This window comes from Pseudophryne corroboree, chromosome 9 (assembly GCF_028390025.1).
Source record: "Pseudophryne corroboree isolate aPseCor3 chromosome 9, aPseCor3.hap2, whole genome shotgun sequence".
NCBI classification, from domain to species: domain Eukaryota; kingdom Metazoa; phylum Chordata; class Amphibia; order Anura; family Myobatrachidae; genus Pseudophryne; species Pseudophryne corroboree.
Genome location: NC_086452.1, coordinates 182,376,518 through 182,520,696, shown reverse-complemented (window position 1 = coordinate 182,520,696; position 144,179 = coordinate 182,376,518). Strand labels below are relative to the sequence as shown.

General features: G+C 47.2%; 2 protein-coding genes across 4 annotated transcripts; one reads left to right on the top strand and one right to left on the bottom strand.

Moving 5' to 3' along the window:
• Positions 1-40,862: 40,862 nt before the first annotated feature.
• ITPA (inosine triphosphatase) lies at positions 40,863-78,632 on the bottom strand. Of its 2 annotated transcripts, XM_063939990.1 has the most exons (9): positions 78,279-78,433; positions 76,261-76,318; positions 76,120-76,184; positions 75,419-75,492; positions 53,214-53,245; positions 52,642-52,757; positions 49,870-49,946; positions 41,554-41,675; positions 40,863-40,971 (listed from the first exon to the last, which is right to left on the bottom strand). In XM_063939990.1, the coding sequence occupies exons 1-8, from the start codon at positions 78,339-78,341 to the stop codon at positions 41,570-41,572; spliced, it is 591 nt and encodes a 196-aa protein (XP_063796060.1). In that variant the 5' UTR covers positions 78,342-78,433; the 3' UTR covers positions 40,863-40,971; positions 41,554-41,569. The 2 variants fall into 2 exon arrangements, with proteins under 2 accessions (XP_063796060.1, XP_063796061.1); XM_063939991.1 differs by lacking the exons at positions 49,870-49,946; positions 78,279-78,433 and adding an exon at positions 78,440-78,632 and having other exon boundaries at positions 40,863-41,675.
• Positions 77,957-134,121, top strand: METTL13 (methyltransferase 13, eEF1A N-terminus and K55). 2 transcript variants are annotated; one of them, XM_063939989.1, is made up of 8 exons: positions 77,957-78,044; positions 101,996-102,749; positions 109,968-110,167; positions 111,503-111,698; positions 113,507-113,671; positions 120,722-120,934; positions 121,544-121,675; positions 133,526-134,121. In XM_063939989.1, the coding sequence occupies exons 1-8, from the start codon at positions 78,003-78,005 to the stop codon at positions 133,798-133,800; spliced, it is 1,977 nt and encodes a 658-aa protein (XP_063796059.1). In that variant the 5' UTR covers positions 77,957-78,002; the 3' UTR covers positions 133,801-134,121. The 2 variants fall into 2 exon arrangements, with proteins under 2 accessions (XP_063796059.1, XP_063796058.1); XM_063939988.1 differs by lacking the exon at positions 77,957-78,044 and adding an exon at positions 78,680-78,987.
• Positions 134,122-144,179: the final 10,058 nt, after the last annotated feature.

The following is a 144,179-nucleotide window of genomic DNA, read 5'->3' as shown; positions in this document are numbered from 1 at the left end:
CTGCTCCCTGGAAGAGGGAGGGTGCGGGGGATGCTGCCGCTGTTCCTCCATGATGCTCCACCTGCAGCAGGGGCAGGAGGTGGAGCTGGCCAAGCTCAGATAATCCGCTGCCCGCAGCTGCTGCTGCCCCTGCTTTGGCTCCGCCCCCGCACCACCCAGCGCCTGACGTCGGAAAGGAAATCCAGGTCAGCAGCCTCTGTGACGTGACCGGGATTTCCTCAGCGGCGCCGCGTCTTGGAGCTGCTGTAGCGCAATGACAAGCGGCTCATCCACCCGGGCCGCTTGTCATTGGTCACTGGTGGGGGACAGCGGGCCAAGCAGGATCAGTTCACGGGCCACATCCGGCCCGTGGGCCGCAAGTTGCCCACCCCTGATTTAGTACCATGGGGTATAGATGAGTCCACTAAGGGCCATGGGCACTTTAAGAATTTGATAGTGTGGGCTGGCTCCTCCCTCTATGCCCCTCTTACCAGACTCAGTCTAGGAAACTGTGCCCGAGGAGACGGACATACTTTGAGAGAAGGAAAAAAGGATAGTGGTGAGATTCCGAACCAGCACACACAAACAAGAGGAAAGCGATGCTATCCAAACTTGAAACAGGAACAACAACAGCTGAACAAACCTGAATACTTAACCAAGTAACAGTGCAGGAAGAATGAAGCACTGGGAGGGCGCCGAGTATCCTCTATGGACTACGAGAAAAGGATTTACCGGTGGGTAATTAAAATCCTATTTTCTCTTACGTCCTAGAGGATACTGGGGATCCATTTAGTGCCATGGAGAAGTACCAAAGCTCCCAAACCGGGTGGGAGAGTGCTGAGGTTCCTGCAGAACTGAATGACAAAACTTAAGGTCCTCAGAGGCCAAAGTATCGAACTTGTAGAACTTTGCAAACGTTTTCGAACCTTACCAAGTAGCTGCTCGGCCGAGCTGTAAAGCCAAGACACCCCGGGCAGCTGCCCAAGAAGAACCCACCGACCTAGTCGAGTGGGCTGTACAAATTTAGGAACTGCCAATCCTGCCATGGAATAAGCATGCTGGATAGTAAGCCTGATCAGCGCGCAATTGACTGCTTTGAAGCAGGACACCCAATTTTATTAGGATCATAAAGAACAAACAGCGAGTCCGATTTCCTGGGACGAGCTGTTCTCTTCACATACACCTTCAAAGCCCTCACAACATCCAAAGACTTTGAAGTAACAGAGGTGTCGGTAACAACCTGAACCACAATGGGTTGCTTGATGTGAAACACAGACACCACCTTAGGAAGAAATTGCTGATGAGTCCTCAGTTCAGTTCTGTCCTCATGGAAAATTAAATAGGGGCTCTTGTGAGACAACGCCCCCAGCTCCGACACACGTCTTGCTGAAGCCAAGGCCAACAGTGTGACGGTCTTCCCCGTAAGATATTTTCCGTCCACCTCCTGTAACGGTTCAAACCAGTCCGATTGGAGGAACTGCAGCACAAAATTGAGATCCCAAGGTGCCGTGGGAGGCTGGATGTGCAGAACACCTTTCAAGAACGTCTGGACCTCAGGTAGAGAAGCCAATTGTTTCTGAAAGAAAATGGACAAGGCCGAAATCTGGAATTTTATGGAGCCCAGACATAGGTCCACATCCACACCCGACTGCAGAAAAAGCAGGAAACGTCCCAGATGAAATTCCACCGCAGAATATTTTCTGCTCTCACACCAAGAGACTTATTTCTTCCAAATACGGTGGTAATGTTTAGACGTTACCCCCTTCCTGGCTTGGATCATTGTCAGGATTGCCTCTCCTGACTAGAATTAGCCGTTCAACTTCCATGCCGTCAAACGTAGCCATGTTAAGTCTTGATAGATGAACAGGCCCTGTTGCAGAAGATCCTTGCGAAGAGATAAAGGCCACGGATCTTCGAGGAGCATCTCCAGAAGGCCCGCGTACCAGGCCCTTCTTGGCCAGTCTGGAGTAATTAGAATTGCTTGAACCTTTTCCCTTTTTATTCTTTTCAGAATTCTTGGGATCAGCGGATATGGAGGAAACACGTACACCATCTGATAGACCCATGGAGTCGTCAGGGCGTCCACTGCCACTGCCTGTGGGTGTCTCGACCTGGAACAATACCGCTTGAGCTTCTTGTTGAGACGAGAGGCCATCATATCGATTTGTGGACATCCCCATTGACGTGTCAGGCACCTGAACACCTCCGGGTGAAGGCCCCATTCCTACTGTCTACTCCCGGAATGAAGACCGCCGACAACAACACAGCATGTTTTTCTGCCCAGAGGAGAACTCTTGACACCTCTGACATTGCTGCTCTACTTTTTATTCCGCCCTGTCGGTTTATGTATGTCACTGCTGTCACATTCTTCGACTGAACCTGAATGGCCCGATCTTGAAGAAGATATGAAGCCTGCAGAAGGGCTGTTGTATGTGGACCTGAGTTCCAGAATGTTGATTGGAAGGACGACTTCCTGACTTGACCATCTTCCTTGAAACTGCACCCCCTGGGTGACTGCTCCCCAACCTCTGAGGCTTGCGTCTGGTTAGCAGAATCCAATTCTGAATACTGAACCATCGGTCCTCGATTAGGTGAGAAGTCTGTAGCCACCACAGAAGGGAGATCCTGGCCTTTGGCGACAGACGGATCCTCTGGTGCATGTGAAGATGTGATCCGGACCATTTGTCCAACAGATCGAGCTGGGTCTTGCATGAAACATGACGTACTGAAGAGCCTCGTAAGAGGCCACCATTATCCCCAGAAGGCGAATGCATAGATGCACCGATATCCGGGTTGGCTTCAGGACATCCTGAACCATCGACTGTATTACCAATGCCTTTTCCAACGGAAGAAAAACTTTCTGCGACTCTGTGTCCACTATCATTCCCAGAAATGGGAGCCTCCGAGTTGGCTCTAGGTGAGATTTTCAGAAGATTTAGAATCCACCGGTGATCCAGGAGTAGTTTGGTTGTGAGGCCAATGCTGTCCAACAACCTTTCCCTGGATGGGGCTTTTATCAGAAGATCATCCAGGTACGGAATTATGTTCACTCCCTGCTTGCGAAGGAGAATCATCATCTCTGCCATCACCTTGGTGAACACCCTCGGTGCCGTGGAGAGACCAAATGTCAGGGCCTGGAACTGGTAGTGACAGTCCTGCAGTGCAAACCTTAGATAAGCCTTGTGAGGAGGCCAGATCGGAATGTGAAGGTACGCATCCTTGATATCCAGAGACACTAGGAATTCCCCCTCCTCCAGACCTGAGATCACCGCTCTCGGAGACTCCATCTTGAATTTGAACACCCATAAGTACGGGATCAATGATTTTACCGAACCTTCCGATTTCGGTACTACAAACAAGTTGGAATAATATCCCTTGTTTTGGAGATGAGGTGGAACTGGAACAATGAGGTGAGTCTGTACCAGTTTTTTAATGGCATACTGTAAGGTTATATTTTCCTCTTGTGAAACTGGTAAGCCTGATTGGAAGAATCTGTGAGGTTTATAACTTCAGCTTCCTAACACTAATTTATTAACACTATAGTTTTTTCACTGGTATGCTGCCCTGGGCTTTCTGGCTTATGCTGGTGTTTTGGGGTGCCACACCCTGCACCTAGATATAGCGCTAGTGATCCCAAATATACAGAGATGCCTTGATGCAGCTTTGGGGCTTATTCATACACTTGCGCAAATATATGTAACCGAGATCTCTGAATTCTAATATTGTGTGGGATTTACATCTGGTTCCTGTTATCATTCAGTGTGCTGGGGGAAACAAAATGCCTTTTTTTTTCTAGTTCATCTCCAAATAAGGCCTCTCCTGTGAAGGGTAGGCCTTCCACGCCTTTTCTCGAGTCCGTGTTCGCAATCCACTGGCGTACCCATAAGTCCCTGCATGCTGTCACTGCCATAGCAGTGGTGCGTGCATTAAGCAAACCTACTTCTTTTAAGGCTTCCACCATAAAGTTCGTAGAGTCCTGTATATGTTGCAGGAGTAAAACAATCTCCCCCCGTAGATAAGGAATCCAACCCCTCAATTAGGTTACCTGACCATTTAGCAATGGCTTTAGTAATCCATGCACATGCTATAGAGCAGGGCTGGCCAAACCGGTCCTCGAGATCTACCAACAGTTCATGTTTTCCAGGCCTCCTGGAGACCTGTAGAATTGTCAGTTAGGAATGAATGCAGCACATCCTAATTAGTAATGACTACACCTGTGCACCAGCTAGGTGATCTGGAAAATGTGTACTGTTGGTAGATCTTGAGGACTGGTTTGGCCAGCCCTGCTATAGAGGGTCTCTGGGCTACCCCAGCAGTCGTATACAAGGATTTAAGTGTGGTCTCAATTTTACGATCAGCCGTATCTTTCAGGGAGGCTGCACCAGGGACAGGCAACACTATTTTCCATGACAGCCTGGATACTGATGCATCCACTATCGGTGGATTTTCCCATTTTTTCCTATCCCCAGGAGAAAAAGGAAAGGATGAGAGTTACCTTTTAGGGATCTGAAATTTTCTATCAGGATTAACCCACGGTTCTTAATAAAGGGTATTCAGTTCCTTTGATACAGTAAACGTGACTGAGGACTTCTTTTTTACATTAAAATAAGATTCTTCACACTCCTCTATCACCTTATCAGGAATTTGCAGAAGGTCTCTGATAGCTTCTATAGGAGCCTCTATTCCCTGTGACAGAGCAGCATCCCCCCCTCTGAGTCCACCTCCCCCTCCTCCATGTCTAACCCTTGATCATCTGAGTCAGACTGCAGGATGTGGGACAGAGTACATTTTTGTGGACAAATGTTAGGGGTCTGAGACGCTAGTTTGATGACTGAGTCTCTGTTCATAAACTTATCCACAGATTGTCTTAAGTATTGCGTCTTTTTCATTGCGGGACAATTTAGTAGAAATATGGAAGATCATTCCTGTAATAGAATCCAGCCATGCTGGTTCAGCCCGCAAGCCTGGGAAAGTGCGCTACACTGAGTACACAGTAGTGAGCCCCCTGGGGAAGAAGAACACTCTGCCGTGCATGAAATACACTCTTTGCCTGACATATTGTAAATGTGACTGCACACACACACAGGAAAAGGTTAAGAGCACAATTAACCCACAAAGAGCCCTTCCAGGGAGAGACAGAGATATTATGGAGCCAGCACACCGCGGGGTTATCGCTAATGCCAAGCTTAGCCAGGTCGCAGACTAAGTACCCAGATTAGAGACTTAGTACACTAATAATCGCTCCCCTCCTGCTATGGACCCCTAATACCGCTGAGGTAATCTAGAGCCACTCCGGAGGAGCTGCGTGTCCCTGTCAGTCAGCGTCTGTGTCCACTACAGAGGAAAAATGGCACTGGTGAGCTGTTGGATCTGCTCATAGTGAAGTCACGCCCCCTCAAAAGCGCGCGGTCTTCCCGCTTTTTTTTATACCGGATGAAGTCATTTAGTGCTTAAAATGTAGTCCTAACCATTTTAACCACAAACAGACAAAATTGGCTTGGCGCTAACAGCTAAATAGAAAGTGTATGCATCGATTAACCATAAATTTAATTCAAAGAACACTCTGTTTCAATCGCAGCTGTTTAATTAAGGGAGAGTACTCCACCCTTTATAGTTACCTAAAAATATATACACACCAAAACAGCGCTAATTTAAAACATAAGTGTGCTTTTAATTTTTACACAAATAAAACATATTAAAAAACACATGAATATGGCTAAATCCTAGAAACCGGTTATCCGTGCAAGGTATGACGTAATTAATACAATTAATATAATGCAATTCAGAACAATTAATATAATGCAATTCAGAACATAGAGATTATTAAATATAGTCCAGAGACTCATTCAAATTAATCCTTTGTATAAAAACTCAATCAGTATGACAGTCTCTTGCAGAGCACAGTGAATTAATCGTGAACCGTTCAATTGATAGCAGCAAGTGAGGCAGTGATTGGCAGTTCACACTGCAACATAGTAGGCGACTGTTCGTAGAAGAGATTTAGAGCAATATTGATAGATTTGACATATATCAATGTAATATCGACTGCCAGGCTTGTATAGAAAGTCAATTAGCCATGAATACAACCTGCTTCAAGGATCCGGAATTGATCCGTTATGGACCGATGGTTGGTGACTCCCGACTCCTGGTGCTTTTAATGGCCGTTTTTAGTGGGTCTTATCCGGAGTTCCAAACACCACGGGTCCAGGTCTAAGCAGGTGGAAATTTTTTTTTAGCACGGCCGGTACCGGACAGTTGGTGAGTCACCAACCATCGGTCCATAACGGATCAATTCCGGATCCTTGAAGCAGGTTGTATTCATGGCTAATTGACTTTCTATACAAGCCTGGCAGTCAATATTACATTGATATATGTCAAATCTATCAATATTGCTCTAAATCTCTTCTACGAACAGTCGCCTACTATGTTGCAGTGTGAACTGCCAATCACTGCCTCACTTGCTGCTATCAATTGAACGGTTCACGATTAATTCACTGTGCTCTGCAAGAGACTGTCATACTGATTGAGTTTTTATACAAAGGATTAATTTGAATGAGTCTCTGGACTATATTTAATAATCTCTATGTTCTGAATTGCATTATATTAATTGTTCTGAATTGCATTATATTAATTGTATTAATTACGTCATACCTTGCACGGATAACCGGTTTCTAACCATTTTAAGTCTGTGTTTGCCAGTGTGGGTACTGTGTACAGTGTACCAAGACTCAGTTTGCCCCCTCAGAAGCTGTGCATCTCTGTACCCTCATGCTGCCATAATGGCCAGCGACCCGCTAACCAGGATGCTGGCTTAGAACTCACCATTCTTCTGGCTCTGTTAGGGGTGGCGGCATGCTGCAGGAATGTATGCTCGCCGTGGTGGGGCTTGTGAATAGTTCCCTCAGGAGCTAGTGTCCTGTCAGCGGGGAACGGGACCAATAACCCCCCCCCCCCCTTAGTCCCACGAAGCAGGCAGGCAGATGCCATTCAGTCCTGCCTGAAAATAACAAACAGAGAAAATAAATGCAGAAAACTCTTCTGGAGCTTCCATTAGCATGACCGTCTCCTCTGGGCACATTTTCTAAACTGAGTCTTGTAGGAGGGGCATAGAGGGAGGAGCCAGCCCACACTATCAAATTCTTAAAGTGCCCATGGCTCCTAGTGGACCCGTCTATACCCCATGGTACTAAATGGATCCCCAGTACCCTCTAGGACGTAAGAGAAAATTGGATATTCAAGGTGAAAAACTGTTTGTGAGGAAACAACATATATGATTGCAAATACATGCCATTGCTGTAAGGAAAATATATGTTAATGCGTTCGGTATATAATATTTTATCTAGATCTTTCCTATAATTCCATCTCTGACTCAGAACGCACTTACAATCACCAATATTTTGGTTTTAAGAATAAAACACTTTTTATTTTATTGGTTCTAGTCCCTTTTGTCATTTTTACATCCGGCCAGATGGTGAATTTTATATGTTACTGGGATGACACTGGCAAACATTAGAGGATATGTAGCACTGCCAGGGTCTTGGTGTGCTGCCTGGAAAATGACTCATGGACTTACAGCAAGAGCTTGTTGTTTGAGACATAGTTTGTTTTAGATCTTTCATAAGCCTTCATCACATACTTCACACCTTTTCAATATCTTAAGAATGGAAACCAATGTGCCTGAAACTACTAAAGTTTTATACCCGTGGCCTACAAGCAGTGGGGACAGCCATTGTGCGGGCCAAATCAGATTTAATTGGAACTAGTGACATCACTAAGGGCCATATTTACTAATTATCGGGTTTTAGACCCAATAATTTGAATTTCTTATAACCGCTATTTTAGGCAATAAGAAAGGAACACTCAAAGGAATGTACCAACAATCACATGCAGGAAGAGGGGCTCCGAAAAGATTGCAGGTGAGAAATTTTGAAAGCTGCGGGTATTCGGTATTCAATTGCGGGACAGAAAATGAGACAGTGATTTCTACAGAAGTCACAGCATCTTTCGTCACGCACCTCCAGACCAAGAGCAAAATGTTATGGAGTCAGAGTTTGGCGGCCATTCGGGATGCCGGCCAAACTCCGGGCAATTTTTTACAAGGAATGGTTTAGCCTTATCAAAAAATCTGAGTTTGATCGGCATCCCGCATGGATGCCAAACTTGGACTTTTTACATCCCGCCCCAAGCCTGATTTTTCCTCCAAAAATCATTGTTTTTAGGAAAAATCACTGTGACTTGCTCTGAGATCCTGGTAGCCCCACCACCCACCCCAGGAGTAATTAAGCAATTAAAAAAGTTTCCAATTAAATTACAGGTGAAACTCAAAAAATTAGAATATCATGCAAAAGTTTATTTATTACAGTAATTCAACTTAAAAGGTGAAACTAATATATTATATAAACTCATTACATGCAAAGTGAGCTATTTGAAGCCTTTATTTGTTATAATTTTGATGATTATATTAGTTTTATCTTTTAAGTTGAATTACTGAAATAAATGAACTTTAGCACGATATTCTAATTTTCTGAGTTTCACCTGTATTCAATAATTACTCACCTTCCAAGGTGGGGTCATCTTCTTCCAACGTTGGGAGCCGTTCCTCTGTAGCAGGGGTATGTAGTGTGTGTGGAGGGTGTTTGCAAGTGTGTATGAGTGTGTGTAAGTGTGCATGAATGTGTGTGACCCCCCCCCCACCACCACCACGTATCATCCACCCTGGAGCTGGCCGCTGGGTAGAACTACATCTCTCAGAAGCCCTTGCACCTCACAGCAGCCCCCTCCACAGTGGCAAGATGGAGGGGAGACCACCGGTGAGAACAGGACAGGTGAATATTTTTTTTTTGTTCACATACCACAGGGTTTTCATTTTTTTTATTGGATACCATGGGTATCAGGGTCACTCATACCCATGGTAATACAAAACTGGGCGCGAGGTACGCAAGGTTTTTTTTACACCTCGCGCCCAATTGAATTCCCCGTCTGCTGACTATGCCTGGGAGGGTCCATCTCCCAGCAATTTTTGCTAAATAGTAGCTCATACGCTACTATGGGGTAATGCCATCTGGCAATGGCATTATTCTATCGAGGCCAAACTCAAGCATGCAAACATTCCAGGGCTTGGTAAATCCCTCAGCACTGCACTGCACTGCATTTGCAGACAAGAATGAAGGGTCCGCAGCAGATATTGGAGATATTTGCTGCGATCCCTCCATAGTACATCTGGGGGAAAAAGTTATATTTATGCATGAAAGTAGCTGTTTTCGGGGAATGTCCCCCAAACATCTTATGAAAAAATAAGATTTTAAACCTACTGGTAAATTTTTTTCTCCTAGTCCGTAGAGGATGCTGGAGACTCCGTAAGGACCATGGGGTATAGACGGGCTCCGCAGGAGACATGGGCACTCTAAGACTTTAGATGGGTGTGAACTGGCTCCTCCCTCTATGCCCCTCTTCCAGACCTCAGTTATAGAAATGTGCCCAGAGGAGACGGACAGTACGAGGAAAGGATTTTTGGTAATCTAAGGGCGAGATACATACCAGCCCACACCATACACACCGTACATGGTATATACACAACCAGTTAACAGTATGAACAAAACAGCATCAGCCAGAGACTGATCTCAACTGTAACATAACCCTTATGTAAGCAACAACTATATACAAGCCTTGCAGAATTTGTCCGCACTGGGACGGGCGCCCAGCATCCTCTACGGACTAGGAGAAAAAGATTTACCGGTAGGTTTAAAATCTAATTTTTTCTTACGTCCTAGAGGATGCTGGGGACTCCGTAAGGACCATGGGGTTTATACCAAAGCTCCAGACCGGGCGGGAGAGTGCGGATGACTCTGCAGCACCGATTGAGCAAACATGAGGTCCTCATCAGCCAGGGTATCAAACTTGTAGAATTTTGCAAAAGTGTTTGAACCCGATCAAGTAGCTGCTCGGCAAAGCTGTAATGCCGAGACGCCTCGGGCAGCAGCCCAAGAATATCCCACCTTCCTAGTGGAATGGGCCTTTACCAAATTTGGTAACGGCAATCCAGCCGTAGAATGAGCCTGCTGAATCGTGTTACAGATCCAGCGAGCAATAGTCTGCTTAGAAGCAGACTATTGTTGGCTGCATACAGGACAAACAGTGCCTCAGTTTTCTAACCCGAGCCGTCCTGGCTACATAAATTTTTAAGGCCCTGACTACATCAAGGGACTTGGAATCCTCCAAGTCACCCGTAGCCACAGGCACCACAATAGGTTGGTTCATATGAAACGACGAAACCACTTTAAGCAGAAATTGAGGACGAGTCCTCAAATCTGCTCGATCCACATGGAAAATTAGATAGGGGCTCTTGTGAGACAAAGCCGCCAATTCGGACACCCGCCTCGCAGATGCCAAGGCCAACAACATGACCACTTTCCACGTGAGAAATTTTAATTCAACTGTTTGAAGAGGCTCAACCAGTGTGATTTAAGGAACTGTAACACCACGTTAAGGTCCCACGGTGCCACTTGGGGCACAAAAGGAGGTTGGATGTGCAGCACTCCCTTTCCAAAAGTCTGGACTTCTGGGAGAGAAGCCAATTCCTTCTGAAAGAATATAGATAAGGCCGAAATCTGCACCTTAATGGAGCCTAACTTTAGGCCCATATCCACTCCTGTCTGTAGAAAATGGAGAAACCGACCCAGCTGAAAATCTTCCGCAGGAGCATTCTTGGCTTCACACCAAGATACATATTTCCTCCAGATACGGTGATAGTGCTTCGCCGTTACCTCATTCCTAGCTTTGATTAGAGTAGGGATGACTTCCCCCGGAATACCTTTCCCAGCTAGGATTTGGTGTTCAACCGCCATGCCGTCAAGCGTAACTGCGGTAAGTCTTGGAACACACAGGGCCCCTGTTGCAACAGGTCCTCCCTGGGAGGAAGAGGCCACGGATCTTCTGTGATCATTTCCTGAAGATCTTTATACCAGGCCCATCGAGGCCAATCTGGTACAATGAGTATTGTCTGCACTCTTGTTCGTCTTATGATTCTCAATATTTTTGAGATAAGTGGAAACGGAGGGAACACATAGACCGACTGAAACACCCATGGTGTCACCGGGGCGTCCACCGCCACTGCCTGAGGGTCCCTCGACCTGGAACAATATGTCCGAAGCTTTCTGTTGAGACGTGACGCCATCATGTCTATTTGAGTAAGACCCCAACGACTTGTTACCTCTGCAAAGACCTCTTGATGAAGTCCCCACTCTCCTGGATGGAGATTGTGCCTGCTGAGGAGGTCTGCCTCACAGTTGTCTACTCCCGGAATGAAGACCGCTGACAGAGCGCTTACATGATTTTCCGCCCATCGAAGAATCCTGGTGGCTTCTGCCATTGCAGCTCTGCTCCTTGTCTCGCCCTGGCGGTTTACATGCGCCACGGCTGACTGGATCAGAACGGGTAAGTTGCGAAGAAGATTCTCCGCCTGTTGCAGGCCATTGTACATGGCCCTTAATTCCAGCACATTGATGTGTAGACAAGCCTCCTGGCTTGACCATATTCCCTGAAAATGTTTTCCTTGTGTGACTGCTCCCCATCCTCGGAGGCTCGCGTCCGTGGTCACAAGAACCCAATCTTGAATGCCGAAGCTGCGACCCTCTAGAAGGTGAGCACTCTGGAGCCACCACAGGAGAGAGACCCTGGCCCTGGGGGACAGGCTTATCCTCCGATGCATCTGTAGATGGGACCCTGACCACTTGTCCAGAAGGTCCCACTGAAAAGTTCTCGCACGGAACCTGCCGAACGGAATGGCCTCGTAGGCCGCCACCATCTTTCCCAATACTCGAGTGCATTGATGAACTGACACTCTTTTGGTTTACAGCAGGTCCTTGACCATGTTCTGGAGTTCCTGGGCTTTTTCCATTGGGAGAAAAACCCTCTTTTTTTCAGTGTCCAGAATCATGCCCAAAACTGACAGCCGAGTTGTTGGAACCAACTGCGACTTTGGTAGATTTAGAATCCAGCCGTGTTGTTGTAGTACTCTAAGGGAGAGAGACACGCTTTTTAGTAACTGATCTCTTGATCTTGCCTTTATCAGGAGATCGTCCAAGTATGGGATAATTGTGACCCCCTGCTTGCGCAGGAGCACCATCATTTCCGCCATTACCTTGGTGAAAATTCTCGGGGCCGTGGAAAGCCCAGACGGCAACGTCTGAAACTGGTAATGACAATCCTGTACAGCGAATCTCAGGTACGCCTAATGAGGAGGATATATGGGGACATGAAGGTATGCATCCTTTATGTCTAGTGACACCATAAAATCCCCCCCTTCCAGGCTAGAGATCACTGCCCGGAGAAAGATTCCATCTTGAATTTGAACCTCTTTAAATATAGGTTTAGGGATTTTAGATTCAGAATTGGTCTGACCGAGCCATCCGGCTTCGGTACCACAAATAGGGTTGAATAAAACCCTTTCCCCTGTTGCACTAGGGGAACCCTGATAATCACTTGCTGTTGACACAGCTTTTGTATGGCCGCTGAAACTATTTCCCTCTCTGGGGGAGAAGCTGGCAAGGCCGATTTGAAAAATCGGTGTGGAGGCACATCTTCGAACTCCAGCTTGTAGCCTTGGGATATAATTTCGACCACCCAAGGATCCAAATCCGACTGAACCCAGACTTGCCTGAAGAGTCGAAGACGTGCCCCCACCGGTGTGGACTCCCGCAGCGGAGCCCCAGCGTCATGCGGTGGATTTTGTAGAGGCCGGGGAGGATTTTTTGTTCCTGGGAACTAGCCGTAGCTGGTGTTCTTTTTCCTCTACCTCTGGAGAGGAAGGAAGAGCCACGGCCCTTTCTGAACTTGTGAGACCGAAAGGACTGCATCTGGTATTGAGGTGTTTTCTTCTGCTGTGGGGAAACGTAAGGCAAAAAAGAAGACTTACCCGCGGTATCTGTGGAAACCAGGTCCGCGAGGCCCTCCTCAAATAAAACTTCACGCTGCGAACACCTTTATATCATAGGTGTGCGCAGGGGGGGTGCCTGGTGCGCACAGGCACCCCCTAATGTCTGGCACCCCGATCTCACATGCCTGATGCAGCTATCGCCGAGCAGGCTGATTACTGTCCCCTCTGCGCTTCACCCTGTCAGGACTGCATTACTGACCGGACGCCTGGGTTAATCAAGGGTGCCACTGCCACCGGCTTTCAAACTCCCAGCTCCACCTCCATGTACAAATACAGCGTGATGTGACGTGATTACATCATGCTGCTCGCACGCCCACCTCTTTCCTTCTACTTACCTCCCAACTGTCCCGATTTTCGCGGACAGTCCCGCTGTCCCACCCGCGGGCCGCAGTGTCCCGAGGTGGGGGGGGGCAGTTGGGAGGCTCCTGCATGCGCTGCCCTGCTTAGCAGGACAGCGGTGAATAGACGCTGTGCGCATGCGCACATCGTCTATACACTAAAGTCAGAGGGAGAGGGGGCATGCCAGCGGCTCACAGTGCGCTGGGCATGTCCCCTCAGTGACGAAAACGGGGGCATGGCTCGCGATTGCAGGTCCTCCCACAAAGCCACGCCCCTTTTCTTAGGCCACACCCCTTTTCGGGAGCGCGCGCGTGTGTCCCTCTGTATGAAGATGCAAAGTTGGGAGGTATGCTTCTATGCTATGCCAACACCAGCCACTGATGAGGAGCAGCATGCAGCCAGCGTTCCTCTTAGGAAGACAAATTCAATACTGGCAGGCAGTCGGCAGCAACACTGACACGTCACTCGTTTTTCCAGCAGCAGCAGTACTAGTCTGCGACTGTCAGTGTCAGTGAGTGACTGACTTGTAAGTAAGCTGCTGCAGCTTGCAGGGGAAAGAGAGGTGGAGCCAGACCAGGCTGAGGAGGAACAGTATAATTGCAGTGAGTGCCATCAGGGGTGTTTGTTTGGTGCACACCACAACATCTGACAATGTATCTGCTTTATTAGGATTGCTACAAAGGTGGATATTTTATATGCGTTGACCGTCAATAGATGGTGCTAGACACGCCCAATAGGTGATGCTAGACACACCCCTCCAACGGTACACCCCCAAATAAAATGTGCTGCGCACGCCAGTGCTCCATATGTCTCTTTGAGTAGGCATCACCTGTCCATTGACGGGTCCACAGGGCCCTTCTAGCAGAAACTGCCATGGCATTGGCTCTTGAACCCAAAAGCCCAATATCTCTCGCAGCCTCTCTCATATATAACGCTGCGTCCTTGATGTGACCTAAGGTCAACAAAATACTATCTTTATCTAGGGTGTCAATGTCAGATGACAAGTTATCAGCCCAAGCTGCAATTGCGCTACCCACCCATGCCGACGCTACTGCAGGTCTGAGCAGGGCTCCCGTAGTCGCATAAATAGATTTTAAGGTAGTTTCCTGCCTGCGATCCGCAGGATCCTTTAGGGCCGCCATGTCCGGGGACGGGAGTGCCACCTTTTTGGACAAGCGCGTTAAGGCCTTGTCCACCGTGGGCGAGGATTCCCACCGTAACCTGTCCTTTGAGGGGAAAGGATACGCCATAATAATTCTCTTGGGAACCTGCAGTCTCTTGTCTGGAGTTTCCCAAGCCTTTTCAAATAAAGCGTTCAGCTCATGAGATGGGGGAAACGTTACCTCAGGCTTCTTTTCCTTAAACATGCAGACCCTCGTGTCAGGGACAGAGGGGTCCTCTGTGATATGCAAAACATCTTTTATTGCAATAATCATATATTGAATACTCTTGGCCACTCTTGGGTGCAACCTTGCATCATCATAGTCGACACTGGAGTCGGAATCCGTGTCGGTATCAGTGTCTGCTATCTGGGAAAAGGGACGTTTATGGGACCCTGAAGGGTCTTGTGACACATTAACAGCCATGGATTGACTCCCTGCTTTGTCCTTGGACTCTGCTTTGTCCAATCTCTTATGTAATAAAGCCACATTAGCATTTAAAACATTCCACATGTCCAACCAATCAGGTGTCGGCTGTGCCGATGGAGACACCACCACCATCTGCCCTGCTTCCTCCCTAGACAAGCCTTCCGCTTCAGACATGTCGACACACACGTACTGACACCCGACACACACTGGGATATATGAATATGGGGACAGACCCACAATAAGGCCCTTTGGAGAGACAGAGAGAGAGTATGCCAGCACACACCCAGCGCCAGTAGATACTGAAACAAAGTCCCAGCCTGTACAGCGCTTTATATATAGAATTAGCACCAAATAAATGTGCCACCCCTCGTTTTTGCCCCCTGTTACTTGTTCAGCAGGGGAGAGTCCGGGAGCAGCTTCTCTGCAGCTTGCTGTGGAGAAAATGGCGCTGGTTAGTGCTGGAAGATCAAGCTCCGCCCCCTCGATGGCGGGCTTCGGTCCCGCTATTTTTATTATACTGGCAGGAGATTTATTATACACTGCCTCCGCAGTATCTATATACGTGTGCCAGTCTTATGTGAGGTAAAAATTGCTGCCCAGGGCGCCCCCCCTGCGCCCTTGCTGTGCCTGTGTGTGTTGTGGGAGCAATGGCACGCAGCGCGACCGCTGCGCAGTACCTCATGAAGATCTGAAGTCTTCTGCCGCCTTTGAAGTCTTCTTGCTTCCTATACTTACCCGGCTTCAATCTTCCGGCTCTGGGACGAACAGCAAGGACGACACCTGTGTTCCGACCCTCTGGAGCTAATGGTGTCCAGTAGCCTTAGAAGCAGAGCCCATCAGTCCAGGAAAGTGGGTCTGCTTCTCTCCCCTCAGTCCCACGATGCAGGGAGCCTGTTGCCAAGAGTGCTCCCTGAAAATAAAAAACCTAACAAAAGTCTTTTCAGAGAAACTCAGTAGAGCTACCCTGCAGTGCATCCAGTCTCCTCTGGGCACAGGATCTAACTGAAGTCTGGAGGAGGGGCATAGAGGGAGGAGCCAGTTCACACCCATCTAAAGTCTTAGAGTGCCCATGTCTCCTGTGGAGCCCGTCTATACCCCATGGTCCTTACGGAGTCCCCAGCATCCTCTAAGACGTAAGAGAAATAAGCCCTAACCCACTATGTCTGTTTGTTGTACAGATTCATACTTCTCAATGTCAAGAGATTTTATGTTGGCACAATGTGTACATACTGGCACATTTGCATGAGAAAATGATGTCACGCTACACGGGGCACAGACCTGCAACTTCTCCCTAGGCCTAGAAGTTTCCTGCCAATGCGGAGCATGACCATGCTATTGTTCAGATGACCTACACGGTGTATGACCTGGCTCATGTCTAATGACCCGCTTTGTAACCTGAATGTCACCACTTGCAAATATATAAGAACAGGTCTACTGCACTTAGATAGGATACTGAGCTCCATACACCTGTTTTGATATTTACTGCATATACTGTACTACTGCTGCCTATACTGCCCCAATAAACAGATACATTTGTCTTCACTGTACGTGTTCCCTTTGCCTATGTACGATACAGAAAAGCAGAGAAATAAGAATAGCTTAATATAAATGAATGTATAATGATGCGGTGAAAGTGCATAGTTACTGGAGCCTGCAAATTATTTTACTTTGGATAAGCTATTAAAATGAGAATTAAAAATTTCTAAAACAGGCTGAGATGAAAATTCAAGAGTGTTAATAAAATAGATGATGATCATACAGTACATCTAGGGCAGATCATTTCTAGAACTGGTGGCTAGAGTAGATTAAACTGTTCTGGTGCCTTGCCACTTAGTATTTTAATGTTCTCATGGCATATGGGGAATATTAATTATGTGCCTTTGCCCTCGTTTATGTAAAAGAAAACGTGATTCATCAGACCAGGCCACTTCTTCAATTGCTCCATGGTCCAGTTCTGGTGCTCAAGTGCCCATTGTAGTAGTTTTCTGCGGTGGACAGGGGTCAGCACGGGCACGCTGAACAGTCTGCGGCTACAAAGCATGATACGCAGCAAGCTGCGATGCACTGTGTGTTCTTACACCTTTTTATCATAGTCAATATTAACTTTTTCAGAAATCTATGCTACAGTAGTCTTTTGTAGAATCGTAACAGATGGGCTAGCCTTCGCTCCTAACGCTCATCAATGATCCTTGAGCGCCCATGACCCTGTCGCTGTTTCACCATTTGTCCATCCTTGCAACACTTTTGGAGGTTACTAACCACTGCATACCAGGACCTGTTATTTATGAAGATGATCTGACCTAGTCGTCACAATTTGACCCATGTCAAAGTCATTCAGATCCTTACACTTGCCCATTTGTCCTGCTTCCAACACATCAACTTCAAGAAGTGACTGTTCTCTTGCTACCTATTACATCCCAGCCCTTGACAGATATCACTTTAACAAGATAATCACCGGTCAGTTATTTTAATGTTATGGCTGATGGGTGTATATTTGATAGCTACACATAAAGCGGGTTGAGTTCGGGTGACCGGCGCTTGGGATTCCAATGTTTCAAAATTAACTGGTGGAGTAATTTAAAATATTTATGCAAACGAATATATATAATTATTATTATATATTCAACCCAAAGCACTAAATTTTAAATGTTACAATATTAAAACTTATAGAAAACACACCGGCACCTATGCTTTTTTCCTTATATAGTGCAAGTTTACAAGGTAATAAATGTGAAAGAAATACCATCTATGCAGACACTGTTGTCATTGCTAAAGAACATTTCCAGTCTGCGTGACAACTACACACCCATATCATACCATACTGAATGAGGAACTGAAATTGTTTTCAAAATTACTGGCTGACAGACTTGCTTCCTTTATCGCAGCCCTGGTTCATTTGGACTAGGAATTACCACAGGCGGTGAAGCAGCAGGTAACACGGGGAGAGCAACAGATCTAATTAACACCAGCCCTGTAAATATACTGTATTTTTTTTTTTAAATAACGAGTTTTATGGTAAGAACTTACCTTTGTTAAAACTCCTTCTGCGAGGTACACTGGGCTCCACAAGGATAGACATGGGGGGGTGTAGAGTAGGATCTTGATCCGAGGCACCAACAGGCTCAAAAGATGCATAGCACCGCCTCCTCTATAACCCCGCCTTCCTGCATAGGAGCTCAGTTTTTAGTTAACCAGCCCAATGCAGTAGCAGGAAAAGAGATGACAACAGTTAGTAGCCACATACACCACACTCTCACGACAGGAGAAGTGTTAGCTTCTTTGGGTTGGTATGGCATTAACCGCTAAGTGCATCAGAGTGGGCGCCTTGTGGAGCCCAGTGTACCTCGCAGAAAGAGTTTTAACAAAGGTAAGTTCTTACCATAAAACTAGTTTTCTGCTGCGGGGTACACTGGGCTCCACAAGGATAGACATAGGGGATGTCCTAAAGCAGTTCCTTATGGGAGGGGACGCACTGTAGCGGGCACAAGAACCCAGCATCCAAAGGAAGCATCCTGGGAAGCGGCAGTATCGAAGGCATAGAACCTAAGGAACGTGTTCACGGAGGACCACGTAGCCGCCTTGCACAATTGTTCAAGGGTCGCACCACGGCGGGCCGCCCAAGAAGGTCCAACAGACCAAGTAGAATGGGCCGTAATGTGAGCAGGAGCTGACAGACCAGCCCTCACATAAGCATGTACAATCACCATTCTAATCCATCTGGCCAAAGTCTGCTTGTGAGCAGGCCAGCTCCGTTTGTGAAACCCAACAGAATAAAGAGAGAATCAGATTTCTGAACAGAAGCAGTTCTCTTCACATAGATACGGAGAGCCTGTACCACATCCAAAGACCGCTCTTTGGGAGACAGATCAGGAGAGAAAAAGGCCGGTACCACAATCTCCTGATTAAGGTGGAACGAAGAAACCACCTTAGGCAAATAACCGGGACGAGTCCTAAGAACCGCCCGGTCACGGTGAAATATCAGATATGGGGAACTACAAGATCCACCCAAATGGGCACCCAAATCCGACACTCTTCTAGCTGAAGCAATAGCCAGCAGAAACACCACCTTAAGGGAAAGCCACTTAAGGTCAGCTGAACCAAGAGGTTCAAACGGAGACTTTTGTAACGCCTCCAAAACCACCGACAAGTGCCAAGGAGCCACAGGCGGGACATAGGGAGGTTGGATACGCAACACACCCTGAGTAAAGGTATGCACATCAGGCAAGGTCGCAATCTTTCTCTGAAACCACACCGACAAGGCAGATATTTGAACCTTGAGGGAGGCCAGACGCAGGCCTAAGTCCAGGCCCTGCTGAAGAAAAGCCAACAACTTGGCTGTACTAAACTTGGAAGAGTCATAATTGTTAGATGCGCACCAAACAAAGTAAGAATGCCAGACCCTATGTTAAATCCGAGCAGAAGCCGGTTTCCGGGCCTGCAACATAGTTTGAATGACCGCCTCAGAAAACCCTTTAGACCTCAAGACGGAAGCTTCAAAAGCCACGCCATCAAAGACAGCCGGGCTAGGTCCTGGTAGACACAGGGGCCCTGAACGAGGAGGTCTGGGCGTTGTGGAAGTAGAATTGGACGCTCTGACGATAGGCCCTGCAGGTCTGAGAACCAGTGCCATCTGGGCCACGCTGGAGCTATGAGAAGCAGAATTCCTCTCTCTTGCTTGAACTTCCGAATTACCCTGGCTAGGAGTGACACCGGAGGGAACACGTACGGCAGCCGAAACCACCATGGCACCGCCAGCGCATCCACGAATGCTGCTTGAGGAACCCTTGTCCTTGCTCCGAAGACCGGAACCTTGTGATTGTGTCGAGACGCCATCAGATCTACGTCTGGAAGGCCCCACTTTTCCACTAGGAGTTGAAACACTTCTAGATGGAGGCCCCACTCTCCGGCGTGTACGTCCTGACGACTGAGAAAGTCCGCTTCCCAATTCAGGACTCCCGCAATGAATATTGGCGATATGGCCGGTAGATGGCGTTCCGCCCATTGCAGAATCCGTAAGACTTCCTTCATTGCCAAACGGCTTTGAGTGCCGCCTTGATGATTTATGTAAGCCACTGTGGTGGCGTTGTCCGACTGTACTTGAACAGGACGGTTCTGAATTAAATGCTGGGCCAGGTTCAACGAATTGAAGACCGCCCACAATTCCAGAATGTTGATCGAGAGGAGAGACTCCTCTTTGGTCCACCGACCCTGAAGGGAGTGTTGCTCCAGCACCGCGCCCCAACCTCTTAGAATGGCATCTGTCGTCAACAGGACCCAGTCGGATATCCAGAAGGGACGGCCCCTGCACAATCGTTTGTCCTGGAGCCACCAGAGCAGCGACAGACAGACCTCCGGAGTCAATGAGATCATGCGAGACCTGATCCGGTGAGGCAGGCCGTCCCACTTGGCTAGTCTTAGCCTCTGGAGCGGGCGAGAATGGAATTGAGCATACTCCACCATGTCGAATGCTGACACCATGAGGCCCAGCACCTGCATCGCCGAATGTATCAACACTTGCGGACGAGAAAGGAAGCAACGAATCCTGTCCTGAAGCTTCAGGACTTTCTCCTGGGACAAGAACAACCGCTGGTTGTGAGTGTCCAATAGCGCTCCCAGGTGCACCATGCTCTGAGCAGGGACCAGGGAGGATTTCTTCCAGTTGATGAGCCACCCGTGGGCTTGCAGAAACCGGACAGTCATATCCAGATGACGTAGGAAAAGTTCTGGGGAATTTGCCAGGATCAACAAGGCGTCCAGATACGGCAGGATCCTGATCCCTTGACGGCGGAGTACCACCGTCATCACCGCCATAACTTTGGTGAAGACTCGCGGAGCCGTAGTTAAACCAAAAGGTAACGCCCAAAACGGGTAATTGAGGTTGCCAATCGCAAACCTCAGGTACTGCTGATGTGACACTGCTATAGGAATATGCAGGTAAGCATCTTGTATGTCCAGGGAGACCATATAATCCCCAAGTTCCAAGGCCAGAACTATAGAGCGAAGGGTTTCCATACGGAACTTGGAAACTTTCACAAACCTGTTCAATGCCTTGAGATTGGGCCGAGAGTACCCATTCGGTTTCGGGACTAGAAACAGCGGAGAATAGTACCCCCAGCCCCTCTGAGCAAGAGGCACCTGTACTACCACTCCTGTATCCAGGAGGGTCTGTACCACCGAGTGTAGAGTTTTTGCCTTTGTCTGGTCCAAAGGGACGTCTGTCAGGCAAAATCGATGAGGGGGACGGTTTTTGAAGGCTATGGTGTAACCTCGAGTGACGACTTCCCGTACCCAGGCATCTGAAGTGGTCTTCAACCATTCCTGGGTATACCTTAGAAGCCGGTCCCCCACCCTGGGATCCCCCAGGGGAGGCCCGCCCCGTCATGCGGCAGGCTTATCTGTCTAGGAAGCTGACTGACGGGCAGCCCAGGCTCTTTTGGGCTTCGGCTTACCAGGTTTGGAAGTGCGGGCCTGCTTATGGTACGCCTGACCTTTTGCTTAACCTGAAGGACGAAAGGGGCGAAAGGAAGTACCCTTAGCCTTCGACCCAGAAGGAGCGGTACTTGGCAGACAGGCAGTTTTGGCAGTAGCCAAGTCAGCCACTATCTTATTTAAGTCCTCCCCAAACAGAACATCTCCCTTGAAAGGGAGTACCTCCAGGGTTTTTCTAGAGTTCAGAGCCACAGACCAGGATCTCAGCCACAATATCCGGCGAGCCAGGACTGACGTAGTAGAGGCCTTGGCTGCTAGAATACCGGCATCAGAAGCCGCCTCTTTAATATAGTGAGAAGCTGTGACAATATATGACAAGCACTGTCTAGCATGGTCAGACGAGATTTCAGCTTCAATAGCCTCCAAAAGATCAGGAACATCCACATGCGAACTACCCTCCCCATCAGCAGTATCTGTGTCAGAATCTGTGGGGTCAGTGTAAGCACCATCTTCATCAGACGATGTGTCAGTGACAGCAGTGGATTGTGAGGAGGTAATAGCTCGCTTAGAGGACCCCATGGTCTTAGGCGAGCAAGGGTCAGACTTTTTAGTAGTCAAGGACTGGTTCAATTTCTTCAATTGAGCAGACAAGTTATCTGCCCACGGCGGGTTAGCCGCGGGGACCACATACGGTTGAACCGGCATAGGAGGTCCCATAGGGGGTGTTAGTTTAGTAACTAGCGTATTTAGAAGCGTGGAGAAAGTAGCCCACGGTGGGTCATTATGGACCCCCGTTGCCACAGTCCCACTGGGGGGCAAGGAGCCCCCAGAACCAGAGCCCGCAGCTGCTATAGTCTCCTCATAGGGATCTGTGGCTTCAGCAACACCGGCAGTGTGTTCAGCCCCAGAACCGTTACCTTCAGAAGCAGACATGATATAACTTGCAATATCAGGTAACACAGTACAATTGTCAGCAGCACAGTACCTCTTGCCCAAACCCCTGCGCAGTGTAGTCAGCACAAGCAGAGATACAGGAGAGATATGGTGACTAAAATCACAGAGAAAAATTCCTATTAGAGTATATCTTGTGAATATCTTATATTATAATAAAACCTGACGCACCAAGCCCCCTCAGGTTATAGAATATAGGGATAGCAAGTTGAGTGAGAGACACGAATGGAAATCACTCAGCAAGCTAATGCACACACATATAGTCACAGTTATACAATGCAGAAGTTATTACCAACAATAATACTGCACTGGACCAGCTTACATATATATATATATATATATATATATATATATATATATATATATATATATATATATAGCTCTGTAATCACTAGATATAACACTGCACAGTAAGAACTGGATGTATATCACAGGGTACTTGTACCAGAGAACCCTGACTAAATGCACTCTTTCTTAACTATCACTGTCTAATTGACATGTAGAATACTTAACTGTCATGTAAAGTCACAGCGCTGACAACCAGGTGGCTTTACAAAGGATGATTTGCCCAAGCAGTCCCAGGAACAGTGTAGCTGAGAGAAATGGCGCCCAAACACTGACAGGGAGTGAGGGAGAGATAGATATGCAGCTCCAGGGCGGGAACATTTACTGGAAATGGCGCCCGGGGCTGGGGGAGGGGCTCCAGGTCTAAGCCTTATCCTCTCTGCTGGCAAAACCACCTGGTACAGCGGGCTACAAATAAAAAGGTTTTAAGAGAAAACCTGACCTGCACCCATGCCCTGGTGATCTAGTGGGATCGCCTGTACTGCCACAGTGTCCACCGGCCGCGCAGGATCGCGATACAGCACAGGTCCCGTGAGCGGGACCCACTCACCACCTCCCGAATCGCGGCCACGCGATCCCGGAGAGCCCCAGTCGTGTGTGCCTGACCAGAAGAAAACCGGAGCCTCCTGCTGTAGTTACCCGGCAACCAGGGCGCAGGAGTGTACAGCGCCGCTGGGGAGAGATGGAGCTGCAGCAGTGAATGTCTCCAGATATGTACACACTGCTGCAGCCCTTGAAGTCTTCACTTTTCTTCTAAGAAAGCTCTTCTTAGGGCTGCCCAGAGCAGCCCCTCTGTTATGTGCCTGCTATCTGCGGCACCAACTACAAAACTGAGCTCCTGTGCAGGGAGGCGGGGTTATAGAGGAGGCGGCGCTATGCATCTTGGGAACAGTCAAAGTTTTTAAACCTGTTGGTGCCTCGGATCAAGATCCTACTCTACACCCCCCCCTATGTTGTCAAAGTCAGAAAAATATCTCTATGCACACTGCCATATTTGCACCTCACACAGGTCTGCGCTGCGCATGCGTGCGCTCTCCCGTGCGTGCGCATTCTCGCTGTTGCGGGCACCCGCGGGCGCGCGGTATGTGCATTTACGGTAGAGTTCATGTGTTCGTAGCGTGCGACTCAATCGTTACATATTTTCACTATATAATGTATTTTGTAGATCATGGTCCCTTTGATAGAATCTGAAAGTTTGGTTAATGTAGAATGTTCATGAACAGAGAAATCCCCCTTTGTTTGATACGAAGGGTCAGACAGGAGTAATACAGTGGTGTTTAGTATCCATCGGAAGAGTTTTTAATTAGCAATATTCCGGTGTTGGTTTGAAGCGGATTAATCGCTCGTGCGAATAGTTATGGACATAAGAAGTTTATGAACATTTACTGTATTTGCACTTAATTATCCATGCGGCGGGAAACCCAGTTTCCCTCCCACCTGAGCTGTTGGAAATAGTCACAGCCCACCTGTATGAATCAACCTATGACCTTTTGTTATAATGCGAGGAGGAATTCCTGTGTCCAATGAACAATGAGATTGTAGGGACCATTGAATTGTATTGTGTGTGGGGCATAAATAGACAAGCCGATCACATCCAGCTCTCACTCTTCAACGGTTATCATTGCTGAAAATCGGGAGCTGGATGTCCAGAGGCACATGCGATCGTTTCCTTTGTGCGTAAGTTTTCTCCGCAATCATATTGTCTTTCTTGTGGTTATGGGCCATTTCTCTCTCTCTTCTCTTTCTCTCGTATTCTCTTAAACGTAATAGTATTGTATTGTATTTCATGTGTAGTTATCTGGTTAGGTAGTCTATGTTATATTGTAGTGTATGACTTGTATTGTATTAATTCTTTTGCAAGTATAACATTCATAATATATATATATATTAGGCGTTGGACCCTAAGCACGGTATCTGTGTATTTCTTATAGTGTTAAGTATTCTCAGAGCGTCGGTGACGCTCAAACAGCTTTTAAGTTAATAAGGTTACACTGTGTTGCATCTACACCCTATCTCTACACAAAGGTTTTACAGCATATTTCATTGTTTATGGTTTAGATATAAAGGTTTAACATTGTGAGCGTCTGCGCCGCTGGTGATCTCCTCGTGGTCCCGAGCGGCCGCTACGCTATAGCGAATCATTACGTTAGTCGGCAGCCAATAGCGTGCCTGCCTGTGATCTCTTGGCCGTGAGCGAACGTGACGCTTGAGCGTCTCGACCACGGCTAAGCGATCGTTACGCAACGAGCGTACCCTTACGGTACTCCGTACGTAAATAGCGTACAGTGTTCTTAGACCTCACAAAGGGTTTTATATAAGATAAATATTTAGCTTTATCAATTGGCGGCTCGTCCTGTCCTTCACATATCTCTGCTAGGTAATTTCAGCAGACATTATCCATCAGCAAAGGGCGGGAGATCATATTCTTCGCAGTGCTGACGGGATAAGCGTCTGCTTCGCTTAGTAAAGGGTGCTGAAGGAATCCGGAACCGGAGGTAAGAACAACACGCTAGTGTCTTTTAAAACTGTTTATTTCTGTCTTGCGTACACACGCACATATCTGCATTTCTTTTTCATTCGTGTATTTTCATATATCACTCTCCTGTTTGCCATTTTATAATTGATAAAACGTGCTAAGAGAGATTTGTCGCTATTTCATAGTTAAAGTGTAAAACCCACACGCAACTCTACCTAAGGTAAAAGGAGAGATTGGTGTGTTGCGCGGTAGACGATCGAGGATCATCTACATTGATAAAACGTGTTAGTTGTGTTACGGTGGACATTGGTTTTGTGTACACGTGTCTCTAACAAAGGACTGAGACTCGCGTACGCAAGGCCGACGCACGCAGCGTAAATTACGCAACGGAGCGTCTGGGTACGCCCACGTAACTCAGGTCACACGACAGGGTTGATTTTTAAGTAGCGCAACAGGCGATAAATTGCGCAACAGGCGATAAGTAGCGCATCAGGCGATAAATAGCGCAAATCTATTTTAAATCCGAAATTTAGATTAACAGATCCTTCTCCAAATTCACAACACATCTGGTCTAAAGAAAATTTCTGCGCAGAAATAGAAATAGAAGCAAAAGTGTACGTGTGGTGAGTGAGTGTTTTGTATATATAAGTTTATACAATTTTACAGGTTGAACCACAAGAAGTCGAGTTCTCGCAGAGGTACATACATGTAAGTGACGTGCATGGTGGCTAGGGAGGCATCTCTGGTTAAACATAAAATTTGAGCAGTAGAGAATAGTAGACCAGGAGGTCATACTACAGACCGGGAGGTCCAGGTACAGCAGACTAAGAAGTCTGCCATAAAAGAGAAAAAGGCACAACCCAGGGGGTTGGTGCAAAACCCATATAGGCCAATAAAGCTCTGGCTGAAGGAATTCGCAGCCGAAATTTTCGATTCTACTGGTCGCTCAGCACATAAGATTAGTTGCTTATGTGCTGAACGATTGTACCGCACGTAATTGTGTACATTAGTTAATCTGACCAGTACCATTTGTGTACAAACCCGGTCGTAAAACTATTTGTACACTCTGATGTGATTTGTGTAATTTTTTATTTTCTGAAGGGAAGTTCGCTGGTCACTCAGGAATTGTCCAACAACCAATAGTTACTGGAAAGAGTAAGTGTTCTGCGGATATCCCTCGCATGTTCCAGTAAATAGAGGTTCATAGGGGCCCTGGGTCGAGTACGCCAGCACTAAGGCAGTGTGTGGGTCGTATTGGTCGGCGTGGGCGAGTGAGTGGGGTACTCGGTAAACCGCCACCGTCAGCCTATCGTGAACATTTTGGTTTTTGTAAGGGTTCGCTGAAGACCCTGAAATAAGGTCAGAGGTGGTGAAAGCAACGCCTGCAAGTTATGGGGGCCAATTGTTCAGGAAGGGGGCGATCAACCTCGGTTCGGGTTGATTCAGTAAACCGACCAGTCGGGTCGGCAAGGTACGTAATGTGTGAAAAATATGGTTCACATACAGAGGTTTTATGTGATGAATGGGAGAGAATGACAGTGCATGACGGGGAGAAATTCCCAAGAGTAGGTAGCTTTAGCCCAGAAGTGTTGCAAAATTTAAGGAGGAGGATATGTCTCATTAAATCATCAAAGAGACGAATCCAACATTATGATTATTTGCAGTTATGGCAACAGGAAGGTGAAATACAGAGAGGATTGGCTCTGGCGGCGGGATCTAATCCTATCAAGAAATTGATAGCGACAGCCCCGCCGCCACCATACATATCAGGAGAGAAATTGGTTGCGGAGAATGACGCATTAGGGTGTAACAAACAAACACTTAGCAACTGTGTAAATGTTAATAAGTTAACCAATGCAAGTATTAACCCGTGCAAGTTGTACCCTGTTTTGAACTTTCCCCAGGAGTGTGATCAAGAAGACGAATCGGCAACAATATCGGCGCTCTCTCTAGCAGCCACCATAGCAGAGACAACAGTAGGCACGGCTCCACCCACGAGATTAGTAACAAAAGCCCCTAGCGGAGGGATAGGTGAGGTCGTATCTACAGGTAAGTACGGCACCATACACTATGCTGAAACCATTTCACCACAGGCTGTAGAACCTACACAGAGTGATGTTAGTAGACTTAATCCTGTTAGGGTAATAGCAGTGCCAAATGGGAAAACTGACACGACAGGAATCACTCCTGTTAGGAACATTGCCATGTACAGCCCATTTTCCCGAATGGAATTAAGAACCATAGTGTCTGAGTTCCCTGACCCTAGGAAAGACTTAGTTGCCAGCCAGAAATACATCAGAGACCTAGGAAACACTTTAGAGCCCAATAACAAAGACTGGCAGGTATTGCTGAGGGCATGTTTACCCTCAAATGTCGACGCAGCTCAATTTTTGTCTGACTGTGGATTAGATCAGGATGTACCTCTTACAGATGTGTACAACAAAGATAACGTAAAAAGAATAAGTTTACAGTTGAAGGAGTATTTCCCAGCGGTAGTTAAGTGGAACAAGATTTTCTCCATTAGACAGAAAGAGTCAGAAACTGCTGCAGAATATTTTCACAGGGCATTACTAGAAATGGCAAAGTACACAGGTATAGAGGACATTAAAACAAACATAAACCATCGAGAAGTAGCAGTATCTGTACTAATGGATGGTTTAAAAGAGACATTAAAGACAAGAGTGCAGACCACGCAACCATGTTGGCGAGGTCTGTCGGTGGCTACTTTGAGAGAGGCTGCTATTGATCACGACCGGAATATCACCCGACACAGGGAGTCACAAGGTGATAAGTTAACGGCCGTAAGTATACAGGCCCTGACCACAAGGCAGCCTTTGTATAAATCACCAAACCCTGTGGGTAAGTCAAATGTGGTAACTTGTTTTTCTTGTCATAGACAGGGACACATGGCACGAGACTGTAGAGTGAAAAATTCACAAAACTCATATCAACCCCCTAGACAACGACACGACACACGACATTGGGAGCAGGGTCCGCAGAGACGGAGTTATGAGCCACATACAGGGGAAACAAAAAGATACCCCCCGAACAGAGATTGGCAAGCCACTGGTAGTTCCCATTTAACCCCTTCACAAGCAGTTGCTGCCAGCGGGATTCAGGGAGGTCACCATACCCAATAGGGGTGTGGCCATACCTGTAATCTGCAGCCAGTAAAATTGATTGCAAGTCTTGGGAGTGAACCAGAAATTGCAATCAATGTAGCTGGTAAATCATTAAACTTTCTTGTAGACACAGGGGCGGCCAAATCAGTGATAAATTCGACAGTGGGCATGAGAACCACTGGTAAGACAATTCCAGCCATAGGAGTAACAGGAGTAGTCCAGCACTACCCTGTTAGCAAACCAGCCGAGATTACAGTAGGGCCGTTACATACCAAGCATTCCTTTTTGCTGGCTGCATCGGCACCGACTAATCTCCTGGGAAGAGACTTATTGTGCAAAATGGGGTGCGTCATTTATTGTACTCCTGAAGGTGTATTCTTGGACATACCTGAGAATCACGCTCAGGAAGTGCGAGATATGTTAGACTCCCCGTCAAAATTAATGTCACATACCATTATGACAAATAGGACTCCATCCCAAGTCGAGGAAATGACATCCCAGATACCAGAGTCACTTTGGACTAAAGACGGACAGGACACTGGATTAATGGCAAACGTAGCTCCGGTAATTGTACAAGTAAAAGATGGTAGGATAGCTCCAAAAATCCCACAGTACCCTCTGAAGCCAGAGGTGGAGTTAGGAGTGTATCCCGTAATAGAGCGCTTGCTACAACAGGGCATTCTGGTAAGAACGTCCAGCACTGCCAATAGTCCCATCTTCCCTGTGAAAAAGAGTGGGGGGAGGGGTTACCGGCTAGTGCAGGATCTAAGGGGGATTAACAAAATAGTTGAGAGTCAGTTCCCCGTAGTGCCAAATCCAGCTGTCATCCTTATGCAAATCCCTCCCACTGCGAAATTTTTCACTGTTATTGACCTCTGCTCCGCTTTCTTTTCGGTACCTCTGCACCCTGACAGCCAATATTTGTTTGCATTCACATACAGAGGAGTCCAATACACATGGACTCGATTACCACAAGGTTTCATAGACAGTCCAAGTATCTTTTCCCAGGCTTTGCATGATTGTTTACAGTCTTTCCAACCAGAGAGTGGATCAGTATTAATACAGTACGTGGATGATCTACTACTGTGTTCTGATTCATTGGAAGCATCCCTGAAGGATACGAAACAGCTCCTGTTTCATCTTTCAGACACAGGACACAAGGTTTCCAAAGACAAGTTGCAATTATGCCAAACTAAGGTAAAATATTTGGGACACTGTCTAACACAAGGACTGAGACACCTGACCGCTGATAGAATTCAAGCAATTAGAGACATGACTCTGCCACAAACCCAGCAACAAATCAGAACATTTTTAGGAATGTGTGGGTATTGCCGTAACTGGATCCCAGGATTTTCCATTCTAGCATTACCTTTGCAGGAGATGGTTTCCTCAAACAAACCTGATCGGATTTCGCATACAGACGAGTCCGAGATGGCATTTGAGAGACTTAAACAGTGCCTAACGCAGGCACCAGCATTAGGTATGCCAGACTATGGGAAACCCTTTGAGCTGTACGGAACAGAAAGTGCTGGTTGCGCGGCAGGCGTCTTAACCCAAAAGCACGGTGATGCCAGCAGGCCAGTAGCATACTACAGCACTCAGCTAGATACGGTAGCGCGATCCCTCCCCACATGCTTGCGAAGCGTTGCTGCGATAGCATTGCTAGTAACGAAAAGCGAAGATGTAGTGCTAGGTCACAACCTCACAATTCATACACCACATGCAGTGTCAACCTTGCTAAATTCTGCCCAAACCAGGCACGTCTCATCAGCGCGGTTTACAAGATGGGAATTGGCACTAATGGCCCCCGTAAACATCACCATAAGGAGATGCAGTGCATTAAATCCTGCAACATATCTCCCAGGTGTGCCTGGACAGGCACAAAGGGTGGAGGATGAGAGTGGTGGGGAAGGAGAATTTAACACAAAGGAAGACACACATGATTGTATGGAATATTTGACCCAAAATTTTACCGCAAGGCCTGACATCAGTGACAACCCACTGGAAGATGTAGATCGAACTTTCTACACGGACGGTAGTTGTCATAGACAGTCAGACTCGGGAGATTTGTGTACTGGATACGCAGTCGTAGATGACCAAGGCACCATAGAAGCGGAACCGCTAGGCCCACCTCACTCAGCCCAGGTTGCTGAACTGGTCGCCCTAACCAGAGCATGTGAATTGGCTAAGGGCAAATCAGCCAATATCTACACCGATTCTAGATACGCATTCGGGGTAGTCCATGATTTCGGAGCCCTATGGCGCCTCAGAAATTTCATGACAGCAGCTGGTACACCGGTAGCGCATGCAGCTCACATCAAAAGGCTTCTAACAGCGATACAGGAACCCGACAGAGTGGCTGTTATCAAGTGTAAAGCACACACATATAGCCAGGACCCAGTATCACTTGGTAACAGCCGAGCAGACGAAGCAGCTAAGTTAGCAGCTGGTACCCCCAGACAGACAGACACCACACAACTGATGGTATTTAATACCATCAACACACAGAAGTTGTGTGAGATGCAAAATTTGTGTTCCACACAGGAAAAGGCAGTCTGGAAGGCAAAGGGATATGGCCAGGAGTCCTCAGGACTCTGGACGGATGGACAAGGTAAACCGGTGGCCCCCAGAGCATATCTTCCATGTTTAGCTGAGGCAGCTCACGGGCTGACTCATCTGGGCAAGGAAGGAATGTGCAAATTGGTAAGAGCATATTGGTGCGCCCCAGGATTTTCATCTCATGCAGGTAAGAGAGCAATGTCATGCCTTACCTGTTTGAGAAAGAACATCGGAAAGGCAATACCAACAGAACCATCCCATATCCCACCTGCAGGCGGCCCTTTCCAGGTAATACAGATTGACTTCATTCAATTACCCCCATGTCGAAATTTGAAATATGTACTTGTTTGTATAGATGTTTTTTCAAATTGGGTCGAAGCATTTCCTGCGGCCACAAATACCACTATGTTTACTGCTAAGAAAATTGTGCAGGAATTTGTATGTAGATATGGTATCCCTAGAATAATTGAAAGTGATAGGGGTACCCATTTTACAGGTGATGTCTTTCAAGGAATGTGTAAGTTGATGGGAATTGATAGCAAGCTGCACACTCCATACCGTCCACAGGCGAGTGCGAAAGTGGAAAGAGTGAACAGCACCATTAAAAATAAACTGAGCAAAGTTATGGCAGAAACAGGATTGTCATGGCCAGAAGCTTTACCTATTGTACTGTACAGCATCAGAACCACTCCCAGATCCCCTCTTAATCTGTCTCCCTTTGAAATCTTGTTTGGTCGACAACCGCATGTTATGATTAACCCTCAGGATGATTTGAAGTGTAACAATGAAGTGACTGTAAAGTACTTGGTTAATATGAATAAACAGCTAAGGAATCAAAATGATAATTTGAAGTTAGTGATTCCTGATTTACCAGATAGTAATTGTCATGACATTGAACCTGGGGATTATGTAATGATACGGAACTTTCTACGCTCAGGTTGCCTTATTGACAGATGGGAAGGACCATACCAAGTCTTATTGACTAGCACTACAGCACTGAAGGTTGCCGAGAGAGAGACTTGGGTTCATTCGTCCCACTGTAAGAAGGTTGCTGATCCAGAGAGGTCCCGTGATAAGGAACAGACGGTAGAGGAAGTTGTATCACTGGAGTGTCTGTTCCAGGAGGACTGAGGCGGCACCTGAGCATTGAAAATCACAAGATCAAAAGCAGTTGTCGATTCCCTGTTCCCTTTTATTGTTTTTCTCCACTTCCCATCCCCTCTCCCTCAAATTATTTTTTTTCCCCCTTCTCATTCTTCTTCGTTTCCTCCTATAAGATGGACTTGCCCCAAGAGACTGTGATCCGGATTTTCCTGTTGACCATGATGTTGACCAGAGCAGTCTGTTCCGGCGAGAGTACCATGGAGGTCGAGAGAGGTTCTGGAATGGGTTCTGATGACAGAGATGGAGGCGTAGTTTTCCAAGAACAACATAATCAACAAGCAAAGGCGAGTATCAGAAAACGATCCGATAGCATTGACCATAGAAGGAATTGTGAAGGATTGTTAGCTGAAGAAAACTGTATCTGTAGGCTCTGTGACAACGTAGTTGAGGATGGGTGCATCAAGAAATGCCAATCCAGTTTTAATATCCACATGGACCGGCATCCATTGAGTGACTATCACTCCTTAGTGGGTAGTGTGTTAAATCAAACAGATTGTTGGGTATGCTCTCAAGTACCTCAAGGCCATAGCAAATCAGGACTAGTACCATTTCCTTTAACGATAGGGGAGGTACTTGAGCTAAGTGGTGGGAGGCCGGTGGACAGGAGGTTTAATATCTCCAGTCCTCCTAGTTTGAAGCTCCACCAATATCATGTGGATAGATCCCTCATATGTTTTAACATTTCCAATCCCCGAAAGCCGGGAAATTGGGAAGTGTCATGGAGCAACCAAACCATGACCTTTTCATATAGAGCAGATAGAATGCCGACAGATACAGAGCTTATACGCCACATAGCCAGTAGAGGAAAATCTTTCCGATATAGGTACACCCTAGGAAGTAGGATTACGAGAGTTGGAGAGGTATCACCAGGATACTGTGCACATATCGTACAAGCTGATACGTGTACTAGACAGATGGGAGAATTAGGGTTAGGAGATTTCACATGGAAGATGTGTAATATGGTTATGTCCTACTCCGTCCCATATGTTCTCCCCGATGATGCATATTTCATATGCGGGAGGAAGGCGTATAAGTGGCTTGAAAAAACAACCCTGATCCAGGCGCTAATTTGTTAATTGTATTATTTACTCTTAATTTGAGATTTATAAATTTAGAGCTGCAATCTTTGTCCAGCTGTACCTGTGTACGTACAGCTAAAACTTGATCAAAACACTGATCAAGAAGCTACACAAGAAAAAAGAAAAGTGACTGATTGCGCTATTTCTCCAGGTGCGTATATGAATAAAAACACGTGTTTTTCACTTCTCTGGTGTTTATTTTAGTACAAACGTTATATCTCATACAACAATATAATAAAAAATTAAGTATGCATACTCATTAGGGGCACATTCTAAAAAATTATTTTATAATAATAAAAATGATGATATTTCTCTGTTTTAGACATCCAGTGCTCAAATCTATCAGAGACAATTAATAGTTACACTCCTGGATTAAAATGCAACATAATTTATGTATCCACAACGTTTAAACGGTGATTTTCCAAGGTGAAAACTCAGTTCTCTGTTTAAAGACACAGTTTCCACAACATTGAATATTGCTTATCTTCGTTGTATTAGAACTCAGTCTTTAGCATAGGACCACAGTTCTCATTCATATAATTGCAAAGTCCATAGACTGACAGTTTCTAAATAGAGCCGCTTACCACCGTGTCCGTGGATGCAGACGTGATGGGGAGATCCTCGCCGTGCACAGCGATGCTGGTTTGCTTTCCTTCTCCCCGTCCGTCCTCCGTGGTGGTAGCAGTGCTGGATGGTTTCTAACCCTCAACGTGAGTGGGGCCGCTTGTATGTGGACAATTTTCAGAATAGACTCTCCACCTTGCTAGCCGCGTCTCCTTTGATTGTAGTTCAGCTGGAGCGGCAGGTGTGTAGGAGGTCTCGTTGGTTGTCCTTAGCTCCCAATCCGGCAGGGTTGATCCCAAACAATGTCGCTGATCACTTGGCAGGGTGAAAGGCAATTCTCTAACGCGTTTCGCACACAGGTGCTTCCCCAAACTCTGAAGGATTGTGTTATATTGGAAAAGTACTGCCTGAAGTAATGACTGTATCACATGCCAAAATGAAAGATATACACCGTGTTGCCCAAGCTCCTTATACTCACACCCATTACGAGCATGTAGTTAAACGGCACCTGATAGAAAGAACAGAGCATCCGGCCTCTGACATGATCCATGAATCCACCGGGATTCAGGTTCTAATTGCGTTAGATTTCACTCGCACCGCCAGAGGAGTGTTGAATTATAAATACATATCTGCGCTCGCAAATTTGTTAGACAATATCACAGAAATGTATGATGACACGTTTAGGTATACTGGAAGAGAACTTCAAGCTTATAAAACAGAACTGGTTCAGCATAGAATGATTCTCAATTATCTCACAGCAGTAACAGGTGGATATTGTGTCACACTGGCAACGCAGTACGGCGTGAAATGTTGCACATATATTACAAATAGTACCGAGGACCCGGTCGAGGTCATAGACCAAAAGATGGACGATATTCTCCAACTGAAGTGGGAATTTCGCAGGAGACACAATCTCACCCTTGCTGCTGTAGGTAATGAGCTGACTGGTTGGGTGTCATGGTTGAACCCGCGAAATTGGTTCTCCGGTTTAGGAGAATGGGCTCAAGGAATCATAATGGATGTAGGGAAGTTTCTCCTATGTATCTTAGGTGTTATCATAACGATTGGCTTGATATTTAGATGCGGTCAGGCTTTAACGAAGTGCAAACGAAGTACCAGGGTGATGAGTTTAAGGAGTGAGGAAACTGTAATTCCCATGGATTTGATTTACGACCCAACGGTAGAAACAATGATGTAATGAAAATGCGATTATACGGTCCGTTTCTTTCACCTGTTTTTCCGTTTTTCTCCAAGGTAAAAAGACCCACTTGGACGAGGAATTTGATGAGCCGATATACAGACAACAGATGGATTAAAGAAGAAGTTTTGACAACCTGATACACAGATTTTTTATGAACTTTGCCATAGATCCCCAGTTTCCCTAGAAATTTTAAAATTACGCTAGCCCAACACTTTTGTAAATCTATGGACATTGACAAAGCTTTGCTCGCACCTTATGGGCAAAAGCACAAAGAAGACTGCAACCAACAGACACCGAACAAGACTTCAACCGACAAATGTTCATTTACCTGACATAGAATACCACCGCATTTACCGTAATTATGTATTTTCTTCATCTCTACAACCTTCAGGTAAAGCACACACATAGTATAGGGAATACAGGCACAAATATCAGCAATCACATATTCCCCCATTCATGTATCATCAACTAAAATGTGCTCCCCATTTTGTTGCAACCAAAATCCGAAAAGAGCTCGGTAAAGTTTGACAGCCCATCCACAGACCCGTACCACGGATAAGAAGGAATTCAAATGTATACTTCGCAATACCTCGAAGCTTGATTTAAAACACGTACGGCACGATGATACATGACCCCCAAGCACGGATTCATACACACATGCTTCTGCTATCTCACTAGGTCATACCCTTTTCCTACCGTCTCCTCTCCTCCCCTACCCAACCATGTAAATGTATTAACCCCTGACATATATTTTTCTCTTTTTGAAAATGTTTTAGGAAGTGGCAGTTATTGTTGACTGCCAAAGGGTGGACTGTCAAAGTCAGAAAAATATCTCTATGCACACTGCCATATTTGCACCTCACACAGGTCTGCGCTCTCCCGTGCGTGCGCATACTCGATGTTGCGGGCACCCGCGGGCGCGCGGTATGTGCATTTACGGTAGAGTTCATGTGTTCGTAGCGTGCGACTCAATCGTTACATATTTTCACTATATAATGTATTTTGTAGATCATGGTCCCTTTGATAGAATCTGAAAGTTTGGTTAATGTAGAATGTTCATGAACAGAGAAATCCCCCTTTGTTTGATACGAAGGGTCAGACAGGAGTAATACAGTGGTGTTTAGTATCCATCGGAAGAGTTTTTAATTAGCAATATTCCGGTGTTGGTTTGAAGCGGATTAATCGCTCGTGCGAATAGTTATGGACATAAGAAGTTTATGAACATTTACTGTATTTGCACTTAATTATCCATGCGGCGGGAAACCCAGTTTCCCTCCCACCTGAGCTGTTGGAAATAGTCACAGCCCACCTGTATGAATCAACCTATGACCTTTTGTTATAATGCGAGGAGGAATTCCTGTGTCCAATGAACAATGAGATTGTAGGGACCATTGAATTGTATTGTGTGTGGGGCATAAATAGACAAGCCGATCACATCCAGCTCTCACTCTTCAACGGTTATCATTGCTGAAAATCGGGAGCTGGATGTCCAGAGGCGCATGCGATCGTTTCCTTTGTGCGTAAGTTTTCTCCGCAATCATATTGTCTTTCTTGTGGTTATGGGCCATTTCTCTCTCTCTTCTCTTTCTCTCGTATTCTCTTAAACGTAATAGTATTGTATTGTATTTCATGTGTAGTTATCTGGTTAGGTAGTCTATGTTATATTGTAGTGTATGACTTGTATTGTATTAATTCTTTTGCAAGTATAACATTCATAATATATATATATTAGGCGTTGGACCCTAAGCACGGTATCTGTGTATTTCTTATAGTGTTAAGTATTCTCAGAGCGTCGGTGACGCTCAAACAGCTTTTAAGTTAATAAGGTTACACTGTGTTGCATCTACACCCTATCTCTACACAAAGGTTTTACAGCATATTTCATTGTTTATGGTTTAGATATAAAGGTTTAACATTGTGAGCGTCTGCGCCGCTGGTGATCTCCTCGTGGTCCCGAGCGGCCGCTACGCTATAGCAAATCATTACGTTAGTCGGCAGCCAATAGCGTGCCTGCCTGTGATCTCTTGGCCGTGAGCGAACGTGACGCTTGAGCGTCTCGACCACGGCTAAGCGATCGTTACGCAACGAGCGTACCCTTACGGTACTCCGTACGTAAATAGCATACAGTGTTCTTAGACCTCACAAAGGGTTTTATATAAGATAAATATTTAGCTTTATCAATGTCTATCCTTGTGGAGCCCAGTGTACCCCGCAGCAGAAAAAGTGTTTCTTTATAAGATGCAACTTTTAAAGTGAACAGTAGGCACATGGCTGTAACTAGAACTGTGCGAGCAGTGCAGCTGTATAGAGCACAGGACTTCGGACTAGCAGGTTGCCTGGTACGGTATCCTGCAGTCAGTATCGTTGCTGCAGTGGCGCCTGGAGTGTCCATTGGATGCTCCAGGCAGGCACCCTGCTGTCTGTACAGCCACTTGGAACGTTCTCAGGATGCTTCGGGCAGTGCTGCACTTACCAGTGCTGGCAGCCCTGCCCTCTCAGTGTGATGTCAGGGGACAGGGCCAGCACAGAGCGCACTGCAGCCCTTTTATGACGCTGATTGGGCAAGTAGCATACAGCTCTAGTAAAGCTTCCGCCTTTACATTTAAAGCATACTTAGCAAGACAAACAGCCACACAATATATTAAGAAAAGATAGGAGTATAAAGGACACCTACTTCAGATCACATGTAATGGCAACTCTTCAAAGTATTGTTCTGCATTTTGCTTACAATGTCTAGTGGTAAAACTGTATGCAATGGTCTCTTCCGTATACCTGAATGTCAGCAAATGGCAACCACCCTTGATGAAGCAGTTTATACTGGTATTTCTTTTTTTTAATGCATCAATATTAGCTCCCCTTCTCTGAGTTTATGGGGGACACTGGAACACTGGGAATGGATATGGCAAGTGGAAAGAGAAGCCAAAAAAAAAACTGAACAGTTTGAAGCTTGGCTCCTCCCCCTCTATAACCCTGCAGCCTAGACTGTCAGTTATTTCTACTAAAGCCCAAAAGGACATACAGTAAGTGAAACCAAGGAGAAGAGAAACAGGAGCAAATATACAACACAGAAGGAGTACCCAATGGGACTTAGGAACAGAAACTAAATTAGAAGAAAATTAACATGTAAGAACAGAAAAAATACAAGCGCCAGGAGGGTGTCCAGTGTCCCCCATGTACTCAGAGGAAGGTGTTTAACCGCAAATACAAAAATCCTGCTTTTTCTTTCACTCATGAGGGACACTTGAACACTGTGGACACTCCAAAGCTGTCCTTCAAAGTTAGGAGAGCTCTGACCCAGTGCAAAGCACCTCATGGCCAAAGCTAGTTTCCCTGGATGCAAACTAACCAAATTTGCTAAATTCTGTAAGTTTAGTTTTCTGTGTCTACGCATTCTAGTAAAATTTAGTAAACGTATGCATGGATGACCGGGTGACTGCCCTGCACAACTAATCACTGGAAGCACCAGGCCTCACATACCAGAAAGTCCCCACTAAGTGAATGAAGTGTGCAGTAACTCGAGGCAGCACTGGCTCACCTAAAGCAATGCGAGCTTGAAGAATCACAGTGCCAATCCAGCCAACAAGGGTCTGCTCAGTAGTGGGCCAACCTCGCCTGTTAAACAATAAAGCTCTTGCATGTCTTCTGTACATCTGCGGTATGTTGAACATTTATCCGACTAAACCCAATATCGAAGGGAACAACTAATGTACCAGTCCTGCAATAGGCTGCTTAATGTGAAATTTTGAAACAACCTTTGGTAAAAAATCCATAGTAGTCTTCAAGACAACACTATCATGCCAAGAGATGGCTCTTAACACGGAAGCACTTTTCGCAAATGTAATATCCAAGAGAAATATGTTTTTCAAAATTAGGAAGTTCAATTCCAGATTCCATGGGCTCAAATTAAAGGATTCTAAGAAACACAGAATTAAGTTGAGACTCCAGGCGGCCATTGAAGGAACAAAGCGGGGTTGCATGTGCACAACCTTGCAAAAAGTTTGGCCCTTTGGAATTAAAGCTAAGCGTTTTTGGACAAAGATGTACCATGACATATTTGAACTTTAAGAAACTCAGATGCAAACCTAAGTCTAATCCCTGCTGTAAAAACAGAGGAAGATGTGGTAAATTGCAGAAATCCCTGAAGTGCTCAGTGCTGGCTAAATTTACTCAGCTGTTTTTCACTTTTTTGTTTTTGTAGGAATTAAAAGCTGCCACTAAATGGCATACCTTCTAAGTTTGGTAGAGGTCCAAAGAAGAGGATACCATGCACTTTTGATGTCAAAAGAGATTTTCTTACTCCGATTTTGTTGCCAATTGGTTTCCCTGGACGGACTAAGTCTTCTTCATCCTACAAAGCCCTAGTCCAGAGGTTCCCAAACTGTGTGCCGTGGCTCCCTGGGGTGCCTCTGGACACACTTGCAGGGGTGCAGTGGGTTGGTGGTCCAGGACCAATTCAAATTATTCATGGTCAATATAATAGGCAAAACTAGTGCTGGTGGCTGCCAGTCATAAAATATGTGGCCAAACAGAAGCAAATCTTGTCCCTCACCATACAACTGACCCCAAGGATGACATATAAACGCAATCTACTTAATGTAATATTTCTTTCTAAATTTCTCAATAAGAAATTTTTGGCCTAGGGGTGCCATGAAAAAAATTCTGACATTCTAGGGCGCCGTGATTCATAAAAGTTTGGAAACCACTGCCCTAGTCCCTCCGCACAAGTAGCTATACTGTATCTATTTAGCCTATGGGGTATATTCAATTAGCGTCGGATCCATTCCGACATGCATTTGTCGGAATGGATCCGACAACCCCTATTCAATCTCATCTCAATTCGACTTTTTCAAGTCGAATTGAGATGAGGGACCCAGAGGAGGAGAGGGGGGGGGGGGGGGGGGCACGGGGAGACCAGCCGCCAGCAGATGGAGGAGATCAGCGCTACAGTAGCGCTGCAGGAGGATCTCACACAGCCGCCCGACCTCACGGCAGTGTCCACCCGGCTCCAGCAAGCGTGACCTCACTTGCTGGAACCGGGTGGACGCTGCCGTGAGCGGTGCGCCTGTGTGACATCCTGCTGCAGCGCTGATCTCCCCTGTATGCCCGCAGCTGTCCCCCGTGTCCTTGCGGCTCTCCCACCTCTCCTCCTCTGGGTCCCACATCTCAGTCCGACATTTTTTTATGTCGGACTGAGATGGTCGATAAGGGGCCAAAACCGTTTTCGACACAAGCACGTGGATCGGCAGCTAGACCGCCGATCCACGTGCTTTTCGACAAGTCGAATTCCTCAACTTGTCGAAAATACTGAATAGGTTGGAACCCCTTCCAACCTAAAAAAAGTCGAAAACGGACGTCTTTTCGACAGATGGCAGCTTTCACGTCAATTGAATATACCCCTATGTCTTCCTAAACCGCCATGTCTCTTTTAGTCTCTTACGTTACCTGTGTTTCCTACGGTTAGCGTTTAATTTGCTGGCTGTTGGGATCATGACGTTCAGGATGCCGATGCCGGAATACCGACAGCTGACTATGCCTGCAGCCAGAAATCCTATCGCAATAGGACTATTCCCACACGTATTCCCATAGAGTGGGAATAGAACCTGTGGCGAGCACAGCGAGCCTGCAAGGAGACTCTTTGCGCTCGCCCCGATGCCGGCATACTGGCGGCCAGGATGCCGCTGTCTGTATATATTATGGTTTTATTTGGATCATACGTTGTACCATACAGAACTTTTACTTTTGTATTTTGTCATTCTGTTGCAGCTGTTCTTATAAGTTGTGACTCTTTACAAATTCATAAAGAATTTAAAAAAATAGTTTTGATACATAAGGACTTAAAATCGCCAAGATCACTTCAGTTCATGGAAGCCGTACCCCATCACATACACCCCTCAGTCTGTAACTTCTCATTTGCTTCCATTCCTCTCCCCAGCATTCACACTCCTCATATAGCCTCTACTCCCTTCAAGTCCAGCACAATAATTTCTCATTTCATGCTTTGTGCTGCTGAGAACATTTCAATACTCCGATTGACTAATATGTTACTGATATTGCGCTTAAGGTGAGGACCAAACAGAATAGTGTGCTCTGGTCCTATTGATTCGAACCCTAAAATGTATTTCACAACAAAGTTTAATGTTTAAACAAAATGTAATATATATTTATTGAACAGTTTGTGAAAAACATCATAAGGGGATAGAACTAAGCGTTTTCAATTACCAGGTCATCATGGACTTCAGTCTGGAGAGGGGAGGAAAAAAAACCCACATGTACATAAAAATGCTGTGCAATAAACTTAAATATATATGATAACACACAAACATGGATAGAATTATTTTACTGAACAGAAAATAACATAATTAACAATGTAGTATAAAAAACATTTATACCCATGTATACTTAATAAAAACAAGAAATATTACTACAATCACAAGTTCTAAAGCTCCAGGTGTCGAATCTCAGATCAAAAACAGAAAGATACTAACTAACCGTATATAAAGTTCCAGAAACTCTGGACAGAAGTCATAGATAGGATGCAGTGGCACAACCCAGGCTAATTTAACCAGGCCACACTCCATATTTATTGGCCATTACCTTAGACCTATACTGCGCTGTGTTCCACGACCAAATCCATCCCTGATCACAGTGCAGTAAGATGGTAATTTTGTATTTGCAACTCTGGTTTACGATAATGGTGTGTGGTGAAGTTACTGACACCAGCCTTATCCCTGTGTCTATCTTCAGCAACTTCTAATAGAAGACATAAAACAATAGAACATATACATATATACTCCTTAGTTACAAGACCGATATGATTCACACCTCAGGTTCTGGACACTCAGACTTTAGTAGTACCATTCTGGATGAAGTAATCGGACATTTCTTTTAGGGCTCTGTACCGATGAGAAATACTATTCTTCACTTCCTTTGGAAGCTCTGCATACCTGTACAGAAAGATCCATTTATCGTGGCATACCAAACCCTAGCACATTCCAAAAGGACATTAAATACCTTCATAAAGCCATGTACTGCACTACCTATTAATATTATACTAAATGATATCTTCATATTTATACCCAAAATCAGTAGTATATGTTATATGTTTACTCTATATTAAAGGCATGTCATTTTCTAAAGACGCATGATATGTTAAAATCCTAATGCCTGCTAGGACTGGTGAAAGCTCAAGGAGACAAACCAAAAGGTATCCGGATGATAGATCTACACTGTCTAGATAGACAGTAATAGGTCAACCCCATATGGTTGACATGCATTAGTTTGACAGGGTCAAAGGTCGCAAGTAAAAGGCAGACAGTACTTAAGGTCAATAATTACAAAAGGTCAACATGACTATGGTCAAAACCAGTTTTTGGGGGGTTTTCACACATATTTCAACTTTTGCTTTATTTCCCATCCACGTGGATTATGATTGGGAATACAGTAGTAACCTGTGCAGAGTGCAGCAATAGTGGGGGGAGCACTTTGCCCAAAGCGTGGCAAACAAAGCAAGCACGCAAGGAATTTTGAAACAAAAAATAAACCTGTCGACCATTTCAATGTCAAACTTTTCTACTGTCTAACTTCTCCATGTCCACCGTTTGACCCTGTCGACCTAATGCATGTCTGCCATATGGGGTTGAACTAATGACTGTCTATCTAATTCCTATAGATCTTCTATACCACAACCCAAACCAAATGGCTGAAAGTAGGTGCTTGCACTGGATTTACTTTGCTTTACAATACACTTTAAGCTAAATGTTATTAACATTTTATACATAATGTGTTCTCCCTCAACCAGGGTCGTAACTCACAGAGGCAATGGAGTCACCTGCACCCAGCTCCAAGCCCTGAAGGGACATCTGCATGTACAGCAGCACCTGTGTGGCTCACAGCAGGATCTATTCCAGGAGCCCTGCTTGCTAACACCTGCAAAATATATATATATATATATATATATATAAAATAAGATTTTACTTACCGGTAAATCTATTTCTCGTAGTCCGTAGTGGATGCTGGGGACTCCGTAAGGACCATGGGGATAGACGGGCTTTGCAGGAGACATGGGCACTTTAAGAAAGAATTTAGGTTCTGGTGTGCACTGGCTCCTCCCTCTATGCCCCTCCTCCAGACCTCAGTTAGAGAAACTGTGCCCAGAAGAGCTGACAGTACAAGGAAAGGATTTTGGTAATCCAGGGCAAGATTCATACCAGCCACACCAATCACACCGTATAACATGTGATAACAACCAGTTAACAGTATGACAAATAACAGAGCACCAGGTCAAACCCTGATGCAACCATAACTTAACCCTTATTGAAGCAATAACTATATACAAGTATTGCAGAAGAAGTCCGCACTTGGGACGGGCGCCCAGCATCCACTACGGACTACGAGAAATAGATTTACCGGTAAGTAAAATCTTATTTTCTCTAACGTCCTAGTGGATGCTGGGGACTCCGTAAGGACCATGGGGATTATACCAAAGCTCCCAAACGGGCGGGAGAGTGCGGATGACTCTGTAGCACCGATTGAGCAAACACAAGGTCCTCCTCAGCCAGGGTATCAAACTTGTAGAACTTTGCAAAAGTGTTTGAACCTGACCAAGTAGCCGCTCGGCAAAGCTGTAATGCCGAGACCCCTCGGGCAGCCGCCCAAGAAGAGCCCACCTACCTAGTGGAATGGGCCTTAACTGATTTTGGCAGCGACAATCCAGCCGCAGAATGAGCCTGCTGAATCGTGTTACAGATCCAGCGAGCAATAGTTTGCTTTGAAGCAGGAGCACCAAGCTTGCTGGAAGCATACAGGATAAACAAAGACTCTGTTTTCCTGACCTTAGCCGTTCTGGCTACATAAACCTTCAAAGCCCTGACCACATCAAGTAACTCGGAATCCTCCAAGTCAGTAGTAGCCACAGGCACCACAATAGGTTGGTTTATATGAAAGGATGAAACCACTTTCGGCAGAAATTGTGGATGGGTCCGCAATTCTGCTCTATCCGCATGGAAAACCAGATAGGGGCTTTTATGTGACAAAGCCGCCAACTCTGACACACGCCTAGCCGAAGCCAAGGCTAATAGCATGACCACCTTCCACGTGAGATATTTCAACTCCACCGTTTTAAGTGGTTCAAACCAGTGGGATTTCAGGAAACTCAACACCACGTTAAGATCCCAAGGTGCCACTGGAGGCACAAAAGGAGGCTGAATATGCAGCACTCCCGTCACAAACGTCTGAACTTCAGGTAGAGAAGCCAACTCCTTTTGAAAGAAAATGGATAGGGCCGAAATCTGGACCTTAATGGAACCCAATTTTAGGCCCAAATTCACTCCTGACTGTAGGAAGTGAAGGAAACGGCCCAGCTGGAATTCCTCCGTAGGAGCATTCCTGGCCTCACACCAGGCAACATATTTTCGCCATGTACGGTGATAATGTTGAGCTGTCACGTCCTTCCTAGCCTTTATCAGCGTAGGAATGACCTCATCCGGAATGCCTTTCTCTGCTAGGATCCGGCGTTCAACCGCCATGCCGTCAAACGCAGCGGCGGTAAGTCTTGGAACAGACAGGGCCCCTGTTGCAACAAGTCCTGTCTTAGAGGAAGAGGCCACGGGTCCTCTGTGAGCATTTCTTGCAGATCTGGATACCAAGTCCTTCATGGCCAATCTGGAACAATGAGTATTGTTCTCACTCCTCTTTTTCTTATTATCCTCAGCACCTTGGGTATGAGAGGAAGAGGAGGAAATACATAGACCGATTGGAACACCCACGGTGTCACCAGGGCGTCTACAGCTATCGCCTGAGGGTCTCTTGACCTGGCGCAATACCTCTGTAGCTTTTTGTTGAGGCGGGATGCCATCATGTCCACCTGTGGCAGTTCCCACCGACTTGTAATCTGTGCGAAGACTTCCTGATGAAGTCCCCACTCTCCCGGGTGGAGGTCGTGTCTGCTGAGGAAGTCTGCTTCCCAGTTGTCCACTCCCGGGATGAACACTGCTGACAGTGCGCTTACGTGATTCTCCGCCCAGCGAAGAATTCTGGTGGCTTCCGCCATCGCCACTCTGCTCCTTGTGCCGCCTTGGCGGTTTACATGAGACACTGCGGTGATGTTGTCTGACTGAATCAGAACCGGTTGGTCGCGAAGCAGGGTCACCGCTTGACGTAGGGCGTTGTATATGGCCCTTAGTTCCAGGATGTTGATGTGAAGGCAAGTCTCTTGACTTGACCACAGACCTTGGAAATTTCTTCCCTGTGTGACTGCACCCCAACCTCGGAGGCTTGCGTCCGTGGTCACCAGGACCCAGTCCTGAATGCCGAATCTGCGGCCCTCGAGAAGGTGAGCGCTCTGCAGCCACCACAGGAGTGACACCCTGGCCCTGGGGGATAGGTGATTAACCGATGCATCTGAAGATGTGATCCGGACCACTTGTCCAGTAAGTCCCATTGAAAAGTCCTCGCATGGAACCTGCTGAAGGGAATGGCCTCGTATGATGCCACCATCTTTCCCAGGACACGAGTGCAGTGATGCACTGACACCTATTTTGGTTTTAATAGGTTCCTGACCAGTGTCATGAGTTCCTGAGCTTTCTCCATCGGGAGATAAACCCTTTTCTGGTCTGTGTCTAGAATAATGCCCAGGAAAGGCAGACGAGTCGTAGGAACCAACTGCGACTTTGGAATATTTAGAATCCAGCCGTGTTGCCGTAACACTTCCAGAGAAAGTACTACGCTGATCAGCAACTGCTCTCTTGATCTCGCTTTTATGAGGAGATCGTCCAAGTATGGGATAATTGTGACTCCTTGCTTCCGCAGGAGTACCATCATTTCCGCCATTACCTTGGTAAATATTCTCGGTGCCGTGGAGAGACCAAACGGCAACGTCTGAAATTGGTAATGACAATCCTGTACCACAAATCTGAGGTACGCCTGATGAGGTGGATAAATGGGGACATGAAGGTATGCATCCTTTATGTCCAGAGACACCATAAAATCCCCCCCTTCCAGGCTTGCGATAACCGCTCTCAGTGATTCCATCTTGAACTTGAACCTTTTCAGGTATATGTTCAGGGATTTTAAATTCAATATGGGTCTGACCGAACCGTCCGGTTTCGGGACTACAAACATGGTCGAATAATAACCCCTTCCTTGTTGAAGGAGGGGAACCTTGACCACCACCTGTTGAAGATACAATTTGTGAATTGCAGTTAACACTATTTCCCTCTCGTGGGGGGAAGCTGGCAGGGCAGATTTGAGGTGTCGGTGAGGGGGCATCTCCTCGAATTCCAGCTTGTACCCTGAGACACAATATCTATTGCCCAGGGATCCAACTGGGAGTGAACCCACTCGTGGCTGAAATTTCGAAGACGTGCCCCCACCGGGCCTAGCTCCGCCTGTGGAGCCCCAGCGTCATGCGGTGGATTTTGTAGAGGCCGGGGAGGACTTCTGTTCCTGGGAACTAGCTGTGTTGTGCAGCTTCTTTCCTCAGCCCCTGCCTCTGGCAAGAAAGGACGCACCTCGGACTTTCTTGTTTTTCTGTGATCGAAAGGAATGCATTTGATAATACGGTGCTCTCTTAGGCTGTGAGGAAACATATGGCAAAAAATTTGACTTTCCAGCAGTAGCTGTGGAGACCAGGTCCGAGAGACCCTCCCCAAACAATTCCTCACCCTTTTAAGGTAAAACCTCCATATGCCTTTTTGAGTCGGCATCACCTGTCCATTGCCGAGTCCACAGGACCCTTCTGGCAGAAATTGACATAGCATTTATTCTAGAACCCAGTAGACTAATGTCTCTTTGAGCATCTCTCATATATAGGACAGAGTCTTTAATATGCCCCAAGGTCAACAATATAGTATCCTTGTCTAAGGTATCAATTTCCTCAGACACGGTATCCGTCCATGCTGCTACAGCACTACCCACCCAGGCCGACGCGATCGCTGGCCTCAGTAAGGTACCTGAATGTGTATAAATGGACTTCAGGGTAACCTCCTGTTTGCGATCCGCAGCATCTTTGAGGGTAGCCGTATCCTGTGACGGCAGGGCTACCTTCTTGGATAAGCGTGTTAAAGCTTTGTCCACCTTAGGGGAGGATTTCCAGCGTAACCTGTCCGTTGGCGGGAAAGGATACGCCATAAGAATCCTTTTGGAAATCTGCAGTTTTTTATTTGGAGATTCCCAAGCCTTTTCACATAACTCATTTAGCTCGTGTGAGGGGGGAAAGGTTACCTCCGGCTTCTTTTCCCCATACATATGTACCCTCTTGTCAGGGACTGGGATTTCCTCTGTGATGTGCAACACATCCTTAATTGCTATAATCATATAACGGATGGATTTAGCCAATTTTGGCTGTAACTTTGCATCATCGTAATCGACACTGGAGTCAGAATCCATGTCGGTATCTGTGTCAACAATTTGGGATAGTGGGCGCTTCTGAGACCCTGACGGCCTCTGCGACATAGGATCAGGCACGGGTTGGGACCCTGACTGTCCTGAGGCTTCAGCTTTTTCTAACCTTTTATGCAAGGAATTAACATTATCATTTAAAACCTTCCACATATCCATCCAATCAGGTGTCGGCGCCGTCGGCGGAGACACCATTCATTTGCTCCCGCTCTGCTTCCACATAGCCTTCCTCCTTAGACATGTCGACACAAGCGTACCGACACACCACACACACAGGGAATGCCCTTTTTGAAGACCGTTCCCCCACAAGGCCCTTAGGAGAGACAGAGAGAGAGTATGCCAGCACACACCCCAGCGCTATAAACCCAGGAATAACACAGTAACTTAATGTTAACCCAGTAGCTGCTGTTTATATATTGTTGTTTTTTTTTGCGCCTAATTATGTGCCCCCCCCTCTCTTTTTACCCTCTTCTACCGTGTATCTGCAGGGGAGAGCCTGGGGAGCTTCCTCTCAGCGGAGCTGTGGAGAAAAAATGGCGCTGGTGAGTGCTGAGGAAGAAGCTCCGCCCCCTCGGCGGCGGGCTTCTGTCCCGCTTAAATATGCAATTTTTGGCGGGGGCTCATACATATATACAGTGCCCAGCTGTATATATGTTTTACTTTTGCCAAAAGAGGTCCCAAATGCTGCCCAGGGCGCCCCCCCTGCGCCCTGCACCCTTACAGTGACCGGAGTATGTGAGGTGTGTGGGAGCAATGGCGCACAGCTGCAGTGCTGTGCGTTACCTCAGTGAAGAACAGAGTCTTCTGCCGCCTGTGAAGTCTTCCTTGCTTCTCATACTCACCCGGCTTCTGTCTTCCGGCTCTGCGAGGGGGACGGCGGCGCGGCTCTGGGATCGGACGGCGAGGGTGAGATCCTGCGTACGATCCCTCTGGAGCTAATGGTGTCCAGTAGCCTAAGAAGCAGGACCTAGCTTCAGAGAGTAGGACTGCTTCTCTTCCCTCAGTCCCACGATGCAGGGAGTCTGTTGCCAGCAGAGCTCCCTGAAAATAAAAAACCTAACAAAATACTTTCTCTCAGCAAACTCAGGAGAGCTCACTGAAAAGCACACAGCTCGTCTGGGCACAGTATTAAACGGAGGTCTGGAGGAGGGGCATAGAGGGAGGAGCCAGTGCACACCAGAACCTAAATTCTTTCTTAAAGTGCCCATCTCTCCTGCGGAGCCCGTCTATCCCCATGGTCCTTACGGAGTCCCCAGCATCCACTAGGACGTTAGAGAAATATTTATTTTATCGATCTCTGTTTTTCCTTTTTTTTTTAAGGGGGGCACCAAACTCCAACTTGCCTCCAGGCGACTGAGATAAACGTACACCCCTGCTACGGATGATAGACCTGATGAAAGCAGCTGATCCTACACTGCACAAATGGACAATGAAATCCCACAGAGAAAGTGTAAAAAGTATATACAAGAATTTAGAGAACTCTAGTTAGGCCATGAAGGCAGTATGCGGTCTTGTGCTCATGCAACTTTGAGGGCCTGATTGAGATAGACGCTGCTGTGTCCACTCTGGTACCGGCGCGATAATATGAAAATGCTAGTTTTAGCCCACCCCTTGTGCGCTCTCATGTGCTGGAATGTGCAAGCTGTGGACACACATTTTCTGGTTGCAGACAGTTCAATATTGTCGCATCATCGCGTCCTGCATCGACATTTGCACCTGGCAATGGATAGTGCAGTGTCTGTCTGAACATGGCCTCTGCGCAAGTCACTATGCGTCTGAGTGCGCAGCCCGCTTGCAGTGACACGCATGCAACACTCCCATAACACACCCACAAGATGGAATTTTTTGCATTCCCTTCAGGTTACCACCCACACAGCGACCATTTCTTTGCCTCTAGAGCGTCGATACCAGCTCTCCCATACACAATAAACCCTTTGTGCGACACCTAGTGTAACGAATGCGCCCTAGGGTATTCTGAATTTTTAGAACAGTAGCAAATAACTGCTCATCTGTATGAACATCGGCCTTGCATGGACCTCTGAATCAGGCCTGTAATCTGGATGCTACATGTTTTCTAAGATAAAGATTAGATGCCCAAATAGGTCAAAAGAAATGAGTTCCCTGGGGTGTTATTTCCTCAGCGCTATAAGATGAAATTGTAAAACTCTCTATTCACTGTAAAGACCAAAAAAAAAAAAAAAAAGCCATTTGATGTTAAAACTTCTTTGCACATATCAATACTTATGTGGTACTAGTTACCAGCCTGTTAAAATTACGGAAAAACATAGCAGTAATGTTCGTGCCTGTGCACGTCTGAACATAGCAATGCTTGAATTGCTCTATCTGGCGCCATCTAGTGGCTGCCGGTGTGCAAAACATCCCAGTTAGTGTTATGTTAGCCTTTTGTTATATCTGCATGTCAGTGAAGAAGCATTTACAGAGAAAAATACTGTTTTTGAAGAGACGTCTCCTGTATAGAGGCTACATAGTAACACAGCGCCATAATGTGGCCATAGTGAGTACTACACAATGTAACTGTACACTAAGGGATATATTTACTAATGTGCAGGTTTCAAAAGTGGAGATATTGCCTATAGAAACATCAATCAGATTCTATTTAGCATTGGTCTAGCACCTTCTAGAAGATAATAGCTAAAATCTGATTGGTTGCTATGGGCAACATCTCCACTTTTGAAAACCTGCACGCACTTTAGTAAATATACTCCTAGCAATCTTACTTACGTCTGTTCAAAACCATCTGGCTGGAAACAGGGGTCCCATCCAAAGTCCCTGGGCCCTCGTGGAGATACTATTTGTCCCTGTAAGTGACAACACACATCCCATGACCATAAATAAGAACTACAATTTACAACCAATGAAGACCATTATTTTTTGGATGTTTAATTGTAACATGATTGATATGATGGGGCAGTAAGGATGGTGTAATGTGGTTAGCATTACTGCCTCACAGCACTGAGGTCATGGGTTCGATTCCCACCATGGCCCTAACTGTGTGGAGTTTGTATATTCTCCCCGTACTTGCGTGGGTTTCCTCCGGGTACTCCGGTTTCCTCCCACAATCCAAAAATATACTGGTAGGTTAATTGGCTTCCAACAAAAATGAACCCTAGCGTGAATGTGTCTGTGTGTACATGTGATAGGGAATATAGATTGTAAGCTCCACTGGGGCAGGGACTGATGTTAATGGGCAAATATTCTCTGTACAGCGCTGCGGAATATGTGTGCGCTATATAAATAACTGGTAATAAATAAATAAATAATGATGTAATGCATTTTACTTCAATTACATTTTGTGGTTTACAAAAGAACATAGCAAGTAATTACAAGTCTATGTCTATTGTTTTAGCTCCACTTGTTTCTGGGATCACACAAAAAAGGGGTTCGGTATGAGTATAGTATATTGACATCGGCATCCCAAGCTGTGGAATGCCGACAGGGGGCGAATGCAACTAAGCCCCTTGTGGGATCGCTGTCGTGGACACCCATAGAGGGGGAATCACCTACTTCGCCGGTATACTGGCGGTGGTATGGTGCCCTCGTCGGGATCCCGGCGTCTGTATTGTGACCGCCAGGATCACGAAGATCGGTATGCTAACCGCATACCCAAGAAAGGGTGTTTCCCAGGAAATGCAATGTTATATATTATAGCCCAAATGTCCACTGAAAGGCATGTTTCAAAAATCCCCCCATAATGAACCCACGCTATAATAATATGCCTTGCTTACTATATAGTCACATGCTATATATAAGACTATGGATTAAAAGATAGGAGTCCGGAAAGGTCATCTTTTAGCTACAGAGAAGTAATGGCAGTGAGTTAAAGTAAGTTAACAAAAAGTTTTCATAGAGAAGTTATTTAATTAACATGATGGTCCTCAGGATACGTCAGAGAAAGTGGTTACTACACACCCAGTAAACTGAAGTGTAAAAAAAGATTCATTTTACATTAGAAAAAGTGCTTTTTTATAAAGTACGTGCTCTTCTTCTAACTCCAGCGCCTAGAACTGCATCCCATCTATGGGGTAAATTTACTAAGATGGGAGTTCTATTTAAGATGGGATGTTGCCCATAGCAACCAATCAGCTTCTACTTCTCATTTATCTAGTACCTTCTAGAAGATAATACCTGGAATATGATTTTTTGCTATGGGCAACATCCCATCTTAAATAGAACTCACATCTTCGTAAATTTCCCCCTTTGTGTCACTTGTATCACCAGTACTTAGCAGTACAGAGTAAAATGCTAAAACAGCATTTGGAACAGTACACCTGCAGAATTTACTGCACAATAGGCACTTGGGAGATAATAGCAGATTTAACAGATAAATGCTTCGGTATCCGGGCTCTAGGTTGACCGTGGAAAGGTCGACAGTCATAAGATCGATATGTAAAAGGTTGACAGTGCTTATGGTCAACAGGTGCAAAATGTCGACAGGTTGGAATGGTCGACACAGCTTTTGGTGTTTTTTTTTAGCATTGTAATCAAGTTTTTCATACTTTACCAGCCACGTGGACTATGATTGGGAATAGTAACTTTGCCCAAAGCATGGCGGCCGAACGCGGTACACTAACTGGGCTTCCACATGCTTTGACATGAAAAAAAATATAAAAATGTTGTGTCGACCTTTTGGCTTGTCAACCTTTTCATGTGTTGACCTTTCGACCCTGCTGACTTTTCCTACTGTTGACCTTTTCATGTGTCGACCTTTTGACCCTGTAGACCTAATGCATGTCGACCATTAGTGGTCGACCTAATGACTGTAGACCTTTCCCATGTAAGTCTGCTGATCCATACCCAATGCTCCCACAGTACATACATACATGCGCTATAATCGCCAGTTCATGGTCCACATAACATTCCCTATGAGGGCTTGTGTACGCATTATACTAGATATCAATTATCCCAAATTCAAGAGATGGGTATGCTGTATGCACTATCAGCAGGGCCGTAACTAGGGTGGTGCGGCTGATGCCCCACACATAGCCCAATTCTCTTTCTGGTGCAGGGCACCAAAAAGTCTCTTTACGGCACTGACCATGGGCATGAAATAAGTGCCCATGAAACAATAACTTTATAGACAATTCATAACAATGTATACTGCAGAATATTATATTGCCTGTCCAGACCATTAAATAATTTGCAATACACAAAATGCTTTAATAAATGTTTTTTTTGTTTTTTGTTTTGTTTGAGGGGGAGAGTAGGGTTAATTTTCTTTAACTACCATGTGAAAAACAAACATAATAGACGGGTGGTCTTCACTTAGCCGGCGACCAGCATACCGGCGCCAGAATCCCGACCGCCGGCATACCGACACTTCTTCTCCCTCTTGGGGGTCCACGACACCCCTGGAGGGATAATAGATAGCGGAACGCGCCACCGTGCCCGCAAGTGGCTCAATTGCGCTCGCCCCGCTGTCGGTATGCCGGCGCTGCTATGCTGGTCGCCGGGAGCCCGACCACCGGCATACCCTACTACACCCATAATACATACCTGGGTTTTGCCTCTAAACAGAAGTACAGGGTCATCTGGGTGTCCAGTGCTATAAGCAAACGTGCAGAGAGCATATGCAGATTTATCTTCAAATCCTGCCAACATCTGATACAAGCCTGTACGTGGGATAAAACAGACGGTGTAAACCACTGAGGTCTTCAGTTTCCTACATTTCCAAATACACTTTCAGATTGGCAAAACTTGTGTTTCTCCACTTTGTGATAGTGCAAACTGCCCTTTCTTACATAGTATTCCTGAAAAAGGAGACCCCACCACTCCCTGCAGCTTTTGTCCTGTGCTATGACCTACATGGAGCGTGACCTAGCTGCATTTTAATAGTGGTGTACTCAGGTAAATGTTACTTATTTGCTTAAAGTGGACATTTCTAAAAGTAATGTTTTAAATGTGGATAAACATAATAATATTTAATAATCAACTAAATTCAAATATTTTCTTCAATAAAGTCAGTATGGTAATATTGTATGTGGTAATGACAAGAAACAGCATCTCAGTACATTGAATGTTATTCGTGTTAAGCGTTTAAAAAAAAGAAAATAAAAAACTAAGCATACCTTCCGGTTTTATTTTATCAAGAAACCATTTTCTGCAACAAAGAAGAAAAGGAAAAAATTAGCAGATTACAACATATTGGTTTACTCCCATAGTCAAATCACATTGGTTTTTACACAGTCAATAATATGCAGAAGATTTTGGTGATGGAACAGATGTTGATTAATCTCTCACTGTAATATGCATCATCCACAGGGGAGTTCAGTCAGATATAGCAAATGATGGAAGTGGAACCTCATTCCTTATACAAAATTGTACAAATGTACATTAGAAAAAATAAGAATTTACTCACCGGTAATTCTATTTCTCGTAGTCCGTAGTGGATGCTGGGACTCCGTAAGGACCATGGGGAATAGCGGCTCCGCAGGAGACTGGGCACAACTAAAAGAAAGCTTTAGACTACTGGTGTGCACTGGCTTCTCCCACTATGACCCTCCTCCAGACTTCAGTTAGGATACTGTGCCCGGAAGAGCTGACACAATAAGGAAGGATTTTGAATCCCGGGTAAGACTCATACCAGCCACACCAATCACACCGTATAACTCGTGATACAATACCCAGTTAACAGTATGATAACAACTGAGCCTCTCAACAGATGGCTCAACAATAACCCTTTAGTTAGGCAATAACTATATACAAGTATTGCAGACAATCCGCACTTGGGATGGGCGCCCAGCATCCACTACGGACTACGAGAAATAGAATTACCGGTGAGTAAATTCTTATTTTTTCTAACGTCCTAAGTGGATGTTGGGACTCCGTAAGGACCATGGGGATTATACCAAAGCTCCCAAACGGGCGGGAGAGTGCGGATGACTCTGCAGCACCGAATGGGCAAACTCTAAGTCCTCCTCAGCCAGGGTGTCAAACTTGTAGAATTTAGCAAATGTGTTTGACCCCGACCAAGTAGCTGCTCGGCAAAGTTGTAGAGCCGAGACCCCTCGGGCAGCCGCCCAAGAAGAGCCCACTTTCCTCGTGGAATGGGCTTTCACTGATTTAGGATGCGGCAGTCCAGCCGCAGAATGTGCAAGCTGAATCATACTACAGATCCAGCGAGCAATAGTCTGCTTTGAAGCAGGAGCACCCAACTTGTTGGGCGCATACAGGATAAATAGCGAGTCAGTCTTTCTGACTCCCGCAGTCCTGGAAACATAAATTTTCAGGGCCCTGAGTACGTCCAACAACTTGGAAGCCTCCAAGTCTTTAGTAGCCGCAGGCACCACGATAGGTTGGTTCAGATGAAAGGCTGATACCACCTTAGGGAGAAATTGGGGACGAGTCCTCAATTCTGCCCTATCCATATGGAAAATCAGATAAGGGCTTTTACATGACAAAGCCGCCAATTCTGATACACGCCTGGCCGAAGCCAAGGCCAACAACATGACCACTTTCCACGTGAGATACTTCAATTCCACGGTTTTAAGTGACTCAAACCAATGTGACTTTAGGAAATCCAACACCACGTTGAGATCCCAAGGTGCCACAGGAGGCACAAAAGGGGGCTGAATATGCAGCACTCCCTTAACAAATGTCTGAACTTCAGGTAGTGAAGCCAGTTCTTTCTGGAAGAAAATCGATAGAGCCGAAATCTGGACCTTAATGGAACCCAATTTTAGGCCCATAGTCACCCCTGACTGTAGGAAGTGCAGGAAACGGCCCAGCTGAAATTCCTCCGTTGGGGCCTTCCTGGCCTCACACCACGCAACATATTTTCGCCATATGCGGTGATAATGGTTTGCGGTTACTTCTTTCCTAGCTTTAATCAGCGTAGGAATGACTTCCTCCGGAATGCCCTTTTCCTTCAGGATCCGGTGTTCAACCGCCATGCCGTCAAACGCAGCCTCGGTAAGTCTTGGAACAGACAGGGCCCCTGCTGCAGCAGGTCCTGTCTGAGCGGCAGAGGCCATGGGTCCCCTGACATCATTTCTTGAAGTTCCGGGTACCAAGCTCTTCTTGGCCAATCCGGAACAATGAGTATAGTTCTTACTCCTCTTCTCCTTATTATCCTCAGTACCTTTGGTATGAGAGGAAGAGGAGGGAACACATAAACCGACCGGTACGCCCACGGTGTCACTAGAGCGTCCACAGCTATCGCCTGCGGGTCTCTCGACCTGGCGCAATATCTTTCTAGCTTTTTGTTTAGGCGGGACGCCATCATGTCCACCTGTGGCCTTTCCCAACGGTTTACAATCAGTTGGAAGACTTCTGGATGAAGTCCCCACTCTCCCGGGTGGAGGTCGTGCCTGCTGAGGAAGTCTGCTTCCCAGTTGTCCACTCCCGGTATGAACACTGCTGACAGTGCCAACACGTGATTTTCCGCCCATCGGAGAATCCTTGTGGCTTCTGCCATCGCCGTCCTGCTTCTCGTGCCGCCCTGTCGGTTTACATGGGCGACCGCCGTGATGTTGTCTGACTGGATCAGTACCGGCTGGTTTTGAAGCAGGGGTTTTGCCTGACTTAGGGTATTGTAAATGGCCCTTAGTTCCAGAATATTTATGTGTAGGGAAGTCTCCTGACTCGACCATAGTCCTTGGAAGTTTCTTCCCTGTGTGACTGCCCCCTAGCCTCGAAGGCTGGCATCCGTGGTCACCAGGACCCAGTCCTGTATGCCGAATCTGCGGCCCTCTTGAAGATGAGCACTCTGCAGCCACCACAGCAGAGACACCCTGGTCCTTGGCGACAGGGTTATCAGCCGATGCATCTGAAGATGCGATCCGGACCACTTGTCCAACAGGTCCCACTGAAAGGTTCCCGCATGGAACCTGCCGAATGGAATTGCTTCGTAGGAAGCTACCATCTTTCCCAGGATCCGCGTGCAGTGATGCACCGACACCTGTTTTGGTTTTAGGAGGCCTCCGACTAGAGATGACAGCTCCTTGGCCTTCTCCTCCGGGAGAAACACTTTTTTCTGTTCTGTGTCCAGAACCATCCCCAGGAACAGTAGACGTGTCGTAGGGACCAGCTGTGACTTTGGAATATTTAGAATCCAGCCGTGCTGTTGTAGCACCTCCCGAGATAGTGCTACCCCGACCAACAACTGCTCCCTGGACCTCGCCTTTATCAGGAGATCGTCCAAGTACGGGATAATTAAAACTCCCTTCTTTCGAAGGAGTATCATCATTTCGGCCATTACCTTGGTAAAGACCCTCGGAGCCGTGGATAGACCGAACGGCAACGTCTGGAATTGGTAATGACAATCCTGTACCACAAATCTGAGGTACTCCTGGTGAGGATGGTAAATGGGGACATGCAGGTAAGCATCCTTGATGTCCAGTGATACCATGTAATCCCCCTCGTCCAGGCTTGCAATAACCGCCCTGAGCGATTCCATCTTGAACTTTAAATTTTTTTTTTTTTTCATATATATGTGTTCAAGGATTTCAAATTTAAAATGGGTCTCACCGAACCGTCCGGTTTCGGCACCACAAACATTGTTGAATAGTAACCCCGTCCTTGTTGAAGTAGGGGCACCTTTACTATCACCTGCTGGGAATACAGCTTGTGAATTGCCTCTAACACTGCCTCCCTGCCTGAGGGAGTTGTTGGCAATGCAGATTTGAGGAAACGGCGGGGGGGGGGAGACGTCTCGAATTCCAGCTTGTACCCCTGAGATACTATTTGAAAGATCCAGGGATCCACCCGTGAGCAAGCCCACTGATCGCTGAAATTTTTGAGACGGGCCCCCACCATACCTGGCTCCGCCTGTGGAGCCCCAGCGTCATGGTGTGGACTTAGAGGAAGCGGGGGAGGACTTTTGCTCCTGTGAACTGGCTGTATGCTGCAGCTTTTTCCCTCTACCTCTGCCTCTGGGCAGAAAGGACGCACCTTTAACCCGCTTGCCCTTATTGGGCCGAAAGGACTGTACCTGATAATACGGTGCTTTCTTTGGCTGTGAGGGAACATGGGGTAAAAATGTAGACTTCCCAGCTGTTGCTGTGGAAACGAGGTCCGAGAGACCATCCCCGAACAACTCCTCACCCTTATAAGGCAAAACTTCCATGTGCCTTTTAGAATCTGCATCACCTGTCCACTGCCGAGTCCATAACCCTCTCCTGGCAGAAATGGACATTGCACTTATTTTGGATGCCAGCCGGCAAATATCCCTCTGTGCATCCCTCATGTATAAGAGTGCGTCTTTAATATGCTCTACGGTTAGCAATATAGTGTCCCTGTCTAGGGTATCAATATTTTCTGACAGGGAATCTGACCACGCAGCTGCAGCACTGCACATCCATGCTGACGCAATAGCTGGTCTCAGTATAACACCTGTGTGTGTATATATAGACTTCAGGATAGCCTCCTGCTTTCTATCAGCAGATTCCTTCAGGGCGGCCGTATCCGGAGACGGTAGTGCCACCTTCTTTGACAAGCGTGTGAGCGCTTTATCCACCCTAGTGGATGTTTCCCAACGTGACCTATCCTCTGGCGGGAAAGGGTACGCCATTAGTAACCTCTTAGAAATTACCATTTTCTTATCGGGGGAAGCCCACGCTTCTTCACACACTTCATTTAATTCCTCAGATGGAGGAAAAACAACTGGTAGTTTTTCTCTCCAAACATAATACCCTTTTTTGTGGTACTCGGGGTAACATCAGAAATATGCAACACATTTTTCATTGCCTCAATCATATACCGTGTGGCCCTATTGGAAGATACATTAGTCTCATCGTCGTCGACACTGGAGTCAGTATCCGTGTCGACATCTGTGTCTGCCATCTGAGGTAGCGGGCGTTTTAGAGCCCCTGATGGCTTTTGAGACGCCTGGGCAGGCACAGGCTGAGAAGCCGGCTGTCCCACATTTGGTATGTCGTCAAACCTTTTATGCAAGGAGTCGACACTGTCACGTAATTCCTTCCACAGAACCATCCACTCAGGTGTCGACCCCGCAGGGGGTGACATCACATTTACCGGCATTTGCTCCGCCTCCACATAAGCCTCCTCATCAAACATGTCGACACAGCCGTACCGACACACCGCATACACACAGGGAATGCTCTGACAGAGGACAGGACCCCACAAAGCCCTTTGTGGAGACAGAGAGAGAGTATGCCAGCACACACCAGAGCGCTATATAACACAGGGATCCCACTATAATGAGTGTTTTTCCCTTATAGCTGCTTATATTTATATATATATACTGCGCCTAAATTTAGTGCCCCCCCTCTCTTTTTTACCCTTATGTAGCTTGTTACAATGCAGGGGAGAGCCAGGGAGTGTCCTTCCAGCGGAGCTGTGAGGGAAAAATGGCGCCAGTGTGCTGAGGGAGATAGCCCCGCCCCTTTTCCGGCGGACTTCTCCCGCTTTTTCTGGAATTCTGGCAGGGGTATATTTACACCTATATAGCCTTCCTGACTATATATGGTGTAGATTTGCCAGCCAAGGTGTCTTATATTGCCCTCAGGGCCCCCCCCCCCCCCCAGCGCCCTGCACCCATCAGTGACCGGAGTGTGAGGTGTGCATGAGGAGCAATGGCGCACAGCTGCAGTGCTGTGCGCTACCTTGTTGAAGACTGAAGTCTTCTGCCGCTGATTTTCCGGAACACTTCTTGCTTCTGGCTCTGTAAGGGGGCCGGCGGCGCGGCTCCGTGAACGAACACCAAGGTCGGGTCCTGCGGTCGATCCCTCTGGAGCTAATGGTGTCCAGTAGCCTAAGAAGCCCAAACTACCACCAGTTAGGTAGGTTCGCTTCTTCTCCCCTTAGTCCAGCGATTTTCAACCGCTGTGCCGCGGCACACTAGTGTGCCGCGAGCGGTCTCTAGGTGTGCCGCCGGCAGCCAGATATGCTCCCCACCGCTGCCCGCCAGAGAGATCCGTTGCCGCCCGCCAGCCAGAGACCCGCCGCCAGCCGGAATCAATAGCCGGCTCGGACAGCGCTGTGCAGTGTGCACTTCCGCGTGTGTGACTCATAGGTCACGCACGCTACGTCTCATTCCTGCCTGGAGTGCCCTCCCGCCCGCCCACTGGCCACTCTACGTCCCATTCCTGCCTGGAGTGTACGTCCGTCCATCCACTGGCCATTCCACGTCGCATTCCTGCCTGGAGTGTCCGTCCGTCCACTGGCCACTGCTGCTCCTCCATCCATGCTGTCATCTCAGCGTTACAGATGCAGGTTTTATATTTAAAATAAAAAATGTATTTATGTAAGCAATGTTTGGAATCACTGTGGGGGGGGGGGATGTGGGTGGCAGCAATTAATATTGGGGGCAGTGGGTGGAATTATTATGGGGGGCAATGGGGTGGAATTACTGGGGGGGCAATGGGGTGGAATTACTGGGGGGGCAGTGTGTGGAATTACTGGGGGGGCAATGGGGTGGAATTACTGGGGGGGCAATGGGGTGGAATTACTGGGGGGGCAGTGTGTGGAATTACTGGGGGGGCAATGGGGTGGAATTACTGGGGGGGCAGTGTGTGGAATTACTGGGGGGAAAGTGTATGGCATTATTAAGGATTAGATATGTTTTACCGACAAACGTGATGTTGGCTGTCAGTATACCGATCGCGGCATCCCGTCAGTTTAATTACTGTGGGGGCCAATGTGGTTTTTTTTTCCCGTGGCGCACTGATGGTGTGCCTTGGCAATTTTAAACTCTTATCGGTGTGCCGCGAATTGAAAAAGGTTGAAAATCACTGCCTTAGTCCCTCGCTGCAGTGAGTCTGTTGCCAGCAGATCTCACTGTAAAATAAAAAACCTAAAATATACTTTCTTTCTAGGAGCTCAGGAGAGCCCCTAGTGTGCATCCAGCTCAGCCGGGCACAAGATTCTAACTGAAGTCTGGAGGAGGGTCATAGTGGGAGGAGCCAGTGCACACCAGTAGTCTAAAGCTTTCTTTTAGTTGTGCCCAGTCTCCTGCGGAGCCGCTATTCCCCATGGTCCTTACGGAGTCCCAGCATCCACTTAGGACGTTAGAGAAACACAAATTGTACAGACTGGCAGGAGGCTGAGCCTGTCAGAACTCTGAGTAGCCAAGCCAGAAACTACAAGATGGCTGCCGTCAGCCCGAGTCAGCAGCACTGCAGCCAGGGACATGCAAGGACAGCAATCTGTACTAGTTCCCCCAGTACAAGCTGCACAGTACTATGCAGCATGCAGGGAAAACAAAACTTATTATGTGCCCCATTACCTGTGTGCATCTGACCCATCATTAGCGTGTGTGCTTCACTCTGACCCAACATTAGCCATGTTTGCCTTTCTCTGACCCCCTAGTAGCCATGTGTGCCTCCTTCTACCCATCTCTTACTGCGACTCCACCTCCATCCCCAACTGTACCTTTGCCCCCTACCCAAGGCTGGTAGCGGATGATCAATAGCAGCATGAGTGAACAGACACAAGACTGTGTTTCACGATAAATAACTGAACATAAAGTTGGCAGGTAAGTACAATTTTCTCTCTCTCAAAGCATTATTGGCCTCTGCAAAAAATGATTTTATGTGGATTCTGCTTTTTCAGTGTTTTTTTTTTTTTAGGTGGATCTGGGTTTGTTTGATGCATTTTATGTAGATCCAATTTTTTTTTTACATGGATTCTGTTTTTTCAATGTATTTCATGAGGATCCAGCTTGTCATATTATTTATATATATATATATATATATATATATATATTATTTTTTACATATGTGTGTGTGTGTGTACACGTATGTATGTGGTTTTCTGTGGGTGTGAATTTACAGCAGTTTTCTTTCCTATATTTGTTTAGTTTAATTTATTATATGATAGATTGTCAAATTATAATAACCCCCATAGCCCAAACTTTGAGAATTTAAAAAAGATAATTATTTTACACACCAACTGATGCTCCAACCCAGCTGTAGCTCTACCCACATTACCCACAGCTCCACCAGCGGCCGCTGGATGGTACCGTATATACTCGAGTATAAGTCGACCCGAATATAAGCCGAGGCACCTAATTCTACCACAAAAACCTGGGAAAACTTATTGACTCGAGTATAAGCCTAGGGTGGGAAATGCAGCTCTAGCCGTACACAGCCCTCAGTGCCAGATATGCCCTCATAGTGCCAGATATGCCCCCACAGTGCTGCCAGATATGCCCCCACAGTGCTGCCAGATATGCCCCCACAGTGCTGCCAGTTATGCCCCCACAGTGCTGCCAGATATGCCCCCACAGTGCTGCCAGATATGCCCCCACAGTGCTGCCAGATATGCCCCCACAGTGCTGCCAGATATGCCCCCACAGTGCTGCCAGTGCTGCCAGATATGCCCCCACAGTGCTGCCAGATATGCCCCCACAGTGCTGCCAGATATGCCCCCACAGTGCTGCCAGTTATGCCCCCACAGTGCTGCCAGATATTCCCCCACAGTGCTGCCAGATATGCCCCCACAGTGCTGCCAGATACGCCCCCACAGTGCTGCCAGATACGCCCCCTCATGATGCCAGATACGTTCCCTCCCCAAGTGCCAGGTATGCCCCACAGTGTTGTTACTTACCCCTCCGTCGATCCCGCGCTGTCTTCTGGAGGGACACGAAGCGCACAGCACGCGCCTCTCCTGTGTCCCTCCTGCATCTTCGGCGGCCGCGGCAGGTCTATTAAAGGAAGTGCCGGTTCGTGATCAGAGGTCACGAACGGGTACTTCCTGTAATAGAACCGCCGCTGCTGCCGCCGGAGATGCAGGAGGGACACAGGAGAGCCGCGCGCTGTGCGCTCCGTGTCCCTCCTTCACACTGCTCTGCCTCTGCCTGTCACTGACTCGAGTATAAGCCAAGGTGGCTTTTTCAGCACAAAAAATAAGAATTTACTTACCGATAATTCTATTTCTCGGAGTCTGTAGTGGATGCTGGGGTTCCTGAAAGGACCATGGGGAATAGCGGCTCCGCAGGAGACAGGGCACAAAAAGTAAAGCTTTTCCAGATCAGGTGGTGTGCACTGGCTCCTCCCCCTATGACCCTCCTCCAGACTCCAGTTAGGTACTGTGCCCGGACGAGCGTACACAATAAGGGAGGATTTTGAATCCCGGGTAAGACTCATACCAGCCACACCAATCACACCGTACAACTTGTGATCTAAACCCAGTTAACAGTATGATAACAGAGGAGCCTCTGAAAGATGGCTCCCTAAACAATAACCCGAATTAGTTAACAATAACTATGTACAAGTATTGCAGATAATCCGCACTTGGGATGGGCGCCCAGCATCCACTACGGACTCCGAGAAATAGAATTATCGGTAAGTAAATTCTTATTTTCTCTATCGTCCTAGTGGATGCTGGGGTTCCTGAAAGGACCATGGGGATTATACCAAAGCTCCCAAACGGGCGGGAGAGTGCGGATGACTCTGCAGCACCGAATGAGAGAACTCCAGGTCCTCTTTTGCCAGGGTATCAAATTTGTAGAATTTTACAAACGTGTTCTCCCCTGACCACGTAGCTGCTCGGCAGAGTTGTAATGCCGAGACCCCTCGGGCAGCCGCCCAAGATGAGCCCACCTTCCTTGTGGAATGGGCCTTAACAGATTTAGGCTGTGGCAGGCCTGCCACAGAATGTGCAAGTTGAATTGTGTTACAAATCCAACGAGCAATCGACTGCTTAGAAGCAGGCGCACCCAACTTGTTGGGTGCATACAGTATAAACAGCGAGTCAGATTTTCTGACTCCAGCCGTCCTTGAAATGTATATTTTTAAAGCTCTGACAACGTCCAACAACTTGGAGTCCTCCAAGTCGCTTGTAGCCGCAGGCACTACAATAGGCTGGTTCAGGTGAAACGCTGATACCACCTTAGGGAGAAAATGCGGACGCGTCCGCAGCTCTGCCCTATCCGAATGGAAAATTAAATAAGGGCTTTTATAAGATAAAGCCGCCAGTTCAGATACTCTCCTGGCGGAAGCCAGGGCCAGTAACATAGTCACTTTCCATGTGAGATATTTCAAATCCACATTTTTTAGTGGTTCAAACCAATGGGATTTGAGGAAATCTAAAACTACATTTAGATCCCACGGTGCCACCGGAGGCACCACAGGAGGCTGTATATGCAGTACTCCTTTGACAAAAGTCTGGACCTCAGGGACTGAGGCCAATTCTTTTTGGAAGAATATTGACAGGGCCGAAATTTGAACCTTAATAGATCCCAATTTGAGACCCATAGACAATCCTGATTGCAGGAAATGTAGGAAACGACCCAGTTGAAATTCCTCCGTCGGAGCACTCCGATCCTCGCACCACGCAACATATTTCCGCCAAATGCGGTGATAATGCTTCGCGGTGACTTCCTTTCTTGCCTTAATCAAGGTAGGAATGACTTCTTCTGGAATGCCTTTTCCTTTTAGGATCTGGCGTTCAACCGCCATGCCGTCAAACGCAGCCGCGGTAAGTCTTGAAAGAGGCAGGGACCCTGTTGAAGCAGGTCCCTTCTCAGAGGTAGAGGCCACGGATCGTCCGTGACCATCTCTTGAAGTTCCGGGTACCAAGACCTTCTTGGCCAATCCGGAGCCACTAGTATCGTTCTTACTCCGCTTTGCCGTATGATTCTCAATACCTTTGGTATGAGAGGCAGAGGAGGAAACACATACACCGACTGGTACACCCAAGGTGTTACCAGCGCGTCCACAGCTATTGCCTGCGGATCTCTTGACCTGGCGCAATACCTGTCCAGTTTTTTGTTGAGGCGAGACGCCATCATGTCCACCATTGGTCTTTCCCAACGGTTTATTAGCATGTGGAAAACTTCTGGATGAAGTCCCCACTCTCCCGGGTGAAGATCGTGTCTGCTGAGGAAGTCTGCTTCCCAGTTGTCCACGCCCGGGATGAACACTGCTGACAGTGCTATCACGTGATTCTCCGCCCAGCGAAGGATCCTGGCAGCTTCTGCCATTGCACTCCTGCTTCTTGTGCCGCCCTGTCTGTTTACATGGGCGACTGCCGTGATGTTGTCCGACTGGATCAACACCGGTCTTCCTTGAAGCAGAGGTTCCGCCTGGCTTAGAGCATTGTAGATTGCTCTTAGTTCCAGAATGTTTATGTGAAGAGACTTTTCCAGGCTCGACCACACTCCCTGGAAGTTTCTTCCTTGTGTGACTGCTCCCCAGCCTCTCAGGCTGGCGTCCGTGGTCACCAGGATCCAATCCTGTATGCCGAATCTGCGGCCCTCCAATAGATGAGCCCTCTGCAACCACCACAGAAGAGATACCCTTGTCCTTGGAGACAGGGTTATCCGCAGGTGCATCTGAAGATGCGACCCTGACCATTTGTCCAACAGATCCCTTTGGAAAATTCTTGCATGGAATCTGCCGAATGGAATTGCTTCGTAAGAAGCCACCATTTTTCCCAGGACTCTTGTGCATTGATGCACAGACACCTTTCCTGGTTTTAGGAGGTTCCTGACCAGGTCGGATAACTCCTTGGCTTTTTCCTCGGGAAGAAAAACCTTTTTCTGAAGGAACAGCAGACGAGTTGTCGGCATTAATTGGGATTTTGGAATATTCAGAATCCATCCGTGCTGCTTTAGCACATCTTGAGATAGTGCTAATCCCATCTCTAGCTGTTCTCTGGACCTTGCCCTTATTAGGAGATCGTCCAAGTATGGGATAATTAATACGCCTTTTCTTCGAAGAAGAATCATCATCTCGGCCATTACCTTTGTAAAGACCCGAGGTGCCGTGGACAAACCAAACGGCAGCGTCTGAAACTGATAGTGACAGTTTTGTACAACGAACCTGAGGTACCCCTGGTGTGAGGGGTAAATTGGAACGTGGAGATACGCATCCTTGATGTCCAAGGATACCATAAAGTCCCCTTCTTCCAGGTTCGCTATCACTGCTCTGAGTGACTCCATCTTGAACTTGAACTTCTTTATGTACAGGTTCAAGGACTTCAGATTTAGAATAGGCCTTACCGAGCCATCCGGCTTCGGTACCACAAATAGAGTGGAATAATACCCCTTCCCTTGTTGTAGAAGAGGTACCTTGACTATCACCTGCTGAGAGTACAGCTTGTGAATGGCTTCCAAAACCGTCTCCCTTTCGGAGGGGGACGTTGGTAAAGCAGACTTCAGGAAACGGCGAGGTGGATCTGTCTCTAATTCCAACCTGTACCCCTGAGATATTATCTGCAGGATCCAGGGATCTACCTGCGAGTGAGCCCACTGCGCGCTGTAATTTTTGAGACGACCGCCCACCGTCCCCGAGTCCGCTTGAGAAGCCCCAGCGTCATGCTGAGGCTTTTGTAGAAACCGGGGAGGGCTTCTGTTCCTGGGAAGGAGCTGCCTGTTGCTGTCTCTTCCCTCGACCTCTGCCTCGTGGCAGATATGAATAGCCCTTTGCTCTCTTATTTTTAAAGGAACGAAAGGGCTGCGGTTGAAAAGTCGGTGCCTTTTTCTGTTGGGGAGTGACTTGAGGTAGAAAGGTGGATTTCCCGGCTGTAGCCGTGGCCACCAAATCTGATAGACCGACTCCAAATAACTCCTCCCCTTTATACGGCAAAACTTCCATATGCCGTTTTGAATCCGCATCGCCTGTCCACTGTCGCGTCCATAAAGCTCTTCTGGCCGAAAATAAGAATTTACTTACCGATAATTCTATTTCTCGGAGTCCGTAGTGGATGCTGGGGTTCCTGAAAAGACCATGGGGGATAGCGGCTCCGCAGGAGACAGGGCACAAAAAGTAAAGCTTTAGGATCAGGTGGTGTGCACTGGCTCCTCCCCCTATGACCCTCCTCCAAGCCAGTTAGGTACTGTGCCCGGACGAGCGTACACAATAAGGGAGGAATTTTGAATCCCGGGTAAGACTCATACCAGCCACACCAATCACACCGTACAACTTGTGATCTAAACCCAGTTAACAGTATGATAACAGCGGAGCCTCTGAAAAGATGGCTCACAACAATAATAACCCGATTTTTGTAACTATGTACAAGTATTGCAGATAATCCGCACTTGGGATGGGCGCCCAGCATCCACTACGGACTCCGAGAAATAGAATTATCGGTAAGTAAATTCTTATTTTCTCTATCGTCCTAGTGGATGCTGGGGTTCCTGAAAAGACCATGGGGATTATACCAAAGCTCCCAAACGGGCGGGAGAGTGCGGATGACTCTGCAGCACCGAATGAGAGAACTCCAGGTCCTCTTTTGCCAGGATATCAAATTTGTAGAATTTTACAAACGTGTTCTCCCCTGACCACGTAGCTGCTCGGCAGAGTTGTAATGCCGAGACCTCTCGGGCAGCCGCCCAAGATGAGCCCACCTTCCTTGTGGAATGGGCCTTAACCGATTTAGACTGTGGCAGGCCTGCCTCAGAATGTGCAAGTTGAATTGTGTTACAAATCCAACGAGCAATCGACTGCTTAGAAGCAGGCGCACCCAACTTGTTGGGTGCATACAGTATAAACAGCGAGTCAGATTTTCTGACTCCAGCTGTCCTGGAACATATTTTCAGGGCCCTGACAACTTCTAGCAACTTGGAGTCCTCCAAGTCCCTAGTAGGTGCAAGGCACCACAATAAGCTGGTTCAGGTGAAACACTGACACCACCTTAGGGAGAGAACTGGGGACGAGTCCGCAGCTCTGCCCTGTCCGAATGGACAAACAGATATGGGCTTTTTTGAGAAAAAACCACCAATTTGACACTCGCCTGGTCCAGGCCAGGGCCAAGAGCATGGTCACTTTTTATGTGAGATGCTTCAAATCCACATATTTGACTGGTTTTAAACCAATGTGATTTGAGGAATCCCAGAACTACGTTGAGATCCCACAGTGCCACTGGAGGCACAAAAAAGGGGTTTGTATATGCAATACTCCCTTGACAAACTTCTGGACTTCAGGAACTGAAGCCAATTCTTTCTGGAAGAAAATTTACAGGGCCGAATTTGAACCTTAATGGACCCCAATTTGAGGCCCATAGACACTCCTGTTTGCAGGAAATGCAGGAAACGACCGAGTTGAAATTTCTTTGTGGGGCCTTCCTGGCCTCACACCACGCAACATATTTTCGCCACACGTGGTGATAATGTTGTGCGGTCACCTCCTTTCTGGCTTTGACCAGGGTAGGAATGACCTCTTCCGGAATGCCTTTTTTTCCTTAGGATCCGGCTTTCCATCGCCATGCCGACAACGCAGCTGCGGTAAGTCTTGGAACAGACATGGTACTTGCTGAAGCAAGTCCCTTCTTAGCGGCAGAGGCCATAAGACCTCTGTAAGCATCTCTTGAAGTTCCGGGTACCAAGTCCTTCTTGGCCAATCCGGAGCCATGAGTATAGTTCTTACTCCTCTACGTCTTATAATTCTCAGCACCTTAGGTATGAGAAGCAGAGGAGGGAACACATACACCGACTGGTACACCCACGGTGTTACCAGAACGTCCACATCTATTGTCTGAGGGTCTCTTGACCTGGCGCAATACCTGTCCCGTTTTTTGTTCAGACGGGACGCCATCATGTCCACCTTTGGTATTTCCCAACGGTTTACAATCATGTGGAAAAAACTTCTCAATGAAGTTTCCACTCTCCCGGGTGGAGGTCGTGCTGAGGAAGTCTGCTTCCCAGTTTCCATTCCCGGGATGAAAAACTGCTGACAGTGTTATCACATGATTTTCCGCCCAGCGAAAAGTCCTTGCAGTTTCTGCCATTGCCCTCCTGCTTCTTGTGTCGCCCTGTCTGTTTACGTGGGCGACTGCCGTGATGTTTTTCCCACTGGATCAATACCGGCTGACCTTAAAGCAGAGGTCTTGCTAAGCTTAGAGCATTATAACTTTACCCTTAGCTCCAGTATATTTATGTGGAGAAAAGTCTCCATACTTGATCACACTCCCTGGAAATTTTTCCCTTGTGTGACTGCTCCCCAGCCTCTCAGGCTGGGCTCCGTGGTTACCAGCATCCAATCCTGAATGCCGAATCTGCGGCCCTCTAGAAGATGAGCACTCTATAACCACCACAGGAGAGACACCCTTGTCCTTGGATATTGGGTTATCCTCTGATGCATCTGAAGATGCGATCCGGACCATTTGTCCAGCAGATCCCACTGAAAAGTTCTTACGTGAAATCTGCCGAATGGAATTGCTTCGTAGGAAGCCACCATTTTTACCAGGACCCTTGTGCAATGATGCACTGTTTTTAGGAGGTTCCTGACTTGCTCGGATAACTCCCTGGCTTTCTCTTCCGGGAGAAACACCTTTTTCTGGACTGTGTCCAGAATCATCCCTAGGCACAGCAGACGTGTCGTCGGGATCAGCTGCGATTTTGGAATATTTAGAATCCACCCGTGCTGATTGTAGCAGTATCCGAGATAGTGCTACTCCGACCTCCAACTGTTCCCTGGACTATGCCCCTATCAGGAGATCGTCCAAGTAAGGGATAATTAAGACGCCTTTTCTTCGAAGAAGAATCATCAATTCGGCCATTACCTTGGTAAAGACCCCGGGGTGCCGTGGACAATCCAAACGGCAGCGTCTGAAACTGATAGTGACAGTTCTGCACCACGAACCTGAGGTACCCTTAGTGAGAAGGGCAAATTTGGGACATAGAGGTAAGCATCCCTGATGTCCCGGGACACTATATAGTCCCCTTCTTCCTGGTTCGTTATCACTGCTCTGAGTGACTTCATCTTAATTTGAACCTTTGTAAGTGTTCAAAAAAATTTTTTTAGAATAAGTCTCACCTAGCCTTCTGGCTTCAGTACCACAATATAGTGTGGAATAATACCCCTTTTCTGTAGTAGGAGGGGTAATTTAATTATCACCTGCTGGGAATACAGCTTGTGAATTTTTTCCCATACTACCTCCTTGTCGGAGGGAGACTTGGTAAAGCAGACTTCAGGAGCCTGCGAAGGGGAAACGTCTCGACATTCCCATCTGTACCCCCGGGATACTACTTGTAGGATCCAGGGGTCCTGTACGGTCTCAGCGCCATGCTGGGAACTTGTCAGACGCGGTGGAACGCTTCTGTTCCTGGGAATGGGCTGCCTGCTGCAGTCTTCTTCCCTTTCCTCTATCCCTGGGCAGATATGATCTTATAGGGACGAGAGGACTGAGGCTGAAAAGACGGTGTCTTTTTCTGCAGAGATGTGACTTAGGGTAAAAAACGGTGGATTTTCCAGCAGTTGCCGTGACCACCAGGTCCGATGGACCGACCCCAAACAAGTCCTCTTCCTTTATACGGCCATACTGTGCCGTTTGGAATCTGCATCACCTGACCACTGTCGTGTCCATAACATCTTCTGGCAGTTATGGACATCGCGTTTATTCATGATGCCAGAGTGCAAATATCCCTCTGTGCATCTCGCATATATAGAAATGCTCTATAGTCAATAAAATACTGTCCCTGTCAAGGGTATCAATATTTTTAGTCAGGGAATCCGACCAAGCCACCCTAGCTCTGCACATCCAGGCTGAGGCGATCGCTGGCCGCAGTATAACACCAGTATGTGTGTATATACTTTTTATTATATTTTCCAGCCTTGTCAGCTGGTCCTTGAGGACGGCCCTATCTATAGACGGTACCGCCACTTGTTTTGATAAGCGTGTGAGCGCCTTATCCACCTTAAGGGGTGTTTCCCAACGCGCCCTAACTTCTGGCGGGAAAGGGTATACCGCCCATAATTTTCTATCGGGGGGAACCCACGCATCATCACACACTTTATTTAATTTATCTGATTCAGGAAAAACTATGGTAGTTTTTTCACATCCCACATAATACCCTCTTTTGTGGTACTTGTAGTATCAGAAATACGTAACACCTCCTTCATTGCCTTTAACGTGTGGCCCTAATAAGGAATACGTTTGTTTATTCACCGTCGACACTGGATTCAGTGTCCCTGTCTGTGTCTGTGTCGACCGACTAAAGTAAACGGGCGTTTTAAAACCCTTGACGGTGTTTTTGAGACGTCTGGACCGTACTAATTGTTTGTCGGCCGTCTCATGTCGTCAACCGACCTTGCAGCGTGTTGACATTATCACGTAATTTCCTAAATAAGCCATCCATTCCGGTGTCGACTCCCTAGAGAGTGACATCACCATTACAGGCAATTGCTCCGCCTCCTCACCAACATCGTCCTCCTACCTGTCGACACACACGTACCGACACACAGCACACACACAGGGAATGCTCTGATAGAGGACAGGACCCACTAGCCCTTTGGAGAGACAGAGGGAGAGTTTGCCAGCACACACCAAAAACGCTATAATTATATAGGGACAACCTTATATAAGTGTTTTCCCTTATAGCATCTTAATATATATATATAAGCATATCGCCAAATTAGTGCCCCCCCTCTCTGTTTTAACCCTGTTTCTGTAGTGCAGTGCAGGGGAGAGCCTGGGAGCCTTCCCTCCAGCCTTTCTGTGAGGGAAAATGGCGCTGTGTGCTGAGGAGATAGGCCCCGCCCCTTTTTCGGCGGCCTCGTCTCCCGCTCTTAACGGATTCTGGCAGGGGTTAAATATCTCCATATAGCCTCCGGAGGCTATATGTGAGGTATTTTTAGCCAAAATAGGTATTCATTTGCCTCCCAGGGCGCCCCCCTCCCAGCGCCCTGCACCCTCAGTGACTGCCGTGTGAAGTGTGCTGAGAGGAAAATGGCGCACAGCTGCAGTGCTGTGCGCTACCTTTAGAAGACTGAGGAGTCTTCTGCCGCCGATTCTGGACCTCTTCTTACTTCAGCATCTGCAAGGGGGCCGGCGGCAAGGCTCCGGTGACCATCCAGGCTGTACCTGTGATCGTCCCTCTGGAGCTGATGTCCAGTAGCCAAGAAGCCAATCCATCCTGCACGCAGGTGAGTTCACTTCTTCTCCCCTAAGTCCCTCGTTGCAGTGATCCTGTTGCCAGCAGGACTCACTGTAAAATAAAAAACCTAAGCTAAACTTTCCTAAGCAGCTCTTTAGGAGAGCCACCTAGATTGCACCCTTCTCGGCCGGGCACAAAAATCTAACTGGCTTGGAGGAGGGTCATAGGGGGAGGAGCCAGTGCACACCACCTGATCCTAAAGCTTTACTTTTTGTGCCCTGTCTCCTGCGGAGCCGCTATCCCCCATGGTCTTTTCAGGAACCCCAGCATCCACTAGGACGATAGAGAAATGGACATAGCACTTACCCGTGATGCCAGTGTGCAGATATCCCTCTGTGCATCACGCATATAAAGAAATGCATCCTTTATTTGTTCTAACGACAGTAAAATATTGTCCCTGTCCAGGGTATCAATATTTTCAATCAGGGACTCTGACCAAACTACCCCAGCACTGCACATCCAGGCAGTCGCTATAGCTGGTCGTAGTATAACACCTGCATGTGTGTATATACTTTTTTGGATATTTTCCATCCTCCTATCTGATGGATCTTTAAGTGCGGCCGTCTCAGGAGAGGGTAACGCCACTTGTTTAGATAAGCGTGTTAGCGCCTTGTCCACCCTAGGAGGTGTTTCCCAGCGCTCCCTAACCTCTGGCGGGAAAGGGTATAATGCCAATAATTTCTTTGAAATTATCAGCTTTTTATCAGGGGCAACCCACGCTTCATCACACACGTCATTTAATTCTTCTGATTCAGGAAAAACTATAGGTAGTTTTTTCACACCCCACATAATACCCTGTTTAGTGGTACCTGTAGTATCAGCTAAATGTAACGCCTCCTTCATTGCCAAAATCATATAACGTGTGGCCCTACTGGAAAATACGGTTGATTCGTCACCGTCACCACTGGAATCAGTGCCTGTGTCTGGGTCTGTGTCGACCGACTGAGGCAAAGGGCGTTTCACAGCCCCTGACGGTGTTTGAGGCGCCTGGACAGGCACTAATTGATTGTCCGGCCGCCTCATGTCATCAAACGACTGCTTAAGCGAGTTGACGCTATCCCGTAATTCCACAAATAAAGGCATCCATTCTGGTGTCGACCCCCTAGGAGGTGACATCCCCATATTTGGCAATTGCTCCGCCTCCACACCAATATCGTCCTCATACATGTCGACACACACGTACCGACACACAGCAGACACACAGGGAATGCTCTACACGAAGACAGGACCCACTAGCCCTTTGGGGAGACAGAGGGAGAGTCTGCCAGCACACACCAAAAAAGCGCTATATATGACAGGGATAGCCTTATAATAAGTGCTCCCTTATAGCTGCTTTATATATATCAAAATATTGCCATTAAATTTGCCCCCCCTCTCTGTTTTACCCTGTTTCTGTAGTGCAGTGCAGGGGAGAGACCTGGGAGCCGTCCTGACCAGCGGAGCTGTGAGAGGAAATGGCGCCGTGTGCTGAGGAGATAGGCCCCGCCCCTTTTCCAGCGGGCTCGTCTCCCGCTATTTTGTGAATCCAGGCAGGGGTTAAATATCTCCATATAGCCTCTGGGGGCTATATGTGAGGTATTTTTAGCCTTTTAATAGGTTTTCATTTGCCTCCCAGGGCGCCCCCCCCCAGCGCCCTGCACCCTCAGTGACTGCGTGTGAAGTGTGCTGAGAGGAAAATGGCGCACAGCTGCAGTGCTGTGCGCTACCTTTAGAAGACTGCAGGAGTCTTCAGCCGCCGATTCTGGACCTCTTCTTACTTCAGCATCTGCAAGGGGGCCGGCGGCGCGGCTCCGGTGACCATCCAGGCTGTACCTGTGATCGTCCCTCTGGAGCTGATGTCCAGTAGCCAAGAAGCCAATCCATCCTGCACGCAGGTGAGTTCACTTCTTCTCCCCTCTGTCCCTCGTTGCAGTGATCCTGTTGCCAGCAGGAATCACTGTAAAATAAAAAACCTAAGCTAAACTTTCTCTAAGCAGCTCTTTATGAGAGCCACCTAGAATTGCACCCTTCTCGGCCGGGCACAAAAATCTAACTGGAGTCTGGAGGAGGGTCATAGGGGGAGGAGCCAGTGCACACCACCTGATCGTAAAGCTTTACTTTTTGTGCCCTGTCTCCTGCGGAGCCGCTATTCCCCATGGTCCTTTCAGGAACCCCAGCATCCACTAGGACGATAGAGAAAAAAGTGCTGAAAAAGTCGGCTTATACTCGAGTATATACGGTAATCTTCTAAAAGCCACCAGGCTCAAAGCGCTACAAACAACCTCCTGCCAGAATCTTTGTCTGAAGCCCGAATAGCGTTAGGTCATCCATCCACGGCAGCCCAAGCTCACAGGGTTTAGTACACTACTCTTTTTCCTGGCCGCAGTGATTGGTGAGAACAACAGGATCACTCACCCACAGCTGCTGGATAAGAGTTTTCCTGCTGTCTGGGGTCATTACAGCTATGACTACAGAACTGCAACTAGGGGTATATACAGTACAAAAAAACAAAAAATTTTACATTACATATATATATATATATATATATACACACACACACACACACACATATACATACACACACACACATACATTTATAGAAAATAAGAATATTTGTTAAAAAAATTATGTAGGCTTCAGTTTTCAAAATACATTTGTCATATAATTTAAAAAGTACACAACAACAAAAAAATTATTGTAAAAAAAATGTTTGGTACTCATGTGTTTAAATGGGCACATCATTACATTGCAGAGACTGTGGTAACTTCTTTTCACTTCCTCTCTCACTGCAGTGCCTCCCCCGCCGCCGCAGACATCACCTCCGCCGGCCACCGCCGCACACAGTCGTCCAGCTCCCCCGCCACTGCTGTCAGCGCACCCGGCAGCCGCTGACAGCAGTGGCAGCACAAGACCCCCGGTCGGATTTGGCCGTCCATTGAATAGGGGTTGTCGGGTCCATTCAGACAACTGCATGTCGGAATGGACCCGACTCTTATTGAATATACCCCACAGTATGCAATAGTTTGGGCATCTCTGGTTGATACTGAGGGGTATATTCAATAAAAGTCGGATCCATTCCGACATGCAGTTGTCGGAATGGATCCGACAACCCCTATTCAATGGACGGCCGCTGCTGTCAGCGGCTGCGCTGACAGCAGCGGCCAGGTGTGCAGATGGCGGCAGGCGTGAGTGGGACGGCGGCGGGGGAAAGCTGGGCCGCGGCGAGAGCAGAGCGGCGGCCGGTGGGGGGAGCTGGCTGCGGGGGGACATGTCTGCGGCAGCGGGGAAAGGCGCTGCAGGGAGAGAGGTCTCTCCCTGCTGCGCCTCCCCCCGCAGCCGCAGACATGTCCCCCCGCCGGCCGCCGATCTCTGCTCCCACCGCGGCCTGCAGGACCGCTTGTCTCCTCACCTCAATCCGACTTGTTTTCAAGTCGGATTGAGTTTGTCGGAAAGGGGGCCAAAACCTGTTGGGCCCCATTTCCAACAGAAGCACGTGGATCGACGGCTATTCCGGAAGTCGGAAAAAATCAGCCCCTATTGAATAGGTCGGAACCACAGCTGCCGTCTTGTCGGAAGCTGCCATCTTTCCGACAAGACGGCAGCTTCCGACAGTTATTGAATACAGCCCTGAATATTCTTAGCAGGAAAAGTCCTATATTTCATTTACGGACATAGCATAGAAATATTGAAAATTAAATTGAACTAATGCCCCTTCCTCAGTAGCTAAATGGCAAAATATGTCAGGAAAGAAAATAAAATCTCTGAAGAAGATAAATATGCTGCTGTCATGGAGGATGACAAAGTCAGAAATGACTTATGGGGCTAGAAGAAGATCCTCCCATCAATTGACTACCATAAGAAATAGGGTCATTCTCAGTTTTAGGTAAAAACATATCTATCAGTCAGAGGGTGAGATGTATTTATGAAGCATCAACAGACATCGTTGCATACAGAACAGTGGGACAGTCCACTGGTATGCTCCGTCTTCTTCTTGCCAGGACAGCTTTGTGATACCCAGCTGTCTTGGTGATGCTTTGACTTCCGTGTTTCTGACCTGGAGGTTGAAACGTGCATGTGTGCAACTGACCGGTAATGAAGAGCAGATCCCTCTCCGGGAAAATTAAGTGTAAAGTAGCCCATAGGCTACTATAGCCAACGCCATCTAATGATGGTGTTCTCTAGCGGGCACAAGCTCTGGAAAGTATGCATTCTGGAGCATGATGCACGTGGCACACTTTGCAGACTCAGAAACTCATGGGACCTGCTTTGCCACAAATGTGCTGCGGACCCTTTCAAACACATAGGAAAGTATATAGATGTGGTAAAACTTCAGAAAACCAACATATTTCTGAAGTTTTACTGTAAAAAGCTTTTAATACATAGCACACAAAATATTTAAAGGGAACTATGTAAAACTGAAGTTACTATAATTTAACAGAAACTTGCTCTAGTGCCACTTACCTTACAATCTTTATACAATCATAAAAAAAACCCTGTTTTAATTCATCCACTTACATATATGGGCCTGGAAGTCCACCCAGAGCATTAAAGCACAAACATGTGTCTTCTACTATAACTGGACCTTTAATCTGTGAGTAGAAGAAAATATAAATACATGAAAATGTAAGGATGCTTCAAAAACTCAGTGTACCCCAGACCACTTATATGATACCTGTCACACCGTAATGTTCATTTGTTGTATATGTAAACGTCCCTATCCAGCACTGACTGGACTACAGTATGTATTTTCTATACAAATCAAACCTGCCCGCAGGACTCGTCTTTCCGATACTCTCCAATGAGCTTTATTTGATGCAATACTGGCTAATGGTATTATACAATTAATAAATCTAAATGAAAATACATAAATTGAGGTTTTATTTCATTGTTGGAATTACTGTATTGCATATTTTTTTAGAATATTGACAGTCCCCTCCAGATTAATATAACATTTTAATGAAACAAAAGGTATGGTGGGGAAAATATCCGAAAGTCTGCAAACCTAGATATCAATTTCCCCCGGGAAGTGGTGGATGCAACCGACCAGCCGCTGCGTAGTAAGATATGAATGTTGGTGCCGCAGCTTCACTGTAGCTAGTGCAGGTCGGCTATTTTTGTCGTTAGTAAATGACCGTTAATAAAAGCAATTAGGTTACGATGATGTACATTTTGTTCCCCTTAAACCATTGTTTTGCTTCAATATAAGTTTAGCATACCTGTGTGGCTGCCTCTTTACACTTCTGAATTGAAATGTCATCAGGTTCTCCTTGGTATTCTGGTACTGAAAGAGAAGCATACTGTGACAGGCAGACACCATATGACCGCTTATTCAAATGACAGGTTAGAAGAATACTTACAGTCGATTTTCTTAGCAACTAATTTACATGGGAATTTATCACCAAGGATTTGAATGACCTGTGTAAGAAAAATGTAAAATAAAAATAGACGTTATGCAATTTCTTGAAAAGACAATAAAAAGCAGAATAATAATTTAAAAAACTACAATACCATATACTATACACACACATAGCACAAACTCTCCAGGGCCCTTATGTGCTAATCTGTGAAATGAGTGGTATTTTAACAACTGTTAATATCCTTTCAATTCTAATTAGATACATTGGGGGGTATCCAATTAGCTGCAATCCATTTCGGACGATAAAAACAGCCGGATATTGCGATCAATGATCATTATCGTGGTATCTAATTAGAGTCCGTTTTCACTGGCTGAAAACAGACCCGCGATCGAAATCAAGTATGTCAGAACAGAAAACAAGAGAAACTAAAGCAGAGCAATACAGTGAAAGAAAATCTGGGTAAGTGTATGCTTGGTATTTTATCTGTATACAGGGGCATAACCATAACTTTGGTAGGGGGGCCCAAATAGCAACATATTGAAGGGGCCCCTGTCCCAATACTTCTTGAGAGAAACCTCTCCGCAGCAGTTAGTAATTGTATGCCCCGTAATAGTGTACTAGTACATTTTCTGAACCATAGTAGTGCCCTAGATAATATTATGCCCTATAATAGTACTCTAGTTTATTTTATGAAGCATCATAGTTCCCTCCTAACTTCCATGTCACAGGCTGTGTTTGAGAAATGACAGTTAGGAGCTGATTGGCTGGTACTTTATCACTGTGCAATTTATCACTCTCCAAGGCTTGATAAATCTGGGCCACACTGTCCCCAGTCCATATTATGCCACACTATAGTACCTCATACCTCCCAACTTTTCAGATGGGAGTTTAGGGACACTCGCGTGGCCTCAGACGAGTGTGTGTGGCCTCACAGCATGGCTCAATTTTCCTGCATTTTGGAGGGGTGCTAGCCAGATGGATCCCCCCGCGGGACACTGCTGCCATACTCCCCGACTGTCCGACCAGCAGGACAGTTGGGGGGTATGGTGCCTCCATTTCATATTGTGCCCCATGACAGTGCCCCCTCCACATTACATTGAGCAGATCAGAATATGACACATTGCAGTGGCCTCCAGTTCAAAATATGCCACATTACAGTGCCCCCTTACCATTATAACATCCACTACACACAGACCCAATTGCATAGCAGGCAAATCTGGGACATTGGTATGCAACTTTATAACTTGGATCCAGGCCCCACTGAGCCTCTGGGCCACATAGCAAAGGCACCCCTTGCACTTAGTATAGTTACGCCCATGCCTGTATAGAAGGACTAACTTATGCTCTAATGTAGGGGTATAATGGTGTAAAAGGGGCATGTGAAGGGGTCTGATAGCATTAGGGGAGGGCGTGTTAGGGAGGTCTGTGCTGCTAAGAAGTTTAAATAGTAAGTAATTTTATGGTGCATGTTGACACTCTTGTGATATACTTACCAGTCACTGTATTATATTAAACCGAATTATTTTATTGCTCAAACTGACTAAATACTTAATAAATATGTCTTGTTGATACAATCTCCTTGCGATAGCTGCATGGAAAGCAGAGATTGCATTTCCTGTTATTAGTGCCAGTGCATTGGATTGGATTGTTTGCTCCTGCTTTCCACTTCATATATGACTGCACGTTTCCTGTGTTATCATTAATAAATCCAGCACAGGTGACAGCACTCATGCAGTAGATGAATGGGCGGACCAGAAGCGGAGCTACAGAGCATTCTGCACCAGGTATAAGGTTGCTATAGTATACTATTTTTTAAATCAGGAACACTTTTACACAGGTTCTGTGGCTGATTGAAACCAGGTGAAATGCAGACTTCAAGCCAACCACAGAACCTGTGTAATCATACTGTAGATGTCAGCAACCCTAGTTGCTGGGATTTGTAGTTCCACCACAGTCTTCTATGCAAGTTCCATATATCCTCCCCCCACCATAGCCAGCAGCTGAGGTCAGCCCTGTACCTCTTCCAGCTTCTTGGCATTCCCCGTCACAAACACGATGCTCCTGTTACTAACTGCAGCCATATCCGAACCACAGTCCGAACCTTCTCGTGTTCTACACCAGAAGAGAGCATGGTGCCGGCGGCAGCCAGGGTTTACCCCGCCCCCAGCCCAGCACGCACCATCACATCACCAATCACAACACGGACACACTGACGAGAGTCCCGGTGACTCGGAAGCAGTGTGAGCGCTGCACCAGTTCTATGGCTGTGTTGAGAGAGGGACATATGCGCTGTAGTAATCTCAGATTGCCGCCAGGTGGCGCTGTTACATAGACACAGTAATACATTTCCCGGCACCGTGCACTGCTACTTTTCCAGTACATAAGGTCTTCGTTCTACTGTCACAGATACCCAGCATGGGCCTCCGCAGGCGCTGCCAGCCTCACCAATGACAGCCTCGGACCAATCAGAATGAGTACTGTTGCTCACGCCCTCAGAGGACGCTATTCCCCGGAAGTGCCTGCGCCGTGCCCCACGTGTGACACTGACAGGGACCGAGAGGCTGAGCGGCGACGATGAACCTGTTGCCCAGGAGCAGTAAAGAGTTCTCCTCCAGCGAGTACTGGGAGCAGTTCTTCCGGCGCCGGGGCGAGCGGGCTTTTGAGTGGTATGGAGGCTACCTGGAGCTGTGCGCAGTGCTGCATAAATACATTAAGCCGAAAGACAAGGTGTGTAATGCGGCCTGCCCTACAGAGCCCTTGCCCTCTCTCGCTCTGCCCTTTGCTGCCTGCTTTTGCTCTCTCTGCCCCTTGCTGCCTGCTATCTCTCATTCTCTTCCCCATGCTGCCTGCTGTCTCTTTAGCTCTCTCTCTGCGCCCATGCCTGCTATCTCTTTCTTTCTTTCTCTTTCTGACCCTTGCTGCCTGCTATCTCTTTCTGACCCTTGCTGCCTGCTATCTCTTTCTGACCCTTGCTGCCTACTATCTTTCTCTGCCCCTTGCTGCCTGCTATCTCTCTGCCCCTAGCTGTCCGCTATCTCTCTCTCTGCCCCTAGCTGTCCGCTATCTCTCTCTCTGCCCCTTGCTGTCCGCTATCTCTCTCTCTCTGCCCCTTGCTGTCCGCTATCTCTCTCTCTCTGCCCCTTGCTGTCCGCTATCTCTCTCTCTCTGCCCCTTGCTGTCCGCTATCTCTCTCTGCCCCTTGCTGCCCGCTCTCTCTCTGCCCCTTGCTGCCCGCTCTCTCTCTCTGCCCCTTGCTGCCCGCTCTCTCTCTCTGCCCCTTGCTGCCCGCTCTCTCTCTCTGCCCCTTGCTGCCCGCTCTCTCTCTGCCCCTTGCCCGCTCTCTCTCTGCCCCTTGCCCGCTCTCTCTCTGCCCCTTGCCCGCTCTCTCTCTCTGCCCCTTGCTGCCCGCTCTCTCTCTCTGCCCCTTGCTGCCCGCTCTCTTTCTCTCTCTGCCCCTTGCTGCCTGCTCTCTTTCTCTCTCTGCCCCTTGCTGCCTGCTCTCTTTCTCTCTCTGCCCCTTGCTGCCTGCTCTCTTTCTGCCCCTTGCTGCCTGCTCTCTTTCTCTCTCTGCCCCTTGCTGCCTGCTCTCTTTCTCTCTCTGCCCCTTGCTGCCTGCTCTCTTTCTCTCTCTGCCCCTTGCTGCCTGCTCTCTTTCTCTCTCTGCCCCTTGCTGCTTGCTCTCTTTCTCTCTCTGCCCCTTGCTGCCTGCTCTCTTTCTCTCTCTGCTCCTTGCTGCCCGCTCTCTCTCTCTGCTCCTTGCTGCCCGCTCTCTCTCTCTGCCCCTTGCTGCCCGCTCTCTCTCTCTGCCCCTTGCTGCCTGCTCTCTCTGCCCCTTGCTGCCTGCTCTCTCTCTCTCTCTCTGCCCCTTGCTGCCTGCTCTCTCTCTCTCTCTCTGCCCCTTGCTGCCTGCTCTCTCTCTCTCTCTGCCCCCTTGCTGCCTGCTCTCTCTCTCTGCCCCCTTGCTGCCTGGTCTCTCTCTCTCTCTCTCTCTCTCTCTCTCTCTCTCTGCCTCCTTGCTGCCTGCTCTCTCTCTCTGCCTCCTTGCTGCCTGCTCTCTCTCTCTGCCTCCTTGCTGCCTGCTCTCTGCCCCTTGCTGCCTGCTCTCTCTCCCTCTCTCTGCCCCTTGCTGCCTGCTCTCTCTCTGCCCCTTGATGCCTGCTCTCTCTCTCTCTCTCTCTGCCCCCTTGATGCCTGCTCTCTCTCTCTGCCCCCTTGATGCCTGCTCTCTCTCTCTGCCCCCTTGATGCCTGCTCTCTCTCTCTGCCCCCTTGCTGCCTGCTCTCTCTCTCTCTGCCCCCTTGCTGCCTGCTCTCCCTCTCTCTGCCCCCTTGATGCCTGCTCTCTCTCTCTGCCCCCTTGCTGCCTGCGCTCTCTCTCTGCCTTCTTGCTGCCTGCTCTCTCTGCCCCTTGCTGCCTGCTCTCTCTCTGCCCCCTTGCTGCCTGCGCTCGCTCTCTCTCTGCCCCCTTGCTGCCTGCGCTCGCTCTCTGCCCCCTTGCTGCCTGCGCTCGCTCTCTGCCCCCTTGCTGCCTGCGCTCTCTCTCTGCCCCCTTGCTGCCTGCGCTCTCTCTCTCTGCCCCCTTGCTGCCTGCGCTCTCTCTGCCCCCTTGCTGCCTGCGCTCTCTCTCTCTCTGCCCCCTTGCCTGCGCTCTCTCTCTGCCCCCTTGCTGCCTGCGCTCTCTCTCTGCCCCCTTGCTGCCTGCGCTCTCTCTCTCTCTCTGCCCCCTTGCTGCCTGCGCTCTCTCTCTCTCTCTGCCCCCTTGCTGCCTGCGCTCTCTCTCTCTCTCTGCCCCCTTGCTGCCTGCGCTCTCTCTCTCTCTCTGCCCCCTTGCTGCCTGCGCTCTCTCTCTCTCTCTGCCCCCTTGCTGCCTGCGCTCTCTCTTTCTCTCTGCCCCCTTGCTGCCTGCGCTCTCTTTCTCTCTGCCCCCTTGCTGCCTGCGCTCTCTTTCTCTCTGCCCCCTTGCTGCCTGCGCTCTCTCTCTCTCTGCCCCCTTGCTGCTTGCGCTCTCTCTCTCTCTCTGCCCCCTTGCTGCTTGCGCTCTCTCTCTCTCTCTGCCCCCTTGCTGCTTGCGCTCTCTCTCTCTCTGCCCCTTGCTGCCTGCGCTCTCTCTCCTCTTTCTCTGCGCCCCTTTTCCCTTCTCTCTCCCTCTCCCTCTCTCTCTGTGTCCCATGCCCGCTGTCTCATTGTCTGGTGGCCCACTCTCTCTCTGTTCACCCCTGCCTAGGTTTGATCTTTTTCTATGTACTAGGTGTAGGGAATAGGTGCTGCTCCATACATTGTAAAACTGTGTGTGGTTTAATCCTTTCTTCCTTTAGTGTTATGAGCCACGGCTGTGGCTCATTCCTGTTTTGCATGTCAGGTATTTTATGTTTATAAGTAGTCTTGCAGGCCAGGATTTCCCGTTGCTCTGTTTAAGAATACTCTTGGTTGCTGCCGCTGGTTAGTCTGTGTAATTGCAGCTTGTTCCCATGTGTTCAGCCTCACCTGGCTGCTAATTGCATCTTGTCAGTTTGGAGTCATGCAACAGGGCAGCTGCATGATATTATTAATTAGGCCTCTCTGTTATATGCTGGCTCAGTGCAATTCACAGACGCTGGTGATATTTCTTGGTTTCCAGTCTGCTTGAGTTCTGAGCTTGTTCCTGCCAATTCCTGAGCTCCTGTGTAGCAGTTTCTGTCGAACTGCTTCCTGTGTCGATTCCTGTGTCAGTCCCTGTGTCGATTCCTGTGTCTGATCCCGTGTCCTGCCGTGAAGTGTTCCTGTACAGAAGTCCAGTGGCTTTGCCTATGCCTGGTCGAGTTTCTGGCTTCTTGGTGTCCACCGGTCTGTCGTTTGGGATTCTGCCTGTCCTTCAGTTCTGAGAGTCTGTGTCGGCAGCATTGGGGGTTCCTGTCCGTTTGCCAGTATTCGTACCGGTTCCGTGAGTAGCGGCTCTGCCGCGTCCGTCGGCCTAGGCCGCTGTATTCTGTTATTACTTCTGTCACTGGTGTTTTGCAGAGGGTTCTGCTTATGCTGTCACCGCCGGAACACAAGAGTATTGTGTCGGCGTGTGGTCAGCATTTCCTTTGTTGTTCTTTTCCTTTGGCGGCAAGCCGCACATACATTTAGTTTTAGGCTAGTATATTAACCCCTGCCAGAAACGATAAAATAGCGTGAGAAAGCCCGCCGAAAAAGGGGCGGAGCCAACTCCCTCAGCACACTGGCGCCATTTTTCCCTCACAGCTTCGCTGGAAGGAAGCTCCCTGGCTCTCCCCTGCAGTCCTGCACTACAGAAAGGGTAAAAAAGAGAGGGGGGCACAATTTAGGCGCAATATATATATATTATAGGCAGCTATAGGGGAAAACACTCTGTATAGTGATATCCCTGTGTTATATAGCGCCCTGGTGTGTGCTGGCATACTCTCCCTCTGTCTCCCCAAAGGGCTTTGTGGGGTCCTGTCCTCTGTAAGAGCATTCCCTGTGTGTCTGCTGTGTGTCGGTACTGCTGTGTCGACATGTATGATGAGGATAATGATGTGGAGGCGGAGCAAATGCCTGTGAATGTGATGTCACCCCCTGCGGGGTCGACACCAGTGTGGATGGACTTATGGAAGGAATTACGTGACAGTGTCAGCTCCTTACATAAAAGGTTTGACGACATAGGACAGCCGGCTACTCAGCTTGTGCCTGTCCAAGAGTCTCAAATGTCATCAGGGGCTATAAAACGCCCGCTACCTCAGATGACAGATACAGACGTCGACACGGATACCGACTCCAGTGTCGACGATGATGAGACGAGTGTACCCTCCAATAGATCCACCCGTTATATGATTGAGGCTATGAAAAATGTATTACACATTTCTGATGATACCCCAGGTACCACAAAAAAGGGTATTATGTTTGGTGAGAAAAAACTACCAGTAGTTTTTCCTGCATCTGACGAATTAAATGAGGTGTGTGAGGAAGCGTGGACTTCCCCAGATAAGAAATTGATCATTTCTAAACGGTTAATGGCTGCGTACCCTTTCCCGCCAGAGGATAGGTCACGCTGGGAAACACCCCCTAGGGTAGATAAAGCGCTGACACGCTTATCAAAGAAGGTGGCACTACCGTCTCCGGATACGGCCGCCCTAAAAGAACCTGCTGATAGAAAGCAGGAAAGTACCCTAAAAGCTATATACACACACACTGGCATTATATTGAGACCCGCTATTGCATCAGCTTGGATGTGCAGTGCTGCAGCTGCGTGGTCCGACTCCCTGTCGGAAAACATTGATACCATGGATAGGGACAATATTTTGCTAACGATTGACCATATAAAAGACGCGGTCTTATATATGCGTGATGCACAGAGGGATGTTTGCCGGCTGGCATCAAAAATAAGCGCTATGTCCATTGCCGCCAGACGGGGGTTATGGACTAGGCAATGGTCAGGTGATGCCGACTCCAAGCGGCACATGGAAGTTTTACCCTATAAAGGGGTGGAACTTTTTGGGGAAGGTCTTTCAGACCTCGTTTCCACAGCTACTGCTGGGAAATCGACTTTTTTTGCCACAGGCTACCCCACAGCAAAAGAAAGCACCGTATTATCAGGTACAGTCCTTTCGGCCCCAGAAAACTAAGCGGGCTAGAGGCTCATCCTTTCTGCCGAGGGGCAGAGGAAGGGGGAAAAAGCTGCAGCACACAGCTAGTTCCCAAGAGCAGAAGTCCTCCCCTGCGTCAGGTAAGTCCACAGCATGACGTTGGGGCTGCTCAGGCGGAATCGGGAACGGTGGGGGCACGTCTCAGGTTTTTCAGCACACAGTGGGCTCTCTCACAAGTGGATCCCTGGGTCCTTCAAGTAGTATCTCAGGGGTACAGGCTGGAATTCGAGACGTCTCCCCCCCGCCGTTTCCTAAAATCTGCCTTGCCGGCAACTCCCTCTGCCAGGGAGGCAGTGTTGGTGGCTATTCAAAAACTGTATTCACAGAAAGTGATTGTCAAGGTACCCCTCCTTCAGCAAGGAAAGGGTTACTACTCCACAATGTTTGTGGTACCGAAACCGGACGGTTCGGTGAGACCCATCTTAAATTTAAAAGCCTTGAACACTTATATCAAAAGGTTCAAGTTCAAGATGGAATCGCTCAGGGCGGTTATTGCGAGCCTGGACGAGGGGGATTACATGGTCTCCCTGGACATCAAGGATGCGTACCTGCATGTCCCCATTTACCCTCCGCACCAGGAGTACCTCAGATTTGTGGTACAGGACTGTCACTATCAGTTCCAGACGCTGCCGTTTGGGTTATCCACGGCACCGAGGGTCTTTACCAAGGTAATGGCCGAAATGATGATACTCCTTCGCAGGAAGGGAGTTTTAATTATCCCGTACTTGGACGATCTCCTGATAAAGGCGAGGTCCAAAGAACAGTTGATAGTGGGGGTGGCACTTTCTCAGGAAGTGCTACAACAGCACGGCTGGATTCTCAATATTCCAAAGTCACAGCTGGTCCCGACGACACGTCTTCTGTTCCTGGGAATGATTCTGGACACAGACCAGAAAAAAGTGTTTCTTCCACTGGAAAAAGCCGAGGAATTGTCATCTCTGGTCAGAGACATCCTAAAACCAGGAAAAGTGTCGGTACATCAATGCACACGAGTCCTGGGAAAAATGGTAGCTTCGTACGAAGCAATTCCATTCGGAAGGTTCCACGCAAGGACGTTCCAGTGGGACCTGTTGGACAAATGGTCCGGGTCCCATCTCCAGATGCAACAGCGGATAACCCTATCGGCCAGAACCAGGGTGTCGCTGCTGTGGTGGCTGCAGAGGGCTCATCTACTAGAGGGCCGCAGATTCGGAATACAGGACTGGGTCCTGGTGACCACGGATGCCAGCCTTCGGGGCTGGGGGGCAGTCACAAAGGGAAGAAATTTCCAAGGACTGTGGTCAAATCAGGAGATTTCTCTTCACATAAATATCCTGGAGCTAAGGGCCATTTACAATGCCCTAAGCCAGGCAAGACCCCTGCTTCAAAACCAGCCGGTACTGATCCAGTCAGACAACATCACGGCTGTCGCCCATGTAAACAGACAGGGCGGCACGAGAAGCAGGATGGCGATGGCAGAAGCCACAAGGATTCTCAGATGGGCAGAGAATCATGTGTTAGCACTGACGGCAGTGTTCATTCCGGGAGTGGACAACTGGGAAGCAGACTTCCTCAGCAGGCACGACCTCCACCCGGGAGAATAGGGACTTCATCCAGAAGTCTTCCAAATGCTGGTCAACCGGTGGGAAAAACCACAGGTAGACATGACGGCGTCCCGCCTCAACAAGAAGTTGAAAAGATATTGCGCCCGGTCAAGAGACCCTCAGGCGATAGCGGTGGACGCTCTAGTGACACCATGGGTGAACCAGTCGGTTTATGTGTTTCCTCCTCTACCTCTCATACCCAAGGTACTGAGAATAATAAGAAGGCGAGGAGTGAAAACCATACTCGTGGTTCCGGATTGGCCAAGAAGAGCTTGGTACCCGGAACTTCAAGAGATGCTTACAGAGGACCCTTGGCCTCTGCCGCTCAGACAAGACCTGCTGCAGCAGGGACCCTGTCTGTTCCAAGACTTACCGCGGCTGCGTTTGACGGCATGGCGGTTGAACACCGGATCCTGAAGGAAAAGGGTATTCCGGAGGAAGTCATCCCTACCCTGATGAAAGCCAGGAAGGGTGTCACCGGAAGACATTATCACCGCATTTGGTGAAAATATGTTGCTTGGTGTGAGGCCATGAAGGCCCCGACGGAGGAATTTCACCTGGGTCGATTCCTGCACTTCCTGCAAGCAGGGGTGACGTTGGGCCTCAAATTGGGGTCCATAAAGGTCCAGATTTCGGCTCTGTCGATTTTCTTCCAAAAAGAACTGGCTTCACTGCCTGAAGTTCAGACTTTTGTCAAAGGAGTACTGCATATTCAGCCTCCTTTTGTGCCCCCAGTGGCACCTTGGGATCTCAATGTGATTTTGGCATTCCTGAAATCACATTGGTTCGAACCACTTAAGACTGTGGATTTAAAATATCTCACGTGGAAAGTGGTCATGCTGTTGGCCCTGGCGTCGGCCAGGCGGGTTTCAGAATTGGAGGCTTTGTCTTGTAAAAGCCCTTATCTGATTTTCCATATGGATAGGGCAGAATTGAGGACTTGTCCTCAGTTTCTCCCAAAGGTGGTCTCAGCTTTTCACTTGAACCAACCTATTGTGGTGCCTGCGGCTACTAGGGACTTGGAGGATTCCAAGTTGCTGGACGTAGTCAGGGCCCTAAAAGTTTATATTTCCAGGACGGCTGGAGTCAGAAAGACTGACTCGCTGTTGATCCTGTATGCACCCACCAAGCTGGGTGCTCCTGCTTCTAAGCAGTCTATTGCGCGCTGGATTTGTAGCACTATTCAGCTGGCGCATTCTGCGGTAGGCTTACCGCAGCCTAAATCTGTAAAAGCCCATTCCACACGGAAGGTGGGCTCATCTTGGGCGGCTGCCCGAGGGGTCTCGGCTTTACAACTTTGCCGAGCAGCTACTTGGTCGGGGGCAAACACGTTTGCAATATTCTACAAATTTGATACCCTGGCTGAGGAGGACCTGGAATTCTCTCATTCGGTGCTGCAGAGTCATCCGCACTCTCCCGCCCGTTTGGGAGCTTTGGTATAATACCCATGGTCCTTACGGAGTCCCCAGCATCCACTAGGACGTCAGAGAAAATAAGAATTTACTCACCGGTAATTCTATTTCTCGTAGTCCGTAGTGGATGCTGGGCGCCCATCCCAAGTGCGGATTGTCTGCAATACCTGTACATAGTTATTGTTACAAAAATCGGGTTTTGTTGTGAGCCATCTCTTCAGAGGCTCCATTTGTTATCATACTGTTAACCGGGGTTCCTATCACGTGTTATATGGTGTGATTGGTGTGGCTGGTGTGGCTGGTATGAGTCTTACCCGGGATTCAAAAATCCTTCCTTATTGTGTCAGCTCTTCCGGGCACAGTTCCTAACTGAGGCTTGGAGGAGGGTCATAGGGGGAGGAGCCAGTGCACACCAGATAGTCCTAAATCTTTCTATAGAGTGCCCAGTCTCCTGCGGAGCCCGTCTATTCCCCATGGTCCTTACGGAGTCCCCAGCATCCACTACGGACTACGAGAAATAGAATTACCGGTGAGTAAATTCTTATTTTTTATTGTACTGGGTGTTTTATATACATGTTATAAATGTGTGTGATTTTTCACAGCACTGAGAGAAAAGTATACATTCACTTTATGGGGTATATGCAATTGCGGTCGAATTCCGGCTGGAATTCGACCGGTTTTGGATTCGACATAATTCGATAGTCGAATCCCGGCCGCCGGGACCTGAATTCGACATATTCAATAAAAAACAGATTCGACAGTCCCGCTGTCGAAAAACGGACCAATTGACGATAGTGTGCGTCCTGGATTCGACTTCATGGATGGCACAAAAGTGTTTAAAAAACCCTGAATAAAATTGCGTGGGGTCCCCCCTCCTAAGCATAACCAGCCTCTGGCTCTTTGAGCCGGTCCTGGTTGCAAAAATACGGGGAGGGAAATGACAGGGGATCACCCCGTATTTTAACAACCAGCACCGGGCTCTGCGTCCGATCCTGGTGCAAAAAATACGGGGGACAAAAGACGTAGGGGTCCCCCGTATTTTTAACACCAGCACCGGGCTCCACTAGCTAGAGAGATAATGCCACAGCCGGGGGACACTTTTATACCGGTCCCTGCGGCCGTGGCATTAAATCCCCAACTAGTCACCCCTGGCCGGGGTACCCTGGAGGAGTGGGGACCCCTTAAATCAAGGGGTCCATCCCTCCAGCCACCCAAGGGCCAGGGGTGAAACCCGAGGCTGTTACCCCCCCCCCCATCCAAGGGCGGCAGATGGGAGGCTGATAGCCAAGTCTCAAAAGAATATTGTTTTTTGTAGCAGAACTACAAGTCCCAGCAAGCCTCCCCGCAAGCTGGTACTTGGAGAACAACAAGTACCAGCATGCGGGGGGGAAACGGGCCCGCTGGTACCTGTAGTTTTTCTACAAAAAAAATACCCAAATAAAAACAGTACACACACACCGTGACAGTATAACTTTATTACATACATGCACACCGACATACATACATACACATACATACCTATGTTGACACGAGGCTCGGTCCCCTTCTCCACGTAGAATCCACGGGGTACCTGTAAATAAAATTATACTCCCAACAATCCTGTGTAGATCGGTCCTCTTCAGAGTTTGTAATCCACGTACTTGGCAAAATAAAAAAAACGGAAACTGAAAGGGGTCCGATGTTTACACATGGGACCCCTTTCCCCGACTGCCTGGACCCCCCGTGACTGCTGTCAAAGAGGGTCCCTTGAGCCAATCGGGGAGCGCCACGTCGTGGCACTCTCCTGATTGGCTGTGCGCGTCTGAGCTGTCAGGCGGCGCATAGCGCATAGGCGCTCCATTATATTCAATGGTGGGAACTTTGAGGTCAGCGGTTGACCTCGAGGTTACTCACTGTTTCTCTATCGTCCTAGTGGATGCTGGGGTTCCTGAAAGGACCATGGGGAATAGCGGCTCCGCAGGAGACAGGGCACAAAAAGTAAAGCTTTACGATCAGGTGGTGTGTACTGGCTCCTCCCCCTATGACCCTCCTCCAAGCCTCAGTTAGATTTTTGTGCCCGGCCGAGAAGGGTGCAATCTAGGTGGCTCTCCTAAAGAGCTGCTTAGAAAAGTTTAGCTTAGGTTTTTTATTTTACAGTGAGTCCTGCTGGCAACAGGATCACTGCAACGAGGGACTTAGGGGAGAAGAAGTGAACTCACCTGCGTGCAGGATGGATTGGCTTCTTGGCTACTGGACATTAGCTCCAGAGGGACGATCACAGGTACAGCCTGGATGGTCACCGGAGCCTCGCCGCCGGCCCCCTTGCAGATGCTGAAACGAGAAGAGGTCCAGAATCGGCGGCAGAAGACTCCTCAGTCTTCTTAAGGTAGCGCACAGCACTGCAGCTGTGCGCCATTTTCCTCTCAGCACACTTCACACGGCAGTCACTGAGGGTGCAGGGCGCTGGGAGGGGGGCGCCCTGGGAGGCAAATGAAAACCTTTTTTGGCTAAAAATACCTCACATATAGCCTCCGGGGGCTATATGGAGATATTTAACCCCTGCCAGAATCCACTAAAGAGCGGGAGACGAGCCCGCCGAAAAAGGGGCGGGGCCTATCTCCTCAGCACACAGCGCCATTTTCCTCACACAGCTCCGCTGGTCAGGAAGGCTCCCAGGCTCTCCCCTGCACTGCACTACAGAAACAGGGTAAAACAAGAGAGGGGGGGCAAAATTGTGGCAAAACTATATTATTAAAGCAGCTATACAGGGAGCACTTATTATAAGGCTATCCCTGTCATATATAGCGCTTTTGGTGTGTGCTGGCAAACTCTCCCTCTGTCTCCCCAAAGGGCTAGTGGGGTCCTGTCTTCGTTAAGAGCATTCCCTGTGTGTCTGCTGTGTGTCGGTACGTGTGTGTCGACATGTATGAGGACGATATTGGTGTGGAGGCGGAGCAATTGCCAAATATGGGGATGTCACCTCCTAGGGGGTCGACACCAGAATGGATGCCTTTATTTATGGAATTACGGGATAGTGTCAACACGCTAAAGCAGTCGTTTGACGACATGAGACGGCCGGACAATCAATTAGTGCCTGTCCAGGCGCCTCAAACACCGTCAGGGGCTGTAAAACGCCCTTTGCCTCAGTCGGTCGACACAGACCCAGACACGGGCACTGATTCCAGTGGCGACGGTGACGAATCAACCGTATTTTCTAGTAGGGCCACACGTTATATGATTTTGGCAATGAAGGAGGCGTTACATATTGCTGATACTACAGGTACCACAAAACAGGGTATCATGTGGGGTGTGAAAAAACTACCTATAGTTTTTCCTGAATCAGATGAATTAAATGAGGTGTGTGATGAAGCGTGGGTTGCCCCCGATAAAAAAATGCTAATTTCAAAGAAGTTATTGGCTTTATACCCTTTCCCGCCAGAGGTTAGGGCGCGCTGGGAAACACCTCCTAGGGTGGACAAGGCGCTCACACGCTTATCAAAACAAGTGGCGTTACCCTCTCCTGAGACGGCCGCACTTAAAGATCCAGCAGATAGGAGGATGGAAAATATCCAAAAAAGTATATACACACATACAGGTGTTATACTACGACCAGCTATAGCGACAGCCTGGATGTGCAGTGCTGGGGTAGCTTGGTCAGAGTCCCTGATTGAAAATATTGATACCCTGGATAGGGACAATGTTTTACTGTCTTTAGAGCAAATAAAGGATGCATTTCTTTATATGCGTGATGCACAGAGGGATATCTGCACACTGGCATCACGGGTAAGTGCTATGTCCATTTCGGCCAGAAGAAGTTTATGGACGCGACAGTGGTCAGGCGATGCGGGCTCAAAACGGCATATGGAAGTTTTGCCGTATAAAGGGGAGGAGTTATTTGGTGTCGGTCTATCGGATTTGGTGGCCACGGCTACAGCCGGGAAATCCACCTTTTTACCTCAAGTCACTCCCCAACAGAAAAAGACACCGACTTTTCAACCGCAGCCCTTTCGTTCCTTTAAAAACAAGAGAGCAAAGGGATATTCATATCTGCCACGAGGCAGAGGAAGGGGGAAGAGACAGCAACAGGCAGCTCCTTCCCAGGAACAGAAGCCCTCCCCCGCTTCTACAAAAGCCTCAGCATGACGCTGGGGCTTCTCAAGCGGACTCGGGGGCGGTGGGGGGTCGTCTCAAGAATTTCAGCGCGCAGTGGGCTCACTCGCAGGTAGATCCCTGGATCCTGCAGATAATATCTCAGGGGTACAGGTTGGAACTAGAGACGGATCCACCTCGCCGTTTCCTGAAGTCTGCTTTACCAACGTCCCCCTCCGACAGGGTGACGGTCTTGGAAGCCATTCACAAGCTGTACTCTCAGCAGGTGATAGTCAAGGTACCCCTTTTACAACAAGGAAAGGGGTATTATTCCACTCTATTTGTGGTACCGAAGCCGGATGGCTCGGTAAGACCTATTCTAAATCTGAAATCCTTGAACCTGTACATAAAGAAGTTCAAGTTCAAGATGGAGTCACTCAGAGCAGTGATAGCGAACCTGGAAGAAGGGGACTTTATGGTATCCTTGGACATCAAGGATGCGTATCTCCACGTTCCAATTTACCCCTCACACCAGGGGTACCTCAGGTTCGTCGTACAGAACTGTCACTATCAGTTTCAGACGCTGCCGTTCGGATTGTCCACGGCACCTCGGGTCTTTACCAAGGTAATGGCCGAGATGATGATTCTTCTTCGAAGAAAAGGCGTATTAATTATCCCATACTTGGACGATCTCCTAATAAGGGCAAGGTCCAGAGAACAGCTAGAGATGGGATTAGCACTGTCTCAAGAAGTGCTAAAACAGCACGGGTGGATTCTGAATATTCCAAAATCCCAGTTAATTCCGACAACACGTCTGCTGTTCCTAGGGATGATTCTGGACACGGTTCAGAAAAAGGTTTTTCTCCCGGAGGAAAAAGCCAAGGAGTTATCCGAGCTTGTCAGGAACCTCCTAAAACCAGGAAAGGTGTCTGTACATCAATGCACAAGAGTCCTGGGAAAAATGGTGGCTTCTTACGAAGCAATTCCATTCGGCAGATTCCACGCAAGAATTTTCCAGAGGGATCTGTTGGACAAATGGTCAGGGTCGCATCTTCAGATGCACCAGCGGATAACCCTGTCTCCAAGGACAAGGGTATCTCTTCTGTGGTGGTTGCAGAGTGCTCATCTATTGGAGGGCCGCAGATTCGGCATACAGGATTGGATCCTGGTGACCACGGACGCCAGCCTGAGAGGCTGGGGAGCAGTCACACAAGGAAGAAACTTCCAGGGCGTGTGGTCGAGCCTGGAAACGTCTCTTCACATAAACATTCTGGAACTAAGAGCAATCTACAATGCTCTAAGCCAGGCAGAACCTCTGCTTCAAGGAAAACCGGTGTTGATCCAGTCGGACAACATCACGGCAGTCGCCCATGTGAACAGACAGGGCGGCACAAGAAGCAGGAGTGCAATGGCAGAAGCTGCAAGGATTCTTCGCTGGGCAGAGAATCATGTGATAGCAGTGTTCATCCCGGGAGTGGACAACTGGGAAGCAGACTTCCTCAGCAGACACGACCTTCACCCGGGAGAGTGGGGACTTCATCCAGAAGTTTTCCACATGCTGGTAACCCGTTGGGAAAGACCAATGGTGGACATGATGGCGTCTCGCCTCAACAAAAAACTGGACAGGTATTGCGCCAGGTCAAGAGATCCGCAGGCAATAGCTGTGGACGCGCTGGTAACGCCTTGGGTGTACCAGTCGGTGTATGTGTTTCCTCCTCTGCCTCTCCTACCAAAAGTATTGAGAATTATACGGCAAAGAGGCGTAAGAACGATACTAGTGGTTCCGGATTGGCCAAGAAGGACTTGGTACCCGGAACTTCAAGAGATGATCACGGAAGATCCGTGGCCTCTACCTCTGAGAAGGGACTTGCTTCAGCAGGGTCCCTGTCTGTTTCAAGACTTACCGCGGCTGCGTTTGACGGCATGGCGGTTGAACGCCGGATCCTAAAGGAAAAAGGCATGCCGGAAGAAGTCATTCCTACTTTGATTAAAGCAAGGAAGGAAGTAACCGCGCAACATTATCACCGCATTTGGCGAAAATATGTTGCGTGGTGCGAGGATCGGAGTGCTCCGACGGAGGAATTTCAACTGGGTCGATTCCTACATTTCCTGCAATCAGGATTGTCTATGGGTCTCAAATTGGGATCTATTAAGGTTAAAATTTCGGCCCTGTCGATTTTCTTCCAAAAAGAATTGGCTTCAGTTCCTGAAGTCCAGACTTTTGTTAAGGGAGTGCTGCATATACAGCCCCCTGTGGTGCCTCCAGTGGCACCGTGGGATCTCAATGTTGTTTTGGACTTTCTCAAATCTCATTGGTTTGAACCACTAAAAACTGTGGATTTGAAATATCTCACATGGAAAGTGACTATGCTACTAGCCCTGGCTTCGGCCAGGAGAGTGTCAGAACTGGCAGCTTTATCTTACAAAAGCCCATATCTGATTTTCCATTCGGACAGGGCAGAACTGCGGACTCGTCCGCATTTTCTCCCTAAGGTGGTGTCAGCATTTCATCTGAACCAACCTATTGTAGTGCCTGCGGCTACAAGCGACTTGGAGGACTCCAAGTTGTTGGACGTTGTCAGAGCTTTAAAAATATACATTTCAAGGACAGCTGGAGTCAGGAAATCTGACTCGCTGTTTATACTATATGCTCCCAACAAGTTGGGCGCTCCTGCGTCTAAGCAGACTATTGCTCGCTGGATTTGTAGTACGATTCAGCTTGCACATTCTGTGGCAGGCCTGCCACAGCCAAAATCGGTAAAAGCCCACTCCACAAGGAAGGTGGGTTCTTCTTGGGCGGCTGCCCGAGGGGTCTCGGCATTACAACTCTGCCGAGTGGCTACGTGGTCGGGGGAGAACACGTTTGTAAAATTCTACAAATTTGATACCCTGGCTAAGGAGGACCTGGAGTTCTCTCATTCGGTACTGCAGAGTCATCCGCACTCTCCCGCCCGTTTGGGAGCTTTGGTATAATCCCCATGGTCCTTTCAGGAACCCCAGCATCCACTAGGACGATAGAGAAAATAAGAATTTACTTACCGATAATTCTATTTCTCGGAGTCCGTAGTGGATGCTGGGCGCCCATCCCAAGTGCGGATTATCTGCATTACTTGTACATAGTTACAAAAATCGGGTTATTATTGTTGTGAGCCATCTTTTCAGAGGCTCCGCTGTTATCATACTGTTAACTGGGTTTAGATCACAGGTTGTACGGTGTGATTGGTGTGGCTGGTATGAGTCTTACCCGGGATTCATAAATCCTTCCTTATTGTGTACGCTCGTCCGGGCACAGTACCTAACTGAGGCTTGGAGGAGGGTCATAGGGGGAGGAGCCAGTACACACCACCTGATCGTAAAGCTTTACTTTTTGTGCCCTGTCTCCTGCGGAGCCGCTATTCCCCATGGTCCTTTCAGGAACCCCAGCATCCACTACGGACTCCGAGAAATAGAATTATCGGTAAGTAAATTCTTATTTTCTGTTACATCCTAGAGGATGCTAGGGTCCACATTAGTACAGGTTGAGTATCCCTTATCCAAAATGCTTGGGACCAGAGGTATTTTGGATATGGGATTTTTCCGTATTTTGGAATAATTGCATACCATAATGAGATATTATGGTGATGGGACCTAAATCTAAGCACAGAATGCATTTATGTTACAAATACACCTTATACACCCAGCCTGATGGTAATTTTAGCCAATATTTTTTATAACTTTGTGCATTAAGCAAAGTGTGTGTACATTCACACAATTCATTTATGTTTCATATACACCTTATGCACACAGCCTGAAGGTCATTTAATACAATATTTTTAATAACTTTGAGTATTAAACAAAGTTTGTGTACATTGAGCCATCAAAAAACAAAGGTTTCACTATCTCAGTCTCACTCAAAAAAGTCCGTATTTCGGAATATTCCGTATTTCGGAATATTTGGATATGGGATACTCAACCTGTACAATGGGGTATAAACGGGTCCACTAGGAGCCACTGGCACTTTAAGAGTTTGAGAGTGTGTCTTTCGTCATTCTTGGGGGTGAAACTCTGTCTGCCCTTCCCTGTGTGTGTGGGGTGTTTGTGGTCTCAATTAAGCTATGTCCAGGGACTCTGTGTCATATGCTGCAGAGGATAATGATGATCCCATTCCATGTAATCAGGATTTCACTGTGTTAGCGCAGGGCCAGCAAGTGGTTAGCCTCTCTTAAAAGTATGATTTCTCAGATTTCTACTACAGTTGCACAAAATGAGTCTGCATCTCAGGTTTTACAGAACTCTATGGCAGTTTGGTCCGGTTCTGTTACCGCAGGGGCCCCCTAACGTACGCTCCTAAAAACGTGCTCTTGCCCAGATTATGCAAGAGGACACGGATACCGATTCTAACACGACAGACTGGAAGGGGAATGTGCTGCGAGGGGCGGCATCTCTTGCAAAAGGGGTGCAGCTGATGATAGAGGCCATTACAGATGTGTTGAATATTGCTGATACAACACCTGAGCAGGTTTAGGAGGCTTACTTCACTGACAATAAGAAAGCCTCGCTAACCTTCCCTGCGTCTAAGGAATTAAGGGGCATATGTATTAACCTGGAGAAGGCATAAGGAAGTGAAAAACCAGTGATATGTGCAATGTGATAAAACCACTATCCAATCAGCTCCAATATGTAAATTTACAGGATCTGATTGGCTGGTGCCTTTATCACATTGCACATATCACTGGTTTATCACTTCCTTATGCCTTCTCCAGGTTAATAAATCTGCCCCTAAATGCTATATTTGAGAGAGCCTGGGAAAATCCAGAGAAAAAAAATTCAGATCCCTAGAAAGGTTTTGATTGCTTTTACTTTCCCTGAGGATGAAAAAATTGGGAAAACCCACCCATAGTTGACGCGTCTGTATCCAGACTCTCAAATAAGGTGGTTTTACCTGTCCCAGGATCTACCGCGTTAAAAGAACCGGCTGATCGCAAAATTTACACTACGCTCAAATCCATATACACTGCTTCAGGGGCGATATTATGTCCTACTATGGCCTGTGCATGGATTTCCAAAGCTATAGTAGAGTGGTCTGGCACGTTACTTGAGGATTTCGATACAATGGATAAAAGTGACGTTGAATTGTTTTTACGTAACATTCAGGATTCTGCAGGATTTATGGTGGAATCCATGAAAGTCCTGGGTTTGATGGCTGCAAGTATATCTTCCATGTCTGTCTCAGCTCGTAGAGGACTTTGGCTGCACCAGTGGTCTGCCCACGTGGAATCCAGGAGAGGTGTGGAGACCCTACCCTACACAGGTCAGGCTCTCTTTGGGGAAGCGTTGGATGCATGGATTTCCACGGCTACTGCGGGTAAGTCACCTTTTTCTTCCCTCAGCTGTGCCTGCTACGAAGAAACCTTTTTCTTCAGCTGCATCACAGTCCTTTCGGGCTGCTAAAACAAGAAAGGCCAAGCCGTCCAACACCTTCTTTAGGGGAGGTCGACCAAAATCCAAGAAATTTACTTCTGCGGGTTCCCAGGAAGAGAAGCCTGCCTCAGGTACGCCAAAGTCCTCAGCATGACTGGACCGCGCGGCCTGGAGGTAGGGCCGGTGGGGTCGAGACTCAGACATTTCAGCCACGTCTGGGTGTCGTCCGGCCTGGATCCCTGGGTGCAAGATATTGTATCCCAGGGATACAGGCTGGAGTTTCAAGATCTCCCACCTCACTGATTCTTCAAATCAGGCTTGCCAGCTTTGCTGGCAGACAGGGCTATCCTACAGGAAGCCATCCAGAAGTTGGTGGAGTCACAGGTCATTGTACCAGTTCCACTCCATTTGCAAAACAAAGGTCACTATTCGAACCTTTTCGTGGTACCGAAACTGGATGGTTTGGTCAGGCCCATTTTGAATTTAAAATCGCTAAACCCCTTTCTGAGGGAGTTCAAGTTCAAAATGGAGTCTCTGAGGGCGGTGATATCGGGTCTGGAGGAGCGGGAATTGCTGGTATCCCTGTATATCAATGATGCGTACTTCCACATTCTGATTTGGCCACCGCATCAAGCTTTTCTCTGATTCGCACTGTTAGACAGTCATTTTCAGTTCCAGGCCCTACCATTCGGCCTCTCCATAGCACTGAGGGTATTCACCAAGGTGATGGCGGAGATGATGGTTCTCCTCCGCAGACAGGGGGTGAACAAAATTTTATATCTGGACGATCTGCTGATAAAGGCATCATCCAAGGAGAAGCTATTACAGTCCATTGTTCTCACGACCCATCTACTCGGGGAACACAGTTGGATCTTGAATCTTCCAAAATCACATTTGGAGCCGACCAGGAGGTTGTCCTTTCTGGTAATGATCCTCGACATGGAGGTGCAGAGGGTGTTTCTTCCGGAAGAGAAAGCGTTGGTGATACAAACATTGGTCCGGGACGTCCTGAAGCCAGCCCGGGTGTCAGTTCATCAGTGCATTCGCCATCTGGGGAAGATGGTGGCCTCTTACGAGGCTCTGCAGTACGGGAGGTTTCATACACGACCCTTCCAACTGGATCTCCTGGACAAATGGTCGGGATCTCATCTACACATGCACCACAGAATACGTGTGTCACCAAAGGCCAGGATTTCACTCCTCTGGTGGCTACAATTACCTCACCTTCTGGAGGGCCGCAGTTCGGAATTCAGTACTGGATTCCTCTAACCATGGATGCAAGTCTCCGGGGCTGGGTCGCAGTCACTCAAGGGGAGACCTTCCAAGGAATGTGGTCAAGTCTGGAAGCAGGCCTACCAATAAACATTCTGGAACTAAGAGCCATCTACAACTGTCTTCTCCAGGCGGCTCATCTTCTGCAAGATCGGGCTATTCAAGTGCAGTCGGACAATGTAACGACTGTAGCTTACATAAACCGACAGGGCGGAACGAAGAGCAGAGCTGCAATGTCAGAGGTAACAAGAATCCTCCTCTGGGCAGAAAAACACGCATTGGCGTTGTCAGCGATCTTCATTCTGGGAGTAGACAACTGGGAAGCGGACTTCCTCAGCAGACACTATCTCCATCCAGGGGAGTGGGGACTCCATCCGGAGGTGTTGGCCTCTCGTCTCAACAAGAAGCTTTGGCGGTATTGTTCCAGGTCGAGGGACCCGCAAGCTGTGGCGGTTGACGCCCTAGTGACTCCATGGGTGTTCCAGTCGGTGTACGTGTTTCCTCCACTTCCTCTGATTTCAAGAGTACTAAAACTCATAAGGAGAACAAGAGTTCAAGCAATCCTCATTGCTCCGGACTGGCCAAGAAGGGCTTGGTACGCGGATCTTCTGGATCTACTGCTAGAAGAGCCGAGGCCTCTTCCTCTTCGGGAGGACCTGCTGCAGCAGGGGTCGTTCGCTTATCAAGACTTACCGCGGCTACGTTTGACGGCATGGAGGTTAAGCGCCAGATATTAGCTCTGAAGGGCATTCCGAACAAGGTTATTCCTACCCTGATACAGGCTAGGAAAGGAGTAACATCTAAACATTACCATTGTATTTGGAAAAAATATGTATCTTGGTGTGAGTCCAAGAAGTTTCCTACGGTGGAGTATCAGCTGGGAGGGTTTCTCCTCTTCCTGCAAGCAGGTGTGGATATGGGCCCGAGGTTGGGATCCATAATGGTCCAGATTTCGGCCCTGTCCATTTCTTCCAGAAACAGTTGGCTTCCCTCCCTGAGGTTCAGACTTTTCAGAAAGGGTTTCTGCACATCCAGCCTCCCTTTGTGCCGCCTACGGCGCCCTGGGATCTTAACGTGGTGTCACAGTTCCTCCAGTCGGATTGTTTTGAGCCTCTAGTGGAGGTTGAAGTCAAGTTTCTCACGTGGAAGGCTGTCACTTTGTTGGCCTTGGCTTCTGCTAAACGTGTGTCGGAGTTGGGGGCTTTGTCATGTAAGAGCCCCTACTTGATCTTCCATGAAGATAGAGCTGAGCTCCGGACACGTCAGCAGTTCCTTCCGAAGGTTGTGTCGGCATTTCATATCAACCAACCTATTGTGGTGCCAGTTGCTACTGACTCCTCAATTTCATCAAAGTCCTTGGATGTTGTAAGGGCTCTGAAAATCTGCGTGAAGAGGACTGCTCGTCACAGAAAATCGGACTCTCTGTTTGTCCTGTATGATCCCAAGAAACTTGGGTGTCCTGCTTCTAAGCAGACGATCTCTTGCTGGATTAGGTTCACTATCCAGCATGCGTATTCTATGGCAGGATTGCCGTGTCCTACGTCTGTTAGGGCCCACTCTACGGCTGCCCGTGGTGTCTCTGCTTTACAGCTTTGCCGAGCGGCTACTTGGTCAGGGTTGAACACGTTCGCTAAGTTCTACAAGTTCAATACTTTGGCCTCTGAGGACCTTTAAGTTTGGTCAGACTGTTCTGCAGGAGCCTCCACAATCTCCCTCCCGTTCTGGGAGCTTTGGTACATCCCCATGGTACTAATGTGGACCCCAGCATCCTCTAGGACGTAAGAGAAAATAGGATTTTAATTACCTACCGGTAAATAATTTTTCTCGTAGTCCGTAGAGGATGCTGGGTGCCCGCCCAGCGCTTCGTGATCCTGCAGTGGTTATTTTGTTCAGTACTAATTAGTTCTTGGTTATGTTACTTGGTAAGTAATATTGCTCAGCCGTTGCTGATGTTTCAAGCTAGTAAGCTTGGTTTGCCTTGTGTGTGACTGTGAGCTGGTGTGAATCTCGCCACTATCTGTGTAAAATCCTTCTCTCGAAGTTGTCCGTCTCCTCGGGCACAGTTTCTAGACTGAGTCTGGTAGGAGGGGCATAGAGGGAGGAGCCAGCCCACACTCTCAGACTCTTAAAGTGCCAGTGGCTCCTAGTGGACCAGTCTAATACCCCATGGTACTAATGTGGACCCCAGCATCCTCTACAGACTATAAGAAAAGGATTTACCGGTAGGTAATTATAATCCTATTTTAAGAAGCAGCCAGTCCACATTGTGCATGTCTTGAACCTCCATCCTAACAAGAAGCATAGCTGACATAATGAAGTAAATTTATACACTCCATATTACTTATTTATTATTATTATTATTATTATTTTTTCCAAACGTTTTTTTTATTGACAGGTGAACATAATAACAATTCAAAATAGAAACAACATGTATTACATGAGATCGTTGAGAAATGCGTCGAATCGTAGTAATGATAGTGCTTCACGTAGACCCAGGGTGATATAAAAATTACGATATCCGATTGTTTCCTCTAATGTGTATCAGCAAGAGACTATAATAATAATAGGGACAATTGAACATTTAGGAAAGGTGTGATCAGAAGGGGGCTGTAGAATCAAGGGTCTCCAAGATATACCATTTAGTATCCTTAAAACATTTCCTTAGAGCCTCCTTTATAATCGAGGGGAGAGTCAGCACATAGGGTAGCCAAATATGGAAATACTGTTCAGTCAGTTTTTCTTTCTGTAAAGTAGTGTTAGTCCAGTCCAGGTGGAAAAGATGGGAGATCCTAGGGTGCAATAGTGAGATGGGGATAGGATCATCAGAGATCCACTGGGAGAGGATCGTCTTCTTAGTGGCAGCTGCTAGTTTTATTAGTAAAATGCGCTGTCCTTTAGACAGTGTAACGGGAGAGGATTTCGGATATATGCCCCAAAATGCTCATGTCTTAGTAATGGTAAACTGTAACTGTAGGTCTGTTGTGAGGTATGACTGGAGTGCCTGCCAGAGTGCTTGCACCTTAGGACAGGACCATAGACAATGAACAAGATCTGCGTCTAGAGCAGCGCATTTGAAGCAGTGGGACGAGGGAGCGGCTCCAATAAGGTGTCGCAACTTGGGGGTGACATACGCTCTATGTAGGATTTTCTGATGCATTTCCGAATATGAGACTGAACCTAATGTTTTATCCAAATAGGTATTGGCCTCTAGAATCAACTTCAAAGAGAGATCCGGGAACTCCAGTCTCCATTTCAGGAGACCTACTGGGCCAGACTCTCTGTTTAGTAAGGGGCGAGAGCGTGAGTGTGTGAGTGCTGTAGGAAAGCTACTATTCGGGTCAAGACGTAAGGTTTTGTCCAAATCGGGAGATTTATCCTGTAATGGTAGTAAGGACAGAACCTTCTGTACATAGCTACAGGCTTGAAGGAAGGGGAATAATGGGATTTGTAAACATGGAAAACGTGCCATAACCTGTGTATGTGTAAGCAAGACCAAAGTCTCAGCGTCTAAGAAATGATGGACGTATTTCGGACCTCCATCATACCAAGTATGAAATATGTGAGAAATAGTGTGGGGTTTAAAGTCCGGGTTACCCCAGAGAGGCAAGAACAGTGATGTGTGTCGTGATAGTTTAAGCTGCGAGCGGACCAACCGCCAGGCCGCACAAGTAGAGGATATGAGTATATTGTCCTTTATGCTATTTGGCATGGAATTGGGAGTGGTGTGTAACAGGGATACCAGATTCCAAGAGGGTGCAAAGGATTGTTCTAAATATGTGTTAGCATATATGCTTTGTCCGCCGATCCAGTCCAAAGCAATCCTGTAATTAGCTGCTATAGGTATATAGGCATGGTGAATTCAGGCCACCAAGGGACCGAGGTTGACGTAATTTGAACAGCGAATATCTAGGGCGTTTGCCCGCCTAGATAAATTTAGACAGTGCCTTTATCCAATTGAGTGAATATACCTTTGGGTGGGATCAGCAGAAGCATCTGAAGTACATGAAGTAATGATCAGAAACGTGGAAACAGATCATTTTATACAAATGTCTTCTGCCTGTGTATGTGAGGGGGAGGTGGGCCCACCTAGCGAAGTCGGCATATGCCCTAGTGAATAAAGGGGAGAAGTTAAGGGAATATAGTTCTGAAGGGTGATTAGAGAACACAATACCTAGATAGGTAATACAGTTATTTGTGGCCCAATGGAATGGGAAAGTGTCGCCCCAACCCGTTTTAGCCGAGGGAAAGAAAGCCAAGGCTTTCGTTTTAGAATAATTAATTTTGAAACCAGATACTAGTACTTATTTATTTTTTAAACAAAAAGCATGTTCCTCAGCTCAGTAATAGCCATTTGCTACTTTTTTTTTTTTTTTTTGCAGGTATTAGTGGTAGGCTGTGGTAACTCCGAACTGAGTGAACGACTCTATGATGCTGGATGCCAAAATCTGACAAATATTGATGTGAGTGAGGTGGTCATTCGTCAGATGAATGAACGCAATGCCAATCGACGGTCCAATATGACATACCAACTGATGGATGCTACACAGACTACGTTTCCCGATTCTCACTTTCAGGTTGTGCTAGATAAGGGAACATTAGATGCAATACTAACTGATACCGAAGTAGATACACTAGAAACCGCTAGAAAGCTGTTTGTTGAAATTGGCCGTGTCCTGCAGGTTGGTGGACGTTACCTTTGTGTGTCCCTGGCCCAAGCTCATGTGTTGGTGAAGCTGGTCACACAATTTTCGCAAGCTGGTTGGATGATGCGGGTTCACAAGGTCTCAGAAGGCAGCAGTAAGGAGTCTGGCAGCCAATTTCCATTGCCAGTGTTTGTGTTTGTGATGACCAGAGTCCGGGAGATGCCTGGTTTTCCCCAGGTCTTAGAAATGATGCCGGATGAGGAGGGTCTAAAGCCTGTACGCTGCGGAAGTCCTGATGAACTAATGGAAGCTGTTCGGGAACGACAACGTTATGCTTTAATGCGAAATCGCCTAAACCAGAACCAGACTTCTCAGGAGGTGTCACTAGACTTGTGTGCAGGAGACACTGGAAAAACCCGTTATACATTTCACGTGGTGGACTGTCCAACGATTCGACTTTCACACTCTAATCACTTTGCTATCTTCATCAGTGAGTATCTTCTGTCCTGCTATAGAATTTCTGTCTCTTTGTGGCTAAAGGTGGGTACACACTGGGCGATATATCGTCCGTTCTATTGAACGGCCGATATATCGCGGGTCCATCGGCCAGTGTGTACGGACGATATGTCTGTGAACTCCGTCGTTCCCAGACACATCGCGTTGGCCCCGCACCACAGCCAATGGCCAATATATCTACCGATATATTGGCGCATCGCTGTGTGTACACATGCTGCGGTGATTGACAGCTGAACTGGGCGGGCGTGTGTGTACTCGCCCGCCCACTTCATGACGTCAGTCTCCGACGGATCGGGCAGTGTGTATGCACAGCACACTGCCCGATCTGTCCATAGATATATCTGCAGATCAATAGATATGCAGATATATCTATCAGTGTGTACCCACCTTTAGTCTACTTGTTATATGCAATGTTAACAAATGTTGTTGTGAATTGGAGGCGTTTGCCAGCTACAGAAATCTTTATTTATGGACTTGACATTTACTTTCTTGCACCGTTTACTTTAATATGTTGCTTTTCTTATTAGATTTCTTTTGTCCTTGTCCAATTTTTCTCTTTGTCAACAGACAAACGTCTTTTTTTTTTAGAGCCTTCGAATATGACACCAGGCTGTTCTCTTGATATGAGTGTTTTAAATAGAGCAAATAACTTTGTATTATATCCTAGGGCAGTGGTTCCCAAACTTTTTAGAGTCACAGCACCCCTAGGCCGAAAGTTCCTTCTTGAGAAATTTACAAAGAAATAAATAATAAATGAAGTAAGTTGTGTTTATATGTCATCCTTAGGGTCACTTGAGTGGTGAGGGACAGGATTTGCTTCTGTTTGTACACATATTTTCTCTGACGTCCTAGTGGATGCTGGGAACTCCGTAAGGACCATGGGGAATAGACGGGCTCCGGCGGAGACTGGGCACTCTAAAAGAAAGATTAGGTACTATCTGGTGTGCACTGGCTCCTCCCTCTATGCCCCTCCTCCAGACCTCGGTTAGATTTCTGTGCCCGGCCGAGCTGGATGCACACTAGGGGCTCTCCTGAGCTCCTAGAAAGAAAGTATATGTTAGGTTTTTTATTTTACAGTGAGGCCTGCTGGCAACAGGCTCACTGCAACGAGGGATTAAGGGGAGAAGAAGCGAACCTACCTGCTTGCAGCTAGCTTGGGCTTCTTAGGCTACTGGACACCATTAGCTCCAGAGGGATCGACCGCAGGACCCGTCCTTGGTGTTCGTTCCCGGAGCCGCGCCGCCGTCCCCCTTACAGAGCCAGAAGCATGAAGATGGTCCGGAAAATCGGCGGCAGAAGACATCAGTCTTCACCAAGGTAGCGCACAGCACTGCAGCTGTGCGCCATTGCTCCTCATACACACTTCACACTCCGGTCACTGAGGGTGCAGGGCGCTGGGGGGGGGGCGCCCTGAGCAGCAATAAAAACACCTTGGCTGGCAAAATAATCACAATATATAGCCCCAGAGGCTATATATGTGATAATTACCCCTGCCAGAATCCATAAAAAAGCGGGAGAAAAGTCTGCGAAAAAGGGGCGGAGCTATCTCCCACGGCACACTGGCGCCATTTTCTCTTCACAGTGTAGCTGGAAGACAGCTCCCCAGGCTCTCCCCTGTAGTTTTCAGGCTCAAAGGGTTAAAAAGAGAGGGGGGGCACTAAATGTAGGCGCAATATTGTATATACAAGCAGCTATTGGGAAAATTCACTCAATATAGTGTTAATCCCTAAATTATATAGCGCTCTGGTGTGTGCTGGCATACTCTCTCTCTGTCTCCCCAAAGGGCTGTGTGGGGTCCTGTCCTCAGTCAGAGCATTTCCTGTGTGTGTGCGGTGTGTCGGTACGGCTGTGTCGACATGTTGGATGAGGAGGCTTATGTGGAGGCGGAGCAGATGCCGATAAATGGGATGTCGCCCCCTGTGGGGCCGACACCAGAGTGGATGGTTAGGTGGAAGGTATTAACCGACAGTGTCAACTCCTTACATAAAAGGCTGGATGACGTAACAGCTGTGGGACAGCCGGCTTCTCAGCCCGCGCCTGCCCAGGCGTCTCAAAGTCCATCAGGGACTCAAAAAAACGCCCGTTACCTCAGATGGCAGACACAGATGTCGACACGGAGTCTGACTCCAGTGTCGACGAGGTTGAGACGTAAACACAATCCACTAGGAACATCCGTTGCATGATCTTTCTGACATTAACCCAAGTACCACATAAAAGGGGTTTTATGTTTGGGGAGAAAAAGCAGCCGGTGTTTTGTTCCCCCATCAGATGAGTGAATGAAGTGTGTGAAGAAGCGTGGGTTCCCCCGATAAGAAACTGGTAATTTCAAAAAAATTACTGCTGGCGTACCCTTTCCCGCCAGAGGATAGGTCACGTTGGGAGATATCCCCTAGGGTGGATAAGGCGCTCACACGTTTGTCATAAAAGGTGGCACTGCCGTCTTAGGATACGGCCACTTTGAAGGAGCCTGCTGATAAAAAGCAGGAGGCTATCCTGAAGTCTGTATATACACACTCAGGTATTATACTGAGACCTGCAATTGCCTCAGCATGCATAGTGCTGCTGCAGCAGGGTCTGATACCCTGTCAGATAATATTAATACCCTAGACAGGGAGAATATGGTGCTAACATAGAGCATATTAAAGACGTAGTCTTATATATGAGGGATGCACAGAGGGATATTTGCCGGCTGGCGTCCAGAATTAATGCAAGGTCCGTTCTGCCAGGAGGGTATTAGAGACCCGGCAGTGGACAGGTGATGTTGACTTTAAAAGGCACATGGAGATTATGCCTTATAAGGGTGAGGAATTGTTTGGGGATGGTCTCTGGGACCTTGTATCCACAGCAACAGCTGGGAAGAAAAATTTCTACCTCAGGTTTCCTCACACCCTAAGAAAGCACTGTATTATCGGGTACAGTCCTTTCGGCTTCAGAAAAGCAAGGGGGCCAAAGGCGCTTCCTTTCTGCACAAGGGTAGAAGGAAAAAGCTGCACAGACAGCCAGTTCCCAGGATCAAAAATCCTCCCCCGCTTCCTCTGAGTCCACAGCATGACGCTGGGGCTCCACAGACAGGTGCGGTGGGGGCGCGTCTCGGGAACTTCAGGGACCAGTGGGCTTGCCCACAGGTGAATCACTGGGTTCTGCAAGTAGTATCACAGGGATACAAGCTGGAGTTCGAGGCGACTCCCCCTCGCCGTTACCTCACATCAGCCTTGCCTGCTGCCCTCGGATATAGGGAGTTAGTACTGGCGGCAATTCACAAGCTGTACTTCCAGCAGGTGAAATCAAGGTACCCCTCCTTCAACAAGGCCGGGGTTACTATTCCAAAAATGTTGTGGTACCGAAACCAGACGGTTCGGTGAGACCCATTCTAAAATTGAAATCCTTGAACACTTATATACGAAGGTTCAAGTTCAAAATGGAATCGCTCAGGGCGATTATTGCAAGCCTGGAGAATTTCTGGGTATCACTGGACATCAAGGATGCTTACCTGCATGTCCCTATTTACCCTCCTCACCAGGAGTACCTCAAAATTGTGGTACAGAATTGTCATTACCAATTCCAGACGTTGCCGTTGGTCTGTCCCCGGCACCGAGGGTATTTACCAAGGTTATGGCCGAAAGAATTATCCAGTACTTGGACAATCTCCTTTATAAAGGCGAGGTCCAGGGAGCAGTTGTTTGTCAGAGTAGCACTATCTCGGGAAGTGCTACAACAGCACGGCTGGATTCTGAATATTCCAAAGTCGCAGCTGGTTCCTACGACGCATCTACTGTTCCTGGGGATGGTTCTGGACACAGAACAGAAAAAAGTGTTTCTCCCGCAGGAGAAAGCCAAGGAGCTGTCATCTCTAGTCAGAGGCCTCCTGAAACCAAAACAGGTGTCGGTGCATCACTGCACGCGAGTCCTGGAAAAAATGGTAGCTTCCTACGAAGCAGTTCCATTCGGCAGGTTCCATGCAAGAACTTTTCAGTGGGACCTCTTGGACGGGATCGCATCTTCAGATGCATCGGCTGATAACCCTGTCTCCAAGGACCAGGGTGTCTCTGTTGTGGTGGCTGCAGAGTGCTCATCTTCTAGAGGGCCGCAGATTCGGCATACAGGACTGGGTCCTGGTGATCACGGATGCCAGCCTTCGAGGCTGGGGGGCAGTCACACAGGGAAAAAATTTCCAAGGACTTTGGTCAAGTCAGGAGTCGTCCCTACACATAAATATTCTGGAACTGAGGGCCATTTACAATGCCCTAAGTCAGGCAAGACCCCTGCTTCAAAACCAGCCGGTACTGATCCAATCAGACAACATCACGGCAGTCGCCCATGTAAACCGACAGGGCGGCACAAGAAGCAGGATGGCATGGCAGAAGCCACAAGGATTCTCCGATGGGCGGAAAATCACGTCTTAGCACTGTCAGCAGTGTTCATTCCGGGAGTGGACAACTGGGAAGCAGACTTCCTCAGCAGACACGACCTACACCCGGGAGAGTGGGGACTTCATCCAGAAGTCTTCAAACTGTTGGTAAACCGTTGGGAAAGGCCACAGGTGGACTTGATGGCGTCCCGCCTCAACAAAAAGCTAAAGAGATATTGCGCCAGGTCAAGGGACCCTCAGGCGATAGCTGTGGACGCTCTAGTGACACCGTGGGTGTACCAGTCGGTTTATGTGTTCCCTCCTCTGCCTCTCATACCAAAGGTACTGAGAATAATAAGAAGGCGAGGAGTAAGAACGATACTCGTGGTTCCGGATTGGCCAAGAAGAGCTTGGTACCCAGAACTTCAAGAAATGATATCAGAGGACCCATGGCCTCTACCGCTCAGACAGGATCTGTTACAGCAGGGGCCCTGTCTGTTCCAAGACTTCCCGCGGCTGCGTTTGACGGCATGGCGGTTGAATTCCGGATCCTAAAGGAAAAGGGCATTCCGGAGGAAGTCATTCCTACGCTGATAAAAGCCAGGAAAGAAGTAACCGCAAACCATTATCACCGTATTTGGCGAAAATATGTTGCGTGGTGTGAGGCCAGGAAGGCCCCTACAGAGGAATTTCAGCTGGGTCGTTTTCTGCACTTCTTACAGTCGGGAGTGACTATAGGCCTAAAAATTGGGTTCCATTAAGGTCCAGATTTCGGCTCTGTCGATTTTCTTCCAGAAAGAACTGGCTTCACTGCCTGAAGTTCAGACGTTTGTAAAGGGAGTGCTACATATTCAGCCCCTTTTGTGCCTCCTTTGGCACCTTGGGATCTCAACGTGGTGTTGTTTCCTGAAATCACATTGGTTTGAGCCACTTTAAAACTGTGGATCTGAAATATCTCACGTGGAAAAAAGTGGTCATGTTATTGGCCTTGGCTTCGGCCAGGCGTGTGTCAGAATTGGCGGCTTTGTCATGTAAAAGCCCTTATCTGATTTTCCATATGGATAGGGCAGAATTGAGAACTCGTCCCCAGTTTCTCCCTAAGGTGGTATCAGCTTTTTACTTGAACCAACCTATTGTAGTGCCTGCGGCTACTAGGGGCTTGGAAGATTCCAAGTTACTGGACGTAGTCAGGGCCTTGAAAATTTATGTTTCCAGGACGGCTGGAGTCAGGAAAACTGACTCGCTTTTTATCTTGTAGGCACCCAACAAACTAGGTGCTCCTGCTTCTGAGCAGACTATTGCTCGCTGGATTTGTAGCACAATTCAGCTGGCGCATTCTGCGGCTGGATTGCCGCATCCTAAATCAGTAAAAGCCCATTCCACAAGGAAAGTGGGCTCATCTTGGGCGGCTGCCCGAGGGGTCTCGGCTTTACAACTTTGCCGAGCTGCAACTTGGTCAGGGGCAAACACGTTTGCTAAATTCTACAAATTTGATACCCTGGCTGAGGAGGACCTTGAGTTCTCTCATTCGGTGCTGCAGAGTCATCCGCACTCTCCCGCCCGTTTGGGAGCTTTGGTATAATCCCCATGGTCCTTACGGAGTTCCCAGCATCCACTAGGACGTCAGAGAAAATAAGATTTTACTCACCGGTAAATCTATTTCTCGTAGTCCGTAGTGGATGCTGGGCGCCCATCCCAAGTGCGGATTGTCTGCAATACTTGTATATAGTTATTGCTTAACTAAAGGGTTATTGTTGAGCCATCTGTTGAGAGGCTCAGTTATATTTCATACTGTTAACTGGGTATAGTATCACGAGTTATACGGTGTGATTGGTGTGGCTGGTATGAGTCTTACCCGGGATTCAAAATCCTTCCTTATTGTGTCAGCTCTTCCGGGCACAGTATCCTAACTGAGGTCTGGAGGAGGGGCATAGAGGGAGGAGCCAGTGCACACCAGATAGTACCTAATCTTTCTTTTAGAGTGCCCAGTCTCCTGCGGAGCCCGTCTATTCCCCATGGTCCTTACGGAGTTCCCAGCATCCACTACGGACTACGAGAAATAGATTTACCGGTTAGTAAAATCTTATTTTATGATTGACTGACACCAGCACTGGCTATGCCTATTATATTGACCTTAAATAATTTGAATTGGTCATGGAGCACCAATCCAAGGCACCCCTGCAAGTGTCCTGAGGCACCCTAGGGTACCACGGCACACAGTTTGAGAACTACTGGCCTAGGGGATGGAATATAGACAAGTTTTACTATATTAATACATAACTAAAAAGCCCAAGAGAAGGAGATATTTAAATGTATTAGATATGAAGCAGAATATCAGTGATTTGAACTGCTAATCCAAATAATTGTATGTGAGACAAGAATAATATATTGCAAAAAAAAAAAATCTGTACGTAGCCCAATTTGTATCCAATTATCTTACCAAACTTATGTTAACTAGGTTTGCTCCTAATAAGTTTGGATGCTTGGCGTTCTACTGTATATACAGTATTGAATACAGACATAATAAACACACACACACACACACACACACACACACACACACACACACACACACGTGTATATGTATTTATATTAAAACTACAAATTGGTACATGCGTGTTAATAATTTCAAGTCACGTGGAAAATATATTTGATTTCTGGCTTGAATATAGTATAATACATTTAGAACTAGTAGTTGGGTGTTCTGTGTATAACATATGAGTAGATAAACTATTCCAGTGAGTCACATGACCATCACAATTACACATTTTTCAAATCCCTTCTTACCAGAATAACCTGTTGTCATTATTTTTTCTCATTTAACATTGTAATTCCATTTTTCAGTCCCGCAGGGTAGAGAAACAGAGTGGCTTTTTGGGTCGGAGCCAGGGCGGAGGCAGTTGGCAGGAAGTGTTGGATTCCGACGTCTAATAATTGTGGCCCTGCATAGAGACCAACAATATGAAAGCATGGAGACTATTCAGTCAGAGTTGTCTGCCAAAGTTTTAGAACTAGCCCCCCCAGGGTTACCAGATAACAAGCAGGTAAGGGAGAAATCAAATACTATTCCAGACTTGGACAAGGCATTATAGTTACCAGAGAATCTCGCTTTGGGCCTTTATTGTGTAGTCAACATATTCTCAAAATAATGAATCAAAACGGTCTGCATTGTAAATGATTGTGTATGTAAGCAGTATGTGGTCTGAATGGAGATGGATAGTAGTCATCATTGAGGCTGAAGCGCTTCACATTCAATCTTGGGATGTCCTCTTCAGCCATGTGTACCTTGCTGCTGGCACACCACCTGGGCAATTGTAATAAATATTGAGATTCTGCAGGGGTAAATTCCTGTATACATTCATGATGTCGACATGGTCTGTATGTCGACTGATAGAATGGGCCTGATGCAGATGTATTTGGAGGGTGCATCGCGGCTGCTTACTTGGAAGCCGCAGCGATGCACAGATACAGTAATACAGCAGGCGGTGTCCAGTATAAGTAGATGTTGCCTGAATGTATTTGTCATCCAGTGCTGTATCCGAGGACGCAGCATCCCATCACCTGTGACACCAACGGCCAGCTGCTGCAGTTCCTTCCAAGAGGCCTGGAAATCTCCATCTTATGACAGAGATCCTGGCCTAGGCACTCACCCAAAATGGAGGTGACCTGCTGCCATTTTGAGAGACGGAGGCCATCACCATCCCCCTCCCCACCCCTAAATGTCTGCAGACTGTCAATCACTTGACATCTGTAGCTGTTCTGCTTCTGACGATGCAGGATCCGTACTTTGCGATACGGCCAGCAAGTACGGACCTGAATCTGGCCCAATGTCAGCAGGGGATTTTAGGGTTAGGTTGAGCTAGGATTAGTTGATAAGTGTATGATGAACTGCATTGTCGATAGGCCAACTGTGGACATTAGATCAGTGTTGACATCTTGCATGTCAACGCTCTCGATATCGAATTCTTATACCACACCCATAATTTCCTGCCCCCCCACATCCCCTTTTTAATGTTTATAATGATCTATTTACCTTGAAGGTGTTTCCAAGAGCTACTAGATGCCGAACCCACCTGAATTAAAAGACAACCCAATCACAGATTTGATTTATGAAAGTTGTTTCATTAACTAATATTAGCTCATCAAAATGTTACATCAAGAGGAGGTCTTTACAGTGTTGGCGATCATTGCCGGATCTGTGTAGTATTGTATGTGAAGACAAACTTCTGGTTACTTGTTGCCTACTCACTATTAACTCTTGCACATCCATGCTGTCGTGTAATGAGCGGGTTATGAAATACATAGTATCATTTTGTTTCTGGCAAGAAATGTTAAGACTTTATTTAGTTTATTAAGATGTATATTTGTCTTTCCAACAGATTCCATTTTTGTCAGCCGGTGGAGACCTAGGAACTCGTACAATCCAGAATCGCGGCAAGAGCGAGCTGAGTGGGGAATATGTAGTGGAGGATGTACGTGGAGATGGTATCAACTACTTCAGGCGTCTTATATTCCTCAGTAACCAAAATGTAGTACAATCCGAGGCCAGACTACTGCCAAGTACCACACACAGTGGTAAGAGCTGGAGACGGGACATGTGTGTCTGGATCCCGGAGACATTATAGGGTAGAGTTGCCGCATGTGCTCTGATAACAGACAGGTGAAGAACATTTCAGTAGTTAAATACAACGGGTTGAGAAGTAATTTGAATAAGTCAAAATCTGTTATTATGAAAACAAATAGTTTTTATAAAATTTATATTTGGAGCCAGACAGCTAAAATATATTTTTGTTATGTTAAGTAAAGAGGAAACTGAAAATGGAGGCCTTTATTTGCAAAGTGGCGGCTTTTGTAATGCGCTACTTCCCAGTGGGATGGAGGTGGAAATTTAAAGCCGCACTCAGTCAGTTTAAAGCACGCCTGGCTTAACACTGACTTTGAATTCCGCTTTACATTATTCACCTCCACCCCTCCGGGAAGTTGCAGCATCGTAAATATAGCCCTGAGTGCGGGAAGCAACACAATAAGTTTGTTTTTGTTTTTTCCCTTGTAAAGTGCTGTCACAAAACAGTTGCAGACATGATTTATATATAGAATCTAGTGCACAAATGAGCAGCAAGTACTGGGTGAAAGCCAATTGAAGGAAGCTGTAAAAGATGAAACATTGCACATGGATTTTCTGATGCCAACATGGTTAAAACGTTGACAGTTGAAATGTCGACAATGGAAATTTTAAGGTTAGGCTGAAAATTGGGTGTCACCATTATGTACCTGTTGACATTATGGCCCTCATTCCGAGTTGATCGCTCGCTAGCTATTTTTTGCAGAGCAGCGATCAGATAGTCGCCGCCTCTAGGAGTGTATTTTCGCTTTGCAAGTGTGCGATTGCATGTACAGCCGAGCGGGACGAAAACGTTTTTTGCAGTCAATTCCGGGACCGGACAGGCTGAAGTGATAGCAAGGGGTGAGTAAGTTCAGACCTACTCACCCCTTGCTATCACTTCAGCCTGTCCGGTCCCGGAATTGACGTCAGACACCCGCCCTGCAAAAGCCTGGACACGCCTGCGTTTTCTCTACCATTCCCAAAAAAACGGTCAGTTGACACCCATAAACGCCGTCTTTCTGTCCATCTCCTTGCGAACGGCTGTACAAATGGAATCGTCGCTAGAAGCATTGCACAGCAACAATGCTGTTTGTACCCGTATGATGCGCCTGCGCATTGCGGTGCATACGCATGTGCAGTAGTAACCTGATTGCTGCGCTGCGAAAATCGTCAGCGTGCGATCAACTCGGAATGACCCCCTATGGGCGAAATTCAAATGTATTTCTGGCCTGCAGCAACTAGATGGCGCCCAACAGAGCTATTCAAATGAAGCTCCGTTCGGACGCGATCTGCTGCTAGTGTTTACATTTCAGCACGCATCCCCGTGGGGGTGGTAAGCTGAGATGTGTGAAAAGTGACCCATTCACGCCCATTAGTTTAGTCTGGTTTAGCCGCCTTACGCTGCTAAACCTGACACTAATGGGCGCAATCAGCGCGATAGGGGACATCAATTGAATATTGCCCCCTGTGGTTTGCCGTCACTTTAGACGGGGGATCGGTGGTGATAACAATTAAATTCCTCCCTATGAGTGTCTACATTATGAATGTCAACAAAACATATCTAACCCTGTAGCTCAGTTTCCGGTGAGGGTGGGGCTAGTTAACAATGTCTCAGTTTTAAAAATACAGTAATTTATTAATTTTCAAAACCGCTTATTTAGAATCTTGTGTGTGCCATACTGCAGTTGTGTACTGTGTGGTTTATACTTAACAAAAAAGTTTTTACAATTGAATCCCCTTATAGTCACTTTTTTTAAGTTACAGTTTCCTTTAATATTAGGACAGAAAAAGAAGAAAAAAGATAGAAAGAAACCTCTGCAGAAGCCAGAAGAGAAAGTGGGGCTTCCGAGCACACATGTGATTGACAAGAGCTACTTGTGCTGTGAGCATCATAAAGTAATGATTTCAGGACTAGCACTGCTTCACAACCCAGGAGTACTACCAGGTATCACTGCACATTCCTTAGCACATGAACCCTGTCATAAAACCAAGCTGGAAGCAAGTTGCCTGGAAGTAGTGATGTCCTACATTGTAGTTATCTGTAGGTGAGAATAAAGCTACTTTCAGGGTTCCCTCCTACTGTTCAGGCAGATTTATTAAGCCTGGTGAAGTGATAAAATGGAAGGTGATAACGCACCAGCCAATCATCTACTAACTTCCATGTTACAGGCTGGGTTTGAAAAATGATAGTTAGGAGCTGACTGGCTGGTGCGTTATCACCTTCCACTTTATCATTTCACCAGGCTTAGTAAATATGCCTCTTTAAACTCTTCAGCAGTAGCATATGAGCCAGGTTTACATCAGACATACATCCGGGTAGATTTATACCCAACCAGGTCAGAAGCACAAGAAAAGTTTAACATTTGTTTCGATAGTGAAAAACTAATTTGCTATTAGGTTTGATTTCAATAATAATAATAATAATAAAAAAACAACTCTGTAGCAGTGGTTCTGAACACCATTCTCAAGGTACCCTGCCAGTTTAGGTTTTCTGGATATCCATGCTTGAGCACAGGTGGCTTAATTAGTAACTTAGTCATTTTTAATTTATCCATCTTTATTCATTAGATATGCACAGAAAATCATGTATGATCAGTGACAAAGCACCCAACAACCTCGGCGGTGAATGTGGAGGCTGCCAATCAGATAGCTACTGCGGGTGATCGTCATCATCAGCATGTATTCTCATTACACCCAAGGCAAATAGTAAGGCTACTGACTGGCTTACAGTGCATCCGGAATGTATTCATAGCGCTTCACTTTTTCCACATTTTGTTATGTTACAGCCTTATTCCAAAATGGAATAAATTAGTTTCCTCTAGCATCCATATGGGATATTGGGGAGACTTAGTACAATTGGTATAGACTGGGTCCAAAGGAGCCGGTGCACTTTTAATTTCTTCACTGCGTGTGCTGGCTCCTCCCCTCTAAGCCCCCTCCCACAGGCAGTTTAGAAAAAAGTGCCCTCAGGAGAGGATGCAGATCTCTGCAGCTCCATAGAGTGTTCTTCAATTTCTTTTAAGCTTTTATGATTTTCGGTATGATGTTTGGCCAACAGCATACCTGCACCGTGGGAGTTAGGAAGGGGGGGGCTCACCGGCCCTGCTGCAAGACCACCATCCTGAAAGGTTGTTTGTTCAGCGGGGCACTGCGCCGTAGCTGTCGCAATCGCAGCATGCCGCAATCGCAGCATGCCGCTCATCCCTAACAAATGCCTGAAGGTGACGACTGTGGTGAGTACAAGCCGGGGGACCCCCCTAGCAGGCGCTGCATACAGGACCCTCCTGGGGGGGGGACCCGCTAGACCCCCCCCCTCCCCGTGTAAACTGGCTAGCTGTGGCTTAAACTAGCACTTGTGTGCTTTTTTAAGCAAACTTTGGTGCCTTCCGCTGCTTAATGCAGCAGCAAGCACAAACAGCTCCTCCTGACTCACAAGACATGCTGGAAAACTGGTACAGGGTGTAGCAAAGGGGGAGAGCCGCTATTGTACACAATCTGTGTCCTATACAGGACAGAAAACGTCAGTGTTTCACTGTGATATAGTAAACTGACAGCCTCACTGGGGCTGTATAGCTGGGGTGTGCTGGTCTTCTCTCTCTCTGTGTCTCCTCTCACATACAATAAGGGCAGGCTTGTTAAGTATTACTGTCTGGGTGTATGTGTATGCCATTGTGATTTACTGTGAACATGGGTAAACACAAACTATGCAGTGTATGCCACACCAGATTCTCTCCCTTATAATCTGATTCTGTTCCATGTGAACAATGCAGCCAGTCTTCACAGCTCAGTGAAGGGGCTGGGGGAGAGGGACCAGAGCCATCCTGGTTAGGGGCTCTTAAGACTATGATGTCTGATATGTCATCACATCTCACTGCTAATGTTCAGAAAACTCAGCTACTACAACAGGCTGTTGCAGACTTAGCTGCTAGGGCAGATGTTACACAGCCCCCCCTCTATAACTCAGGACCACAAAAGCATGGTTTACCTGCTCTACTCTCTGATTCAGATGAGGAAATACAGGAGGATGGGGATGACTTGGATCCCGTCAGTGGGGATTCCGCTTCTGCTCAGGGTATTGAAACCCTCATTCTGGCTATATGGGACGTGTTAAAGCTCCTTCTAGAGGACGCTACGTCACAGCAGTCGTATTTCTTTACATAAAACATGCCTAATGTCACTTTCCCTGATTCTGCAGAGTTAGATGACCTATTAAAGTTAGCCTGGAAAAATCCAGATAAAATGTTAAAAAGACTTTTGCACACTTTTCCATTTGCTCCTGAAGGTAGGAAATTCTGGGAAGAGCCCCCGGGAGTTGACATCTCGACTGTCAAAAAAGGCGGTGCTGCCTTTACCATAAAGGACCCTGGGGACAGAAAGATAGAGACTACACTAAAGTCTCTATCTAGACTGCAGCAAGTGTATCGCAAAGGCCGGTCATAGTGGGTTGCTGGATGACCCATGCCATTCATATGTGGGCTACTCCGATTCAGGAGGGCCTCTTCGGGGATATGCCTCTGGTCACTACGGTGACTCTCTCCTGAAGCACATTCAGGACACTGCACGCGTCCTGTGTGACACGCTCAAGGAAATGGGCAATATTAATGCTAAGACGTCTGCCATGGCAGTTTCGACGCGCAGGGCCTTGTTGTTGCGTCGGTGGATAGCAGACGCAGAATCCAAGCGCAGTGTGAAATCCCTCCCCTTTTCTGGGGAATGGCTCTTTGGGGTTGAGTTGGATACGTGGATTTTCAAAGTCACTGCAGGGAAATCTATGTTTCTCCCCTCTGGGGCCCCGCCAGCTAGACGTTCCTATCCGGTGCCATCTGTTCAGTCCTTTCGGTCTAACAGATTTCGATCTAGGGCCAGGGGTGCCTCCATTGCTACTAGAGGCACCAGAGGTAAGACAAAGAGACCTGCAAACACCGGTTCTCAGGAACAGAGCACCAGTTTAGCTTTCACTAAGTTCTCAGCATGACGGTGCCCACCCACCCCGAGGAGATCTCGAGGTGGGAGCTCGACTGCGTCACTTCAGCCATGTCTGGGAGGTTTCCTGTCAGGATACCTGGGTCAGGGACCTCATTTCTCAGGGCTACAAACTGGAGTTCGACGGTGCTCTTCCCCCAACGATTTTTAAAATCAAGCTTGGCAGCTTTGGTTACGCAAGTTACGTTGCAACAGGCCACCCAAAAGTTGGTCCAGTCCCACGTCATTGTTCCACTACCAATACCACAACAAGTTAGGGTTTATTACTCCAACCTGTTTGTGGTACCGCAGTTGGACGGTTCGGTAAGGCCCATTTTGAATCTAAAGTCCTTGAACTCCTACCTAAAGGTTTTCAAGTTCAAAATAGAATCCTTGAGAGCAGTGAATGCGGGCCTGGAAGAACAGGAATTCATGGTTTCCTTGGATATCAAGGACATCTACCTTCATATTCCTATTTGGCCACCTCATCAGGCTTATCTGAGGTTTGCCCTGCTGGACGACCACTATCAGTTCCAGGCACTGCCCTTCGGCCTGTCCACAGCTCCAAGGGTATTCACAAAGGTAATGGCGGAGATGATGTTCCAGCTCCGGGTCCAGGGGGTCAATGTTGTCCCTTACCTGGACGATCTTCTGATAAAAGCAAGATCCAGGGAGTTTTTATTGCTCCATATCGACCGCACTATCCAACTTCTGTCACACCATGGGTGGATTCTCAATTTACAGAAGTCCCACTTGGAGCCAACTCAGCTGCTCCTGTTCCTGGGGATGTTACTGGATACTGTGGTCCAGAAGGTGTTCTTCTTGGAGGACAAAGCGAGAACACTTCAGGAGATGGTCCGCATGGTGTTCCAACCTGCTCGAGTATCCATCCATCTCTGCATAAGATTGTTGGGGAAGATGGTCGCCTCATATGAGGTGATCCAATATGGGAGGTTCCATGCCAGAACATTTCAGTTGGATCTCCTGAAGAAGAAATTCAGCATAGGGAAACCGGCGCTTGACCTGTAGCCCTTCCCCTGGCCCAGGACGCCATCTTTGAGTAGATTTTCCCGCCCTGGAGCTGCCTCACACTCTCTCTCCCTCATTTCCTAACAGACGCTGGGCGTCATCTTCTTAGCATAGTTGCTACAGGTCTCTGGGATTGCAGGGCAAGGTCTCCCTTCTAAAGCCGCCTGTATACAGCGCTGTGACTTTACAAACGCTTGAGTATTGTACATTTCTTTATACAGACAGCGTTAGTTAAGAGAGTGTACCTGTTACCGAATATATTGTGCAAGTATTCTGATATATACCTCCGGATTAGGACCACACTGTGTTTATTATACTAGTTCAGTGCAGCTTTATTGTGATAATTTCTGCATTGCCTATGACTGTGTGTGCCTGTATCTACTGTGTGGTTTCACTCTATGTTCCCCAGATGTAACTCGCTATATTCTGTACCCTAAGAGGCTAGTTGTGTCTAGGTCTGCTAATATAGGGCCTAATTCAGACCTGATCGTAGCAGCAAATTTTATTATCCTCTCTGATGTTTCATCTGAAGAGGAGGGGGACCATACGGTCCTGTCAGACACTAAATCCTGTGAACTGATGAGGATTCTCCCTTGCAGATTGATGTCCCTGTCTTAGTGGATGTTAATAAGCATTTCCTTTAAAGAGGAGGATTCCACTACTGTGGCAAAAAAAACTGATAAGTTTAAACGGCAGAAGGTGGTTAAAACTATATTAACCCATTCTGATTATTTTGTGGACATCAGATGGGAACCCTGGCTTAATCCAGGGAGGAAATTCCCTCTGCAGAAAAATGGGCCCTGGCTCGCTATTCTCTCCCTGCAAAGTTATGTAACAAAGGGAAACTCCACCGCTGGTGGATTCTCACGTCACCCGCCTTATGGTGTCATTCATTCTGCCTGTCACCACTGTCACCTCACTGAAGGAACTGACAGATAAGCGTATGGAGGGATGCCTGAAGTCTGTATATACTCCCTTACTGGAGCCTTTCATAGACCTACTATAGCTGCCTCCTGGGCTGCAATTGAGGTGTAGGTTCAGGCATTAGAGGAAGAGCAGACCAAGGATATATCTGCAGGGTCTATCGACAAAGCATCCTCTTCCACTTCCTCAGCGCCCAGACCTCCTCGTACAGGGACCTTGTCTCTACCCAGACCTGGCCAAACTGGCCTTGACGGCGTGGCTTTTGAAGCATCACTCCTGAGGGCCAAAGGATTTCCGAGGCGGTTATCCGAACTATATTTAAGCCCGCAAACCGGCATATGCCCGGATTTAATACAAGGTCTGGAATTCTTACTTCACCTGGTGTGCTGATAAGAATTATGATGTCTCTACGTTCAGAACTTCCAGAATCCTGGCTTTTCTGCAATGAGGCCTTGACTTAGGTCTCTGGCTGGCCTCCCTCAAGGTTCACATATCTGCCTTGTCGGATGGTTCAGCGAAAAATTGTGTCTATACCTGACGTTCATACTTTCACCAAGGGCGTACGTAGGATTCAACCTCCCTATGTCCCTCCTGTAGCTCCATGGGATTGACTGTTTTACTGAAAGCCTTGCAAGAGTCTCCAATGAACCTCGAGTCGGCGGACCTTAAATGGCTCACGGCCAAGGTTCTGTTCTTGCTGGCCTATTGCCTTGGCAAGACTGGTGTCGGACTTAGGCGCCTTGTCCTGTCATCCACCCTATTTGATTTTTCACAGTGACTGGGTAGTTCTACGAACTCAATCGGGTTATTTGCCTAAGGTGGTGTCATCTTTTCACCTTAACCAAGAGATTGTGGTTCCGGCCTTTATCTCTTCAGCTTTGTCTTCCAAAGATCGTTCTTTGGATGTGGTAAGGGTTCTCCATATTTATATGGAGAGGACTGCCTCTATCAGGAGGCTAGATTCCCTTTTTTGTACACAAACGTGGCTGGCCTGCAAATAAGCAAACCTTGGCCAGATGGATTACAATGGGGATGCACAAGCTTACGCGTAGGCTGGACTCCCAGTTCCTGCTGCTATTAAAGCCCATTCAACTCGGTCTGTTGGACCTTCTTGGGCGGCCTGCCGTGGAGCGTCCGCAGAACAATGTGCAAGACTGCTACATGGTACTCAGTGAACACGTTTATTAGGTTTATGCCTTTGAGATTTCCGCCTCCCAGGATGCTTCCTTTGGATGCCGGGTTCTCATACCCGCTAAGGTGCGTCCCCCTCCCTTGAGGAACTGCTTTAGGACATCCCCAATGTTTTTTCCTGTGGAAACCAATGTATCCTGCTGCAGAAAAGGAGAGTTATGGTAGACTTACCATTGTTAACTCTCTTTCTGCGAGGTACATTGGTTCCACAGGGTGCCCACCCTGACGCACCTTGCTTCTATGGGTTTGTATGGCATTAGTCACTGGTACCTTCTCCTGTTGTGAGAATGTGGTTCTACGTGACTAACATCTGCCGTCTCTCTTGCCTGCTCCTCCATTAGATTGGTTAACAAAACTGAGCTCTCAGTGCCTGGAGTCGGGGTTTATAGGGGAGACCCCACTGCATACGGGGACAGCCTAAAGCTTTAGCCTGTTGGTACCTCTGAATCAAGATCCACTCTACACCCCAATGTTTTTCTGTGGAAGCAATGTACCTCACAGAAAGAGAGTTAACAATGGTAAGTCCACCATACCTGTCCTTTTTGTCATTATGGAGTGTGTAGAATTTTGAGGGGAAAAAATTAATTTATTCCATTTTGGAATAAGGCTGTAACATAACAAAATGTGCAAAAAGTGAAGTCCTGGGAATACTTTCTGGATGCACTGTATATAAGTGTCTGTGCAGGTCTGCTTCTGCTCACAACTACACAAGCGTTACTGCTAATGTACTTGGGCTGCTTTTACATTTCCGCCACTTTAATGGCAACTACTAACTCTGAAGACATTAGTAAAAGTACTTTAGCACAAATAGTGTATACACAGTGTTTCTGATATGGAGTTTTAAGATTTTTCTGTTTAGTCTTTTGTTCATGATTATGTTCTTTTACAGACCACAGCATATGCGTTTTGATAGTAGGGCTGGGTGGAGGCAGTTTATCACTCTTTATCCACGACTATTTTCTGGGCTCACAAGTTGAAGCTGTTGAAATCGACCCCTCTGTATTGGATGTGGCATGTCACTGGTTTGGGTTCTTACAAGATGAGCGATTGAAGGTCCACCTTGCTGATGGCCTAGTTCATATAAATGACCTGGCAGACAAAGGTAAGTTTTGTGTTATTCTTACTGCATCATTTTATAAGCTTCAGGGATAAAGGTGTTCTGGTGCATTACATTACAATTACTGCCAGTGGTCACGGTGCAGACCTCTTCTCTCCTTTACAGCATCAAAGTAATGCATATGAGTCACTTGAAGCCACAGCTGCATCCTTTGCTAATGCCACATCTGTGTTTTTATATTAAAGCCACGGACAATTTTATGTCGGAGTATGGCATACTGTGTGACCAGTTATGCGTCTTTAGACGCAGATGGTGTCAGCGATGTTCCCGCACCTACCTAAACTAAAATCCACACTCCCTGTGTTCAAGTTCCTTCTGCTTCTTGGCACGGTAACAGTTGGGACACGTGCTATGTGACTTAGACGTATGCACAGTACCTAACACATCGGCCACCTGCGCTTATATCGGCATAGAGTGTGGCTCTCTTAGGAACTAAATGACCATAGGATGCCCACAACTTTATCACAACGTGTGTAAAAAAACATTTTATTTGCCAGTACTCTTATGTCAGCTCCAGTCGGTGTACTTTATATTCCAGTTCATGTCAGAGCCTAAACTTGATTTTTAAATGTACTGTATTAATATTCTTCCCAGGAAGTGCTTCTTATGATGTAGTGATGTTCGATGTGGACAGCAAAGACCTGAGCCTTGGCATGAGCTGCCCACCCCCAGCGTTTGTACAGAAAACATTTCTTCAAAATGTCAAGAAGATCCTAAAGGCTGATGGTATGGAGACTCGTTTCTGTTTTGCTGGGGTTCTCTTTGAAAGCATCTGTTACAGATGTCACTTTTTTACTCCACCCAGACACCATTCACCTTGGGGTACTTTATAGTTGTAGCACAATTGTTTATGTGACAGACCTAGCCAAAAACAGGGGCTTAAAGATGTAGAATCCGCCATCGGGGATTCAGACAGTACACCTGTGAGGGGGCCGGAGCGCTGTGACCATCTAAAAAGTAATTATTCACTATGAACAGCCTGCGGCAACAGATTTCCATGTGGGTGTGGAACAGCCTGTGGTAGCAAATTCTTAGATGGGGGGAGTAGGGGGGGGGAACAGACTGCGGCAGCCGATTCCCGGTTGGGGGTGGAACAGCCCACAGCAGCTGAATCTCGAGTAGGGTGGCAGCTGATTGTAAAGTGTAAAGATAAAGTATTTACTATCCTGCCTCCCAATTCCTTGATAACTTTGCTACCTGGATCCCCCACTTTCTGTTCCCTTCCCTCATCCAAGGAGACTTTCACAAACCTTCTACCTCCAAACTTATCACCCTCTTTTCTTTGTTCAGCCTCCTTCAATTGACAGCTTCTCCCTCTCACGTTTTACCTCACTTATTTGAACTGGTCTTCTCTGATCTCTGTACTGTATCTCCAACAACTCCCCTTAACCCCAACTCTGCCCTCTACTCCACCCCACTATGACTGCTCTTACTCTGTGAAAACTTCTCTCTCTCCTCTACATTCCCCTCTCTTCCATATCTCTACCCTCATCTGCCTTGACCAAGAAGTGTCTCTTCTCTCTCTCTCTCTCTCTCTCTCTCTCTCTCTCTCTCTCTCTCTCTCTCTCTCTCTCTCTCTCTCTCTCTCTCTCTCTCTCTCTCTCTCTCTCTCTCTCTCTCTCTCTCTCTCTCTCCCCCTCCCTCCCTCCCTCCCTCCCCTTACTACTGCCATTGACTCTGCCGTCCCAGCTGTTACCACCCTGACCCGCTTTCTTCAAAAGTGCATTTGCTGTGCTGGATGCCTCTGGAGAATATTGAACTCTGTTGACTATTGCACTTTCTCCACTTCAAGTAAATTTCCTCATCCTATAGTTCTACTCTCTATTTTGCAGAACAGTCCCATTGCAAGGCCATCATTCTTTCCCAGCCCTCTAATGCCTGTTTGATACCTTCTACTCTCTCCTCAGTCCCCCTCTTCCTTCAGTGTGATATGCCACCATCTCTATTTTGAAGATAGAGGGCTTGAGTCATTAAGGGTTGCAAATGCAAAGCTGAATGCAAATGCAGGAGGAGGTGCATACCACCTCCTCCCTGCATTTGCGATGTGATCGCATATTAGATGAACATCGTGACCATCGGCCAGGATGTTCATCTGCGACGGCAGGCTGAGTAAGCTTCAGTTTACTTAGCTTTAGGGTCGCTAAAGGGACTGGGAGGCCAAGGAAACTGCGTACGCGACTCAATCCTTGGCCTGGCCACGCCTGGAAAATGGGGGCGACACCCCCCACCACCCACGAATGCCTCTGCCCGTCAGTCAGGCAGAGGCGTTCGCATATGTGCGCCACAACCACAGGACCGGTTCTGCACATGAGCAGAATGACTCCTGCTTATGTGTAGTTTCACCACCATCGGGAAACTGCACATAGGATCGCATAAGTGATCAGTAATGAATCAAGCCCAGTGTCAGTTCTCTACGAGATCTCAACTTTTCATTCTGCACTTCACTCTTCATTGTTTATGGACCCATAGGTACTACTGGCCACATATAGATCTTTGACTATCTGGACAAAGAGATAGCTGACAAATGTAGTGTTACAAGGTAGTATAAATCTGCACAAGATCTGTATTTAAATAAATCAATATGTATGAATGAATGATAAAGCAACATGTGGTTATAATGATATAAATAATGGTAGCGCTAGGTTGTTGGTGCTCCCAAATAATAGTTCAATAAACTCACAACAAACTGGTTTTTGCATGGGCAAAAAGACAGGAAAGACTATATACTGTATAGTCTTTCCTGTCTTTTTGCCCTTGCAAAAATCAGTATTAAATGTAGTGGTTAAACAGAATAAAACCAACATTATGTACACTGTATACATTTTTATTATGTACTAATAGAGGACACACTGATAGTCATATAGGCAGTACGGATGGCGTAATGGTTAGCATTACTGCCTCACAGCACTGAGGTCATGGGTTCAATTCCCACCATGGCTCTACCTGTGTGAAGTTTGTATATTCTCCCCGTATTTGCGTGGGTTTCCTCCGGGTTCTCCGGTTTCCTCCCACAATCCAAAATATACTGGTAGGTTAATTGGACCCCAACACAAATTAACCCTAGTGTGAATCTGTGTGCGTGTACATGTGATAGGGAATATAGATTGTAAGCTCCACTAGGGCAGGGACTGATGTGAATGGCTAAAATATTCTCTGTACAGCGCTGCGGAATATGTGTGCGCTATATAAATAACTGGTAATAAATTAAATAATAAATAAATATAGTATTTCAGAAGACTTCTTACCTGAAGTTACAATGTAGTGTGTCTGTTCTACTTATCGCCATCTAAAATGAAGTCATAATCAATATTACTACTTCGCTTTAGCTCTTTGTAATAACTTTTTTCACCACGTGTTTCACCATATTCTCTACTGTGTAATATAAGGCCCAAGCATGCTTGGGAAGGTGAGAACTTTGCAAACTCCACCCCAAGCCTAAATCCAAGAACATAGGGGGTAATTCAGACCTGGTCGCTGCTGTGCGTTTTCGCACAGCGGACGATCAGATCCAAACTGCGCATGCACCGCAATGCGAAGGCGCGTCACACGGGCACAAGCGGATCGCCGTTTAGCAATGGATTTGTGCGATGGAAAGTAGATTGACTGACAGGAAGAAGGCATTTGTGGGTGGCAACTGACCATTTTCAGGGAGTGTCTGGAAAAACGCAGGCTTGTCCATGCATTTGCAGGGAGGGTTACTGACGTCCATTTCGGTCCCGGGCAGGCTGATGTGATCGCAGCGGCTGAGTAAGTCCTGGGCTGCGCAGAGACTTCACAAATTTGTTTGTACAGCTCTGCTACACATGCGTTCGCACACTTGCACAGCTAAAATACACTCCCCCTGTAGGCGGTGACTATCTGATCGCAGCAGTGCAAAAATCACTTGCTGCTAGGTATCAATCCTACAGTTTATTTTACCCACCCAGAACTTTGATATTCATAGAAGTACTGGAGATTTCACTACAGTACATCATGCGAAAAAGGAGACACTTCTGAATCACTAAAGATTGTACATGTTTGTAATTTTAGACACCTTCAGCTTCTCCTGAAATTGCTCTTGACACAATAATGGAAATCACTAATGTACTAGCTACATAAAGTGATATCATCACTTTTAATAACCCACCTCTGTCGAAAGTCCAAAAAAGCTGTAGAAAACTTGAGAAATGACCTAACTTTCCAAAAACAACTGATCTAGAAAGCAAATTAGTCTCTACCTTTTTAAATTACAAAACGACACGTCAAGAGAAATGGACGATTTTCATCTAGAAATTGATTAAATGAATTAAGCCTAATTTCTCTTACGTCCTAGTGGATACTGGGGTCTTGTGCTATAGTACCATGTGGTATAGATCGGGTCCACTGGAGCCTGGTACTTAAAAAAACCTTTAGTGTGTGTATGTGTGTGCTGGCTCCTCCCCTCTATGCCCCTCCTACCAGACTCCGTTTAGAAAAATGTGCCCAAGGAGCTGGGTGCATTTCTCTGGAGCTCCAGAGAGTTCCCTTTTGTTTTTATTTTAGTTTAATATTTTGAGGTATCCTTGGAAGGCAAACAGTCTACCTGCTTCGTGGGACTTAGTGGGTGGACCGAACCAACCTCCTGAGGGTTAATGGTACGTAATCCCAGCTGACAGGACACTGAGCTCCTGAGGTACTGATCACACATCGTTAGTATTTGTGCCCACACCAGCAGCTAGCCTCTTACAGATGCCGATGTACAAGGTGTGGTGAGTGTTACACCGGGACCCGCAGTTTTGGCTGCAAGTCACGCCGCGGTCACGGGCCCAGAGCTGCGGTGCCCACCGTGGACGACCTGGCTAAGGGCTGATGCCCCTCAGTACTCACTGTCACAAAAAGGCTTGTGTGTACTGTATGCATATTATGATGTTATTTCAAACATATCCAGTATAAACTTGATCAGGAACCGTGCACCATTACTGTGCACATGGTTTTGCCCAACTGCTAACAAATTTTCTGCTGCGATCAACTCTGAATCACCCTCTGTGTCTCTGAGCTTTAACAATTGGGACGCATGCTCTGTGTGATTGGGACGCATGTGCAAACATACAACGTTGGCTAACTGCATGCAGCATTGTCTTGTGCTCTGGCAAATAGAGTCAGAGCCGGCCTTAGGCATAGGCAAACTAGGCAAATGCCTAGGGCATTTGGTATGTTTAGGGGCACCAGCAGCTTCTGCTGATTAAAATGATATGCGGCATGCCTATATTGTGTGTGTGACTGCGGCTGTATATGCATATGAAATGCTATATTGCAGTGTATTCCTGGAAATCACTGTAATGTAGCATTTCGTATGCAGATACAGCCACAGTCGCGCACAGAATATAGACATGTTGCATATAATTTTAATCAGCAGAAGCTGCTTGTGCATCCTAGCCACATAGTAATGCAAATAGGATGCATTTTCATAAACAAAAGGCGCCCAATGTTAGCAGAGCTGCCAGCTGACTCATGCCAGGCATCTCCTGTAGAACTAGCGGCAGTGCTAGGGGGCACCAACCAAAATCTTGCCTAGGGCATCATATTGGTTAAGGCCGGCTCTGAATAGAGTCACAGACTATAGTCCATGTTAACGCTTAATTAACTGTCTCTTACGTCCAGTGGATACTGGGGATCTGTGCTTTAGTACCATGGGGTAAAGATCGGGTCCACTGGAGCCTGACACTTTAAAACCTTTAGAGGGGTATTCAATTGTTTGAAAAGTCAGTTGGGTGTCTGTTTTTTCTATCTAATAGACAGGAAAAAACAGACACCCAACCGACTTTTCAAACAATTGAATATCCCCCTTAGTGTGTGTATGTGTGTGCTGGCTCCTCCCCTCTGTGCCCCTCCTACCAGACTCAGGGGCAGATGTATTAAGCCTGGAGAAGTGATAAAGCAAGAAAAAGAACAAAGATGGGAGCGCTGATGGTATCTCTTAAAGACACACCTTAATATTTAATTATTAATACTCATCACCAATGCAGACTAAATAAAATAACAATTTTTAATTTTCCACATAAAAAAACAAAAAACACAATAGTAACATTAAAATGCTAATGAGGTATTGTTCAGATGAAAAAACAATAGAAAACACCTAAAAGAGTTTCTATCTAATTTCCTTTTCCCTAATAAAACCTTTCAAGCTCTATTGTAGATATTGCACATAGTTCTTATTTATTACCAAAGAGTCCCCCGAGCGGATCCGGATGTTAAGTTGTGCTGGCCAAATAGGGATACTGTATCGTTTTTGCACATATAATTGTATCTATATTATTTTCTAAATAAAGTTCTTCCACATGTGCTACAGTGTAGCAAGGTATAATCAGCTGATAACAATGTCCACTCGTGAGTGTTATGAACAAAGAATCCCTAGCACACAGACCTTTTGTGGATGGTTTACATGGGTCCCACGGCACTGATATCCACTAATGCTACCTCTTGAATACCTCCTACTGGACCCGCCAGCGTTTTACAACATGGGAGGAGGAGGAGGATTTTAGTCCGTGCACTTCATGTGGTCCCGTTACCTTACTGACGTCAGTGCTGTGTTGGATTCCTGTTCAGAAATAGTGTGCACAGCGGCACTCCGTTGAGCTGTCGTTTGATAAAGTGAGGGGCAGATGTATTAAGCCTGGAGAAGTGATAAAGCAGTGATATGTGCAAGGTGATAACGCACCAGCCAATCAGCTTCTGTCAATTTACATATTGGAGCTGATTGGCTGGTGCGCTATCACCTTGCATTTATCACTGCTTTATCACTTCTCCAGGCTTAATACATCTGCCCCTCAGTTTAGAAAATTGTGCCCAAGGAGCCGGGTGCATTTCTGTGGAGCTCCAGAGAGTTCCTTTATTTTTTATTTTAGTTTATTATTTTCAGATAGTACTGGTTGGCAACTAGTCTACCTGCTTCGTGGGACGTAGAGGGGAGACCGAACCAACCTCCTGAGGGTTAATGGTTCGTAATCCCAGCTGTCAGGACACTGAGGTCCTGAGGTGCTGTTCACACACCAATAGTGTAGGTACCCACGCCAGCAGCTAGCCGCCACCCGTTAACAGATGCCGAAGATCAATAGGTGCAGTGTTAGTTAACACCGGGGTCCCTGGTGTGGTTTTAGCGGCATGTCACGGGCCTCGAGCTGCGGTGCCCGCCGCGGACTACACTGGCTCAGGGCTCATGCCCCGCAGTGCTCACTGTCAATCAAGGCTTTGTGTGTACTGTTATGTATATTTGATGTTTGTTAACATGGTCAGTATAATAATACAGGGACTGTGTGCCATTTCAAGGGGCGGGGCTTCCCGGAGCTGGACCAGAGGCGGGAAGGCGCCATTTCCTGCTGCTGCGGATCAAGGCTGCATGCACGCTGCTCCTCCAGAGACCCACGCTGCTACAGGAATCTGTGCTGGTACCAGGGGGTCATATAAAGGGGGGAGCACGTCAGCGGTAGCACCGCTGCACTACTGTCGGGTCATACACTTAGTTACACATTGTACTGCTGTGTTTCTGTGTCTAGTGTCACTCCAGGGGCTCTCTAGGGTCTGTGTGGAGATGTTGGTTAGTGGGCTGCGCTGTTTTTACAGTTGTGTAAGATGTCTGTGGACATTGTAATGTGTGCTGCTTGTAACTCAACCCCGTATTCAGCGGGGTCACTCGTGTGTGAACAATGTTCCTTGTCTCCACAAGGCACAGTTCACAGGCACCTGACTGGCTAGATAGTTTTAAAAGCATGATTCAGAATGTAAATTCAGAATTAGCTGCAGCTAGAAAAGAGAGACAGGTGTTAAAACACTCTATTGATTGTGTGGCCAAAGCAGCAGATACCAAGAAGGCTTCTCAGCCCCCTCTTGTGGTTTCACATAAATGCTCACTGCCACAGGCGCTCCAGTCTAATTCTGATCAGCCTGATGTAGATGATGATGATGATATGATGTATGAGAACAGCTCTCTGTCTCCAGGGGTGGAGGCCCTCATCTTGGCTGTGAGAGAGGCTCTTCACATACCGGATCAGGAGTCAGAGCCAGATGAGGAGTTGTATTTTCATGTTAGACCAAAGACCTCCGCAACTTTTCCTGTGTCTAAAGAGTTAAACTCCCTGGCCAAGGAAGCATGGTTAAACCCTGATAAAAAATTTTTAATATTCCTCAGAGGTTTTTAACTACTTTCCCCTCCCAGCTGAGGACAGGAAGGTATGGGAAACCCCCCCCCCCCCGTCAGTCGATACATCTGTATCCAGACTGTCTAAGAAATTGGTACTGCCGGTGGGCCATATCCCTAAGAGAGCCAGCTGACCGTAAGATTGAGACTACTCTCAAGGCAATATATACGGCAGCAGGGGCAGCACAACGCCCCACAATTGTTTGTGGGTGGATTTCCAGGGCGGTAGTCAAGTGGTCAGATAATGTTATTGAGTGTTTAGACTCTCTGGCCCGGGATTAGGTCATTACTCTGCTGCAATATATACAGGATGCTGCAAATTTTATGAGTGAGGCTATTAAAGAGTTGTGTAAGATAAATGGCCGCACTACTGCTATGGCTGTTTCGGCACGCAAAGCTCTGTGGTTACGTCAGTGGTCGGCTGATGCTGATTCCAAAAAGGGTGTAGAAAATCTTCCCTTTACAGGTGATGCCTTGTTTGGAGACAAATTAAATAAATGGATCTCCCAAGCAACGGCGGGTAAGTCTACCTATCTGCCGTCGGCTGCGCCACCTGCTAGACGTTCTTACACCAGACCCTCCTTGCAGTCCTTTCGTGTGGCAAGGTTCAGAGGCAGGGGCCGAGGGGTCTTCACCACTCCCAGAGGATCTTGTGGTAAGTCCCGTAAACCTGCAAATGCTGTCTCCCTGGATCAGACCACCGGATCCCCTGCCGCTAAGCCTTCCTCGTGACGGTTGGCCCCAGCAGCAAGGCGACTTTTTCAGGTAGGTGCTCGCCTTCAACACTTCGCCCACGTGTGAGCGGAATCCTGTCGGGATCCTTGGGTGAGGGACCTCATTTTCCAAGGATACCGGCTGGGATTTCAAACACTCCCTCCTCACAGATTTTTCAAGTCGGGCTTACCAGCTTTACCCGCAGCAAAAGTTACCTAACGAGAGGCTATTCAAAAACTCTTGCAAACGGGGGTGGTGGTTCCAGTACCTCCTCTGTTACGCAACAGGGGGTTTTATTCCAGTCTTTTTGTTTTGTTCCCAAACCAGATGGTTCGGTGCGTCCCATCTTGAACCTGAAGTCTCTAAACCCATATCTGTGGGTGTTCAAATTCAAGATGGAATCCCTGCGGGCGGTGGTGTCCTCTCTGGAGGAGGGGGAATTCCAGGTGTCTCTCAATGTCAAGGATGCTTACCTGCACATTCCCATGTGGCCCCCTCATCACGCTTACCTCAGGTTCGCCATATTGGATGACCATTTCCAGTTTTAGGCCTTACCCTTTTAATTCTACACAGCTCCGAGGGTCTTCACCAAAGTCATGGCTGAAATGATGCTGCAACTGCGCATGATGGAAGTAAACATAGTCCCCTACCTGGACGATCTCCTCATAAAGGCTGTGTCCAAGGAGCGTCTGCTGCACAGCATCGATCTGACGACTCGCCTACTTACGGATCATGGGTGGATCCTACATTTTCAGAAATCTCACCTGGAACCGACCCAATGTCTTCAGTTCCTGGGAATGATTCTGGATACAGTGTCTCAAAAGGTATTTCTCCCAATGGACAAGGCCTTGACTATCCAGGCTATGGTTCACTCGGTGCTCAGTCCTCGCAAGGTATCCAAACATCTTTGCATTCGATTACTGGGCAAGATGGTGGCTGCTTACGAGGCAATCCAATATGGCGGATTCTATGCCCTGTCCATTGCAGCTGGATCTACTGGACAAATTGTCGGGGTCTCACCCTCATATGCATCAGGAAGTGACCTTATCTCCGAAAGCCTGGATTTCTCTATTATGGTGGCTACAGGTTCCTCACCTGGTGGAGGGCAGGCATTTCAATATCCACTCATGGACTCTACTGGCAACAGATGCCAGCCTCCGGGGTTGGGGGCTGTGACCCAAGGGGCCCAGTTCCAGAGGATATGGTCAAGTCTGTTCTGCCAATAAACATCCTGGAGCTCCGGGCAATTTACAATGCTCTTCTGCAGGCGTCGCATCTCCTGAAGGATCAGGCGATCCAGGTTCAGTCGGACAATGCCACGGCTGTGGCGTACATAAACCGACAAAGGGGAACAAGAAGCAGAGCGGCGATGCGAGAGATGTCAAAAATCCTCCTCTTGGCGGAGGCCAACACAAGGGCCATCTCAGCCATATTCATTCCAGGAGTGGACAACTGGGAAGCAGACTTCCTCAGCAGGCACGACCTCTATCCGGGATGAATGGGGCCTACATCCCCAGGTGTTTCAACAGCTAATTCACCGGTGAGGCCATCCGCAGATAGATCTCATGGCTTCTCGACTCAACAAGAAGCTATGCCGTTACTGTTCCAGAAAGAGGGATCTGCAGGCTGTTGCAGTGGATGCACTGACGACGCCGTGGAGGTACCAGTTTGTGTACCTGTTCCCTCCTCTACCGCTAATCCAAAGGGTTCTAAAAAGATTAAGAAGGGAAAGCGTTCAGGCCATTCTAATTGGCCCGGATTGGCCGCGACAGGCGTGGTACTTGGACCACCTAACCGTGACTCTGGAGGATCCCTTGCCTCTACCGCTCCGAGAAGATCTTCTTCAACAAGGTCCGTTCGTCTATCCAGACTTACAGCAGCTATGTTTGATGGCTTGGAAGTTGAGGGAATTCTAGCTAGGAAAGGTCTTCCCTCCAGGGTCATTTCCACCATGGTCCAGGCCAGGAAGATGGTTACGTCGAAACATTACCATCCTATCTGGGAAAAAGTATGTTTCCTGGTGCGAGGGTAGAAAGGTTTCTCCCATGGAATTTAGAATTGGTCGTTTTCTACTTTTCCTGCAAGCGGGAGTGGATATGGGCCTATGGTTAGGCCCCATCAAAGTTCAGATTTCTGCGCTCTTTATTTTCTTCCAGAAACAACTTGCCGTATTGCCTGAAGTACAAACTTTCTTGAAGGGAGTTCTTCATTTGCAACCGCCTTTTGTACCTCCCACAGCTCTGTGGGACTTCAATGTGGTTCTGTCCTTTCTCCAATCGGACTGGTTTGAACCCTTCCAGAGGGTGGAGTTAAAATTTCTCACCTGGAAGACTGTGATGTTATTGGCATTGGCGGCTGCCAGACGGGTGTCTAAATTGTTGGCCTTATCCTGTAAGAGCCCTTATTTGATATTTCATGAAGACAGAGCGGAACTTAGGACCCGTCCTCAGTTCTTGCCAAAAGTGGTATCAGCCTTTCATGTGAATCAACCTTCCGGTGTTGTCTGACGCTTCCGTTGGTCCTGAGTCCCTGGATGTGGTCAGGGCCCCGAAGATTTATGTCAAAAGGACGGCTCGTCATCGGAAATCTGACTCGCTGTTTGTCCTTTATGATGCCTCCAAGGTTGGTTGGCCGGCTTCTAAGCAATCTATTGCTTGCTGGCTCCAGTTGACCATCCAACAGGCATATACTTCGGCGGCTCTGCTCTTGCCGACGTCTATTCAGGCCCACTCGAAAAGGTTGGTGGGCTCTTCCTGGGCGGCTGCTCAGAGTGTCTGCCCTACAGTTGTGCCGAGCTGCTACTTGGTCTGATTCGAACATGTTTGTAAATTTCTATCTGTTCGATACCCTGGCCAGGGTTGACCTTCAGTTTGGTCAGGTGGTTTTACAGGGGTCTCAGCACTCTCCCACCCGTTTGGGAGCTTTGGGACTTCCCCATGGTACTAAAGTACAAGATCCCAGTATCCACTAGGACTTAAGAGAAAATAGGAATTTAATACCTACCGGTAATTCCTTTTCTCCTAGTCCGTAGCGGATACTGGGCGCCTGCCTCAGTGCTTTGTTCCTGCTTACCTCTGTAAGTATTTGGTTGGGCCGACGTTTTGGTCTCATTATATTGTTGGGATAGTTGTGCTATCCTGGTTGGGTTGGTGGTGTTATCCTCTGTTCAGGTTAGCACCCTCCTTTCGTTTATGGTTGTGTGTTGGCTTGTTGCCTCACCGCTGTTGTAATGTTTCTTCTCTCATGTTATGTTCATATCCTCAGGCACAGTTTTCCTAGACTGAGTCTGGCAGGAGGGGCATAGAGGGGAGGAGCCAACACACACATACACACACATGCACACACATGCACACACATGCACACACACGCACACACACGCACACACACGCATACACATACACACACATACGCACACATACACACACACACACACACACACACACACACATACACATACACATACACGCACACACACACACTAAAGGTTTTTTAAGTACCAGGCTCCAGTGGACCCGATCTATACCCCATGGTACTAAAGTACAAGACCCCAGTATCCACTATGGACTAGGAGAAAAGGAATTACGCGTAGGTATTAAATTCCTATTATCCATATAAACATGATATGGGTCTAGATGCAGTCCCACAGATAGACTACTCTTTGTTCCATGACATTTTATAAACTTGTTCTTTCATTCTATTTGTTTGTCCAGGGGTCTTTATTCTGAACTTGGTGTGTCGTGACCCTGTGCTGAAGGGACAGGTGATAAATGATATTCATGAGGTTTTCCCCCTGATTTATACACAAAAGATTGAGGATGAAGTGAACGAAATCCTGTTTTGTCGCTGTAGCCCTGAGCTGAGATGTAGCCTTGTGGATTTAAAGGAGTCTGCAAGAAGTTTAGAGAAGCAGATCAAGAGACCTGGGACCCTCTGGGATGAAACCTATGTTCTAGCTGACATGTTTAAATCGTTGCATATTGTTTGACTTTGCATCTGTACGGACTCTTAAGTGGCCTTCTTCAAAAATGAAACTACTGGCGTCTAATAAATGCTGTAGAGAGCAATGTGAGTTAGGGGTATTAATTTACATACCAAATAAAAGAGAAAAATATTTGGAGATTTGTTATTTTATAGATCAAAAACAGCCTTTTATCCATTGATGTGTATTTGACTTCAGCATCATGAAAGTATAGCTTTATGTATTATGACTTAAAGGATGTGTTACTGGGGAAATGACTATTTCACTGATGTACTACCGTGAAAATATTTTTTAGTATTTATATTGTATAAAATGACATCAAGCTGATTTTGTTACATTTTATGATTGGTGTCTTTGAATGTATGTTTAGGCATAGCTCTAAAGTAGAAAGAAAGAGGTATACCAGCGCTGGCTGTTTTGTCAATAATGAACAATTTAGGCTTATAAGATTACATATAACATTTAATAAAGGTTGTAAACATTAAAAACACATTAAGCAGAAATTAATAATTTAAAAAAGCCACTGATGGTAATGAAACTATTTGTGTTGGATTAAACCACAGTCTCACAGTAATAATGCAATCAGTATTGGTTTTTACCAGATTGGTTGATGGGGGAAAAGAATAGTCCCTTATTCTTACTGACTGTAATGTCCTTAGGTTGAGAAAGGATCCAATTTGCAGAAAAGAACCAGGACCTTTGGGAGATAGCACTCTCCTAGTATATCAGCTGGAATGTCCTTTAAGTGCTGATGCGGTAATAGGACAAATAAAGGTGGGAATAGGCAGTCCCTTGATCTCCTCAGCTGGGATGTCCTTTAATGCTGGGAATGGGTCCCACTTGTAAATAAATGTATGGAAGTCTTTGGGAGATAGCACTCTCCTGATGTATCAGCTGGAATGTCCTTTAAAGTGCTGATGCAATGATAAAATGACAAGTGATGAAATACTTATCAAATGAAGTCCTAGTTCATAAAATGACTGGAGAGCGTGGATTCCAACAGTTGCGTCATCAGTGGCGTGCAAACTCAACGCGTTTCGCTGGTGTATAATCTATGTCCAGCTTCCTCAGGAGTATAGTTGCAAGTCACTCTGAGGGTTCCTTATATACCTCTCATAATGAATTAATTAGTAGCCCTTGTGTATACAATCATTTAATTAAGAAAGCTTTATATAAAAATAACACTCTCTCTGTATCATGGGAGTCTGTATTGGTCACATAAATAGAAAATAAAGATTCATTGTGAAAACGAGCATTGAAATAGATAACAATCATAGATTTACCTTATCTCCATGTTCAGAAAAATCCGATCATGTGATCATTCTGGTCACATGGTCGGACTTCTCCTTACATACATTACAATGGACTAAAACAAAGATGTCCGTGATTGGGTAATATGGTCACATGATGGGTATTTCCCAGTGACCATTGCAAAATCGCGGGTCACATGATTAGGTCACGTGAGCGCGCTGAAAACAGCGCTCATCACGTGACCCGGCAATCCCCGCGAGTGTGTACATCACCTAGGTGATATGAACACACTCACACAATGCCGTCATTAGCTCCCGGAGTTTCGGCCCATGTGGCACCGCCTACCCATACACGCCCACATTAACGTGGATCACGTGTTAAATGTAGTTTTCATCTCTCAAATGTATAGAGCCATATTACTATGATGCCCCAGACAGTTTACTTTATAATTAAAGAGAAACAGCCTATATTGTACTATGAATGTATATATATCTCACATCAATGGGTTATTATATTAACAAACAATGAAATAATATAATTAATAAAAATTAATATAAATTTAAATTAGAGTTAAATCATACACAATATATGTGTATACATAACCACCAATAAAGTATTAAAGATATAAAGAAGACAAACATATATATATATATATATATATATATATATATACTATATATATATACACATACACAAATATAAAGATCAATTAATAAAAAATAGAAGATAATAAATAATGTGTATATAGGACCAGCCTTTACTAAAAAAAAAAAGGAGATAAAAAGATAAATAAACGCATGACAACTAGAATGGTGTATTCATATAGACATAGTCTATAGAACCGAGTTAAGTTCTATAGTCTCATTGAGACCGTCGGGGTGTAATGAATTGAACCTCAGCATCCAATAAACTTCTTGACGACACAATGTCTTGAATCTATCGCCCCCTCTGGAGGTTGGGGCGATATGTTCAAGACATAAGATAGAAAGATGAGTAGGATCTGCAGCATGTTTAGCTAAAAAATGTCTAGAGACGCTATGTGTTGGACACTTTTTCAAGATATTACGACGATGTTCCATAAATCGTGTCCTAAGTGGTCTGGTGGTGCGACCCACATATCTCAGGCCACAGCTGCAAGTCAGAAGATATATAACAAATTTTGAATCACAGTTCATAAATGTTTTTAATGTATAGAACTCGGTTGACATAGGAAGATTTATACTAGTGGTTTTAAGGGGCATATGGAGACACATAGTGCACCTGGATTTTCCACACTTGTGAAAGCCTAATGGTTTTTTTTATTAACCATTCACATCCACTCAGGGATGTTTTGTCTTTAGAGCTAGCTAGATGACTCGGTGCTAAAATGGTTTTCAAACTTCTATTTTTTCTATAGATGACTTGTTGTCTTCTAGGTAACAATTTTCCTAATATATTATCTTGTCTAAGGACCCTGAAGTTACGTTCTATGATATTCCTGATTTTCTGTGCACAGTTGGTATATTTGCATACGAAAGCCAACTCTGTCTTTTTGATTTTGTAAGGTCTTGAGGGGCTTTCTTTTTTGGAGAAGGTGTGACCTATCCATCTCACAAACTTCCGTAAAGGCTTTTTGTAATAATTGATCAGGATATCCTCTATTTTTGAAAGATTGTGTAAATCCATTAGCTTGAATTTTAAATGTGTCTAAATGAGTACAATTGCGCCTAAGGCGCATATATTGTCCTTTAGGTATATTTCGCTTCCATGGTAGGTGATGGGCACTGTTGTAATGTAAATAAAAATTGGTGCTCACCGGTTTTATATAATTAGAGGTGACAAGGTAATTATCTTTAATTTCAAGGTTCACATCAAGGAAATTAACAGTGGTGGGGTGATATGTGTGTGTGAAATAAAGATTATAATGATTATTATTGAGACTGGAAACAAAGGAAGTGGCTGAATCAGAATCCCCATCCCAAATAATAAAAAGATCATCAATAAAACGGCCATAGAGGACCAGGGACGCCGCCCAGTCACCTCCCCACACATGGGTTTCCTCAAAGTCACCCACGTATAGGTTGGCGTAACTGGGTGCGAACCTGGTCCCCATGGCCGTACCTATCACCTGTAAATAAAGTGTCCATAAATAAAAAATAATTATGTGAGAGAATGAATGAGATGGATTGAAGAAGAAATTAAATAAGTACAATGACAATCATAGTCGTACTTTCTCTTACATTTACATGTCAAGTAACTGGCATTTCTAAGAAGTAGGATGAGTGATGGCTCATTTTCAAGTTGGGGTTTACGAATATCTTTAATACATATGTTTCCTCATACATCTAGCCTGAATACGCCATGCAACTCTGCTAGCATTGGGCATTGTTTTTTTCGCTAAAACACTTCTTATTCTCAGCACAATTATAATGCACCAGGAGACTGTGCTGATTACTTCGATATGCAACATTTGTATATCTGTGTGAGACTGAGTCTGTATACGAAGTGCAATGAACTTGTTTCGGAAAAAAGCCAAGGCCACGGCATAGTTGCACTTTGTATACAGATGCAGAGACTCATTTGCACAGAGATATACAAGTGTCACAATCAAATTAATCAGCCATTTTCTAGTGCATCCTAGCCAGATCGTGTTCCAAATAAGACGCCTGGCCCTAGTGGAGTATTGCAGGAACTGGAGTGCCAATGGGCTGTTTGGCAAGACTGCAGCAAGGATGTATGAGTACATATAGTTAGGAAGCTGTATTTTTCTACAAGGACTACACTTGTACGTTCACTCTTTTTAATAGGGGCAGATTTAGTTAAGTGCGAGCAGTGATATAAGGGGAGTGATCACTCTTCCAGTTAAATTGGCACCTATGCCCTTCACAGCATTTTCTCTTAAGACCTTGGGGATACTGGGAATCCACTTAGTACCATGGGTATAGACGGGTCCACTAGGAGCCTTGGGCACTTTAAGAATTTGATAGTGTGCGCTGGCTCCTTTCTCTATGCCCCTCCTACCAGACTAGGTTTAGAAAATGTTCCCGGAGGAGCCGGTCACGTCGCTGGAAGCTCCTGAAGAGTTTTCTGCATTTATTTTATATGTTTATTATTTTTAGGCAGGACTGGATGGCACCAGCCTGCCTGCTTCGTGGGACTTAAAAGGGGGGAGGGTTAACCTCTTGAAGGGTTAATGGTCCCGTTCCTCACTGACAGGACACTAGCACCTGAGGGTACTATTCGCAAGCCCCACCACGGCGAGCGTACATTCCCGCAGCACGCCGCCATCCCTAACAGCCAGAAGAAAGAAGAGTGGTGAGTACTAAGCCGGTGTCCCGGTTAGCAGGTCGCTGGCCATTATGGCAGCATGAGGGTATGGAGACGCACGGCTTCTACATGGGGCGGCTGGGTCTCCAGACTCAGTACACAGTGCAGACGCGCAGCTTCTGAAGGGGCGAACTGAGTTTCAGTACACTATATGTGTACACAGTACCCAGACTGGGGCTGACTCCATTTTAGGCACAAAATTACCTCAGCCAGTATAAAAAAGAGTGGGAAGACCATGCGCCATTGAAGGGGCGGGGCTTCACTATGAGCGGATCCAGCAGCTCACCAGCACCGTTTTGCCTCTGCAGTAGACACAGACGCTGACTGACAGGGATACGCAGCTCCTTTGGAGAGACTCCAGGTTACCTCAGCGGTACCAGGGGATCATAGCAGTGGGGGAGCAATTATTAGTGTACTAAGCTCCCAATCTGGGTACTTAGTCTGCGACCCGGCTAAGCTTGGCATTAGCAGTAAGGGCGCTGTGTGCTGCCTCCATACTATCTCTGTGTCTTCCTGGAAGGGCTCCTTGTGGGTTAATTGTGCATTTAACATCTTCCTGTGTCTGTGTGCTGTCACTGTCACAGTATGTCAGACAAAGAGTGTGTTTCATGTAAGGCACAGTGTTCCTCTTCTCCAGGGGGTTCACTCAGTGCAGTGTACCTTCCCAGGATAGCGGAGCAGAGCCAGCTTGGCTGGACGCCATTAAGGAAATGATTTCCAATATTTCTACTAAATTGTTCCGCAATGAGAAAGAGATGCAATCGATGACCGAGTTTCTGAAGAGACTCGGTACCCAAACCAGCGTCTCAGTCCCCTGCCATTTGTCCGCAAAAGCGTACTTTGGCCCATATCCTGCAGTCTGACTCTGATTATGAAGGGTCAGACATGGAGGTGGGGAAGCCTACTCTCACAGGGAATAGAGGCTCTCACAGAAGTTCTGCATAAAAGGTGACAGAGGAGACTGAGGAATCTTATTTTAATATAAAAAATAAATCCTCAGCTACTTTTCCTGTGTCAAAGGAACTAAATATCCTGTTTTCCTCCTGAGGATAGAAAAAAAAATGGGAAAATCCACCGATAGTGGATGCATCAATATCCAGGCTGTCACAGAAAATTGTATTGCCTGTCCCTGGTGCAGCCTCCCTAAAAGACATGGCTGATCGTAGAATTGAGAATACACTCAAATCTTTGTATACAGCTGCTGGTGTGGCACAGAAACCCACTATAACATGTGGGTGGATTACTAAGGCCATCGCCAAATGGTCAGGTAACCTAATTGAGGGGTTAGATACCTTGCCTCAGAGGGAGTTTATTTTGCTCCTGCAACATATACAGGACTCTGCAAACTTTATGGTGGAAGCCATAAAAGAAATAGGCTTGCTTAATGCCTGCGTTGGCTGGACTGCGCCCCCTCCCGTCCAGCGACCGCCTCTGCCTCAAAGGCAATCGCTAGGCAACGACGGCTGGCATGCGCCAGCGCACTGCAGCGCATGCGCAGTTCCGACCCGATTGCTGCGAGAAACTGCAGCGAGCAATCGGGTCGGAATGACCCCCATTATTCCAACTTGTTTGTAGTACTGAAACCGGACGGTTCGGTAAGACCGATTTTGAACCTCAAGTCGTTGAACCCGTACTTACAAATGGTCAAATTCAGGATAGCCTCATCAGGCTTATCTATAGTTTGCACTGCAGGACTGTCTCTACCAGTTCCAGGCCCTGCCATTTGGTCTCTCCACGGCACCGAGAGTGTTCACAAAAGTGATGGCAGAGATGATGTTTCTACTCCGCAAACAGGGAGTGAACATAATTCCGTACCTGGACGATTTTCTGATAAAGGCACTGTCCAGGGAGCGGTTGTTGGACAGCATTGGCTGCTCAACCAGAATACTCTTGATCACGGGTTGATTCTGAACTTACCAAAATCTTACTTGAAACTGACGCAGAGGCTTCCTTTTCTGGGAATGATACTGGACACAGAGTCTCAGAGAGTGTTCCTTCCCTTGGAGGAGGCTATGGTAATCCAGTTGATGGTTCGGGCTGTCCTGAAGCTGACCCGGATCTCGGTGCATCTGTGCATTCATCTTCTGGGGAAAATGGTGGCCTCTTACGAGGCGCTTCAGTACGGAAGGTTTCATGTGAGGCCTTTCCAGCTGGATCTGTTGGACAAATGGTCCGGATCGCATCTTCACATGCACCAGGGGATCTGGCTATCGCAAAGAGCCAGAATCTCCCTTCTGTGGTGGCTACAGACTTCTCACCTCATTGAGGGTCGGAAATTCGGGATTTAGAATTGGATTCTGCTAACCACAAACGCAAGCCTCAGAGGTTGGGGAGCAGTCACCCACGGGGTGCAGTTTCAAGGAAGATGGTCAAGTCGGGAAGTCATCCTTCCAATAAACATCCTGGAACTCAGGGCAATCTATAATGCCCTCCTGCAGGCCTCATCTCTACTTCGGAATCAGGCCATTCAAGTCCATTCGGACAATGTTACTGCGATAACGTACATAAACCGACAGGGAGGAATGAAAAGCAGTGCAGCAATGTCAGAAGTGTCAAGAATTCTCCTCTGGTCGGAAAACCACGCCGTGGCGTTGTCGGCGGTCTTCATTCCGGGAGTAGACAACTGGGAAGCAGACTTCCTCAGCAGACACGACCTTCACCTGGGGGAGTGGGGTCTCCACCTGGAGGTGTTCCGGTGGTTGACACGTCGTGGGGATATCCACAGATCGACATGATGGCTTCTCAACTCAACAAGAAGCTCACGCGCTATTGTTCCAGGTTGAGAGACCCACAAGCTCTGACAACTCTGTGGGTCTACCAGCTGGTGTACGTGTTTCCTCCACTTCCTCTGATCCCAAGAATTCTAAAGTGAATAAAAAGGGAAACGGTTCAATAAGTCTTCATTGTTCCGGACTGGCGTCGAAGGCTCTGGTATGCGGATCTTCTCGAGATGCTAATCGAAGATCCGTGGCCTCTACCTCTTCGCGAGGATCTTCTGCAACAGGGCCCGTTTGTCTATCAAGACTTACCGCGGCTACATTTAACGGCATGGAAGTTGAACGGCTGATTCTAGCCAGGAGAGGGATTCCTGACAGCGTCATCCCGACTATGATCCAAGCCAGAAAGGGGGTAACGTCTAAACCAGTGTTTTTCAATCACTTTGCCTTGGCACAATAGTGTGCCCTGAGCAGTCTCCAGGTGTGCCACCATAGAAGCACAGCCAGGCCCGTCAGTGTTTTGCCGCTACTGTGGCCCTGGATTGATCAATACTGGTGGGTTTAGTGGTTGCAAAGCCAGTTCTAATTTTGGGCCCGGGCTGTTATGATTCCAGCACTCTGGTCTGAGGAGATCTTATGGCAAGGACCGGAGCACTGGAACGGAATGCTGGGGAAGGGAGCAGGACAGGAAAATAGCCCCTGGCGCCCTAACTCTGTTGTCTCACCCGTGTTGTCAGAAATCCCCTGCGAGACTATGGTTTCTTGAGCCCTTGGCTGCCGCGTTTGAAGGGCGGATTATGTCTGCCCAACTTCGATGCCCCCCGGTCTTAATGAGAGACAAAGGGAAACCCGAGACAGGGTGATAACAAGAGGCCCTCTAACTAAACAACCAGGCCAGGGGCTAAGCAAACTCAAAACTATAATATGTGCGGAGAAACCGCCAGGGAAAAGGACAACCAAAATATCCACTTGTCCAATTCTCCTACCCGGCACCGCCGAGTACCAGAGAGGACTTGTGGAAGCGGAACCCTCCGCAAATGCTCCAAACACAAAATATAAAAGGTAAAGCGGCTGAGCCGCAACACACGGCAGAGCCGCAACTCACGAACACCACTGGATATAAAACTGTGATCAGTCAGGACTCCAGGGAACCAAACGACCTCTTGGGATGTGATGACAACTCCCGAATACCGGACTTCTGAGGACTGGAATGACCGGATACAGCAGGACTGGAAACAGACTCTCAGCAAACAAAGGCAGCATGCAGGAAGCTATTACCGGCGTCTGTGAGAAGCCCTGGGAGTGTATTTAACAAGGAGTCCTCCAATCAGCTGCTAAAGGCTGATTAGAATAAATGCCGTGCAGCTGCCTTGCTGCACGGCCAGAGAGCAGGTGAATATCTTAATTTCCTAAAGCCTAGCAACGGGGAACGCGGTCCGCCAGTGTCGCCCCATTGCTAGGGTCCGTGCGGCTCAGCGCGCCCGGCGTCTAGCGTTGCTAGGGAGCCGGCGGCTGTACGTGCACGGCGTCTCTAGTTGCTAGGCGCCGGGCCGCGCAGACCATCAAGTGGACCCCGGCGCCTAACACGGGCAGTGTTGGGCTCTTCTGGCTTTCTCAGATGTGGCTCAGGCATTACCTATGGAGAAGCTGCGACATGACATCCTAGGACAAGCAACTGCACCATGCATCACTATTATATTTGAGTGTGCCTTGGCAATATTTAAATCTTGTTCAGTGTGCCGCAAGTTGGAAAGGTTGAAAATCTCTGGTCTAAACATTACCACCGTATATGGAAGAAGTATGTCTCTTGGTGTGAGAGCAAACAGTATTCTGCGGTGGACTTTCATCTCCTGCTTTTTCTGCAGTCGGGAGTGGATGTGGGTCTATGCCTAGGTTCTATTAAAGTCCAGATTTCGGCGTTGTCTATTTACTTTTAGAATCAATTGGCTTCTCTCCCTGAGGTACAGACATTCTTGAAAGGTGTTCTGCACATCCAGCCTCCCTTTGTGCCTCCCACGGCACCTTGGGATCTCAATTTGGTGCTGCAGTTCCTCCAATCGGATTGGTTTGAACTGTTACAGGAGGTTGACGTAAAGTACCTTACGTGGAAGACTGTCACCCTGTTGGCCTTGGCTTCAGCAAGACATGTGTCGGAGCTAGGGGTGTTGTCTTACAAGAGTCCCTACTTAATTTTCCATAAGGACAGAGCTAAACTCAGAACTTGTCAGCAATTTTTTCCTAAAGTGGTGTCCGTGTTTCACATTAAAAAACCTATTGTGGTTCTGGCTGTTACGGACACCTCTGCTACTTCAGTGTTGTGAGGGCTTTGAAGGTGTATGTAAACAGAACAGCTCGTCACAGGAAATCGGACTCGCTGTTCGTCCTCTATAATCCCAATAAGATTGGGTGTCCTGCTTAAAAGCAGGCTATTGCACGCTGGATCAGGCTCACTATCCAGCAAGCTTATTCCACGGCAGGATTGCCGGTTCCAAAATCTGTACAGGCCCACTCTACTAGGTTGGTGGGTTCTTCTTGGGCGGCTGCCCGTGCTGTTTCGGCTTTACCGCTCTGCCGAGCAGCTACTTGGTCAGATTCGAACACGTTTGCAAAGTTATACAAGTTCGATGCTTTGGCCTCTGAGGACCCTCAGTTTGGTCAATCAGTTCTGCAGGAACCTCGGCACTCTCCCACCCGGTTTGGGAGCTTTGGTACTTCCCCATGGTACTAAATTGATTCCCAGTATCGCCAAGGACGTGAGAAAAAATAGGATTTTAATTACCTACCGCTAAATCCTTTTCTCGTAGTCCGTAGGGGATACTGGGCGCCCGCCCGGTGCTTCGTTCTTCATGCACGGTTACTTGGTTAAGTATTCTGGTTGGTTCAGCTGTTGCTGTTCCTGGTTTCAAGTTTGGTTAGTATGGCTGTCCTCTTGTTTTGTGTGTGCTGGTTTGTAATCTCACCACTTTCCTTATCTATCCTTCTCTAAGTATGTCCTCCTCGGGCACAGTTTCCTAGACTGAGTCTAGTAGGAGGGGCATAGAGGGAGGAGCCAGCGCACACTATCAAATTCTTAAAGTGCCCAATGGTCCTAGTGGACCCATCTAGCCCCAT

Bases quoted from the DNA above. Each gene is read 5' to 3' on its own strand.
- METTL13 (XM_063939988.1), top strand. From the start codon at position 78,835: ATGAACCTGTTGCCCAGGAGCAGTAAAGAGTTCTCCTCCAGCGAGTAC. The intron at 111,699-113,506 runs GTAAGAGCTGGA...CTTTAATATTAG, and splicing joins GCCAAGTACCACACACAGTG to GACAGAAAAAGAAGAAAAAA. The intron at 121,676-133,525 runs GTATGGAGACTC...TTGTTTGTCCAG, and splicing joins GAAGATCCTAAAGGCTGATG to GGGTCTTTATTCTGAACTTG.
- ITPA (XM_063939990.1), bottom strand. From the start codon at position 78,341: ATGGCTGCAGTTAGTAACAGGAGCATCGTGTTTGTGACGGGGAATGCC. The intron at 76,185-76,260 runs GTAAGTATTCTT...CTTCTCTTTCAG, and splicing joins AGTTGCTAAGAAAATCGACT to TACCAGAATACCAAGGAGAA. The intron at 53,246-75,418 runs GTAAGTGGATGA...TCTTTGTTGCAG, and splicing joins GGACTTCCAGGCCCATATAT to AAAATGGTTTCTTGATAAAA.